Source organism: Emys orbicularis, chromosome 4 (genome assembly GCF_028017835.1).
Source record: "Emys orbicularis isolate rEmyOrb1 chromosome 4, rEmyOrb1.hap1, whole genome shotgun sequence".
Classification (NCBI taxonomy): Eukaryota; Metazoa; Chordata; order Testudines; family Emydidae; genus Emys; species Emys orbicularis.
In genome coordinates, this window is record NC_088686.1 from 141,398,929 (window position 1) to 141,541,388 (window position 142,460).

Consider the following 142,460-nt stretch of genomic DNA (forward strand, 5'->3'; position numbering starts at 1 on the left):
GTTAGGTTCACTCCCTCTGTGGCACCTGGCATTGGTCACTGTCGGTATCAGGATACTGGGCTGGATGGACCTTTGGTCTGACCCAGTATGGCCATTCTTATGTTATGTTCTTATGTTGGGTGCCTGGCTTCAAGCAGTCAAGTAAACATGGTGGCCAATTCTATTTTGGAAGAGAGAAAATGAGTCCCCCACCGTCTCGTGGGCGCCACTGCCCAGCCACGGGCCTGTTCTTGAATGGAGCACAGGAGACTTAAGATGAGCCTTAAAGGGTCAGCAAAGGGGTTGGGTTTCTTTAATTGACTCTGTATTTATTTTCCCACAGGCTGCCTTGGACGCAGCCCTGATGAGCAGGGATTTTCCCAAACCCAGCTGTTTCCCTCCCCTCCCCCAGGTTAAAGGGAACTGCGGGGCTGGCACACAGGTCAGACTACGTAAGAGCTCTGGCTGTGTGTGGCAATCCAGTAAATAACGCAGGGTGGGAAGCGCTGGTTCAAATGAAGGGTTGTGGCTTTGGTGCGATTCCTGCCAAGCCCAGGGAATCAGGCTGAAACCCTGGTCTCCCAATGTGCAGCAGAGCACTCCCTTTAGCTACCAGGCAAGGCATCAAAGCAAGGCATCCTTTCAAATGATCAAAATCTGGGACCGCGCTGAAAGCAGTGCTCACTGTCACATGCTAGCCGACACGTGGACCCGATTCTCCGCCGCCTTGTCCATTGTGGAGTCATTTACCCCTGTGCACAGCTGCTCCCAGAACAGAACACTTTGCCCAGGGGAAATCAAAAGATGGGGGGAAAAAACAAAAAAAACAAAAAACAGTGGAGACCTGGGAGCAGCTGGTGCAAATCGGCATAGCTCCATGGCTTCATGTATGCCGGCTGAGGGTCTGGGCCTCACAGCTCGATCCATCATCACTGTCATTTGCACCAATGCCAAGTTAATGCCATCAAATCAGAATGGTTGTGTTACGTCCCCACTTTGCACTGGTGTAAATGATCGGGTGAGGTTCAAGGATGAATTGAGCTCTCCATGGTCTTGGGAAAAGGGCGGCGGGGGGGGGGGGTTAACCTATCCAATATTAACAAAGCCCAGACCTGCTTCTTTTTAAAGTTACATCTAGGAGACAGTTGCATGCAACCAGCTAACAGGGTCACCAGATAGCAAGTGTGAAAAATCAGGACTTTTTTTTTTCGGGTGTGAGGGGATATAGTTGCATATATAAGACAAAGCCCCTAATATTGAGACGACTGATCACCCTACCAGCAAAACTCACAGGTCGCGTTTTAAAATGAATAACTCTATCTATAACTCATAACGCAAGCTACGCCAGGTGGAATCTGTTTGGGCATTACTAGAATTCTTTGCAGAAGGCACAGTGCTGGTCAGCTCGTTTAAACTGGCATAAATGGAGCTAGGCTGACTTATTCTCATGGTGCTGATTTATTCTCATTTTCCCCATTGTGTGCAGAAAACTCACAGTCACAGACATCAGCAAACGAGCTAATGGTCCAATGCACACTGGAGTCAGTAGGAGTCTTTGCATTGACTTCAATAGGCCCTGGATCAGGCTCAGGGACCTCAGTGGGAAATTACTCGGAAGGCAATAAAAATGTTCTCTCAAGGAGCCCGGTTACATAACAGCCCATGCCATGAAATAACTAGCTAAACAAACAAACTGATGCATTCATAGTTCAAACAGCACGTTGGTTTGGAATGCAGCTGTTGCACTCTGCCAGCAGCGCCCGGGGAAGGGAAAGACTTGAAGAATGGCTGAGAAGAGGACTCCAGATCCCCCATCCACCCTTAACACTGGAGACCATGCTTAGTGGTGTGAGACATCTCTGGGACAGGGTCCAAACTTCCTATCTCCGTAACAGGCTGATTCAAACTCCCAGAGGAAAACTCGCCAAACGTCAGGGTTTGTAATCTGGATCCAAAAATCAAATTCGTCCAAATAGCGGGATTCGAAACCTGGATCCAGATCCACCCCCCTCCCACCAAGGCATTCAGATCCAACCAGTTAACAGAGACAAGGGGAAGCTGTGAACACAGATCCGGGGCCTAGAGCCAGGAGTTTGGTTCAGGCTAAGCATAGAGCAGAGATGATATGCTGGGCCCTATGTTAGCTGCAGAAACAAATACTGAAAAGAGCAGGTGGAGCAGATTCTGTGCCTGGCTCCTGCCCCTATACGCCACCATTAATGCAAATTCCCCTAGGGTACCAGCACAGCATAGGCTCTCTGTGAGCAGCCCTCTTCTGCCTGCCCCCTCACCAGCCACAGTGCAGGGGTTTGTGCTGGGGTGAGACATACAGGGTGGGACTACAGGGGTCCCGGGCACTATTGGGATGCGTTGCTGTAAGTTAGAGCAGCTTGGGTCTGCTCGGGCTGCAGCCCAGAATCTGGCAGATAGACAACTGGTGTACAGTCCACTCAGCCTCAGGTCTGTGCCTCCGGCCCTCAAGCCCACAGTCAGAGCCAGCGTGTTTAGATGCTCCCTGGATGCAGTTTATTCTGACTTGGCAGCTTGTTTCTGGTCCCACAGCTTTGCCCAGCCAAATCCCTGCCCAGTGAAACTGGCCCCAGGGGACTTTCCCTTGTAGTGCTGGTTCCGCTCCATGTCCCCGCATGCTCAGGGAAGGCAACTGTTCATTCTCATCTTTGTGCCTTTGCTTTGCAGGGCCCAGCGGGGTCATGGCTAAGCTACCTCAGTCCCATGAGCCCGTCCTGCCTGTCGTCATTTCCCATAGAGGGACTCGGAGACTCCGTCCCTCTGGGGCCAGGGGCTCCGGGATGCGTCACACCAGGGAACCTGGTGCCCTCTGAGCTGGCTGCCCAGAGGAAAGGGTCACAAACCACCAGCCCCCTGCTTGCGTTTCTGAGCTGTGTACGGGGGCAGCAGGAACATGAGAAATAGCTGGGCCAGGAGCCGGCAGATATAAATCCCCTTCTAGGGCATCCCGCGGGCTTTGTTTACATAGCAGAGCTGAGTTTCCTAGAGGAGAGGCCTTTCCTAGAGCAGGGGCTTTCACAACGAAGGGGTCCACTTAAATTGATGGCTCCTGAAAGGGAAGAGGGTCTCATGGTCAGGAAACGAGACTGGGAGCAAGGGGGCTGGGGACGTTTTCCAGCTCTGCTATAGGCCATGAGCAAGTTGGGGGGGGGGCACATTGCCAGGAGCACGCGGCCCCATGTGGGGGCCTGGATCCCATTCTGGATGGGCTTCTGCGGGGCTGAGAGGGAAGCATGTTATGAGGCTGGACTTGTGCCCTAACCTCTGGCCATATCTGGGGGGATTTGGCTCTTCTCATAAAAGCCGCCGGGGTGGGGAGGATTGGGGCCTTTAATCTCCTTCACCCGTCTATACAAGGAGAATAATACTCCCCTTCCCCGGTGTGCAAAGGGGAAGGGACATGGGTCTTAATTCAGTGATGCGTGTGGCCATGTCAACCCTACTGGCGCTACAGCAGCAGCAGCATCATGGCACTGTAGCTGTAATGCCATAGTGTAGACGCAGACTCCAGCCCCGGAAGTGGTTTCCCCATCCCTGTAGGAACACCCCCTCCCCGAGCAAGAGTCACTAGGTCAACAGAAGGAGAGGTTACTCACCCTGCGCAGGAGCTGTAGTTCTTGGAGCTGCGTGGCGCACCCATAGGGGCTCTTCTGGACGCATTCTTCTGCAGACCTACCCGGCACAGCGCTTGCGGGTGTGGTTTTCACACCCCGGCACCGGAGCTACGTTGTGTCTAAGTGTCAAGCGTAGACCAGGCCTCGGAATCCATGCGAGAGGCTCAGCTGGGAACTGCTGCCGAACTGCAGAGTATATCATAGCTGGAAGAAGAGCAACCATACTCCACATCTGGATGGTGGGAATAGCCCTTTGCCTCTCTACGGCACCCTGCATCTGAGTAACTCACCACTAGGAATGAATTAAGCTTCATCCTGCAAGGGAGGTGAGCACTGTGATCGCCTTTTACAGATGGGGAAACTAAGGCAGAGAGCAAGGCAGTGACTTGCCCAGAGTCACACACAGCAAGAATCGAACCCTGGAGTCCTGGCTTCCAATCCCTTGCTGTCACCACTAGACAGCTACCTTCCAGTGGGATCGGGATTGAGTGGCTAAAGAGTACCTGCTAGTGGAGTAAAGCAGCAGGATCAAACAGATCAGCTGATCAGGTGCCCCCAATTGGTAGGACGGTCCCAGAAGCTCTGTGGCCCCCACTCTGCCCTGGATTGCATTTAACTCAGGTGCCCCCTTGGGAAGGCTCCCCCGGCACCTACCTGTCACTCGTGCCAGCAGCGCTCCTCCAAGGCCTGAGTGGCTCCTGGGGCCCTGAGGGTTTTCAAGGACACGAGTCACGTTTCCCCACACCCTGTCCCAGCTGTTCACGAACCTCCCCTGTCCTTTACCTGGTCCAAGGCCAGCTGGGACAGCTGCTCTCACACTCACTACAGCCCCTCAAGGAATTTTTCAATCAGTCTTCCAGTGGCCCAGAGCCTCTCCTGCGAGATTAGCAGCTGGGGCCGGAGGCAGAATTGAAAAGGCCCATCCAGGGCTTTCATTACCCACTCAGGGCCGGCATTGTGTGAGGCTACAGGAACCCAGGAGCCTTGATTAACAAATTAATGAGCATAATGAGCCAGTGGCTGGACTCAGATGAAGGGAGGAGAGAGATAAGCTGGGAGGGCCAGATTCTGGGCTATGTCTCACCAAAGAGGAGCAGGACAGACGTGGTTTTATGCCTCTTGGATTCTGGGCTGCTCTAACTTACAGCAGAGCCCTCCAGTTGCTTGTGGGGAAGGCCAAATCATCTGAGACAGAGCACTCAGGTCATCACCCTTCCAGTCTCAACACAGCCCTGCACTACGTGCTGTGAGGTGGGGTGGCGTAGGGCCACGTGAACCAGCTCTAGGCTGCTCCTGAGCCAGGGGAATTCATCCCGGACCTGCTGTGGCCCGTCTTTGCCACCAGCACAGTGTCAAAGGGCCGGAACCAGCACTGACTCACTGTCCACGTGGTACAGTCCTCAGTGGTGAGTGCTGGAGCTGGAGTCTCCTCTCCTTTACGGAGGTGTCAGTCGAAAGTAACCAGAGGTGTAAATGCAGTGAGTGGGAAGGGAATGGGGCCCGGCAACAGGCCCAGGTGGGGGAGGGCTTCGCCCCTGTCTGGCTGAGCCAGTGACCCAAAGGACAGACTGGGAGTTTGTTCTTTGCGTGTTTCAAATTTAAATGTAGTATGGACCATCTGTAGCTTTCCCGGACCTAAGGGGGGCTCTGCCTTCACGCCCTGAGCTCGGCTGCAGCAGAGGGACACTAGGAGGGTTGCAGCAGGGGAAGCTCAGAGCGGGCTTTCCTTAAAGAGACAGGCTCCTAAAAGCTGCAGCCAGTTCCGAGTTCTAGTGCAGCCCCTCTGTTGGGGGCTCAGCTGCTAGGGAGGAGCCACAAAGCCAGCTGAGTGATTCCCTGGGAATACCCCCAAGCTCAGGGTTGCAGACGCTGCCCCAAAGCAGCCCACAGCAGGCCGGGGGGTGGCTGGGGACACTGTTCCACAGACCTCACCGCTCAGCAGATTTTCCTGATTCTCGGCCAGTTTGCCTTTGCTCAGTATTACTCCTCACTTCTTCCTTGGACCACGATTCTGCTAAAGTCCCTGTGCGATAATTATAACTGCTCAGTGCTGGAGCACACCAAACCCCTAAGGCAGCAGGAGCATGCCAGGTACGTCACAGCTCTGACGGGGCTTTCAGGTGCTAGCCCTGGGGGGTCCCAAGAACCACGCAGACACACGGCTAAGGGAAAGGGCACTTTGCTAGGGCTGGCAGGAGAGGGAAAGGTTGCAGATGCCTTAGGTCCTGTAGCTTAAACAGTTACAGTCCAAAGTGAGTAGGGTGACCAGACAGCAAATGTGAAAAATTGGGACGGGGGTGGGGGGTAATAGGAGTCTATATAAGAAAAAGACCCCAAAATCGGGACTGTCCCTATAAAATCGGGACATCTGGTCACCCTAAAAGTGAGCCATAGTGGTTCCTGTTTGAGTCCCGGGGGCAGGCCAATGGAGTCAAAGCTTCTCAGGGCTAGTGCCTGGGGTGCCCTCTCCAGTCCAGTCTCTATTCAAGCAGGCATCCAGGCCGGGATCACTTAGTGGTGTCTCTCTCATTGGGGCCCCTCTGCACTGGCTCCCTACCAAGTCATCACTGCTCCCCATAAAGTCCCGCACAGACCTTCACCCAGCTGTATCATCTGGTAGCTGCAGCCTGTTCCACATGCGGCTCTGCATAGAGCTCCTGGGGATTCCGCTCTGTGTGCGGCTTCTCTGCACCTCCTGGCTAGCCATGCGGCCACTGCCTCCCAAAAGTGCCTCCTGCCAGAGTCCTTCCTCCGCTGTACAGTGGGGAAGGTTCCAATAGGCGTTGTTGTCTCCTGCTTCGCAGGTTCATCACACATGTATCCACTGTAGGAGTACTCAAGTCTCCCCACCCTGCCCATCTGTTTGCAAAGTACGCTGCACAGCCGTGATGGCTGGAGGATATTTTAGTTGGCTGCGTCTTTGCTCCCTTTGCCCTGGGCATCGCAGCTCTTGCTGATCAACATGCTGCTTTTTATAAAACGCCTAACGAGCTGCTGACAACGCCCTTAGGGGAGAGGATTCGACAACACGCAGAGGAAGAAGATGGAGCTGCCTTTATTAAACAATGTCAGAGAATCACAGGCACCAGCAGAAAAATTCGGCTGAAAAGGGATGACTTTTGAAACAGCCTTTCTCCCTTCTTGTTTCCCAAAAGCTTAGCAAACTGTACAATCAAGTGTCCACCTGGGGACTTATTTACAATGGACCTATCCCTAGAATCCTTACTCAGCATATCCTTAGGCATCATTCAGTGAGTAGAGCCCAAATAAGTAATAAGTAGGGATCAAGTTCAACAATAGGTCTGCAAGAATTGCTGGGACACTGACTAATGCCAAGGGCCACAACACGTTTCATCCAAGAGCGCGTGAGTATTTAAATGCCAAAGGCTTGGTAGCCAGGATGGGCCGGATTTTCAAAAGAACCTGCAGTTCTCAGTGACTTCCACTGATGTTTTGTGTGCTCAGCACCCCTGGAAATCAGAGCCAACATGTGGAAACAACGAAGGGGGAAGAAGAATCTCAATCCTTCATCTCCCTACGCTAGAGGGTCCAGAGACTCTTGACCTGAGAGCTCCCATCCCAGCAAACGTGGAGCCTGCTTCCGCGTTCCTTGTGGACTTCGGTAAGAGTTTTGAGTGCACCTGATCCACGCTTGGCAAATGCACCGTGAGCAGGCTCCATGTGACTATTATTTATGAAGTGCTGACTACGTTCTTTGAGATCCACAGGGCCCAGGTTTGCTGCCAACGACTCACCCAGGGGCACTGCATTACATGAGCAAGTGCTGTGGTTGCTACAGGGACATTATACAACTGCAGCTGGGAGGAGAAGAGGTCCATGAGAGTGGGGGTTCCTTAAAAAGGAGGTGAGTGAGGGGGGCATGGTAAAAGTATATTCAATAATGAATGGCAGGGAGATCGGGAGCTTTGCTCCTTTCTGCTCCATTACACAGGAACAAGGGGCCAGTCAATCAAATTCTAAAGGGATTAAAGGAAACAAACACTTGAACACAACATGCAGTTGGACTCCGGAATTCATTGCCACATGGTGTGGCCAAAAAATGAGCAAGGTTTAAAAAGAATATCCAGAGTTATAATTGAGGCTAACAGTTTTGGAAGGGACATTAAACCTCATGCTTAAGGGCTTAAACCAACCTCCTCTCAACTGTTAGAGACCTACTATGGGGGGCAGATTATTCCACATCAGCCTGTGGCAAGGTTTCTTACACCTTCCTCTGAAGCATCAGAGACAGCGTAGTGAGCTAGATGGACCCTGGTCCGATTCAGTCTGGCAATCCCTGTGTTCCTACGAACAGGGCGGGAAGAGGTCTGCAGAATCGCAAATGGGATGGGACGCAACGAGATCAGGAGGCACTCTCTCTCTCTCTTCTAAGATGTGGGCCACGCAATGGAAAAGTTTGAGACTCCCAGCAGGTGTGGACTGGTTCAGATACAGGGGATGGAGGAGGCTAGTCAACCAGCCAGACACCTGAGTCAAGGGGAGAATAGATGCAAAAGCACGCTGCACATTCAGGGCTGGAAGTGGGCTCCACAATGGAACATTTAAACCAAGTCCCCCTGTGGGCCCTCCTGTTGGCATGTATGGGCCTGGTTCGATTTCACTGTCCAAATGTGAGATCTGGGTGACCCACAGGGGTCCTTCCTCTGTTGAAAACGTCATGCTCAGAACTCTACAGAACTGGCCAGTTTCCTGTGTCGCTGTTTCTCAGAATCAGGCCCTGGGTGAGGAGAGAGAGAAAGAGGCCCTGTGGTCTGAGCAGATCAGACTCTTGGGCAAGGATGTTCCTACACTTGAGCCTTTACAGAAACTACCCATGCAGTACCATCTATACCGATTTCATACGGATTTCAGCCTTGCGGTCACATGTGCCTCTGGGGCCAGCATTTTCAGAAGTGCCCTCTGATTTGCAGATCCTCCATTTTTTAAGTGCCCAAACTCATAAGAACGGCCATACTGGGTCAGACTAATGCTCCATCTAGCCCAGAATCCTGTCTACTGACATTGGCCAATGCCAGGGGCTTCAGAGGGAACAAACAGAACAGGTAATCATCAAGTGATCCATCCCGTCGCCCATTCTGGCTTCTGGCAAACCGAGGCTAGCGACACCTATGACAATTTGGGGCTGGTTTTCGCAGATGCTGCGCACCCCACAAATCAAACTGAAGTCAATGGGAACTGTGAGTGCTTGGCCCCCACTGAAAACCAGGCCTGAGGTATTTCAGATTGACTCCCTCCCCCCAAACAGAAACTCTCCCAATCCCTCTGGAAAGTTGTGGCCGTGCTGCATATCCTCCCACCCCCTCCATCCCACCCCATGCCTTCCTCCTGCACCCTTAGGACAGAAAGCAGAGAATGCTTGAGAATCCATTGTAAAGCTACGTCACTTGCTGCAATTGATTCACCCACCCCCCTCCCCCCACCCTTACCCCCAGCTCCAGCTGCTCCTTGGCTTCACAATATTTTCACCTTGGCTTCCCCGGTGTCTGCTTGCCTCTTGCCGTATCTCAAGCCGAACGAGTTCCAGTTGTAGGCGGAGAGATCCTTCTCCCGCTCCACGAGCAGTGAGCCCTTGGGGACAGAGATGGCTCTGCTCCTGGCTGGATGGATCCCTTGCCCCAGCTGGACCTGGCTGTCCTCCTGCGGCTTGCACAGCAGGGGCGGCGTGGATCTCGGTTCTGCCTTCCCAGGGCTGGGCTTGCTTTCCGAGCAAGGAATGGCTTGATCCCAGTGGGCCGGGCTGGCCAGGTATTTGAAATGGTCACCTACAGAGAAAGGCGCAGAAGGAGTTGAGGAGGGAAAGTGGTCAGTGTCAGACTCACCAGTGGCAAGTGGCAGGCAGTGTCTTTGGGGCAGAGTCTGTCTTTTTGTTCTGTGTTTGCACTGCACCCAGCACATGAGGTCCTGGTGCGTGGCTGAAGCTCCTATGCACCACCGCAATCCAAACAAATAAATAGTAAAGAATTCACAGGCTGCCTGTTATCGTCCAGGGCCTGCCATAATCTTACCCCCACATTTCCCCCAACTCCTTCTCTTTGCCCCCTCTCCATCCTGCTCCCCACATTCACCCGTCAAGCTTTGGAAATTTAGCAATGCACGAGTTAGCGGTGGAGCGCCCAGGGCCCAGAACAGGGAGAGGGTTCACAGAGCCTTCATAAGATGCCCCAAGGGTTTTCAGAAGAGCTCAGCTCCCATTTATTATGACTCAATGGTGTTGATTACAGAAATGCCAAAGGACCAGCCACGATCAGGGCCCCATTGTGCTAGGTGCTGTACAGACCCACAGTCTCTGTCCCCAAGAGCTCACGGGCACTTGAATACGGACCCTGCTCTGAATCCAATGTGCTGAGCGCTTCGGAAAAGTCGGGCCCCGACTGTGGGAGCCCTGAGCATTTGAAAATCTTGCCCTGAGCTCTTCTGAAAATGTAGCCCTTGGGGGGTTGTTTTTCGGGGGGTGCTGAGCACCCGCAGCTCCCCTTGACTTTCACGAGAGTTGTGGGTGCTCAGCACCTCTGAAAATCAGATTCATTTTGACTGAGGGCAGCCTGCGCAGCTACACCCGACCAAATACAAACATTTGTAATTTTTTAAAAGCGTGGAAGCTGTTTGGGGCAGGGACTGTCTCTCTGTTCTGTGTTTGTACAGCGCCTGGCACAAGGGGCTCCTGGCCTCAAGGCATCAGTTAACAACCAGCAGTGCTTAATTTGTAATGAAAGAGGTCCCTGGGCTCAAGCAATATTTTTACTTTCAGAACTGATGCGCCAAGCCTAGAGGTGCCGGGGCTATGCACCAAGCTCACACAACCTCTTTGGGAAACATGACCCTTTCGATTCCAAGCGAGTGGCTTTCAATGCAGGATCTCCACGGGCAATCGCGCTACCTGTGTGTCGAGGGCTCCAGAGGGGGAAAGATCTTTCTGCGGGTTCCCCAAACGGAGCATTGGAGAAGAAGAGAAGCAGGAGCATGGAGCTGAAAGGATTCATCCCGGGCTGGCCCAGACCTGAAATATCAGACAACGGGGGAGAGAACACAGAGGAAGGAAGAAGAAAGTAACAACAATCGGTCAGATGGTTTCCAGTCTCCAGGAATGTTCTGCTCTTTAAAGGGAGAGTCTCTGGGATATCGCCTGCTCTCGGTGACACAGATACAAACCCAGGGTGGCTCTATGCTCTGCAGTGGAGTCACTGCATATTGACTCTGCTGGAAGTAGCAAGCTCAGCTGACTACAATTTAAAATGGCTCCCTCACCCCTTTTGCAGGGAATTGTGGGTAGACTATAGAGTTCAGACACCCGTCATTCCCCCCATCTGTCTCCCACCAAAATTAATGGGGCTGCTCACCGGCACAAAGTGAAGCACACGATGCACGGGACCTGCGCGCGGGATCGGTCCTTACAGAGGGGTTTTAATGGGATACAAAGCAAAACAGGGACGAAGGTGGCAGGACAGCCAGCCCCCTCCCTTTCATCCACCTGCCAGCAGCTACAGGAGTGGAGATAGAGGCTACAGGGGGTGGCTAACAGCGCACGGAGCCTTTGAGCAAGGGGATCAATATGGGCAGATGAAAGCGGAGCTCAGCAAGCAGGCCCAGCCAAAGACACATCAAAAACCACCCCTGTCCCTGCAGGTGGGGTCAGTATTGCAGCAGATTAATGCCAAGGGCAGCTACAAAAGGCTCCCTGCTGAAACGAGAGGTGGTGAGGAGAGAGGAGGAAAAGGAGATGGGGAAGTCTCAGGCCCATTTTTAGAAGTCCCTTGGGACATACCAGACCCGCTGACTTTCACTGAGTCAGGCCTAGGCTCATGGGGGGCCGAAGCTGCTTTTGGAAATGGGACTGACACGCTTTTGAGAACTTTACCCAGGACGCCTTTCACGTCTAGGTCATGAATTCGAATCCTGCCTGTGTCTCTTGAGCTGAGGTACTTGTCTGGCCCCCATAATGGTAGGATCTGAACGCCTCGCAGCCTTGATGTAATTAACCTCACAACGCCCCTGTGAGGTAGGGCAGTGCTGTTATTTCCATGTTACTGAGGGAGAACTGAGGCACAGAGAGACCAAGGGCGCCCAGGGAGTGGCAGAGCTGGGAAGCGGCGCCTGCTGCTCAGAATTGAGGCTCGTTCCTGGGGAGCGGGGGAAGCTTGCGTTCCTGTGCCTGTTTTGTAGCTGACGAACTTCTGGGCCTGACCCTCAGAAGCCCTGAGCACCCAGAGCCCTACGTGAAGCCAGCGGGAGCTGTTGGTGAATTGGCGCCTCTGAAAAATCAGGCCCATTCTGTCGGTTTCTTATGCTCCCCTATCTGTCTGTCTCCAACTGTCATCTCATCTTAGATTGTGAGCTCCCTGGAGCAGGGACTATCTTTTTGTTCTGTGTTTATCCACCACCTTACACAATTGGTCCAGGGCCAGGATGGGGGTTTCTAGGCGCTACTGCAACACAAATCATAAATAAAGAGAATCATCTCCAGGGCTGCCAATCCCGCACTCTTTGTTGGCAATAAGGACCCTTAACTAAACTGCACAAAGAATTCTCGTCTGTCCTTGGACCCTTCACTGTGCTCTGTTAATGGAGTTAATGTGCTCATCTTAAGGAGTCCCCAGGTTAACTGCAGCAGGCTAACACTGCAATTTCTCCTGGCAGATTGGGACACTTTGGTCTGTCACCTGCTATGGGTCACAGCAACCGGCTGATATTTTATATCCGTATCTCTCTAAACAGAACATCTGGAACGAACAGGGCTGTTCACCCTTTTCATTTGTTCCCTTGCATCTTACAAGACGACAAACCGGCTTTTAATCAATTCCAGGAAACCGTCCCTATCTTCTAAAGAAAAAGGATGCTGCATTAGCTCAAAGTGCACACGTAGGGCAGATCCGAACACGGCCATTTATTACTAAAAAATAAAAGCCTTGAAACACAGGGTAATTAGGACAGTTTCTTCCTATGCAGGGACATTCTAAAATTAAATTAAATTGAATGATTTTATTCCTTTCCAGGTCTTTGGAGTTCTTGAGAAAACATAAGAAACACAGGCGTATATGATCATTTTTCCACTCAGCAACACACTCTCTCTCTCTCTCTCTCTCTCTCTCTCTCTAAATGTGGAGAACATTTGTTGGACTGACAGTCCCTGCAAAATTCCTTTTCTAGCTACTTTAAATAGTTGATGAGTAAGAGTAAGTGGTCATGCAGATAAGGGAGACATTAAAGGGTGAAATCTTGGCCTCACGGAAGTCAATGGGAGTTTTGCCATTGACTTTGATGGAGCCAGGATTTCACACACACTGTGTAGTTTTAGACCCAAATTGCTCCGCATGGCATGGTCAAAAAGCCATTTCATGATTATGGGGCAAAACATTCTCTTGTGACAAACCAGCGCAGCACAAGGCTGGGAGCCAGGAGCCCAAAATTCCGCCCCCAGCTCATTTTAGCCTGGTCTATATTAGGGACATTTTGAACAAAAAATCCCATTTTTTGCTAACACCAATTCATATCCATTAGTGGTAGCAACATAGGGAGCCCTACTGGAGATGTGCCCCCTGCTGCTGCCAGTGTTTTAAGTTCCATTTTGACTAGCCCTATTTTGAACCGGGTTAGAACACGCGGTGTTTAAAATGCTGGCGGGAGCCTGGGCTATGTACATGCTCAGTGTTGCTTCCACCGGTGCAACAGAACTGGTGTTAGCAGCAGTCTTGGGTGATCTTGAGGAGAGTTGCTTCCCTTCTCTGTGCCTCAGTTTCCCCATCTGTAAAATGGTGCGGAAAACCATTTCGCTGCCTGGGAAAACCCTAGTGATCAAACAGTGTCTAACTCCTCGAGAGCTTGGGGTCCTTTTACTACCAAAGCACAAAGCATGATCATATTCTATTTGATGATGATGATGATTAGTTTGACCATTTAAAATCTGTCTCTTTCCTTGACCAAAATTAAACATACCCCTCCCCGCAAAACAGGACATTTGGGTTTCAATTTAAAAAGTTTCCATGAAAAGCGAACCCACGTTTTCAGCAGGGGAGAAATGAAAAACGAACCACAGCTTAGATCTTACGTGATCTTGTCCTCCACTTACCTCTGCTGCTCGTGGGCCTTCGTGTGCAGAGTGAGGGAGGCAACTGATGAGACCCTTCTCCCCACTCCGGTCCCTTACAAATAGGTGAGCAGCTGCCCTGGCTGGCTGGATCTCTCTCATCTTCAGTATAAACCTCTTCCCCTTATTATAGGAGCTGGTTGTGATGTCAGCAAGGCTTGGACCCACCTCTACTTTCCCCCGCCCCCCAGCCATTTCACTTCAGAAAATTGCCACTTATCCTTTTCTCTTGATTGCTTGTTGCTGTGACGTGCAACTTTACTATACACCACTTTAAACAAAAGAATGCAACTTGCCCCTCTCTGGGCAGGATCATCAGCTGGTATAAATTGGCCTAATTCTATTGACTTCAACAAGGCTACACTGATTTATACCAGCTGGGAACTGCCCCCCTCCCCTTCTTAAACTCTTTTCCTTTTCACTGAGGGTACATCTATACTACAGAGGCTATACCAATGTAGCTATGCTGGCATCAGGGCTGGCTCCAGGCACCAGCCTGGCAAGCAGGTGCTTGGGGCGGCCACTCCGGAGAGGGGCGGCACGTCCAGCTATTCGGCAGCAATTCGGCGGACGGTGCCTCACTCCTGCTCGGAGCGAAGGACCTTCTGCCAAATTGCCGCCGCAGATCGCGATCGCGGCTTTTTTTTTTTTTTTTGGCTGCTTGGGGTGGCCAAAACCCTGGAGCCGGCCCTGGCTGGCATAACGTCCTGGTTTGTAGAATGTCACAACGGGCTGTTCCAGCAATTTCAAAACCTTCTTCCCCAAACATGTGTCAAGTCGGAAGAGGCGCCGACACTCACTCACCCTGCTTTGCAAAGTTTCTGCGTTCTGCAGCGAAACCACGGCTGGGTGGAAAACACCCCAACAGCTTCACTCCCCATGTTATTCTCAGAGCTGGACAGCCCCTGGGAGCCAGAGAGCGCGGCTACAGCCAGCAGTGGCAGGAGCTAAAGGCTTCAAACTAAAGCTTGTTATTTAAAGAAACCTACGGGATAAAGAGACATGGGCTAAAAAATTCACCAGTTCAGAGAGCTGGCACAGCGCTTGGGCATCACTTTAATCCTCAAAATAGGGCGGAAGTGGCCTTAGCACTAACGAGGCCACAAGAAGCAAAGCAAAGAACCTCCAGTGACCTCCGAGTAAGGAGGCAGAAGCACCATTGTGGACGGCCTTGCTATTAAACGATATGCTCCCACAAACCAATACCATTCGCCATGGCCTGCCGACCCCCAGGACAGTCTCCAGAGGGCCTGCATCACAATGAGTTGAGTCAGTCCAGGTCCCTCATCCATGTTCTTCTTTCTCAAGGAGATGCACTTAATGAATACGAGTCTTTTAACAGGGCACTCGGGGGAAGAGCAAGCTCTAGTGAGAGGCTCCCTAGGAAACCAGCTGAGCTGCCCATAACCGGACGCTCCCACCACACCATGCCCAAGGCTTCCCCAGGAATGGCCCTGGAGGAATTCAGCAGCTAACTAGCTACATAGAGATATTGCACAGCTGTAGAACCACAGAGGTGTGCTGCTCCATTAGCCACTGGGCGGGGGACAAGTCTAGTAGCCCATACACAGGGCTTACTGGGGCAAGTCCCGGGAGTTGACCCTGGATGTGAAGCTGCTGTCAGTGCTGCAGGGGGATTCAGGAGGGACCCACCGCACAGAGGCGATGCCAAGTGGACCCGTTTTGGCTCTGGCCAGGGAGTGAGAGTTGCCCACCTCTATGTGCCCTGCTCTTGCCAATCACAGGACAAGTTGATGTGACTGTCACCTGCAGGAAGGGGGTCAGCAGGACTGGCTTGGTGGCCTCCTTAGAGCTAGGGTAGGTAAGAATGCGCCCTCCAGAGCAAGAGATGGGAGAGCGCCTGCTCCTTCGGTCCTCCATGGCACCTTGCCAAAAGAGGGCTGTTAAGTCCCCCTGTTCGCTTCAATATTCAGCTGCCTCTTTGCTGAGAGAGCCCTAGGGTTGCTATTTTTTGTGATGGAGATGCCCGCCCAGCGGGAACTGGGCTGAGACCCAACACACTCATTCCGCACAGGGGCCACCAAACAGTGGTCTGACATGTAGCTGCTTTCTGTCCCTATGCAACCAGGCTGGGCTTGACCTGGGGGTGCTGGAAGCAAACAGCTTCCTAGCTCATGACCATCCACTTTGTACCCTGCTGGCCCCCACCACAGTGCCTCGTGCAATTCCCCCCCCCCGCCCCCACGCTGGTGCAACACAAGGCTTGTGCAGCCCTTTGCATAAGAACAGGATGGGAGGGGGAATGACCAGAGTGCTCAGTGCTCCAGCTTTTCGGGCTGCAGAACAGCCAACAGGAAGCCAGGCCAGGGCTTTAGGAAAGACAAGGCTGAGCCCAAAGCCAGCGGTCAGAACATTCAGCCAAGGAAGTGATCTTGTGATCATAGGTGTGTTATAATGCAAGGTAACAGGGCCAGATTCTCAGCTGTTGTATGTCGGCATCGCTCCATTGACTTCCAACGGATCCGTGCAGAATTACACCAGCTGTGGATATGGCCTTGTTCTGGCAGCAGCTTAGCGCTCTGCCTGTCCTTTTCCCCATGCAGCATTGTTGCATCACTGTCTGCGGAACCTGCCTCATACAAGACAGGATGGGTTCACTCCTCCTGCTTCCCCGAGTGTCCTCAGTCAGATCCGTGGCCTCCAGCTTCGATGAGGGCTCCGGAGAGGCCCCATTGTTTCTGAAGTCCTTTAGTGCTTAATCATAGCAAAGGCAGCTCACGCTCCTGCAGCCAGCGGTAGACTGAAAAGAACATGCCCTACTTCTCAATAGATCAGCCATGAGCTATCTGCTTGGCATCTGGGCTTCCAATACAGTACATTCCTCCTCGCTCAATTTTCTCCTGTTTGGCAGCAGAATGGTCTTTAAAAAACGAGAGATAATTATCGGAAGTAATCATCGGTCTATTGCTGTGCTCTCCTCCGCAACCACCTGCTTACCCCTCTGCAATTAATGGCCCCAAATATCATTTGGTTTCTCATGGCCATTGCACACGAAAAGGGTAATTTACTCTCCCTGGATCAGGTCATGAAATGTTAATGGGGCTTAACAGGAATTTTCATAACCTCCCCTGCCCTCTCTCAGAGCGGCGGCATTCTAAGGGGCAGATTCCGGGCCATGCCTCTTGGGAAGAGCAGTCCAGGCAGGGGGAGCAGCAGGGGAGCTTTATAACCTCTTTGTACCTCCCAGATCCTAGGCTGCTCCAGAGGCGCACATGACCTCTGCAATAAGTTAGAGCAGCCCTCAGCCTTTAAGGCCTCCTTGCATGGCTGCCTGTTGGCGGTTCTGCAGCCCAGAAGAGACGGAGCACAGAGCACTCTGGTCATTCCCCCTTTCGCCGCGCCCCTAAGCTATGTCGCTCCTGCACTGGGAGAATTCCCCAACGTGCTGCAGTGGGGTGCAGAATCCAGCCTCAAGGGGCTGGCGCCATCAGTGGGTTGGCCCAGGGAATGGGACTTCGCCTTATTTCGTACTGAATGCTGCAACGCCCTTTCAGGGCCTGATCCTGCAGTTTAATGTGATGAGGGACTTTTGCCGCGGACTTGGATGGGAGCAAACTCCAGTTCAGAAAGGCACCTTGAGCTTGTACAAAAGGCACAACACAAACAATTGGATTGCTCGGCCAGAGTACGCAGCTCACTGTTTCACGGCTAAGACGCAGAGACCGGAGAGGAACATTAGTGAAGTCACTGCAGTTTTAGCACCTGCTGCTTAGTGATTTTTAAAATATTACAAAACCAGGATTAAAAGGAATCAGACAGGTCTGAGATGCTCATTGGCCTTGTAGGACTCCATGCTCCCTAGACACTCTGCGTCGCTTCCCATCTCACCATGGAGGCATCAGACACGACTTTGTTTTTAGCTTTGTGCTAAACACCCATTGAAATCTGGCAGCTTCTTTCCAAGTTCCCTGATTCATTTTTGTTTCTGTCAGAGCCCTTCAAGGGGAAAGCCTGTTTCCTAGCTCTTCCCGACCCTCTCCAGGAAAAAAACAAACAACCCCCCCCTTTAAAAAGGACAAGAGCAGCTTGTAATAAGGTATTTTGTCCAGAATGATTCCTGAGAGCTACTCATACAAGGTATGTCTACACTGTGATCGGGAGGTATGACTGCAGCATGTGTAGACATACTTGAACTAGTTTTGATCTAGCTAACTTGAGCTAAAGGAATAACTCCTCTCCCTCCTAGCTGTAGCAGGCTCCTATCCTGTATGGAGCAGCCATCAGAATGGGGACGTACCACACGCTCTGAACAATGTGTCAACAGCAGCATGTCCCTCTAATGCAGTGGTTCACGAAATGTTACAGGGGGTTCTCGGGAAAAAATTCCCTAATGGCGGACAGAGTTGTCCCTAGGAACCCTGGGCAGCACAGGGCCAGCAGCCCGGAGCCCCTGGACTTCCAAGAACTAAGCAGATCAAAGCAAGCAGATCTATCACACTGAGAAGAGTTAAACTTTAAGACTCCTTATACGAAATGGAAAGGGAGGTGGATATTTTTTGCTGTTTTTAAAATTAAATAGGCAGCTAGTATTGTTTTTAAAATTATTATGAAGAGCAAGTTTAAGCTTTGTTGTAACGTGCGTTGTTTGCCTGGACTGCTCAAGACCTGAATGCTTGTGTAGGAAGAACTCTTTGAGTTGGCTTCTTAAATACCTTCATGCTTTCACATCTGATACTCCTTGATGAAACATAGGAGCCTTGTCTTATAACAGGCTTATTCAAAGTGATACAAGCTACGAAAGTGAGATCTTGGAAGAGTGTTGCTGTTTTCATAATGTAATAAAAATACTATAATGATAAAGAATAATTAATAATAAATAATGCGTAATAAGCATGTCATAAAAACAAATTTGATATTTCTAAGATCACTGCTTTTATAATTTATACTCAGGTAAAGGAGAAAATCCCTGGAAATATTCATTTTTAGGAGGGGGTTTGTGAGACTTGACATTTTAGTGAAAAGGGTTCACAGGTTGTTAAAGTTTGGGAACCACTGCTCTAATGGGACTGGGATGCAATATTATCTCAGACATGCTTTTTAATCCACATACAATTTCACTCTCATGAGGACATGACAAAAGAGTAAATCAACAACTTGCACAACCATCTGGCTTGGGAAACTCATTCATTCCAGTGTAGCTCATGGGAAGGTGAGAATCTCAGCCAGATCTATCCGATTGGGAGCAATCCGATAGCAAGGCTTGGATTTTTGGGTTAATTGGTAGCAGGATCTGTGGGCTCCAAGCGGCTTCCTTCACACAATAAAAGAGCATGTCCAGTCCAGGTGGCTCTTGGCTTGGAGAGACCGCAGATTAGTGTCTGTGCAATGAGAGCCGGCTGCCCACGGATCCGGGTGTCTAAAGCAGGTGACGTTATCTCCACTAGCTGTTGGAAACTCTTCCAGGTCATACCAAGGAGCTGGTGTCTCCTAGTTTCTGGAATAGCTGCAACAATGACAATTCATTAGCAGTGGTAGTAAACTCCAGCTGAACATAATGGTGACACTTGCTGTTCAGCACAACTGCGCCTGTATTTCCCTTAGAGGTTCAGCAAGGGCACCCACGGGCAGGCTTCTAGCTTCCCAGCTTGTTGCCTTTCTTGGGTGGAGCCCCACATTTCTCTCCCTTCTGACTGAGGTATTCCCAGGCTGAACAGTTCCCTGCCTTCACTGTGCTATTCCCAGCAAAGGACAGACTGCTTAAGCAGACCTCCTTGCTTCCTCTTCAGACATTAGAACAGTGTATCTGCCCACAGGTAAGCTACCACACAGCTCTTGTGATGCAAGTGGATTTATCCTTAAGATGAAACCATTACAGAGAAAATGTATTAAAAACAATAAAGGAACCTACATACATACTAAAAAGCTTCCCAGCGATCACCCCAACTCCGCCATGGGCTGTGATAGCTAATTTGTCCTTCAAAACCCCATAAAAGGTCACCTCTATGGTCCTTCAAAAACCCTCTATGGTCACAAGTACGTAACAGCCTCAGCTCAGAACTAGCCCATTCAGGTAAAGTTTAGTCCATCTGTTATACAGTTCAAGGGTCTTTGATCTGGAGTTTCCAGGAGCAAGTAACCAGTAGACAGGGGGTCTCGCTCCCCAGGGCATAGCTTCAAAAGGCTGGTTTCACAGCGGAGAATTTGCATTTCCCTCCTCCCAAGTACTTTCCAGGATAGTCACATCACAGAGATTGTCCCCAAAGCCCTTTGAAGTTCCTAATACTTTCAGAGATTTAATTGGTCAGGTTTCTAGAGAAGTTACGTACAATCCCACAATAATCCAGACACAACTGCATTTTGAATAAATGGACCACAAAGGTTTTAAACTTAATTCAATAATGTTTGTCCAGGATAGTGTCAGTCTCTCCCAGACTTGCCCCAGGACAGTGGTTGGCATTGTAACAAGGGATGACCAGTTGAAGTCCTGATGCTATTTGCTATTGAGTACAATCCGTCTCCTCAGCAACTCTGTATTCACAGCTTAAGACTTTTTTCTATACAGAAGATACAGTCCAGACCTCTAGTGAACAGATACACATTGCTGCCTATGAATTAGTGCTGATCAAAACTGTTCACACTGGTGAAATTTCAACAAAAATTGTGCCAATATTTTTCACAATTTTTTGACCAATTCTAATATCAGTGAGAGTCTAGCGTTGAATGTGGACAAGACAAAAACTATGGTGGTATGCAAGGATCCTGGGAAAACACACAAGATTCCAGCGAGTGACACAGCTGTACAACATGTGAGAAATCACGGCTACACCTCTACCCCAATATAACATGACCCGATATAACACAAATTCGGATATAACGCAGTAAAGCAGCGCTCCGGGGGGGCAGGGCTGCGCGCTCCGGCGGATCAAAGCAAGTTCGACATAACGCGGTTTCACCTATAACGCGGTAAGATTTTTTGGCTCCCAAGGACAACGTTATATCGGGGTAGAGGTGTACTTAGGAAGCATCATTACAGAAGACGGAAGATCAGCTAACAGCAGAAGAGCAGGAGCAAAATGACGTTCTGGAAGAATTAACATTGGATGAGAAGGAACATCAAATCTGAAGACTTTTTTAAATCCCAACTCTTAAAAACTTGCACTTGGTCAGGTCTGTGTTAAATTATGGCTGTGAGACACAGACATTCAAACAATTCAAGCGTAACCGAGGGCAGAAATTTAACTGCCTCTTTCGACCAGATTTTCCTCTCCCTTTCACCTGTGTAAATCGGGAGTGACTCATTTGAAATCAATTAAGTTACGTGAGATGTGAAGCCAGTGTGAGAGGAGAATGGGCCAAATTCTCAGCGGGTGTAAATCTGTGAAGCTTTGGAAATGTCAATAAAGATCTGTCAATTTACACCAGCTCAGAATTTGGTCCAGTATCCTTACTGGGATCTTCCGCCAGTACCTTGCAAAACCAAAGCCCCCTGAATCTGCATGAAATCCAACCCCAAAGCCTTGCTTACCTTGCTCAGCAGTGGAATATTTCCCAAAGCTCCCAGAAATCCAAAGACTACTGGGAAAAAATTCCTGGAGCAAAACAAAGATCATTGTTAATCAATGAGTGGAAGCTGGGGAAGGGAGTGGGCTGATTTAGGGTCAAGGAAGGACTTTCCCTAGGATCTATAACTGGGTAAAATAAACCCAGGTCTAAAAAGTTCCTGTGAGCTTTCACTAGCTGGGAAATATTGTCCATCCAGCTGATTGCCAGATTGTTGCCAGCACACAAACGGCCATGTGGATTTGGTACGGATTTGGGGCCTGGCAGGATCTCTTCTGGCTCATAGTGTTTGAAATCAATGCCTTGCAAACGACAGGGGAGTTGATCCTGTGACTTTTGTGTGGCTTTCTGGGGAGCTTTGGATGCTTGCTAAGGAATTCCTTAGGGGAATGAGAATGGGGTTTCCTAGATAGCCTCTTGTACCCACAATGCTCTACACCTATGGAGTTTTGCCAGTTACCCTAGCAAAGCTATCGGCAAAGGCCAAAACTAAAGGCATGTAGCGAACAAGTCACCTGAAGAGGGTGATGAAGCCATAGGTCTCCAGCAACATGCCCAGAAGAGGCTGTCTCAGGAGCACAATGAGAATGCCTCCCAGGAAGAAGCTGGTGCCCTTTAGCTTTTCCTTCTGGAAGAAGAAGTTGAAAGTCCTTCTCAGTCCGATGATAATGGCCAAGCCAGAAAGGAACAGGAGCTAAGCGGAGGAAATGGAGTCGCACAGGACTTGTTAGAGGAGAGAAGGTCTACACATTCCCTTCATTCATTCCCGATCGGGCGCCAACTCTAGCTCCTCTTTCCCGTGTGATCAAAGAGAACCCTCATCTATCCCATCTGCTGACACGGGCATCCCCCTCTCCCCTCACCTGGGCACCCTCCATCACGCTAACGCAGCATCCTACTTGCCTGCTTTTGCAATCCATGTAACCGTTATAAAGGACAATGCATATAAGCCACTGTAATAATGCAGTAAGGAAACAGGCTTGCATTTCTTGCCTAATCCCAGGCAACAGAAATGCAGTAGATAAGAGAATGAAGGGCTAAATTCTGCTCTCAGTTATAACAATACCTAGGTTTTACACAGCACTTCTCATTAGTAGATATCAAAGGAGGTCAGTATCATTATCCCCACTGTAGTTGTTACAGTTTCACTAGTAGAACCCCACTAGGATTGCACTGACTGTGGTAGAATTCCGATGCTAGCTGATTCCCTCGGTGTTAGAAGGAAACATCTCTGATATTTCATGAGAATGAAAACGTGTTCATGTTACAGGGCTCGTCTATATGGAGAGTTATTCCAGAATAGCTATTCCGGATTAACTCTTCCTAATTAACGCCATGCGCGGATGCTCTTATCCCGGAGTAAGAGTGCCTTATTCTGAATCCACTCTGGAAATGGATTAAACTACTTTGGAATAAAAGCATCCACCCCTGGAGTTAATCAGGAATAGATGATCCACTTTAAATTTACACCCTACCTGAATCTGAATGAACTTCCATGTGTAGACAAGCCCTTTGTTCTTTTTATTTGTAAATTCAAGACAACTTTTAGAAGGACTTTAGTGCCTGGGAGGAAAGGTGCTGGGCTGACTTCCCTGGAGACTGAAATGCTCTATTTACCCCACACAAGTATGGGCTGCACCATACAAGGGTCCCCCACACCATGTGTCTCAACACTGATTGGGAAGGACCATCCCCAGTAGGGGAGATAGTAGTTTAGTCTCCATGTGATTTGATTCTTGGCTTCTCTTTCGAGGTTGCCTACAAGGGGATCAGTTAGCACCAGTTGTGGTGAGATTAAGGAGGGGACACCATCACAGCTGGACTGAAATGCAGAAAATTTATTTCACACCAACCCGAGCAGGATTTGAACAGAGACTAGCCCCGTTTCTCTCATAATAGGAACCTGTACAGGGCCAAAGGGCTGGCACGTTCCACCATGGGAGCTGTGACTGGTTGCAGCGGGGTTGTCGTGTCTGGGCCCCTGTCCCAGTGCTATATTTTGCCCTCAGGAGGGGCAAGGAAGAGGGCCAAGGTTTTGAGGTACTCACGTTTCCAAAGGCCAGCAGCACTGAGTCAAAGTACAAGAGCACCCCAAAAAAGATGAAAAATAGGCCAAAGCCCACAAGACCGACACCGATCTCTGCAACAGATGGAGGGTCAGCGATTAGGAGCACAGCAGCCAGAGGACAACGTATTGCTACCAAGGAAGTGTTGGATAGTGCCAGCTTCTGTCACCAAATCCACTCCGTGGTTCCTCGTTGCATCGCCACCTCAGCAAGGAAGGTTAATTTGTGGGTTGCGTCAAATATTTAGAAACCCGTCAAGACAATTTCTATCTAAGGTAGGTTTTTGAGAGCTCACCCATCACCCTGGCCTCAGAGCGCCTCTCTCCCTATATGTATCTAGGGAGAAAGAGACAGTCTGATGTTAAGCCAGCTGGAAAACAGGAAAACGATTTCCTGAAAACCTGTGAAGTGGTTTCCATGTGGCAGAGGTCACCTCCTAATCTCCTCCCTCTTCAAAATGGAGCTGAGCCAAAGCTCTGGACTCACTAAGAGTCTTCCCATTGCCTTGAATGGGCTTTGGGTCAGGCCCAGGGCTCTCCAACTTATCTCAGCCAAACAGCAGACAAGGATGGGATGTCGTAGGGGTTTAGAGCAATGAGAAACTGGTCTGAAAACCCAGGACACATCTGCAAACCTTGTGTGTGTGTCAGGGCATGAGTTACTCACTTCATTTTCCTCTTCAGGGAGATTTGGCGCTCACTAACAGTGCTGAGAGAAGGGAAGGCAAGTGCTCAGCAAACCTCCCACACACCCAGCTCTGCCAATGGCCCTCACCCCCCTCTGCTATTCCAGTCCCGAGCTCCCCACACACCCCACAGCTGTGCCAATGCCCCATAGTCTTGACCCACAGCCCCCTCCCCCCCACTATTCCAGTCCTGAGCTCCCCACCGCCAGCTCTGCCAGTGGCTCTCCATCCTGACCCACAGCCCACTGCTATGCCAGTCCTGGGCTCCCCCACTCCAACCTCAAGAACTGCCAGCTCACCCTTGATCTACTTCCTCCTGCCTTGGCATTGTAGACCCAGACCTCATCTGAGCAGACGCTGCCAGTTGTGGTGAGTTATGAGTTCTGCAGAGCTGTGAAATGCATGTTTCCCTCTTCTGTGGAATGGTGTTTCTGTGGTGTTGACAAACACCCATCAGGGTTTGCAGGGACAGTACCAGACTCAGGGCCCTTGGGGCAGGGGCAGGGGCAGGACAGTAGTTCACTCTGCCTCACTCCCTGATCTGCTGTGACTGGTGCCACAGAGCAACCTCCAGCTCCAGCCCAGACTTGGCTCTGAGCTCCAGCAGTCACAGCATCGCACACCGGACGGAGCAGATAAGCCCCAGCCTCTGAGACAGGCTGTTCCCCGGGTTCACGGAGTATCACTGACGAGTTAACAACCAACCCCCCTGAGGCTGCGTCCCTTACTCACTCTGAAACTCCGTGAGAGACACCATCTTCCCTGGCATAAGCCTGGCGTGAAACAAGGTGTGTGTGGAGCGGGGTGTGGTGGGGGGTGGACCCACAGCTTCCACGAGCTCCCAACCAGTGACCCTTGGAAAGGTCTTTAATCCCTACCTCGTCATCCCGCAAATCATTAACTCCACAGCAGCGGCAATAACCTTAAAAGGCCCAGCTGCTAATGTGGCGCTCATCACCGCTAGGTTCCCTCTCTGAAACCAGCACAGGCCTGTAGTCCCTTACCCGGAGCTTCTTCTGCATAAAGTACCCCCGGGGATTCTGCCACCGCTGTTACCTGGGAGAGCGGAGTTCTGTATTGCCCCTCTCTGTTGTTCCTACTGCCCAGAGATCTCTATGAATGGCCCATTCCTGCCTATCAAGGGCCTGATTCAAATCTGACCTACACCATTGTAAATGAGGATGAAAGAAGAGAATTCACAAGGCCTGAGTCTCCCTTGCTTTGTATTGTTATTAGCACCTAGGAGCCCCAGTCATGGAGTAGGACCCCACTATGCTAGGCGCTGTACAAACAGAACAAAAAGACAGTCCCTGCCCCAGAGAGCTGACACTCACCTGTCCCGCCCTGGCTCGATGAAAGCTTGCAACATGCTTTGATCACCCGAAGTGCCGAGCAGTGCCACCCAGCCTGGTCTTTGTTTCTTAATAGTTGCTGGTCCGTGAACGTTTAGAAATAGTGTCCAATGGGGCTTCTCCGGGACCGTGCTTGGGCTTCTGAGCCACATAAGCTTTGCTGCCTCTAATTCTCCCGCTCAGTCGTGCGGCTAATTTCTTCCCCACCGGAAAACTACCCCATGGCCACGCCCTGATCTGCTACCTATCCAAGGAGCAGCAATGTCTACCTCATGCACACATCCCGCTGGGTTAAACCTTCCCCCTTGACTCAGCCGTGGCAGGATTCTCTGTTCTACTGCACAGCCTTGCTCCAGAACAGAGCGCGCTCATTCCACAGGCAACCCCCGTTTGAATGGCAAGTGGAGAATCTTTATTGTGCAAGGCTAAGTACACAGCCCGGCACATCCGTTGCATCTGTCTGATACAGGGAGCGTGCTCCTACGAGCATTACACCTGATTCACCAGACATGGGCTCCAGCCATCACATGCAGGAGGGATAGTTTGTGAGAAATTAATTATTCATCAGCAATTGGTCTCTTTTCCTGTCTGCGAAACATTCGCAAGGAGGTTGGGAAATGCTCAGATGCATTCGCTGTTCACAATTGTCCCTCCATAGGACTATTTCTGCGCCACGTCCTCACATTGAGCAGTCCCGTCCCACCCCACTGCTTTCTGGAGTTGGGTTGTACCCTCAGAGCATCCCAATGAGCATGGATTTGCTCCCCACTGAGCCTATAGTTAGCACTTACCCTTCAAGAATCCCCATTAAGCCATGGATTGCATACTCACTTTTTCATTACCAAGCCTCTCGTGGGCTGCAGAGTTGGAAGTCCCCTGCTTGAGTTTCCCTCTTTGGAAATGATGCTGGAGCCAAGGGACTTGTGGGAGTCACTCTGGAGTTTCCACAGAGGATGGTGGGAGTTTGGCCTCTCCTCCCACAGTTCCCTCGGGTGGCCATCTGGATTCCCACAAGGTCCTTCAAAATCACTCAGAAGGCATTGCTACTGAGCTGTGTACATGGAACTCTAGGATTGCTATCCCAGAGGGCAGTGCAGCTGAGCGGGTGTAGAACACTGTGATACAGGCCTCAATTACATGGTCACATACTATTTTTTCCATAGGGCCCCTCTTTGGAGATTTTGTAAAATTTAAGCTGCCAAACTCCAACATAACTCTATCTCCACTGAGCACGTGTGAACTGAGATTTTCAGAGGCTCATAACCTGGCCAAATTTGGGTGAATTTTTACATGGATGGTAAAAGACGCATCCCCTGCTCCAGAGCGACCCGCACCCCAAATTTCAACTCCTTCATTGAAAGTATGGTAGTACTAGAGCTACTCAATGAAAGCAGGTACGAATTTTTTTTTTAAAACATTGGCAAAGCAATGTATTCCCCCCTAGCCTCATTCCTTGAAATGGCCAAACTATTTAAGCTGAAACTTTAAAAAAAAAAAATCAGCTTGGGGTAGACAGTCATCATGAAAAATTTCAGCCTGAATGGTTAGATCGGCAAAGCTATAAGCAACTCAAACAAGGTCTTACAACAGAAATTATGATCCGTTCCAACGATAATAAAGGACCCACAACTCAAGTTAACATCAACGGAAGCTGCAGCATCTCTGAAAATTGGTCCCCTAAATATGTCCAAGCATGTCCGTCCCCTAGCTATAGTTGCAAGAAGGACAAGCTCAACAAATGATCTATTTACAAACCAGCAATTTTTATTTTATACAAACTTGCAAGGTACAAATGCATTTTTTCCCTTGTGTGAGATTGGATCTTTTAAGTAGCTACATCTAAAACAAATGCTGTTGGGAAAAATACAAAGCAAACTACCACTGATTTAATTACTGGGAAGATTGGGGTGAAGAATTCAAGCTGCTGAAACGCGACAGCCATTTGACCATGGTCTCTTCGATCTAATGTTATAGTAGTTGTCATCTAAGGTCACTTTTATACAGAAAGAAAGACAGCAACATCACATTGTTTCTTGGATAATTTTATTTGTCTAACACTAGCAAAAATCTAATTTTTGCTACTCCTCCCACCCCCCCCAAAAATAATGTGCATAAATAGATCTTTTTTTTTTTATGCAAAGTTTTTTTTTTTTTTTTACAAGAGTCGCTGGTATATGAAGGTGTTATGAAAAATAACCAAAATAAAATTAAAATAATTAAAAACCACAGTTCCACAATACTGCAATATTGTGATCCTCAGCCACGCCACTGAGAGCTCACAGCTTGTAACTTTGGAAACTCTTAAAGTGACAGTAGCAGGGATTGGTCACAGACACTACGTTGTTATTCGCATAGTGGGGAGGTTTCCTCGCTGTCCCCTCTACATCTACTAGGTCGTGCCTTAATGCCAGGAAGGTTCTTTTTAGGAGCTCCCTGTGTCCTTCGTGGGAATCCCTAGGCCTTTCAAGGGTGCTTACCAGTGGGGTTGCCTTGCTCCCCCACCCCTTCCCTTAAATGTACCCTCCCCTAGGAACCGTGTTGTCGGAGCTGAGATGCAGGAGAGCCCTCTTCATGATGGGAGACTGGACTGACTGGAGAGTCAAGGGGGAGCCCGTTGGGGGGCTGACACTCTGGTGGGAACTCCAAGTTGTCTCTTGGTTCCATCCATGATGCAAAGGCCACTAATGTCAGTGGGTGTCTTTCCATTGATGTTGGTGGGTTTTCAATTGGGCCGCTAGAAACAATCCTCCTGACCATCCAACCTCTCTCCTGCCTCTGCTCAGCTCCTGCACCCCAGTTTGGTCCTGGGGGTTCTCCTAGCTTGGCTGCATTTTTCTCAGTTCAGCCACCCCCTTTTACATCTGGGGGCACATTCACAGCAAAGAAAGGCACATCCACCATGCAGAGACCATCCTCCCTGGGGCTTATGCCCTGGCGTATACACTTCGGGTGTGTTGGTGAGGTTAGCAGCTGCGCTACTGATAGGCAGCCCTCTGCACTAGTCACACCATCACAGAGAAACCATTCACAAAAACAAAAGGGAGGTAAAAATGTAACATTGAAACTCAAGATTAAAAATCCCACATACAGTCACAAGGATCCATGACTGACAGCTGCGTACCAGCAAGACATCCTCTGCAATCCCCAATATGGTACAGTCCTATATGTCTTCATATACTGTGCCTAGACGACCAGCTTTTCAGCATATGCAAATCAGCCTCGCTCTAATGACTTCAGAATGATCCCAATTTACACCAGCTGAGGACCTGGCCGTATACAGAGTGCTACCTAGTCAGTAACAGGGAAATAAATGCATCATTTCTCAAAACTTACAGTTTTTATATTTTATTTTAAATAAATTTGCTTTTAATAAAAGCAGAAAATATATATATGTATATTTAAATAGGTCTTTTTTTTTCTTTTCTTTCTGATGAACTGGCAAAGAATCTCCTTTTATAACTCTCTGGCGGGGCTGATGCCAAGAGCCCAGCAGAAAGAGAAAGAGAGAGAGAGAAAGTTAGCACAAAACAGTACCACCCGGAAAAGGAGAGAAAAACAAATATATATATATTATATAAATGTATAATTTCCATAAAACATATATTAAGGCATGTATAGCAAAATAAAGGGCCAGCTTCATGAGCGAACAGGGGCTGTTTGGGATTCCATTATGGGAGCAGGACTATTTTATCCCCCAGGGATGTTATATGTATTGCTAAAAGAAAGGAAGAAAGATTGATTCATAGATCTGATTCTGGGGAAAGTTCTGTCTCCTGGGATGTTTTGTGTATTGCCAAAATTAAAAGTAGACAGATAATCTAGGGAGATGCTAGATAGATCCATTGGGCAGAGAGGTTCTGTTTCCTTGGATTTTATGTGTATTGCCAAACTAGAAAGAAAAATTGATTCACAGGCTACAGCAGGCAGGCAGCCAGCCAGCTAGCTCCCATTTCACTCAACTGGTGGCATGGCTGGGAAGAAGTAGAAATCTTGTTAGGTGCTGAGCATTTGCACCTTCTCTATATTTCAGCTGGAGATGTGAGTTCTCAGATGCAATCAGGATCAGGCCAATGGAGAAAGAAAGCTAAGAAATAGATTGAGCTTGATTGCGCATCTCCATTGCGTTGCCTTTTTCAGAACTATCATCTGGAGTTTCAAGTGCTGGGACAAAACAGTTCTTCCTCCATGTAGTGAATTGACAGAGCCCCAGTCTCTAGTATAAGGTACAGAGCTTGATTGTCCACTCCTACACTCTGCTCTGAATTTATTTTGTCTTCATTTGAGTTAATCCTGATTTGCACCAGTGTAGGTAAGAGCAGTGTAGTAAAAGGTGCAGAAGTCCAATACTGTCTGATGTTAGAACAGGGCATCTAACTGTACTGGAAAGTCCATAGGAAGAGGGATTCTTGACAGAGGAGCTCAGATAATATTCACAGCAACACTGGGAAAGCTCGACACTTGAGGCTTTCCTATTTCAGGTCAGTTTCGTTACACCAGATCATTTTGCATGCAGCCAGCAACATTTCACAGCTTTGCACTTGAAAAAGTAGATTTTGGAATGAAAAAGCAAGCCCATATTCAACCCAGATTGGTCTTAATTTTGAGCGTAGGCTTCAATTTCAGATTTGGGAATTTTAAAATTCCATTCTAGCAAAAAAATTAAATAGATTTTCAGGTTTCAATACAAAACCTGTCAATTTCACTGAGAATTCAAGGAAAATAATATTGCTGGGATTTCCCCCCCCCCCCCAAAAGGGGGTCTGGAATGAAATTGCAAGTATTTTTTGTGAAACACAGGGTCCAATTTTCAAAAGAATTCATCTCCCACTTAGGCACCAAAATAAGTGGCCAGATTTTCAGTGCTGTTTTGAAAATCTGCCCATCAATATCACAGCGGGAGCTGCTGGGTGTGGGCACTTTTAAAAATCTTGCCCATGTTTAAGTACCTAAATGGGAGCTGAGCACTTGCAAATCCACTGCGTGGTGGAAAATACATCTGCATTTGCATGCAGCCCTAATTTTGAGAAGGGACAAGGAAACCAACTTGGACAGATAGAAGAAACCTCCATCCTCCAAACCATTGCTTGAACTGAGCTGAGGTCTAGATGGACCTTCTCACTTATGAGTTTCCGTTGGGAAGCAGCAGTGCTGAAATAACGCTAGATTCTGCAGACCCCGATGGTTCAGGTAGTTCTGACAAGCTTCAGAAGAGCAGCCAACCTCTTGGATGCTTCTCTGAACTAGATCTCTTCCATCACCCCTGATACGTCCCCCCGAGATGATGATTCTCTCAATGTATTGGGGGGGAAACAATGAAGACACATCTGGAAGAGCAGGCTCATCTCATAAGGTACTGCAGGAACGGAGACGGTGTAGCAGTGACTCAGCACCATGCACACCTGATCTTAGTTATTCCAAAACGGCAGAGGAACTAGTCTAGCTCTCTGTCCTTCAGGAGAAAAGAATTTCCAGGGTATGCGTGTCTCAGTGCAGTGAGTTACGAGTGTCAGTTGCCTGCGTGCCGTTCCACAGGCAAACATAGCAGGGAACCATAGAAGTTAGAGATGGGTATCTAGTCCCTTTCCCAAAGGCCAGCACAGGATTGTTCTCTATGCAGGGATTGCCAGACCAGGAGGCCATCCAGTGCAGTAGCCCATGTCTCCAGGAGCAGCTGCTCAGAGGAAGGCGCAAGAACCCTGCAGCGGGCAATTATGGAATCACCTGTCCGTGGGTAAGCTTCTCCCTTGTCCCATCCATAAGAAGTTGGCTTCTAGCCTGAAAGCAGAAGGGATTAGATCCCCTCCCAGCTATGCTCCTATTCCCTTGGGCCTCACAGCTCTGTGTCCCCTCCATTTTGGGGGCAAGGCAGTGCTTTCCAGATGGAGGCAAGAGACAGTGACAGCAGCAACATAGTACCTGCCAAGACACTGCAGGAAATGCCCCTCTAGGTCCACTCAAGGCCATTCAGGACTAGATATCAAGAGTTAGATGGGGCACTCAGATCCAAGGTGATAAGATGCCCAAGAAATGCCACGGACAGCGAGAGACTGCTGTTCCCTCAGCCACTTCTCCAGCGTTTTGCTCAATCTAGTATTAAGTATCTGGGCAGCAGCCCCCGATTGGAGAGCGAGAGAGAGCGCGTGTGTGTGTGTGTGTGTGTGTGTGTGTACGTACGTGTACACACACACTGGTACCAGTTCCTCTCTTTCACCCCACTTCCATCCCCATAAAAATGCAAGAAATGAGCATTGCGCTGGGTAAAACAAAACTCTGAGGAAGGGCACCTGTTGCTACCATCCAGAACCTGCTCTGGTCCAAGAGAAAAAAATATCCCGAAGCCTGTCTCCCTTTCTTCTTGTCGTCTCTATGTGCAAACGGATCCCTCCTGTCCCCAGAAAGCATCCAGGCTTCGCCTGGTCACCTACACCAGCCACTTGGGCTCTCCTAACCCCGTCCCCCTGTATCTTTCAGCTAATTCCCTTACTACATGTCCACATACATTGCACAGACCTGCTGTTCCACACCACCCTTTGCCCTGGGAGGTGAAACACTAGTATTTCACAGATACAGCCACGTCCTCTTAATTTTGCAGATCCCATAACCTCTCCCATTTTCTGCCCAGGAGCCTTTTCCCTCCTTGGCTCCTGTTTCCATCTGTCCATCCCAGATGCCCGCTCCTTCCTTCCCGTGGATGCGCATGAGCGTGAGTGGAGAAACGTGGCTGGGCCAGGTTTCACGGGTGGCTAGCTCCAGAGATGAAAGCTGCTAGTAGCCGATCCAGGCCAAGGCCTGGGGAGGTGGAAGGGGTGTGGAGAATGGAGAGGGGGTGCTCACGTCAGTGGAGGGCAAGAGCAAGCTCCAACTGCAGCGACGGCTCGGTCCCCGTGCAAAAGCCCCTTCGGGACACGAGCTTTGGGAGACAAATATTTCAGTGCGGGAAGCAAAGGGAAACGCCCCAGCCTCCAGTGAGACACCATCCCCTCGATGAGATATTCCGGCCATGGAACAGCCTGGTGGGTAGCTGCCAGATCCCCTGCCCTGAAGTTCACGCCGGCTGTGGAGTGGGCCCATCTCCCAGACTGCAACAGATCTCACGCAAAACGTCCATCATTGTAGTAGCAGTGATTTACCAGCGCCTCTCTGCCGCTCTGTGCTCCAGCAGGCAGCCCACCCACGGCACTTCCTCCTGGGATGGTACACGGCCAGTTGGGGGGACCGGTGCAGAGATAAGGCTCCCATGTTCTCCTTGGCGACAGATGCCGACGCACAGCATCTTCGTCCTGGACGATCTCACCATTGGTTAGTGGCAGGGGTTCGGGGAGAACCGAAAGCGATGAGCGAGGAAAGGTTTGGTTGTCTACTCGGGACGCGCATGTTTGTGTGTTAAAACGTGGCTCCGTGGAACTTCACAGCGTTCACAGCAGCCAGGGCTTGTGCTGGAGGGAGGAGAGGAGAGGAGAGGAGGAGTGAGAAAGCCGAGCCCTCCACCCGCCGGGAAGCGTGGCAGAGCTGCGCCTGCATCACGCCCCAGGGCAGGAACGCTCAGGAGCAAATGGGATTTTTGTCCACTCTTGAAAAAAATAAAATGACCCTTTTTAGGCCTGGTCTGTACTGAGGATTCGACCCAGACACAGTCACCTCAACTGCTGCACAAATGCAAAGCCGGGGTAAGCAGAGAGACGCCACAATCTCCACCTGTGCAAAGCAGGGGTTTCTGCACCCCTGCAAACCACACTGCGCTGGGGTATCTATGCCAGGGGTGTGCAGTGCTGCTGCTCCACCTATGGCTAAAATCCCAGGGCAGAAAAGGCTGTTTGGTAACTGGCCACTTTCACCAAAAAGAATTAGGGACGTTTTGGAGGTAATCTAGTACTGGCGACAGGAGCTGGGCCAACAGCCATGGAAAATAGGCTCCACTATTCATCCGCAGAGCAGGTCCAGCACAAGCAGCCTTTCTGCCCGCGCTGCCCTGCTAATGGGCCTCAGCCCAGCCCCGGAGGGCTGTCCCCTAGGGATGGGAGGAGAATTCAGTCTCCATGGCCATTTAGTCCCCAACATCTCTGCTGAGACTGCTGACAAGTCAGTGCCAGCTCAGTGCTGTGTGTCCACTAGCACCTGCACTGAGAACCCACCAATCTCATCTCACACAGGCCAACACAGCCACCAGATCGTACCAGCTTCCAGTGACTCGCTACTGACGTGGCCTGGATTTGAACCTGTTACCTAGAGGCAAAGGGTTTCTGGAGCTCATGCTCATCCTGTCTCCTTGGTTTTTGGCCATCATTCCCAATGTCTGTTATTTACATGGCTTTGTCTATACAGTGAAAGGAACCAGTCTCTCTCAGTGCAGGATGTGTCATTTTTCTTGCCTGTTTTCTCCTCTAATTTGCACCCTTGGCTTTCCGCTGGGGTCACTTCTAATTTACAAGTATCAAAGGGGTAGCCATGTTAGTCTGGATCTGTAAAAGCAGCAAACAGTCCTGTGGCACCTTATAGACTAACAGACGTATAGGAGCATGAGCTTTCGTGGGTGACATCCGAAGCTTTCACATGCATCCGAAGAAGTGGGTATTCACCCACGAAAGCTCATGCTCCTATACGTCTGTTAGTCTATAAGGTGCCACAGGACTCTTTGCTGCTTCTAATTTACAGTGGATCTAAGCGAGGCGAGAATTTGGCCCACAACATCCATTCAATGCATGGCAAAAGTAGGCTTTGGCGTAGCCAGGACCCACTTAGTCCTGGAATGGGCAGAAACCACCTGCTCCCATCCAGCTGGGCTGCATTCTACCAAGTAACCGAGTCCTTAGTACAACTTAGCTACACCATTAGCTTTTCCTTTGTGCTCAGAAGGAAATCCTGGAGAAAACTCTTGATCCCGAAGAGGGATGGGGCCAGCCCTCCACTGGTGGAAAGCAGTGTAGCAGGGTGGATAAAAATCAATGATTTTAAAAATGGACTTTTTAAAAATTTAAATCAATTTTTTAAAAATGTAAATTCAATACATTGTTCTTTTAAAAAATAAATGTATTTAAAATTAAAAGTGAAATTATGACAACCTACGTTCAGGCCTAAACTTACTATAGAGGATTCAAATAATTTAATTTAAATAAAAAATATAATATTCAAGCAGTGCAAGTTTGCTGCCGAAGTTCTTAGAGAAAGTCAAAGCACTGAACTGGTTGAAGTCACTGGCTAAGCAGCTGGAACCTGAAGTGCAAAACTAGCTTTTGACAGCAGTAGTCTCTTCTGCAGGTGCAGAGATATTATTTTCTTCACTTCAGTTTATTCAGTTAGTTCAGTTCAATGACTAATGCATTCAAAGCTGAGAAACCAATTAGAAATTGAAACAACATGCAACTTTGCTCTCCTCTTCCAGCTATGTCTAAAAACAAGGAGTAAGAGGATCAGATCTACTAGTTCTAAAATCATGATGGACAGTGTGACCAGAAGCAATCAGGGCTATTCACTAACTACAGTTGATGCTTCCTTTGTTTATCAAAACATGTTTTGCATTTAAAACTGATTTATTAAACTTTTTTTCTTACGTATTCGGCACATTCAAGGTACTCTTATTTAACTAATAAAAACATTTTAAAATGTTCTTCTTGTGGCTTTTAAATTGAATTCTAATTTTCCTCCAATTAGCTTGGCACAAATCATGAGTAAAAATGAATCATCATCTAGTACATAAGAAATGCTTCATTCCCCATTTCCTAACATCATAAAAAACTACAATTCTGAATAAACGTATGGTAAGCAATATAACTGCTCAAATAAATGTGTATGGATATAGTGTAACATCCTGGTTAGCAAAAAGAAGTACCAAATTATACCAACCAATGAGAATCAACTTTATAATAAGTAAATAACTGAAAGGTATAAATGCAAATCAAAAATTAAAATTGGTTACTTAAATCAGGGTTTGTTGATTTAAAATCACTGATTTAAAATCACTGTGATTTAAATCAATCCACCCTGCAGGACAGTTCCATTGACTTTAGTGGAGCTATGCCAGTTTATCCTAGTGGAGGATCTGACCCAGGGACTCAAAACAAGGTCCTGGACCCTCAGTGTTTCAAGTTCTAAGCCCCTTGTGCTTGTTCCTTGGGAGTAGACTGGGCTAACGTGGCAGAGGAGAGTGTTAGCTCGGTGAGAAGCAACGTATGAATGGATGGGAAGAGGAGACTCTTGAGTGAGGTTCTCCCCGTCACCCCTGGAGGCTGAGATGTACAGAGGATGAGATGAAGTACAATAGAAAAGGTGCTTACTTCATGGTTCAGACACGCATAAAATGGCTGCTGTCGGCGACCCGGGATGACTCAGACGAGAGGGGATTTGTCGGTGGAGTCGGGGAGGCTGGGGAAGAGGGAGGACTCGGGGTGGCACATTGAGCTGGAAACAAGAAATGGAAAAGGACGTGAAGAACACAGCGCTGCAGCTGGCAAGGGGAGAAAGGACAAAGCAGGGAGCAAATTCCAGAGGAAGGCAGAGAGGTTAGAGACGACAGGGGAATATAAAAAAGGAAGGAAGCATGGTCAGAAACAACAGATACACACAAATGGTTCCCCCACAGCATGCACACGTGAGCTCCACACTGGGATCCTCATGGACTTAGGCAAAGATGGGAGGCAGCGCCTATTTGCAGGGAGATGGGCATGGGCCACAGCACCCCATTGCCAGTACAGCCCCCCACAACGCACTGCACGCACCAGGGCTCAGGCGTTTCCTAGTCTGCTCTAGAGCTGGGGCGAGACAGTGCAAAGCTTTTTGACCAGAAAAGGATGGATTACGTTTGTGACAAGTTTTGCAAAAAATGTAGTTTTGAAATTTTTTGACAGAGAAAAAGGGTTAATTTTTTTTATAAGATTTTCCCCCAAACACATCCCTTTCTTCAGCTGGTTCTACTCAAGGCCCCTGCAGAATGCCACTGTTCCATTGAAGATCCTGGGAAACAGGCCCTTCCAGAGAGATGCCCAACCCAACCCCCTCCATCCAACATACACCATATTCTAGTCTGGTCTAGCTACATACACAGTTCCCTTTGCCGTATTATCTGAGCGCCTCACAATATCCCCACAACATTCCTGTCAGGAAGGGCGGCCCTACTCTCACCACTGGGCCATCCTCCCTCTCTTCATGCACAATCCCTTCCATCCAACATCGCTCATCATCTCCACATGCGTTGGAGGCTGCCCCATCTTCCCATCTAGTTTTTGCCGCGTGAGTAATGCTTTGTAGTCACCAGCTGGCTAGCCCAGAAGCAGGGATCTCCAGGCACAGATGTGCTTCAGCAGCAAGAGCTGAGGGTTTGCCGCTTTCAAAAGCTTCACGGTTGAATAGTGTCAATGCAAAAATAAGATGCGTCAGCCCAGGGAGGACAGGTGCAGACCACCAAGCATTGAGAGTATAAATCTGGTGCGACTCCACTGACATCAATGGGCCAGATCCTCCGCTGGTGTATACTAGTGTAGCTTCACTGACGTCAGTGATTTACACCAGCGGAGGATCTGGCCCACTAGAGTTTCACTGCTGTAAGTGAAAGGAGAACAAGACCCTCTACTGCAGGGATTCTCAGACTGGGGGTTGGGACCCCTCAGGGGGTCACGAGGTTATTACATGGGGGGGGGGGGGGGGTTGCGAGCTGTCAACCTCCATCCCAAACCCCGCTTTGCCTCCAGCATTTATAATGGTGTTAAATATATAAAAAAGTGTTTTTAATTTATAAGGGGGGGTCGCATTGAGAGGCTTGCTATGTGAAAGGGGTCACCAGTACAAAAGTTTGAGAGCCACTGCTCTACTGTCTATTCTCTGCCCTTGTCTGTTCATGGATGACGCCCGTTGAAGTTCACAGAAGTACTATGCATGACCAAGGACAGCATTGAGAGTCAGAGTTCAACCTATTTACCACAGCTGCGGATCTAGCCCATTACATATGTGCATATGGTATGAATACAGGGGCCCCGATTCTGCTCCTACATGCGTGTCATTTCACTGACTTCAGTGGCATTATTCCTGATTTACACAGGGGGGAGAGGAAAGTCACACCCGTTGTTATTACTGGAATTGCCGGGGGAAGTCGACAGGATTGATCTACCATGGCGCTACTTCAGTTTTACACTGGTGTAACTCCACTGATTTCAGTACAGGAAAATGGAATAGCCCAGTGGTGGATCTGCCTCTGTGGGCCAGATTCTTAGCTGGTGCAAATGGGCATAGCTCTACCAAAATGATGGGAGTTACCCCAATTTACACCAGCTGAGGATCTTGGCCTATGTACCTATCAATCTTATTTCTAAAGGCCCTTTCACTATATCTCGCCTTTTGCCTACACCGCACTCCTGCCAGGTGCCTTGCCTGGTCATCCCTAACACTCATTTTACCCTGAGTTCAGTCTTCTGCCCTTAATGCAGGTAAATCCATGATCATTAGGAATTGTCCATGTCATTAGTACCCCCCTGGCTTTGGTCTGCCCCTTCTTGACTTAGGCATCTCCTGTGCCTCATTTTTTTACCATGAAACTGCAGTTCTTTGCCTCCTGAGTGCCTTACCGGAGAGCATGCGGCCCAGCCTGGAGGCTTCTGTAGCCAAGGTGCAGGATATCTCTATCCTCTTCTCCTGCTCCTGGAGCTGGGTTTCTGCATCCTGGGGCACGTCCACCTCTCCCTCGCTTAGAGGGATCACATTCTGCAAGCTGCAGCAGAGAGAGTTCGGTGTTACCGCCCCCTTGCCCCCAGAGCGATGGCCCGGCCCGAAATACAGGGTGTGCTCACAAGGATGCAGGATGTGACTGGGCAGAACGACAGGGTGAGCAGGTAGAAGAATAGGTGGACGAGATGAATGGGTGGAGGGGAGGGGGAGTGGATGCATGAGTGGAATGGCAGATAGATGGATGGCTGGATGGCCAAGGAATTTAATGAGTTAGTGGGCAAATGAATAGATGAATCAGGTGGCTCCGTGAACGGATAGCTGAGTGAATGGATTTGCAGGTGCACGGAGGGAGGGCGGACAGACAAACAGCGGCTGTAGTGGATGGGTGGAAGGTCAGACACGTGCATGAGAGAGAAGGTACGATGGAGGAGGCGGTGGTGTGGCACAGCCGGTGCTGAAATGGGCACAGAACAGCACCATCACCTGGATTTGGCAATGAGCGTCTTTATCCTTTCCACTTTCTTCTGCTTCTCCTTCATCTCTTCAGGACTTAGTGGGGTGTCCGGTTCCAGCTCAATGTACCGCTCTGGAATGAGGACCTTGTCTGGGGTAGAGAGCTAGAAGGAGGCAAAAGCAGGTTTTAAGTCCAGGGGTCTGAAGGCAACATGGGCATTCTGTAACTGCACGCATAGAGGAGCGCACAGCAGCCAGCATCAGTCCCTTCTCCAGCCCCCAGTCCCTCCTTCAGGGCTCACCCAGCCTGTGTTAGGACACCCATATATCACCAGTTCCTGCTCCAACAACTCTGTAATCCAGAACCAGCACAACACCCATCCCTGGCCAAGAACGCACATGACACCCACCCTACACTGCATTCTTCTCTGCGCAGTGCCCAGCCCTGGTGTCTGCTCCAGCCCCCAGTCCCAGGCTATAGGACATAAGAGCCCGGGCAAGACAAATGCCTAGAGGGACCTGTCCCTTCAGCCCAGGCACCATTTTCTCCTGCCTGTCCTGGGCCCATGTCATCTCAGAGGTGCTGTCCCCCCCCACCATGTACACGGTCTCCATAGCAACCTGCCCCCATTGCCATCCCTAAGGTGTGTTGCTCCAGTGGGGCCAGGCCTCACCTCCTTACTGATGTCGACATCATAGTGCTGTGGCTCCAGCTCCATCTTGCGTAGCCGGGCAATCTCCTCCCTCGGTGTCTCGTAGACTTTGCCAGAGTCCTCGGTGCGCAGTGCTGCCTCCAGGTCGGAGATGTCCACTTCATGGATGCTGCGGTGTCGGCGCACCTGGAACGGGCCACAGAGCTGCCACTTCAGAGCCAGGATGGTCCACCAGCAGGGTCACGCCCCTGCTGGCTCACAGAGAGGGTGCGCAGGGCTCACAAATGCAAGACGTGGCTCAGTCTCGCTGGCCTCTGCCCCCCCTTCCTCACCCACTCCTCTAGAAACCCCAGGGTTCGTTCTGTTCGTCCATCCGAGCCCATCACCATAGCCTCAGAGTGACTCCCACACCTGCCTTCCCCTGGCAAGCACTTCCCTATATCCCCATCTCTCACCTCCTTCAAGCACCCCACAATGGGCTTTCCTCACGCCCCACCGGTTTTGCCCTTCATGCCCCCAAACATCTGACTATTGACTCATCACAGGCCCCAGCCTTAGTAATAACTACACCATCTGGTTCTTCTGCAGCACTTTCCATCAGTACATCTCAAAGCGCTTTTCAGAGGAAGACAGTATCATTAGCCCCAATTTACAGATGGGGAAACTGAGGCACGGGGAGGGGAAGTGACTCGCCCACGGTCACTCAGTGGACCAGTAGCAAAGCTCGGAAGAGAACCAGGTCTCTCAAGTCCCAGTCCAGCGCTCTAGACATTAGACCAGACTGCCTCCAGGCAAATCCAAACAGGGCCTTTTGATCAGGGGAGGACTTGCAATCCTGGATCTGAAAACCATCTTCCTGGGAGAGGGCAGGGACTAATCCACGCCAAGGGAGTTGGCCCAGAAACCCCAGAGGAGCCCGGGGACTGGACAAGCTCAGAGATGTTGTTCTGAGGCAGGCCTGTGGGATAAATGCAAATGCCACCCCCAAACCTGACGACTGCCATGGGAAGACCTTACCACTTTGTATGACGCGGGTGCCTTCGTGCTGGGAGCGTCTGGCTGCTGATTGGCTGGGAGCTGCAAACTCCGCCTTTTTTCCTTCATGGATCCACTTTGGTGGCGTTTCATCCGGTCGATCTGCTCCTCCACGCTCATTTTTGCCTTCATCTCATTGGAGAACACGGCGCTTTTTGGCCTCTCCTGGGGAGAATCCAAAAAGCCCCATGGTTACAGAAGGGCCGCAGCGTGGGTTAGGACCCTAGTGTCCCCCAGTAGTGGGTTCAGCCGTGGCATAGGACATCAATGCCATGAGGCTGCTGCTCTCCGCTTGCTGTCTAGGGGAAAGGTTTCTACGCGAGACAATTAGTGTCTCAGCAGCTGTTCCTGGGAAGCCCAGGATGGGAAGAGCACGGGGGCTGGACTGAAGAGCATCAGCAGAGCTGTGGTGGAGGGGAGTGCAGGGCTGGGCTAGCAGGGGGCCGTGGGTTGGGATTGAAGGGCACTGGCAGAGCGGTGTGTGTTGGTGGGGATGGGAGGGCTGGTCAGGAGAGAAGCACTGTCGGTGGGACACAGTGGGACGGAGAAGCCCCGGCTCGGCTGTGGGGCAGCCAGGGAGGCGCAGACAGACACTGAACTGGAGCTCGGACATTCAGACCAAGTTCAATATCCGGGGGAAGGATTCCCAGGCCTTGCTGGGACAGGCAGTCGCCAGGGCCGGCTCCACGCACCAGCCCACCAAGCATGTGCTTGGGGCGGCGCCTGGAGGGGGGCGGCGCGGCGGGGCGCTCCGGCCCGAAAGCGGGGCCGCGACCGGGCTCGCCGCCCTCCCCCGGGCGCTCCGGCCGGTCGGGGAGAGCGGGGCCCCGGCCGGGCTCTCCGCCCAGCCCCGGGCGCTCCGGCCGGTCGGGGAGAGCGAGCCGGTCGGGGAGAGCGGGGCCCCGGCCGGGCTCTCCGCCCTCCCCTGGGCGCTCCGGCCGGTCGGGGAGAGCGGGACCCCGGCCGGGCTCGCCGCCCTTCTCCGGGCGCTCCGGCCGGTCGGGGAGAGCGGGGCCCCGGCCGGGCTCGCCGCCCTTCCCCGGGCGCTCCGGCCGGTCGGGGAGAGCGGGGCCCCGGCCGGGCTCGCTGCCCTCCTCCCGGCGCTCTGGCCGCCGGGGAGAGCGGAGAGCCCCCGGCCGGGCTCGCCGCCCTCCCCCCGACGCTCTGGCCGCCGGGGAGAGCGGAGAGCCCCGGTCGGGCTCGCCGCCCTCCCCCCGACGCTCTGGCCACCCTCCTCCCGACGCTCTGGCCGCCGGGGGCTCGCCACCCTCCCCCCGGCGCTCCGGCCGCCGGGGGCTCGCCGCCCTCCCCCCGGCGCTCCGGCCGCCGGGGGCTTGCCGCCCTCCCCCCGGCGCTCCGGCCGCCGGGGGCTCGCCGCCCTCCCCCCGGCGCTCCGGCCGGTCAGGGATTGCGGGCCCGCGGCCGGGCTCGGCGCCCTCCCCTGCCGCGCTGGCGGGGGGGCGGGGGGGGGGGGGCGGCGTGTGGCTTTTTTGCCTAGGGCGGCAAAAAAGCCAGAGCCGGCCCTGGCAGACGCTAATCCGGTTATGGAAGCCGGGGGTTCTGCACAGGTGGCATTTCCTGCAAAGGGCTTCAAACACCACCTCCTTGGGTCAACACAGCTCAGACAAACTCCTGTGCCTCTCACAGTCCCTCTCCTGAATGCTCCAGGGAAGCTGGCAAATGGGCTGTGAGCCAGACACCTCCTATGGGCTTCCTTTATTTTATCCCAGTCTCTTCCACCTCTGCACCCGTCCCACCTCCCAGGAGCCCATTCCAGCACCCTGTACAATCTCCCATCTCCTACCCCAGCCCCGATCCACATCCCTGCATCCCCTCTACTTCCCCCCTGGGCCCTGCCCCCCATCCCAGGATCCCCAGTGACATGCAAAGCAGAGAGCCGCAGCCTACCCGGGAGCTCAGTCCGTTGGACATGTTGCTGGTGCTCCTCCTGATCACTCCCGAAGTGGGTGCTGAGTCCTCATCGGTGGGAGACTTGGTCCTCGGGGGAACGATGCCAACTGGGGAGAAGCAGAAGAGAAGGTAAATGCTTGAACCCAAATCAGTTGGCTACCCATGGGCCCCATGCTGGTTTGGGACCTGGCAAGAGTTTCCCTGAGCTGAAGGTTGCCTGGGTGGTTCACTGCTCCTTGCCCTCTCTCTTCACTGCTCATCTTTGCTGGGTGCAGAGGATGTGCTCAGACCGCCGCTGGTGGGGGGTGGCTGCGTACTCACTGTGTACTCCAGGGGAGTGCTGCCGGGCCACTCGGCACTGGGAATGCGCAAGGAAGGACACATGGCCCTTCCCTCACACCTTTCCCCTGAGCGTCTCACAGCCCCAGCACCCCAAGAGATTATTATTATACCCATTTTACAGGGGAGAAACTGAGGCATGGAGCAGGAATGTGACCTCACCCCAAAGTAACACAGTCAGTCAGTGGCAGAGCCAGAAATAGAACCCAGGAGTCCTAGCTTCCAACTGCCTGCTGGGATTACTAGCTCAATGCAATCGTACTGTGTGCTTCAGGGGAGCATGCAGGGGAAGGGCTGGGGAGCTGATCTGTTAATGCAGCAAAGAGCCCCCATGGAGGCGCAGAGCCTGAAGGAGTGTCCTCAGACATGGAGGGACCTCGGCATCCCGGGGGCCTGGTGACAGGACCCTGACTCTCCCAGGTGCTGCAGGGTGGAATAGCCTCTATCCAGAGGGGCAGGAGGAAATACTAGGGTAATAGTCTCCTCCCAACTCCCTCACTGCTTTTTGGTAGCATGCTCCACTGGGTGCAAGCAGATGGCCCCAGTGAGCTCTGAACCCAGCTTACTGCATCCTCTTAAACTGTGCCCTGCACTGATAAGGTACCATGGATTTTGATAGGGAGATCCCCAGACTCAAAATCCAAGTGGTGAAGCCTCCCTCAGGGGCCATCCAGAGCTTCTGCCGGCCACTGCCTCCAGCCCTGATCTCCCCTGCCTGGACTTTATTTATGGTGACAGAGGAGCTGCCGCCCGCACTGAGATGGCGAGGCCATGGGAGGTACCTTTGTTGAGAGCCGCTTGCTTCTCAGCATCCAGCTCTTGCCTCGTCTGCATGAGCCCAGCCTCTGTGGGTGGGATGGGGGCGGAGCTCCGATGAACCTCTTTCTTATTCTGCTCGAAGCTGGACTTGGACTGCGGAAAGAGAGCGGATTTGCTGGTGAGCAGCTGACCCGTTCAGGAGGAGCTGTTGGCAGGGCAGCTGGGGAGACACCCTGCCTTCGGACCTCTGCCACTCATTAGCCAGGGGGACAGCAGACACAGAGGACACACAGAAAAGACCGAAACACACACACACGAACGAAATAGCAATCGGGAGAGGCACCTAGGCAGGTTTTCATTTTGATCAACACCCTCCCCCCCAGTCCAGACACACTCAAAGCACAAGATGCAGTCGTCTGGACAGAGAGAAAGACAAAATCCAGGCTGGGCTTGGAGCTGCAGAGCCATAACCAGGCATGGTCTGGGACACCCATTTGCACCAAAGCGTTGAAGGCTGGGGCTACGGTGGGTCGGGGTCAGCTGTCCTGGCCTTGCCCCATCTCTCAGCAGGATCGTGACTGAACTAGTTTGTGCAGGATATTTTGCTCACCTTGTGAAATATGAGACACGTTTGCCCCATGGTCAGACCCTTTGCTATTTTTCTTTGGGGTTTGGGAATGTGGACGTAGTCTCCTGGGATCTGACCCAAAGCCCTCTGAAGTCAATGGAAAGATTCCCACTGATTTCCACGGGCCGTGCATCAGCCCAAGGTTGCTGACTGAAAGCCTGAACTAAAGCTCATTAAAGTCTGTGGAAAGGCTCCCATTAACTCCAGCGGGATTTGGGTTGGGCTGCTGCGCTCCAGACCCCACACTTTAACCACAGGGATGGTTAACCAAAGCTTATGTATGTGGTGATCCATGAACTAGAGGTGGGAGACGCTCAAGTGATTTGGGCTCCTCAGGCTGGATGAGCCAGTAACTCTGGATCCTGCTCCCCAATCTGGGAAGTTCATGAGTCTGCAAAGCAGGGACAGGAGGCTGCATGGATGAGCCACATAGCTTTAGAAAAATAAGGTTCTGACCACCACACCCTGAAGAGCAGCAGGGGCCCAGAGTAGGTCTATTCCTCTACCCGTCTTCCCACAATGTCTGCAATGAACCTGCTCAAGTTCATCTTCCTCCTGCTTCCATTTCAGCTCAGACAACATTCCCCGTGGACAAGATCTGCTGCAGTGTGTCAATGAATACAGCAGGAATGGGGGAGTGGGCAAGGTAGGCCATGGGTGTAGATGACATGGGATGGGTTGGAAGAACGAGCCGGCAGGGGTTGCAACCATTACATCAGCCACTTGCACCAAATCCCCTCCCACCCTCAGCCCCAGCTCAGCACCTCCTTGAAACCTTGTAGGGTGACCAGATGTCCTGATATTTTAGGGACAGTCCTGATTTTTGGGTCTTTTTCTTATATAGGCTCCTATTACCTCCCACCCCTGTCCCGATTTTTCACACTTGCTGTCTGGTCACCCTAAAACCTTGTCTCCTTTCCAAGGGCCTCAGTCAGCTTCATGAGGGTTAGTTAAGCCTCAGAGCGGCCAGCATTCATAATGAGCGCATCTCGAAATATTGTCATCCAAAACCTCCCCAAATGAAAAAGTCTTCTTGAACGAAACCACCCTTTTATCAGAACATTTTCATTTTGGTCAAATCTTTTCCTCTCTCAACAAAACATTTCGACCAAAAAGAAAAACAATTTCAAGGACAAAATTCCAAGTGAAAATTTCAAAAAAATTTATTTCATTTTGCTGGGAATTTCCCCCCCCCCCCACTTCTCCTTTTTTCTACTGGAGGGTAACAAAAAAGTTTAAAAATAGGTTTTTCCTTCATTTCTCTCTTTCTTTAAAACCAAACCAAACCAAACCAAACCCACCTCCTCCTTTATTTCAGTGGGGGGGGGGAGGGGGAGGGAGAAAGTTTAAAAAGTGGGATTTCCCCCCCCAACTAAACAAAACACAATTTTTCATTTAAAAAAAAAAACAACAGAAAATTTAAGGAAAATTTTTGAATGAAATGGAAACATTGTTTCCTTGCAAATATTTGTACAAAATATTTGTATCTTTCCCAGCCAGCTCTATTAACAACCCTGTTAGACACTTGCCAAGCACAGAGAGGGGACACGACTGGCCCCAACATACCCAGCGAGCCAATGACAGAGCTGGGGACAGAACCCAAGAGTCCGGGATCCCCCACAGTCCACTCTGGTTCTTATTTAAGAATCCCCTTTCATGACATAAAATGCTGAGGCCACAGGGAAGATTAAATATTGCAAAGAGATCCTGTGATAAACTTAAATAGGCCACATTCATCCCCTGGCTTCAACGGGTTCACACCAGTAAAGACTGTGGGCCCAATAGTTCCATCACAAGGCAAATTCTCAAATAACTTTGCCTTGAGTAAACTGCACTCTTCCCAAAAAAGGGATTGCACATGCAACCAGGGAACTGTTTGCACGTTTTAGACAGCTGACTGCAAGCTCAGATAGCTGTTTGCACGCATAGCCGCCTATTTTATATGTGCAGCTACCCAGTTGCATGCGCAAAAAGTCGTCTCCCTGCCCGTTTGCATTTATACGTGCAATCTTTGTATGCACATGCACTTATCTGCACTCACAATGAACTAGCTGGTTCATGCTGTTACTGGATGGTGCACGGGCATTGTTTTGCATGCCCAAGTATCCATCCGCACACACTAGCATGCCTTTCGCGCGTGTGAGATCACTTGGCTACATGCATGCTTGTGCTTTTTTTGTGTGAGTGAGTAGTTCGAATTTTACATGTGGGTGTAAATCAGGAGTAACGCACCCGACGTCAGTGCAGCTATGCTGGCATGAGATCAGAATCAGGCCCTGTACCATTTCTTTGTTCCAGCCTAGTGCTTGTTTGCAGCTAACAACAGGAAGTGCAATTATCCAGGCTGGAGTAAAGAAAGCCAGCAGGAGAATGGAAGAGAAAAGCAAACAGGAACCAGGTTGCTCAGCATGTGACGCTGCACATTTGAGTCTCCTCTCCTGCTGGTGTCAGTCAGAAATAAATTGGCTACTCACATCAATGGTGTTACATTGATCCAAGCAAGAATCACAGTGAGGCCAGCAACAGGCCCTGGACTTCTCCCTCTATCCCCCTGTGTGGTGGGCTCATAATGGTTGCATCCCTGCACCCTGGCTTTCACAGCATCCCAGTGGCCGGCACAGTATCCCCTTCTCCACACTGAGACGAGACTGGCTTTAAGGGGGTTTCAGAGTATTTGTCTTTGAGCATCAGTCACCCCAGTTCAAATGGATCCATCAGCAGTTTAGCCTAACGGCCTTACCAGAAACGGGCTTGAGTGCACTCTCTGGGCAATGTTTTATGGACCATTGATTTCCACGGACAATGAGAATACTCTGCTCTTGCATGGTGAGTGGCACTATACACTGATCTCAAAGGAGGGCATCATTACCCCCCATTGGACTGATGGGGAAACTGAGGCACGGAGTGAGGCAGTGACTTGCCCATGTTCAGTGGCACAGCTGGGAACAGAACCTGGGTCCAGGCCAGTGCCCTATTCATGAAACAATGCTGCCAGCCAATAAGCCGTTAAGGGGGCAGAGCTCACTAAGTTCCCCAAAGGGGGAGGGATTCGAGTTACAGTACCCACCTTAAAATGCCTGCATGAATCTAGAGTATTTCCCGTTTGACAGGGCCTGGCTGCAGAAAGGGCTCAAGCACTGAAAGCCCCTGCCTGTGCTGGGGGTCTGGATGCCCAGGGTATGCCATGCTTCTCCAGCTTGGCTGAGGGCCGTCACGGAGCTAAGCCCCTCCCTGTCTGTTCCCTGGGGGCAGCTTGCTCCCTATACCTCCCCAGCGTTTGCAGGTGTAGGGAGAGGGTCAGCTCTGCTTTGCCCCCTCCCAGCTATCCCCGTGGCTCTCCCGCTAGCTGGCTCCGGTTCCCAGTGGGGGATGGGGATACTGCGTGCCGCTGGATGCCGAGGTCGGCTCTGGAGGCACTTGGATACCTGTCCCTTCTTCGCCTCGCCGCTTTGCTGCCAGGAAGGGGAGTTAGAGTATGGCCAGAAGCGGCTCTCGCTAGGGAACGGAGGAACAGTCGGAGGAGACTCCAGAGGGACATACGATTTGGGCAGGGGAGGTCGAGGCGGGCCTGGTTCCTGGGGCAGAGAGGAAGCCAGAGTGTTAGGCGCAACAGCAGAGAAACTGAGAGAACAGGAAGGAAAAGACAGTTAGCAAGAGACAGACAAACAGAGGCACTGAGCCCAGGGTGAGGGCAGCTGGAGCCCAGAGAGTACCGCTGGTCCCACCCCTCCAGGCTGAGCACTCGCTCTGGGACCCAGCAATTCCGACTCGCCCCAACAGCCTAGGGCCCAGACCCACCCATCCAGCAGCCCCTGCTATGTCACAGCTCTCAACAGAGGGACCACTTACCTGGACGTCATGTGTTTACACCAATGGGAGCCAGGCAGTGTAACCCCACCTGCTGCTGTGAATGAGCCCCCCAGAGAAAGGACACAGCGGGTCCACTCTCCCAGCCCTGGCCATTCTTCCCGTTTTCTGAGGCTGGGCGCTTGCCCTTTGGTTCTGCATCACAGTGAATCTTTGGAACCAGCTGGGCAGACAGCAGCGAATGAGAAGCCCCACAAAACTAGCTGAACCACAGAGAGAAGTATAACTCTCTGGCTTCGGTCTGAGTTCCTCCCTCTCTACCTAGGGAATGTTCAACGTGCCCAACACTGTGGTATCTAGCCACTGTCGTGGCTTTGTCTGATGGGCTCTGACGAAAGCCAGACTCAAGCCCAAACTAGGAGAGCAGAGAACAATGGGAATGTCTGGGAAAACCCAAGTAAGGGAAACGGATGAGTTTTATGCAGCTCTAGGGTTCACTAGAGCTGGGCCCGAGCCCAGTCCCCAGGTCTAGGCATCCGTCCCCTTTGCTGTTGGTTCAAAGCGGGAACCCAGGTCCCAGTCCAAAGTTTGCAAATGGCCCCAGTTTTACAATGGGCTGAACTAAAACCCTGGTTCTCCATGCCCCAGGACTTCAGGGCATCTGGACCCAAGTCTGCACCCAAAATCTGCACGTCCCACCTTCCCCCAGTCTTCACAATGGGCCAAACCAAAGCCCCAGGTCCAAATCCACCTCCACTTTGGCCCTGACTTGTGCAGCCTGATCCCAGCTCTAGTTAGAACCCACGGTTCACGTCGTTCTCCCGTGCCATCGGATGAGAAAGCCGGGAGTGCCACCTGCTGGTGCAAAGAGAATCTCAAGAGGAGAAAAGCCACAGACACTTCCTGCCCAGGGCTACATATTCTAGCCCCATGCAACAGCGGCTCCACTCACCTCGCTTGTCCCTTGCTTGGTGGGCGACCCCTGTGAGCCCGACACCAGGGAGAAAGGGCTCAGTGGGCTGGTGAGGCTGGCTGAGCTCAAGGGGCTAGCAGGGCTGTTGGAGCTGTACGTTCCAGAGGGGCCAGCGGCCACTGCGGAGAAACAAGAGAGGAGAGAGTGGAAGTGAGTCACTCTCACTCTCAAGGGGGGCTGGCACAGCAGGGAAGGGGCCAATGAACCAGGGCCTGGGGCTTCAGAGCTGCATTCGATGCCAGGCCAGAGGCCAATGTGCCCAGGATGGTCATTGCTGGTGCAGGTATCTATACAGGGTCTCCTCTCTCTCCTGGACTTATCCAGAGCAAGCCGGAGCCAGGCAGCGGCACACGCAGCAGACACCTTCAGGCAGAAGCAGCAGAGGGACGTCCAGAGAACCAGCAGGGATGTTTAGAGAGGCCAGGTGTGTGTGAAGTACAGAAACTAGAGGTACCTGCCATGGGGACCCTGCCAGATACCATGGCCGCCAATGGGTCTGCATTTAATGCGGCACTGGGGCTGCAACCCACATCCTTTTGCTCCAAAAAAAAAAAAAAAAAAAAAAAAAATCACAGACCCCTTGCTATGTGAGATTCTCCATTAGCCAGGCTCGCCTTAGGACTCCTGCCCTCTGCGGGCTGCAGCCACAGGAGAGCGACATAGTGGCAGGGCCGGGAGCAGGCTTGGAATGCCGCCGAGCGCCAGGTGCACGTGACGTTCTGAGCCAATACGAAGCAGAGTGACTGTGTCAGCGGGGAGGACGACAGGTGCATTGAGACACCCGGGCAGCCAGCGGCCTCTAGCTCCGAGGCCAGGAAGAGGGAGGGAGTGGCAGACCCACGCTGGGTAGGGAGGAGTCAGCGCTCACCTCTGTGTTTGGCAGTGTCCGTGCCCCGGGAGGGGTTGTTCTTCCTCAGCCCCTCCATCACGTCCTGGATGCGCCAGATCTCCCTCTGGATTTGCCGATTGAGCATTTCGTTCTGGAAGGGCCAAGGTGCGGAGAGTCAGAGCCGCTGGCAGGCGCCGCACTTGGCGGCCAGCCACCCCGAGCCACAGAGGTATGGCACGGCCCAGCCAACCTGCCCTCTGCGGCGAGGTCTATGTGACAGCCGCAAGAGCGGCCTGGCTACGGTGCTGCAGCTGTGCCGCCGGAGCGTGGGGGCTTGCGACAGCGATGGAAGAGGTTTTCCTGTCGCCGTAGTTAATCTACCCCTCTGAGAAGCGGTCGCAGGGAGAATTTGTCCGCCCACCTAGAGGTGTCTACACCGGGGCTTAGGTCGGCTTGACGACCTCTTTCAGGGGTGTGAATTTTTTACACCCCCGAGCAAAGTAGCTAGGCGATTTAAGTGTTGGATGGAGGCCAGGCCTGACTGACCCTGTGTCCCTGACCTCATCGCTCTACAGTAAAAATACCCAGCGCCTCCTCCTGCCCACTAATACCGTAGCGCCAAACCGTGGGGCCTTCACTCTGGGGTCACTCAGAGGGAGCTCCCAGTGCCGTCACTGAGGGGGGTGTCGGAGCAAGGAACGGGACCCGCAGGGATGTGGCCCCAGAAGTCACTGAAAGGTGGCATGAGCAAGGACTGAATAATGAAGGGCTTTGCAGGGGAAGCTGGCCCCAGCATGGCTGGAGTATGCAATAGGCTTGTTCACCAGGGCACTGGCAAGGCAGGCCAGGACTACCGGCCTCTCCCTCCCCGCGTCTGGTGTCACAGACATAGGGGGCCTGAACTAGAACCCTGCATCAGAATCAGTCACCTGCTCGGAAAATGAACAGCTAGGGTGGGATCCACAAAGGTATTTAGGCACCTAACTCCCATTGAAATCAATGGGGGCTAGGCACCTCAATCCCCACCAGAGTCCACCTCAATGTTTATCTTGCAAAGATTCCTTCATGCTGCTGCCAGGGCATTTCTATAGCAGCAGGTGACAATTATCCTGTGAATTCATCCCCTCGTGGTAACCCTGGGCCTTTCCCGCTTCGTTACAGAACAGCAGACGGTAAGTGCCACCTAGTGGTGAGTGTCCTGGGGCACTCAGAACTCCTGTGCTCTAATCCCAGCTCTGCCACTGACTGGCTCAGCGGTCTTAAGCAAGTCCCGTTTTCGCTGTGCCTTGCCTTCCCCCTCGGCCACCGGGGATAACACTGCTTTCCCGCCGGGGCAGCTGCGAAGACAGACTGGGTAATATTTGTATGGCGCTCTGTTTAAGTGTTATTGCACAGCCACTTCTACCTTATAGTGAGGGAGGCTGATGCCCAGTTTACCTTGGCTCCATCTCTGAAGCAGACAGACCCCCAGTAAATACATTATTGGAACGGAAGAGTGAGTAATTACCCAAAGAGGCAGAGCTTGCTTAATACAGAGGCAAAGGCCAAGCTTGAAGAAGCTGACCTAGGGTTATATACCAATTAGTTTTTAAAGGAGCAGGGTTCAGTCTAGGATGACTGACATGGTTCGAGCAGAAGGAAGGAAGGTTACTGGGCTGGCTTTAGAAAGATAGTTTTGGATGGGGTGTACTTTGACCCTGCTGAATATCTATCCCCAGGTCATTAGTCAATCCCAAGTCATTTTAAGACCTAGGGGTCAAATTCTGCTCAATGTTACATAGCGTAAATATGGAGTAATGAGTATCGAATTCAGTGGAATTACTCTGGATTTACACCCTTGGTTACTGAGAATTTGACTCTGTATTTTCAGAACCACGTGTGCAAATGACTGTGCATAAACTCCACGTGCATTTGCGTTCCTAATTTGCACAGGCAGTTACTGAGCTTGTACGTGTAATCCCAGTAATTGCACCACCAGTTGTGCACCTAACTGGCCATTTTCTGCACAATTCGTGTGGCTGCCTGCATAGGCATGATAATTGTGCCCACAAATTAGATGCACAAAAAAAACACGCGCTTGTTTTTGCACATGAAGGTTTCTGAAAAGCAGGTCCTGAAGTTGTGACTTAAACCCACAGAAACCAAAAAACTCCAAGTGATGGGCTCTTAGGGCTAGAATTTACTCTTATTTACACCAATTTTACAGAGGAGAACTCTACTGTCATCAATGGAGTTACTCCTGATTTACCCCAGAGCAGAATCAGGCCCTGGTGAACTGGTCTAGCTGCCGAGAATGGCTGAGATCTCCATTTCCATGCGCCCCGCCTGATCCCAGGCTGCTTGGATTCACTAGCACTGGTCTGAAAGGACACAGTCCCATTCTCTCACCTGGATGTCCAAGTTCAGCTGTTCCCACAGGTCATCGTGCAGGGCTGACACCTCGCCCTCCAAGTTCTCATACTCTATGGTGCTGTTGGCCAAGGCCTGTAGGGATTTGCAAACATTTCCATCAGGAAATCAACTTGTCTGTCTGTGTCCATGGGGGGCACAGGGAATACTCAGCCTGATGCCAGCACACAGCCCTCACCAGCCTGCCAGAGCCAGGATGGGCTGCTAAGAGGGGGATCCCCACCTTGGAGAAAGAGGAGCTTGGGCAGCGGGTGGGCCCTGGCATGTGTGTCATAGCACGGGACTGAGTATGGAGCTAGGATACGGCCGGCAAGGCCATAGCCCATACCCTCTCCTAGTGGATGCTCAACTCAATCCACCTAGGGAAAGGCATCCCTTGTCTTTGCTGCCTGTTGGAAATACCAGGCCTGGCTGTGAATGGCATGTGAGCCAGGGGGCATATCAGGGGAAGGCAACAGAAAATGGTAGGGGGGCTTTGTTCACAGGGAACAGCAGACAATGGGGGAGGGGATTGGTGGAGAGATGGTGGCAATAGTGGATTAGGCAGGATGTAGTGACAGGTGTCGTCTGTGCTGAATGAGCCCCTGGGTAGCCAGGGAATTGTGGCCATCCCTAATCCGGAGTTCCTTTGGAGCTGGCAGGGCCTGTGCTGGAAGCAAAGAGAAGCTGGTGATGACTGTATTGCACCATTAGGGATCAGGGGTTGGAAGGCAAACCAGGAGTGCAGAAAAGCAAGGAATGCAAACTGCAAGTGGGAACCCAAAATATTGCTCCCTGGCACGCACCCCAGCTCGGCGCTGCAGGGGTTAATATTTTTTGTCCCTGTACAAGATGTCTCAGTTGACAATGGGATTTGCCCCCCCTCCTCTTTTTTTTAAATGAAAGAAAAAGAGAAGGGGGCAATGCACAGACAAAGGAGAGGAAAGAGGAGAAGAGATTTATCTCCACCCGGCTGAGGTGGCAGAGACATTCCCCCCTCCAGTGCCAGGTCTCCCAGGCACTCACAGCCCCAGCCTCGTGGAAAGCAATAGCCAGGCTGCCCAGGCAGTTCCTTTGGAGAACCAGGCTCCATCCACTCAGCTCATGCTGCTGCTGAGCAAGGTCCCTGCCACACGGGCAGCATGCAGACGCCAGGATCTATGCCGGGCAGCTGCTCCCCTCAGAAGCAGCATAGTGGGGGTGCATGGCACTTTGCAGCCCAGGACACATGGGCCTCTTCCTGCGTCCCATCCTCCCCACAATGAAGAAGTGCCCAGGCGTGTGGCGCCCCATCCAACCCACCGGTATAGTGCAAGGCCTCTCTAGTGACTTGAGGGCCATTGGCCATTACCATGTCATTGGTTCACTTGCAGGCAGGGCACAGGGGAAATTGAAGCACTGGGCCAGTCTGGGTCCCCATGACACCCCCAGGAGGAGGAGGGGTCCCCAGCAGTCTCATGGACCGACGGCTAGAGGAGCGTCTGTTACCGTGCTGGCCTGGGACAGCTCCACCCGGATGTTGATCAGCTGGTTCTGGAGGGATTCCTTCTTGTGCAGCAGCTTCTCAGGGTAGGCTGGCTGGCTCCCGAACATCTCCAGCTCCTGGTGGGTCCCCATCAGGGCACTCTCAAGACTCTCCTAATGGTAGGGATAAGATGGTTGTTAAACCCTCATCGCCTCCCTCCCCTCGTACGCACAAAGCGCTCAGCCTTGGCAAGCCCAGAGGTTGGCATCTGAAAGGGCCGTTTTTGCAGCAGAATGGTCTGTGGGTAACCATGCTCCCATCCTGGTGAACGCCAGCGGGTAAGCGGATCTGGCTGACCTGGGGATGGGGCTGCAGGCAGCCAGAAATGCCCAGCCCTGCAAGCAGGGAGGTTGGTCATCGCAGGGTTAAGGCACTGGCCTGGGACTCAGGAGATCTGGGTTCATTTCCCAGCCCTGCCACAGTCTTCCTGTGACCTCAGGCAAGTCACTTGGCCTCACTGCGCATCCGTTCCCTATCTGCAACGTGGGCAGAACACTTGCCCTCTTGCCAGGTAGTATCAGGAGGGGACCATAATTACCATATGAGGGACTCTACCGTGATGGGGGCCAGGTAAGAATTGAAAGCCGCTAGCGCTGTGTAACCGCCCGGGCAAAAATACCCACCCTGGCGGGAGGTCTGAGTGCTTCATTCACCCACCATGGGGGATGGCGTAGGGATCCCAGGTAACGGCTACAACCCTGCTACTGGTGAAGTGCAATGCTCACCAACAGAAGGCACGGCTAGCCCCAGCACCCGAGTGCCCCCAGGGTGGTAGGAACCAGCCTGCTCCGTTCCCCTCCCTCAGCCACTCACCTTCTCTGCTCGGAGCTGCTGCACCAGCCTGTCCTGCTCCCTCACCACCTTGTTTTGCTCACACAGTTTTCCCAGCAGCTTCTGTCCTCGGGCAAGGAAAGAAAAGGGGAGGGGGGAGAACATGAAGAGCAAGGGGCACAGGGGTCCAAGGTGTAAAGGGACATCAGATCAGGTACAAAGCTGTCCTGGCCAGTAACAACCACTTCCAGGCTCTGGGCTGCAATACTGCCTGGTGCGTGCTAAGCTTCCCCATTCCTGTCTTGAGATCACTAAAGCCTTTGGGCAAACAACGGAGAGGGCTGGGTATTTTAATGGCATTTGATCAGCTGGAAACTAAGGCTGTTCAGGGCAGGCTGGAAGGCTGGGGCTCCCCCACACCACACATTTCCTCATGCCCCAAGGTGCTGTATGATCTCTGCACATCTGATTATTGATTGGCCAATGTACCCCCCGTCGTAGTTTTGGCAGAAGTCCCTCTGCAGCCCGACTGCGGGGAGTCCACCACGACGGGGGTGCTGAGCCGCACAGGGATGGGGATTGCACCTCTTCCCAGCCCCATTCCCCTGGAGCCCTTCAGTGTGGAAGCCCTTCCTTGGCTTTGACCACAGACCTCAGAGCCCTGGTGCTAAGCCAGCTGTGGATAATTGACAGGAGAGGGGAGATGGGGTCTGTTCTGCCATCACGCCATGGTGCACAGTTAAGGATGGAGAAGGCTCATTATGGTAGATCAGCGAGTCTGTATCTTCACCAAGGCAGGGCACAGATGCAAACCCTGATCCCAGTCAGGTCAGTGGCTCCCAATGATTTAATTGGGACGAGGATTTGGCCCCCCAGTCCTCCTGACAGCAGTTTAGCACCAGATACATCTTCTGTGACGCTAGCTTATAGCCTAGAGACCCTACAGTATCTCATTTCTAGCCTCCATTCAGTGAGCCCCTTCCCCTTTTCCCCAGCTCAGAAGCAGATGGGTCAGTCACACTTGGCAGCACAGAAAATGAAAAGTCAGTAGGATCCATTGGGCTTCCTAGGAACTGAGTTTCGTTTCCAGGGTCACTCATCAGGCCACAGATATGGGGCAAAGCCCCTCTAGCAACTGGAGGGGCCACTGTCTATTTACCACATCATTGTGTCACAGGTGGGCAGGGTACAGGGGAAATCCCTTTGGGATCTGCACAGTGGGGACCTGCAGCAAGCTGCAATCTTCCAGGGGACATTTACTACGCAAATACCCACACAGGTAACACACAAGCCGAGCAGACAGGATGCACACACAATTACACGCACAGCAGCAGGGAGGGATGCAGTGGAAAGGAAGCCGAGAACTAGAGAGGACGAGCGAGCCACATGAGTGAGCGACAGCGAACGATACTGATGGTGCCTGCGTCCTTCTAGCTCTGCTATGAGAGAGGATGTTCGTCCAATGATAAATAACATCGCAGAAAGGGGCAGGAGAAGGCATAGCTGCTGAGGGGCGGAGGATGGGTGGATGACAGCAGAGGGGCAGGGCGGACAAGCAAGCAGAGAGTGTGGCTCTTACATCAGTGTCTTGCTCGCTTATCTTGTAGGCGTGCAGAGTCTCTCTGTAGGCCTCTGGGAAGGGAGACACCTGCAATAACAGGAACCAGTCACTGCTGCTCCCTCCTGCCGGGAGCACATCACGACAAGCCTCTTGGGAGAGCCAAGGTGGCTGCTGGAGCCCTTGCTGAGAAAGGTTTCCAGCCCAACCATCCCCCATTCCCTACCAACCTAGTCCTCTTTCCCCACAACACTTGGGGGGTAATAATGAGAGGTGAAGGGTGTGCACATGCAGAGCATTGGCCATCAGTGATTAGAAGGATCACCCAATTCCTCAGAGTCAGCCCAGTCCAGCTGGGCTCTGATGGTGGCTTAGAAATGCCTGCTGAGTGTCCAGTTAGTCCCGGAGAAGCCAAGAAAGCACCGCACCTCCATATACAAACCAAGAGAACTGCCAAGCAAACGCTCCTTTCCTAGCCCCTTCAGCAAAGGCTTTCCATGATTTAACCACATCTGGGGCCTGGATTTGTAAACAGCTTAGATGCGGCCTTGTGAACAACAGTAATTAGCCACCTGCCCGTGCAGTTACCCCGTTTCCATTCACAGCCAGAGGAGCTGGGTGTGCAAATCGGTGTGGTGCCTTTGTGGGGGCCGTCGTGCACGAAGCTGCTGTCACAATGTGCCTCAGTTTCTCAGAACGAAGCTGTTCTAGATGAGGGGGGGCTCCTCAAGGCTGGGCCTTGTCTGCCCTTGTAACGTAGGAAGGTGCTGGGGTGAGTGTGTGCTTAAAAGGAGATGAAGACTCAGCATGTAGCTTACAAGAGGGATGGGGAAGAAGAAATTGCTGAATAAGGTCTCGGAGTGCCCCTTTCATGGGAGGCTGAGACAAGCTGATCGTCACCGGAGTGATGGGCTAAGGGGTAGCAGCCAACAGCAGACCAAAAGAAACAGCTGGTGCAGTCACTGGGGGACACTGCACTGACACTGCCCACTGAGGGCTAACTTTCAGTGAGCTGCTGGTGTTAGGCTCTTTATTTGGGGTGCTTCTATTTTAGCTCCCCAACTGTTTACTACAACCATTTTACAGATGGGAAAGCTAAGGCAGAGAGATCAAGGCACAACATTTTCAAAAACAGCCACTCGTTTTGGGTGCCTCACGTTTTGGGTGGCCAACTTGAGACGTTATGGGCCTGATTGGCACAGGGTGCTGAGCACCCACCATTCCCACTGCCCAGCACCTCTGAAAAGCCGGCCTAAGGTGTCTCACATGGGGCCCCAAAGTCAGTGGGCACTTCTGAAAACGTTTACTCTAAAAAACTTTTCCTTCCCTTGGAAAACTAGAGTAATGGTGATTCCCCAGGGCGGCACACGGGATGCGAGGAGACTTCAATTCATTGTCTAAGAGATCCACAGCTGCAAATAGGTCCTGATCCTGCGAGATCAGGATTTGGCCCAAGGGAGCCTGCTGTCTCAGAGCAGGACAGGAGAGCCAGTGGGACTTCCTCTGAGTCCCAGGCTTGTACTCAATCCTCCATGACTGCACCCTCCTTCCCAGCTGGGGGCACGTTCCATTTACACATTGGGTACAAACTTCTTCACTTTTCCATCCAACGCTATCCCTTCCTCAGTGTGATGCAGCACAAAATGCCCAACAGCCCACCTAGCGAGACAACCAGGAGGTTCCGCTGAACAGAACAGCCTTGGGGTCCAGTGCAGCGCTAGCGCTACATACATTGACCAATGCCCTGCCTAAGGTCCTGCCTGACCACTGCTATGTCCATCAACAGCCCACTGTGTTCTGTACAAACGTCTGGAAAATATACATCGGAAGCATTCAGCAAAAGTGAGTTCGGTTAACAAGATGGCAGATCTATGAATGAGGCTTTGAAAACATGAATGGGTGATGCTAAGCTTTCCTTGATGTGACTTTTATGAATGGGTCCTGGTTGGCGTGCGTTTGCGGTTTGGAATTACAGGAGGAAACAATAATAATACTTAGTTCTTATATGCACTTTCTGTATACAAAGCACTGTGCAGAAGTAACATGCTTGCTGGGTGTGTCACATCCCCCCTCTGGTGGCTCAGAAAGGATAAAAGCCGATTTCTGCTCCCAGCTAATGGGGTTGCTCCTCCAGCTCAAAGGACAGAGGACTGTGCTTTGGAGATGAAGACCCTGGGTTATTATTATTTGTATTATTGTTGTGCACCGGAGCCCCAGTCACAGCCCAGGACCCCACTGTGCTAGGCGCTGTACAAAGAGAACAAAAAGACAGTGCCTGCCCCTAAGTCTAAACCTGATATCCAGCAGTGGTGGGGTCTTTAACTAATTAATCCTCATAGACATGTAAAGTATTTATCATCTTCATTTTACAGATGGGAGCTGCAAGGCAGAGAGAGGGTAAGTGTCTTTCCCAAGGCTGCCCAGGGAGTTGATGGGAGAGGGAGATTAGAACTCAGGACTTCCTATGTCCCTTCAGACAGTAGGCTTTGGAATGGCTTATGGATGTCCCAGCGAAGCTTGTGATGGAGCTATCACAGGCGGGTGAGGCATTGCAATGAGCGGAGATGTGGGGTGGCGCGTTCCCGAATGAACTGCGTGCGTGGGAGGGAGGAGGCTGGACTATGGGTCTGCCATGCAAAAGCAGCTGGAATGGGACTGTCGATGGCAGAGCTGCTGTGGTTTCTTACTTGCATGTACAGCTGGGCCCTAGGGGAGGAGTTCTCCACCATTCTGTTCACCATACTGATCAAAGTTTCGCTCTCACTCATCTGCGACAGACAAGGAAGGAAATTTCAGACGTCAGCAGAGACACGGATTCTCCCTCGGTTCCAGCATGAACGTTCATGACATCGTACGGGGTGATCTTCGGCATCAGTTAGGGAGGCTTTGGACAGGGCTCTTCAGGCCTCGTGCAAGGTGCTGAGCGCCACCAATTCTGCTGGCAGCTGACGGGCGCCAGGAGCAAACGGGACCTCACAGGAGGTGCTCAGCCCCTTGCAGGGTTGGCGCACCTGGGACATCGCTGCCCAGTTTCTATGCAGTCAGCTCTGCTCCCCGCCTGGCCACTAGCCAAAGCTCTGGAGAGACGGAGGGAAACCTTCACCGGTCAGAAGTGAGCTGGTCTAGAAGGCCACCCTACTGTCCACAGAGAGGCAAGCCTGGCACCAAGGTGCATTGCACAGCCACCGTCCTGGGGGATAGACCAAAGGGCACGTGTCCTACAGGGTCACTAAAATTCCCCTGCCTCCCGGAGCTACTCTACAAAGACAGGAGGCTGCAGGCGTACTTCCTTCCCCATGCTGTTAGCCTAGACACAAGACTTCATGGTCTGCAGCTATTCCTCGCACCGTGAGAAGACAGACTCCCCAAGGTCCTCAACAGAGATGGAGCCCAGGGACTTTCTCTCCAAGAGCCTTGAGCTAAGGATGGAGCCAGAGTTCTCTCTTCACTGCTGAGCTGAATGCACCCAGAGAACAGTTACATCGGGACTCGGGAGCAGGGTCTGACCTCACATCAGCCGATGGCTCTAGTTCCAAAGGTCAGGATCGGCCGCTTTGTTTCCATTAACATCTACACTACTGCGAGGGTATTATTGCAGTGCTGGAGAGGCTGCACAGGGTTATAACGCCCATGAACGACGGGGAATCTTTCAGGGTCTCTTGGTAAGGAAAGCCTGTATTGTACCACACCTATGTCACTAACTTCCCCCACCCCATCGCTCACTGTGCATGGTCTGCCTGGGGGCAAGATGGCACGTTGCTGGCGCTGCAGAAGGAAGCGCCCTGCCCTCAGAGCTGGAGTCTGCTCTATATTGCAGTGTTTGCTATACCCCACAGGCCTTGAATGAATGGAGAGTTGAGATGTGCGAGGCAGAAACGAGCCTTTCCACCCTGCTACATGGAAACCAACTCAGTCACTGACACACGTTGACTGAATCCAAGAGCGTCAGATCCCAACGCTGGAACTATTTAGAAGTAGCTGAAAGGAATTTTAGGCCTAAAATTCAGCCTGTGGAGCTTTAAGAGTGTTATTATCTGGGGAGCAAGAGTCACAGGATTCTACATATTCCTTTAAAAAAATTAAAAATCACCAGTCTTAATTGTGAAATAAAAAGATAAACAAAGACACCATTTATGTCAGACCTACATATTAAAAAATGGGTTCTAATGTGCCCTCTGCTGGTCTGAGCATATTAATAAATAAATACTACCCCCAGAATTATGCTGCTAACACCTAGATAGGGGATATCTTGATAGTCCCACTGAATAGAATAAAAGGAAGCAAAAGTACATGCACCAGATTCTTTAAGATGACATTCTTACAGTTGTTCATAACAACCGCTTGGAAATTTAAAACTGAAATCTCTTATCTTGCTGGGTTTCCCCCCTCTCCCTAGGGCGAGGATAACTTGGTTCATTATTGCAGGGCTGCACAAACGGGAAGCTTGGCAGACTCCAGTTTGCAAGTGTAGTGTTTCACCCACCAGTTTGTGACTGTAGGGTTACCCACCGCGTATTGTGGGAAGATTGCACAAGCTAGCTTATTATTGTAGGGATGGTCATTAGAACTTGGCTACTGGGACTTATTTTCTTTTCAAAATTATAAATAGCACTAATGTTTTTGTTTGTTTTGGTGGAGTGGTATCCCCATGTAAACAGCATTTAAAGGGACTTGCAAACAACCAGACAAACACCACAATTAGGAGATCTAATTCTGCACCATAAAATCTTGCCATTGTCCCTTTCCTTTCACGCTCCCCCAGTACCCACAAGGGTAGGGGTCAGTTTAGCACACAAAGGGCCAGATCTTCAACTGATGTCACTGGGCGTAGCTGTACAGAAGCCAATGGCGCTGCGTCAGCATACACTAGCTGAGGATCATGTCTAAGATGTTCCGTTCCAGCTTCCCAGACAAACAGGGAATGAGAAAATAAAGAAGCAAACAGTGCTTTAAAGGGACACTTGATTAGTCTCTCCAAAGGTCAGTCGGGAAGGAGGAGGAGACAGTAAGCCTTTGAGGGAGCATTTTCAAAGAACTCACGAGAGGAAACCCTGCTGCTGATGGCTGTGAAATAATCTGGAGAGCGTTTTATTTTACTGCCTTCTCCTCGCTCATGTCTGGCTCCGCTCCAAGCCAGACACACCTCGGGGAGTACTCTACCGATGGGCATATATGACTCTGGCTCTGGAGCAGCTTCCCTATTGAAATACAGACTTCTGCAGGCAAACATCAGGCTGCAGCACTTGCCTGGGGAATTTCTTTTTCTTTCCCTTTTTAATCTCACGCCTCATCTGTAATTTTCATCTCGACGCTCCTGCAGATGTTCCCCAAAAGACTTTCCCCTCCCTATTCTTATGATGATGTGGAGTTTACAACCTGCCTCAAACACACCCTCCCGTGCAGTGGAGGTTTGGCTCAGGTCAAGGATTGGGGGATTTTCGTCCGGGCTGGTTCTTGTATCAGAACCGGATGATGCTTCCCCAAGACCTGCATCAAAGCTTTCACCTCTGAGAGGGAACTAGTTTTTATGCTCCTGAATTTCTTAACAATTATCTCCAATTTCTGCCCCTCTTCAACAACACACAAACAAGAGCCTGCACACACACACACACACACACACACACACACACACACACACACACACACACACACACACACACAATAATACCACATACTTGCACCCAGCCGTATGGCAATGCTCTTCGGGTCTTTGTAAATGTTTAGTGGTCCACTCCTAGCCTGGACGTAACAGGAGCCCCATGTTCATCCCACAATCTCTAGCTGTTTGTACTAAGAACTCCAAGCACCGTCTCCCCTGGCTCCTTCCCCCTCAGAGCAGGTGTCTCAGCTCTGAGGTCGAGGATGGGCTAAGCCACTTCCCCCCCCCAGAAGGCTGACCCGCTAGATCAAAGGTCTGTTGGCAGGGACAGCACACGCCTTATTGCTGGCCAAACCGTCCCTGTGCTGTGGGCAGGGCGGGCTCATTCTCCCGGGTTGTCAGTCCAGAACTCTTCATGAGCACCCAAATCAAGCAGTGCTCTTCCTACACTGGATGGGACACAGGGCCTGGCTGTCCCCTCCTGAAGGTATCGCATCCAAAAACAGTCTGCTGCCCCATCCCAGAAAACTACCTGCCTCCCACCCACAGCACTCCACGATCTGCCACCTCCGTACACTCAATCAGACCCAGCGTAAGCAGATGCACGGCTCCCGGAGAATTCACTGAACCACATTCAGGGGTGACCCAGAGCAGGTGGAGACACTGAGGGCCAGTTTCTGCTCCCCTTCCTTCCAGTGAGTCGTGCCATACCCATGGACTGGTTCCCAGAAGAGTAAGGCACTAGGATGAGTGAGGTGGGATGGAATCTGGTCCCACATTAGCATAATCTGTGCCGGCTTGCTGCCAGCTTCTGCTCTCACTTACGCTGGTGCAAATCAGGAGTGAGCCCACTGGAATCAGTGCAGTTATACTAGTGACACATGGGTGTGTGAGGAGAATCCAGGCCCCAGACTGGTGAAATTTACATTTACATACACACCCATTTTCTGATCCAATCACATCTGGACAGGTCACGTTCTCCTCCCACTCGCCCCAGTCAATCTCCAGTGACCCAACTCAAGTTACTCCTGATTCGCACCGGCGTGTGGGGCATTCAATATACACACATTCATTGCACCGCTGACTCTGGTGTGGTACCTCGCAGTCATTTGACGCACAGAAGGCATTTGTCCAGTCAAGTGATGGGCGACCCTGTAGAAGGGAAGAATGGAGGAAGCAAACCAAAGATGGCTTATGCTGCCGCGATGCCAAGAAAGGCTGCAGAATGGATGTTCAGGGAAGGGGCAGGGAATGACATTGTACTGAAGGCAGAGGGGAGATGGCGCAGTGACAGAGGCAGGAGGGGACATGAGCAGCGTGACGTTCGCGGCTAGCTCTGCCTACCTGCTGGTCCAAATATTCTAGGTTTCTTTGCAACTGAAGGTCTAAAAGTTCATCCTACCAGGAGCCAACAGACATGCGGCAAAAACGGAAACACAAACAAACACACAAAGAAGAAGCAAAGCGGTTAGGTGAAGGCTGCAGAAAGGCAAAGAGCTCTCGGGCTGGGAGGCCAAGTACTGCCTCCTGTGGCTAAGCCGCTCCGAAAGCAGGACTGGCGGTGAGTGCTTAGCACGAGCAGCCTTTTCAAGAGATCTTTCTGTGCTCCTGACAGGGGCTCCTGCTGGGAGCTCCCTCACAGCCAGTGCTCCTGCCCCATTCCCTATAGCGCCTCCCGCTGGGTGGGGCTGGGACTGCAGTGAATGAGAGTTCCCCTCCAGGCAATGCTCCTTCCCCATTCCCAGATCACCTCCTGCAGGGAGAAGCTGGGTTCAAAGTAGCTAGGAACTCCCCCACAGCCAGCATTGCATCGCCTTCCGCTAGGGTCTGCAGTAGCTGGGAGCTTCCACGCAGCTAGGGTTCCTGCATTATTGCCGTTGGTGACTCTTGCTCCAAGTGACGGGAGCTGACACAGCTAGCAGCTCCTCTAAGTAGCTGCCACACCCCACTGCTCGATGCTTTCACTGCCCCTTTGCCCCACAGCACTGGAAGCTGGGAATGGGGCTTTTTTACATGGTTCCTGGATCAGCTCAATGGCGCCGGGATTCCATCCACACGCTTCCAGCTCAGCCACATGCATTTACCGATCAAAATGAAATCCGGTGTGAATAGCTAGGCCACAAGACAGGAGCAGTGAGGGGGAGAAGCTGCGTGCAGCAGGGGTGCGGCTCAAGTCCATTCCGTGAGGCATCTAAGTCCAGTCTGGGGTCTACCCACTGCTCTCCCGGGTGAAAGATCAAGGCCCTGGCACAGAGCGGTTAAGTCCCAGACTGGAGGTTCCAGCCCAGTCAAGTGGATTCTGGCTGCTGCCCCCGACCTATTAAAATACCCAACTCAAAAAGAAAAGCTCAGGCTGGATGGGCAAAGCAAAGCAGCTATTGCAACCAAAACCTGGGAACGGAAGAGAAAGAGGAAAAGGAGGGTTCGATCCATCCTTCGCATCCACACCCCCCTTCCCCACTCCCCCAGCTGAAAACCAGACAGCAAGGTGATAGGATACGTCCGGAGCTGGGATTTCCAAGCAGTTGTGCACCTTCGTTACTCCTTGAGGGGCTTCATAGTGATGAGTCCCTGGACTAGGGTAGGCACGTACCCCCAAGGTAACACACGCCCACCTTCCAACACCCTCCGCTCCAGTGGGTACACCACTCTGCAGTGGGAACGGTGATTCGCTGGGGAAAGTTGGGAGCGGATTTCCATGTGGGGTTCACTAGACCCAGCCCCAAACGGCACCCCCGATGCCAGATCGTGCATCCCCTTCAGTTCTTTGCAAAGGACTCAGAGCAGATCGGTTTCCTCCTCAGTCTTCCAAGAATAGATGCACCCCACTCCCCAGCCTCCCTGCTCCCGCCCCACGGATGAGAAGTCAGTCTAGTCTGAGTCCCAGCTATGCTCCTTGCACATCCAGGGCAGCAGGACTCACAGCGCGTCCGGTGCAATGAATAGAGAGGAAAGGGAAATACACCCCAGCTGTCACACATGCCCCTTAGCTGGACACACACTGGTAATCTCAGAAAGCTCTAAACTTCCAGCCCCACGCCAGCAAAGCAGGCATCTCAGTATCACTTCCTTTATCCCCGACTCCAGCAGTTCCCACCAGCTCGGGAGAGACACGGTCAGCAATGGAACGCCCGGACACCGACAGCACATACCATTTTGTCGTGGACTGTAGGGGACGCCGGGTAGTTGTAGGGATACATTCCTGCAGGGACGGGCCTCCTGTCACCCAGATAATCATACTGAGAAGAGAAGAGACACCCCCGCCCCCCCGCCGAGACATGTGAGATGTTTATACCACTCCATAAACTGACTGCGGTCGCTCACACTGCGCAGTTGGATCTCAGCTCACTCAGTTTAAATTATGCCCATTTTAGGGATGGGGAAGCTGAGGCAGTGAGCTTGCATGCCCAAGGTCACAGAGTGAGCCAGTAGCGGAGCTGGGAGCAGAACCCAACTCATTTGGTCCCAGTTGTTTGCCTTATGGACAGTCCCACCATGCCACTTCTTAGGAGGAGATTTTCTAGTGGGGAAGGTGGCAGGAAAGGAAAAGGGGATATGGCTAAAAGTCTGAGTTCAGGCACAGATCCCAGTTCTACAGTTCAGGGGTGTTTGGATCCAGGTTTTGGGTCGGGCTCATCTCTCGCTCTGACTGTACAACAGCTCAGCCAGGTTCCCGTGCACTGTCTCATCCGGAGACTCTTGCGCTTACTGTCAGGGAAACCCAGAAAAGGCTCCTCAAGCCTCTAATGGCTCAGATAACCGAATTACCCTGTGCCCCTGAGAGCATTACCATCTCTCCCCCCGTGTTTCCCCTGCCCTGGCGCTCTGAGACAGGCTTGCCCTCTTTGCTCATCTTATGAGGAGAAGCAGGAAGGAAACAAACACAAATAACCTGGCAGGGTATCTTCACAGGGAGGCAGAGGAGGTGGGCCGGGAGGAAGCTCTGAAGGCCAGCGCCCTGGTCCAAGGACATTTGGCACAAGCAGAGCAGTCATGAAGGAGTTAAACGAACCCCCGCACCCTGAGCCAGGCACAGTGCAAGCGGGGGTGCAAGTTGAGCTTGCAATCTTGACCTGCAGACTGTTGTTATTCCAGTCCTGGGCTCCCCCCATCCAGCTCTGCCAGTGCCCCTCGATCCTGACCTGCAGCCCCCTTTGCTGTTCCTCTAAAGGGCAGGCATTTACCTTTGGGGAACTGACCGATCGCCTCATCATGTAGGCTGCAGGGTCAGCATAGATCTCCTCGCTCCTGGATGGCATCCTCTCAAAGCGGGTGCTGGGCGACCTGACCGGGGAGTACATCCTCGCCCTGTTGTAGGTGCCCTGGCTGGGCGAACGGGGCACGGACCTGGAGCGGGGCTGGAGGGACATCCTCCGCAGGGAGTCCGAGGCAGCATCCACCTCGTCGTAATACACAGGCTGCCGGCCGGGGCCGGGGATCCAGACGGGGACGTCCTGCCTGCCGTAACCCGGGTGCTCCTTCCACTCACGCAGCTGGTAGGGGCCTCCATTGCGGAAGGAGTGGCGCTTGTCCTCCGCAGCCCACTGTGGGCTCACCCGCTCATAGGCGGGCATGGAGCAGATGCTGTCAGGGCGCACGCCGGGTGGGTAGTACTGGTAATCCTCAGGGTACTGGGGCGAGTAAGGGGCGTAGTAGTCGGGGACCCTTCGAGACATCGGGAAAAACCTGGTGGGGCTACAATCCCCCCAAGGAAGGAAGAGAGAGAATCGTAAAACCTGGATCCAGCGCTTCAGCTCCATCGGGATTTCCATGGGAAAGCCACAGCCTAGGCCTGCGCCGATGGGCCGGTGTCCGCCCACCACCTGCTGGCAGGGCAGATCCTGCGAGGGAAGCCCAAGGTGCCGAGCAGTGCGGCATCCCCTGCCGGCGATGGGACAGACCCCTGGACCCCATCCAGAGGGCAATCTCCTAGAACTCGGAGACTGGGCTGCTCCCCACTGCACCAGCCTTCAGATCTCAGAGCAGGGGCCCACACAGCCGCCTTAGGAAGCTAACTGGAGTCAGTGTCGGTGCTGGGAGACCCTAGGCCATGACTTTCCCCTCTGCCCAGCCACCTCCCCGGGGCATGGCTGGCACACAGCTGCTCCCCTACGCCACTTGGCAGGCTGCAGCAGTGAGCTAGGCTTCGTGATCGCATCTCCGCCTGGCTCCCTTTGCTTATGCTGCTGCTCCCCACGCTCCAAACTCACTGCCCCCTAGTCCCGGTCCTGGGGGGCAGGCCTATTGGTTTGCATGGCCCAGCAGCACGTGGTTTGGTGGAGGTTTCCTGGCCCTCCCCCCGTCCCTGTGGATGGAGAACAGGAGGGGGAACGCTCCCCCCCATCAGCTGGGAAGGATGGGAATGCTGTTCTGCCAGGGAGAGGAGGAGATCTGCTGCCCTTTCCCTTATGTTAACCCCAGCACGGCACACCATGCAGCCCTCTCACCTCCTCAGCTCCTCCGGCGGGGCAGCCCCCCGGCGCAGGTTCACCCACTGCTGCAGCTGCGTCATGGAGCTCTTCCTCTGGGCGATCTTCTCCGGGTTGGTGCGTGGCACAAAGCCCGGACGGTGCACCACGCTCTCCCCATCCTGCGGCGGGTAGGCGGTGCTGCCAGGGCGGCTGGGGGAAGAGTACTGCCAGCCGTTGGGCTGCGTGGATCTCTCCACCCCAGCTGAAAACCGTGGGGCTTCAGGGTAAGGGCTGCCGGGCTCAGATGGCATCTCCTGGCCCACAATGCCGTTGGCTTTCACCAGGGGTTCCTTCTTGCTGTCGATCCTCTCCGACTTCCTCTCGATCCTCTCTGAACCCCGCCCATCACCCTCCCCTCTGGTCTTGGCTTCCAGGTCTGCTTTGGGGTGCTCCCTGTGAGCAGTGGTCCGGTGGTGGTGGTGCTTGCTGGGGGGGATGTTCTCAGAGTCCGTCTTCTCCCGCCTGCCAGGCACAGAAACACAGAGCGTCACCTCCCACTGGACAGCAACCCTGGGCCCAAATCATCCCAGGACAGTGGGGCCGATCCAGTCCCTGGACCCCCTAGTGGATGGTTACTGACCCTCTCCGCTCTGACGCGTCCCCCAAATTGCTGTACACCCTACATGCGCCAAAGGACTTCAGTTTTCCAGCCACTGCCCCTCTAAGTGCTGAAAGGACCCCATGGTTAATGGCCACTTCCCCTCATCTCCAAAGGGACCCCAAGTTAATAGCCACTGTATCCTCCAATGTGCCCCCAACTTGAGGCAGGACCCCCTCCCCCCAATTCTCCCAAGAGACCCTGAGTCTCTGGCAACTGCTGCACAGCATAAGGTGCCTGTCGTGCTGACCTCTGGGGGGGTGGGATCTGCACCCGGGCAGCCTCGCCCATGGCTTGGATCCAGGACTCCTGCTCTTCGGTGTTCTCGGCGCTGAAGAAGTAGGTCCGGATGCCGGCGTGCTCGGCCTGGGAAGAGAGGGACTGCGTGTGACGCCCCAGGGCCTCCTCCACCCAGCACACAGTCACCTGCAGGGAGGGAGAGAAGTGCATACACAGAGAGAGAAGAGAGAAGTCAGTCGTCCACTTGAGGGCGCCTGGAATTGTAGGTGAAGCCGTGCCAGCTCTCCCCCAGCGCCAGCTCTACCCCCCACCCCCACCCCCCGCCACAGGGTCAGAGAGATGGAGAAATACCCATCAAATCGTCAGGTCTGTCCCCAGGCCAGTCGGGTGAAAATGACCCAATGCTGTGGGACATCGGGAGAGGTCAGATTTGGGTTACATGCCATCACCAGGGGTCTCCCGACAGCCCATTCGAGCAAGGCACACAAAGCAAATGCAAGGCTCTTTCCCTTGGATTCACTGACTCAGGGAGACCCATATCTAGTCTAGATGGGCGGGATCTAGAAAGGTTCAGATGAGCGCCATCTTATCATAAGCTCTCCCCATACCTTGAGATATGGGAAACCGCAGCAGAATGGGCCCCCTCTGGGAATTCCTGGCATGTAACCCTTATTAAACATAAAACACGACAGCACTCTGCAGTACTGATCCCAAGCAGGACAGCTTGCACCAGGGACGCTGCAGGGCTTGGGGCAGTCACCACACAATACCGGAGCACTGATTTAACAAGCGTTCACAATTCTGACCCTGACCAGGAACAGTGAGAAGAGCATTTTTAGGACTTCTGGTTTCAGGGGCAGAAGTGGGCAGAGAAACCCACCTCGAAATGCTCCTGATCCCTTCCGAAGGGTGGAGTCCAGCTCTGCAGACCACTACTACCGCTTCCTAGTCTTGTTACTACCCCCCTCTGTACCAGAGCAGGATCTGCTAGTTATCACAGCATACAAATATAGGCTCTACCCTGGGGCAGGAACAGGTAAACCCTGAACTGGAGGAAGATGTTCCACCAGGAATGGATTTATCCAGGCTCATCCGGCTCACAACTTCAACTATAGACGGGCCTGAATCAAAACCTCCCCGATCCGAACAGCTGATCATCAAGGGAGTTCAGATCCAGGAAGCGGCAGGATGCTACCCTGAGCCAAACCCCAGATGCAAATGCTCTTTGCAAATCTGGATGCAAATCTTGCAGGTTGGCCGCGAATGTCAGTGCATGTCCCCTTCGCGGATGTTCAGAGCTTATAAAGGAGCCAGCTGGCAATGGTAAGGTAAGAACAGAGCTGGTCAAAACATTCTTACTGGTACATGGTTTTGATGAAAAATGGCTTTTCGAATAAAACCAATTTTACGGGGAAATGTTCATTTGGGTCAAAATCTTCTGGGTTTTTTTTGACAAAAAAGTACAAAATCCCAAAGATTATTTTGGTTCTCTGGGTTTCCCCTTCCCTCCCCCTTCTTTCCCTCCCCACCAACCCCAAAGACTGAAAAACAAATTTTTGACATTTGTTTTGCCAAAAAACCCCAAATTTTTCAACAAAATGGAAAATTCTTCCTTGTGTTCTAATCGATCCCCCCTGGGGGAATATGTAACATTTTTTGACCAGCTGCTGTTACTAGTCAAGGGTTCCCAGCCCCAGAGGAATCTTTCCTGCCAGGCTCATACAAACCTCGGTCTTTCCACCAAGTTCCCAACTAGGGAACACCAGGAAGGTCTAAGCATGCGATCCGCAAGAGAGAGACATAAACCCCAATGTTTCGGCCCCCTTCGTCGGGTGGAGGTGAATAAAGCATGCTGGGCAATCTGCGACCGGCCGCATCCCTTCTCTTTCCAGCATGCATTTGGAAATGGAAGGAGCATACTACCTATTTGGTGGCTGTGTGCTGGCATTGCAGACTGGCACTTGGAAGAAACCTCCTCTCCAGGGGGGAGATCCTCACGCGGAAGAAAGGAGGAAACACAGAGAACAGGTCAAACCACCCAGCAGAGAATTCAACAGGGAGATGCATCAGGCAGGCAGAGCGTGGCAGGAGCAGCAGTGTCACCAAAGAGGGGCAGATGGAGGGTAGCTGAGAACACGCTCAGTGCTGGGTTAGCCCAGAACCAGAGGATGGAATCCTACCCATTTAACAGCGTCTCATCGGGCCTGATCCGGCCTTCTGGGCGTGCGAAGAAGGCTGGATCAGACCCGCCGGGAGTCAAATTGTGCCATCAGAGACTGACCCCGTGTGGATCAAGGATACAGCAGTACTTTGCACAGTAATCAATTAAGCCTCACACAGCCCCCTTGTGAGGATAGGTTAATATCATCTCCATTTTTCAAACAGGACACAGTGGATCCAATGACAACTGCTCCCCCTTCCGGCCCGGTGCAGTCATGTACAGTGTCCCAGCAAGTGCAAAGTAGGTGTGAAACGTGACTACCAGGAATCTCCTCTCACTCAGGAGGTAGGGGTTTATGGCCACTCTGCACAGGGTACACGTTACCCCTCCACTGCCCTGCCAACGTGACCCAGCCCTGACTCGAAGAGATCAGAGGGTGGGGTCCAGGGGGCTCCGTCTCTGTGGCTTGTTCCTTCCTTGGCCTCTCTGATGAGACCACCACCAAGAGTGTCAACTGAGTCATGCAGATACTTGTCCACCAAGTCCGGGACTGGGACCTACCAAATCTCTCCCCATAGGGAAAGACAGAACAGCCATCAGATGGCAACTCTAGAGATGGAAAAGACCTATTTCCCAGGCTTTCTAGCCTGCACGTGAGCACTGACTTTGATGGGATTCAAACCAGCAACCTCCAAGTGAAAGGCTCAGTAAGCCACTTCTAAACTCCTGAGCCTGCCGGTGCCTCATTTATGGCTTTTTCAACTCTCTTTTTCCCATTATGGCTAATCAGGATGAATCTCTGGGTAGTAGACATGGGCTAGAACCACAATGTAGGATCCAAAATTCAGGGGAATTTTGGGAAAATTTAGATCCAGATTCAAATTCCATGGTTCATAGTCATCGGTAGAAGCTAGCATTACAGAGATGCTTTCTCCTTTATTGCCCCCAGGAAGGGCTGGCTGTCTGTTTAGCTGCCCAGTTTAGTTCTAAGGCACCTGTCAGCAGAGTACCTAAGCCCTGTACAGAATTAAGAAATATTGGAGTCCGTAAGAAAAATCGTTCTCTGTGCAACGCTGTTTGGAAAATGTCAATTTACTCCAATGGAAATTTTGAAACATTTTCATTTTTATCCAAATTTCCCAGGAAAATGTCCAGTTTTTTAAGTGAAAAACAAAATAAAAAAAGCTTTTCAGGCTTTTTTGGGAGGGAGAAAAAAATGGTTTGCAGTAAAAAAATTTCAAAAATCACCCAAAAACATGTGGGTCAAAATTTTTCTTTCGCAACGCAAAATGGCTTTTTTGGGTCAGAGCATTGTATTTCGATGGGAACCTGGAACCCAGCTCCAGTTCTGTCTCTCCAGTCCCCAGTGGAAAGGGGGACGTGAACGTAAGCACTCTCCATGAGTGGCATTCACTCCTGCACCAAGGATCAGCACAGTCCCTAGGAACCAGCCAAGCTCTAGAGAGCAGCTCCAGTGATGCGCCGAGGTAAATTTTGCTCTCAGTGCTGGCATCTGCCAGGCCCAAATCCTGCCCCGCTCCCCTAGAGACTTTGTTGAATCATGATCTATGCCAGGGATCGGCAACCTTTGGCACGAGGCCCGTCAGGGTAAGCCCCCTGGCAGGCCGGGCCGGTTTGTTTACCTGCCGCGTCTGCAGGTTTGGCCGATCGCGGCTCCCACTGGCCGCGGTTCGCCGCTCCAGGCCAATGGGGGCTGCGGGAAGTGGCGTGGGCTGAGAGATGTGCTGGCCAAGGCTTCCCGCAGCCCCCATTGGCCTGGAGCGGCGAACCGCGGCCAGTGGGAGCTGCGATCGGCCGAAACTGCAGATGCGCAGGGCCGCCCAGAGGATTCAGGGGGCCTGGGGTCTTCGGCGGCGGGTCCTGGAGCGAGTGAAGGACCCGCCGCCAAATTGCTGCCGAAAAATCTCGTGGGGGGCCCTGAAAACTCTCGTGGGGCCCCCTGCGGGATCTGGGGCAAATTGCCCCACTTGCCCCCCCTCTGGGCGGCCCCGCGGATGCGGCAAGTAAACAAACCGGCCCGGCCTGCCAGGGGGCTTACCCTGACGGGCCGCGTGCCAAAGGTTGCCAATCCCTGATCTATGCACATGCTTGAGTCCTATTGGAGTCAATGGGATTTAGCATGTGCTTCGCCCAAGTGGCACCTTCCAGCCATTGCAGCGCCACAGAAGCCGAAGGGACTGCACAGAGTAAGTGAGAGCACAAACCAGCTGCTAAGTGCTTCTCTGACCTCCCCCAAACCCTGGCCTGGGTCAGGACGGAGGCGGCTGAGGAGAGTAATAAAACACGATAAAGCCTTAAATCTCTCATTCTCCCTTTGGCTGACATTGGGTCAGAGCCACATTTTCTCTAACCCGGGCTCCCTCTGTTCCCCATACGGGCCTGAAGGGGTTAACCCGACTGGCAGTGAGTTCAGGAGGCCGGATCCATGCTTTATTAATGACCCAAATGTTCCCAGGACTTGCCAGTTCTTGAAGGTTCTTTCCCTTGCTCTCTTGTTTTATTGCCATTAATAGGACAGGGAGCCTCTGGAGGGCGGAGCAGACCTTTCGCCCTCTGCTGAATGTTGCAATATAAGGTTTGGAGCAGGAATGAATGTGCAAATAATATTCCAGTGACCAGCACCCAAAAATGCCTCAGAATAAAAACAAAATAGAGCGGTGGGTGTAGCACGGCCCCAGGCTGGAGAGAATCAAGGTTGCGTGTGTAACGCTGCCCCCAGCTGCAGAGAATCCAGGCTCTGTGTGCGTCTCTGCAGCTCTGTCCCCAGCTGGAGAGAATCAAGGCAGTGTGTGTGCAAGCATTCGGCATAGGAGTGTGTTTTTGTGACTTGTGGATTTTTGTTTCTGTGTGTACACATCTGTGTGCATCAGTGGGCGAGCTGGGTTTTCTTTGAGCGAGAATTGAGCATAAACGGGTGCAAGTGAGTAGGTGTTTGTATGTGGGAGTATTTTTGTGTGTGTGTTCATGTGCACCTGTGTGATTGCACGCAAGGTGTGTTCGGCCTGTGTGCTAGTGCAAGTGGGAATATGCATATGTACAAGTGTGAAAAAAAATTAAGTCTTTGAGTGTGTGTTTGGCCCATGGGTTGGATGCACATTTCAATTTGCATACGTGAATGGACAGATTATTAAGTCTAGGTGAGTTGTGAGCATGGGCTACCGTGTGTACAACGGTGCTTGTGCGTGTATGAGTGTGCATGCATGTGTAACACTAACTGCTCTTGGGAGGATAAAACCAAGCGGCTCCTTTTGCCCACAGCTCAGCAGGAGTTTCACAGCTTCAGTCGCTGCTCCATTGCAGCCGCTCCCCTCAGCGCAGAAGTTTGACAAGTAGAAACTAATTACGTGCTAAACAATTACAATATATTGCCTGTGTGTGTATGTGTGAGAGTGAGTGTGTGTGTGTGTGTGTGAACACTAGTCTAAACTAGTTTAATAGAGAGATGGGGGAAGCCCTCCTGCACATCTGGGCTTGAACGCAGCCTAATTCTAGCACTGCCGGGGGTGCGATTCTATAGCAACGCTGGCTTATGTACGTTTGTTGTTTTTATTAACAGGGGAGAGTAACTCAAAACGGGGGAAATGGCTGAGTAGACGGCTTGCGAAAACCCTCACACAGCTGTCAGCTGAGAAGGAGAAGCCCCTCCTTGGCATTGGGTTACTAGCATGCTTTGATCACCGCTGGCTAGGAGCAATTCACGCTTGTGCAGCAGGCTAACACACTTAAACCTATGGGGTTGACAAGGCCCACGCACAGCTTCCAGTTAGAGGCAGCGTGGCCTAGTGACTAGAGCACTGGACTGGGCATCAGGAGACCTGGGTTCTATTCTTGGCTCTGCCACTGGCCTGCTGGATGACCTTGGGCAAGTCACTTGCCTTATGTGTACCTCAGTTTCCCCATATGTACAACAGCAGTAACGATCCTGACCTCCTTCAAAAAGTACTTTGAGAGTTATGGGTGTAAAGCACTTGGTGGTGGTATTATTGTGCTTGCTCTCTGCACAGGGGTCAATTTCACCCCGTATTAGCAGCAAGACTGCTAAGCACCCTCAACTCCCGCTGAAGTCAATAGGAGCTGAAGACACTCGCCATCACACAGGCTCTAACCCAGTCTGGATCTGCACGCCAGCTCCTCCACCCATCTTTCTTACGGACAAAGGGACATCTTCAGAGAGGGAACAAGCAGCAGGATTCCTCCTACAATCTGAGCTCCCTCCCCAAGTCACGGGGCGCTTTGGTCTGGGTCTGGTCTTTGCGTTCTGGCTAAACGTTATTGGACAGGAAACCCAGAGACCCGATTCCCCTCTGTTTTACCTCTCATGTGGTCCTCTTCACATCTGAGCAAAGCAGGCTGCTCAGAGTGGGGGTGCCATATGCCCCCCTGCTTGGCGCAGGTGTGGCCAGTGACAAAAGGGGCAGGGCTGGGTCACACCCTGGAAGGCTAAAAGACCTGGACTCGTTAATCCTGTTCTGAGCACGGTGAGAGGACACAGCGGCAGTTCTCTCTCTACCCCTAGTGGTGTGTCAACGACCCCAGTTTGTAGCAGGCAACCAGGTCACTAATGCCCGTTCTTCCCCTTCAGGTACGTGCCTGTCTTTAGCGACCGTCCACAGCAGCTCACACCTCCCCCAAGCGCCGGTCACCACAGGAAGCGGAGAGCACAAGCCAAGAGACCTCTGAGCGCTGCTGTTACCCAACAGCCTACGTCAGGCCCTACCAGGCAGCGAGATTCTCGGAAGGGAGGGTCGCACGACAAACCGCGGCTCCATTCGTGGCCTCCGGGAACCGGGCCAACGGCTGGGAGCGCGACGCTGCCCCCGAGATGCCGTCACGGCCACACACTGACCTTAAAGGTGTGTTTCCTGCTGATGTTGTCCGACGGCTGGATGGCTGCCACCCGGAAGCTGAGGAGCGGGATGCTGCCCAAGATGCTGTCCTCCTTCTCATCTGCATTGACCCAGGGGGAAGAAATGGGCGTTAGATAAGGAGGGGGGAGTTCCCCTCCTTAGGCCGGTTTGGAGATGCCAGGTGGTTGGCAAGACCCGTCTCCCCTTTAAAGCAGCAGTGCTAGGAGAGGGGGAAGTGGACAAGGCTCCTCTGGCTAGGAACGCATCCCTCCTTTCTCCTGCTGAAATGGGAGCTGGGCTCCTAAGAGCGACCACAGCCCAGGGACCGGAGCCGGCCTACCTGTGGAAGCCGGCTCCCTCCCTGTCGCATCTGCCCATCTGTTGTTCTCTTCTCCCGCTCCCCCCGCCCCCGCAAAAACCTATCACTCACAGCTCACAATACAGGCTGGTTAATTATTCATGCCCGCCCTCCAGACCTGCTGCCAGGGATTAGGCCGAGCCAGCGGCCTGCTGGAAAGCGGAGGTTGCAAAAGGTGTGGGGTGTGTGAAGGGGTGAATCTCCATACCGAGGAGTGCTCCAGCCCGGATGAGGCCAGGGGGTGGGTGGGGAGAAGGTTGGGGACTGATTTGGCATCTGAATTCAGGACTGGCTTCCGTCACTCCTTTATGGCATGGGGCAGCTGTTTCCCACGGACCTCGAGCAGCTGTATGGTGCCAGTGCCCCCCTCATGCCCTCTGTTTCTTGGCACCATTGATAACAGCTGCTCGAAAAGCCAACTTGGCCCTAGGAGGTCCAGGCAAAAGGGTGACAGGTTTGTTTGCTGATGTTAATCATTTACACAGGGATGCTGGAGTTGGAGCATTCAGATCCGGGGCATGCCAAGAGCAGCGCCTCTGGTATACAGACCCACAGCTCCCCACGGAGAGAGGCAGGGCTAGCTTCTGGTCTCATCTGGGCCAGGTGAGTAAGGGAACGGCTGAGCCAGCAGGGAGCTGCTGAATTTGTACCAAGCACGATCCCTTTCACAGTGTTTAACCAGAGGGCCGTGCAACCGTCCCCCCACCTTGGCTACTGTAAGAGAAGAGGCTACAGAAAAACCGAAGGATGCATTGATGGAGCTACCTTCCACAGCATTCCCCCCTGGGAGCACCTTGTACAATCTCTCTCGGAGCCCTGTCCTGCAAGGTGCTGAGCGTACGTGGCTCCCATTGAGGGGGAAGGTGCTCGGCACCTCACAGGGATCCCTCAGCAACTCGTAACAGCAAACCCTTCCCTTCGAAGAGGAGGGTTTTAACTCCTCCTCTGACTGGCCGCACCCATCTCCCTGCAGCCACCTGCTGGGCGGGATTCGCTCTGCCTCAAACAACAAACTGGGTTTCTTCACCGGCGCTGGACTCTGAGATCCGACCCCAGCTGCCCAGATTGACCCCTGGTCATCTGGCTTTGGGGCTGTAAGTGCACCAAGAGCTGCCGGATTCCTGCCCCATCAGGACTGGGCCCATGGGACGGCTCTTTAGTCCTCGGCCCCACCACCTACCTTTGTAATAGAAGAGGCAGCGATCCACCAGCACGAACCAGCGCTTATTCCACTGCTTCACGCCAGAGCTGGCCTGCAAGAGAGGCATGAGTGAGAGGGCGCCCCAGACCCGTCGCTGCTTGTAAAGCAGAGAGGGGGAAAAGTGGGGGAAAGCGAGTGGGCTCCATTGAGGAGAGGGCACAGGGTGGCACTGAGCCATGCTGGCTTGCAGGAGCCATCGTGGGAGGGAGTGACTGGGGAGAGGTGCAGGCCAGACGGGGCAGGCACCCAGCAGCAGCGCTCCCTGCTGTCACAGCCAGATGCACTGGAGCTAGGTTGGGACAGATAGAGGGTGGGGCGGGGGAAGTCTGGCAGGTACGTGGAATGGGCACCCAAGAGCCATGCCCCATGCAGTCCCACACCAGTCCTAGTGCGGCATGGGGCACCACATCGTCCCTCGGTCCCTGCTGATGCCCAGGTGTTGGCTGACAGAGGGAGGTGGCGCTGCAAGATGCATGGCTCAGCCAGGGGAATGCTCCCTGCCGCAGCACAAGGGGGACGTTACCTGCTTGAAGAGCCAGCCGCTTTTGGTCACCGCGGCGTTGGGATTCCGCTTCATGGAGTTGGAACGCTTCCCGAAGGCGATCCCCTTCCGGGAAGGGCGTGAGGCCTTTGGAGAAGGAGAGAGGAGGCTCTCAGAACGCTCCGGCTTTAGAACAGCCTCTCCCAGGGGTGGCGGCAGCAGCTGTTGGGGGCGTTTGCTTTCCCGGCAAACCCACGGGGAATAGTCAGACCCAACCATGCAGCTCACGGAGCATGCGGCTGAGGGATGCTTTGCAATGCTGCCATCTGGCGGGCGAGGGAGAGCTGCATCTTACCGCCAGCACTCCTATCACATCACCCTTGGGAAATCTCAGCCATTTAGCTACTTGTCCAAGGCTCGCCATTGCTTCCTCCTTGCAACCAGCTTGGCCTATCTTTTCCCTACCGCAAAACAGGGGTGGATCCTAATCGCTGCCTTCGCTTTGCTGATGCTCTGATCCCAGCCAACTACTTCCCCTTAGTGTGGAAGGGGCGTGATAATCGCCTTGCTGCTATGCCGGATTTTTCATTCCCACATCTCAAAGAACCTCACAAAGATGGGTCAGTATCATTGGCCCCATTTTACAGAGGGGGAAACTGAGGCACAGAGCGGGGAAGCCACTTGGCTGAGAGCAGGGGGTCTGTGGCAGAGCTGAGAAATGAACCTAGATCTCCTGAGTGCCAGTCCAGTGCCTAAACACCCATCTCCGTCCCTGAATGCCTTTGTGCCCACAGCAACTCCAACAGGCCAAATACATCTGCTTACCAGCAGGCATCCGCCAGGGCAGGTGTGCTTGGCTACCCCCAGCCCATTCAACAAGAAGAAGGGCCCTTTCAGATGTCCAGAGGCAATGAGAACATTAGGTATAAGGGGCAGCTTAGATCCAGCTGGCTAGTGGCACGGTTGGGAATAGATTCCAGGTCTCCTAGGGTCCCAGGCCAGTGTCCAGTGCTCCATGAACATACCCTGCCATTTGGTCGCTCCTGAGGCATCTCTGACACCATGGTGTGGTTGGATGATTCGCTGCTGATGGTCGCCGGTCGCTTCCCACCTGCTTTGCTGGACATGTCCACTGTAGAGCTGCCATCGAGAGAGAGAGGGAAAGGAGAGAAAAAAGTTTATTGCAGATCTCTGCAAGGACAGCTGAGGAATAACGGCCCATACGTATGACACACTGATACATTTGTGGTGCTCACCCCTATGCACAGGGCTGGAGCCAAAGCTAATTACAACCAGCAGAGGGTCCTTCCACTGACTTCCACGGATGAGGCCCACACTGTGCAAACACACAGACGTGTCATACATACATAGCAAAGCAAGGCTGCCCCTCGTCTCACAGCAAAGCCACACTGTTCCCTGGCCTGTAGATCCCCTGCCATGGTCTTTGCTCTCAATATTTCCTTGGTATTATTAGTTCTTTTCCCCTCTGGTTCCTGCACTTCAATCATTATGTATGTGTACACACACACACACACGCGCGCGCACACACACACACACGCATTCTAAAGCAAACCTACTTCTGTAAATGTAAGTCAAATCTTGCGTTTTCTTCTGGGATGTGTCCAGTCACAGGGTGCAGAAACGTGTTCCGTCTTTCATTGTGGCTGGAAAACACAGAGGAGAGTTTGGCGGAATTAAGCGGCTTTGGAGTGAACAGAGCGACGTGCTCCATCACGGCTCTTCTTTTGCTTTGTGTACCAGTTCAAAGTGCTGAAAGTTGCTGCTGCAGGATATTACGGAGGCAAATAACTGAAGGCTTGACTGTGCCCAGCCTTCGGCTTCTTTCTGACATAGCTCATGAATGAATTTCAACTCACTAAGGGTGGAAACAACGTTTGCAGTGACTCTACATTAGTAAAAATGATCAGGGTTTATCAAGCCACATGCTTCAGGGCATATATTTATCACCAGATGGGGTCAGGAAGGATTCCCCTCCTCTACCATAGAGTATGGTTTAGCATTGTGCCAATAGGTACATTTTGAGGGGGTGACCTTGTATACATACCCCTGAAACTTCCTGCACTGCCCACTGCTGGAGATGGGATGCCAGCCTAGGTAAGCAACTGGTCTCTTCTTGTCCAGCTGTTCTCATGACTAAGAATGAGTGAACCTTGGGTAGTTTGAGGTGGCGAGAACCTCAGTATGTTTTAGGGATTTGTAAAATTAATTCATGTATAGGAGATGCAGGAACTTGAAACACTGGTGGGTTGAGTGTGTGTGGGAAGCAGGAGGGTTATGTGATTCAGTTATAACTGCCCCCTCCCACCTTTCTGGGTAAAGACCGGCCCAGCTATGTATTGGGGACAGAATAATTAATAATAATTAATGGAGATATCCCATCTCCTAGAACTGGAAGGGACCTTGAAAGGTCATTGAGTCCAGCCCTCTGTCTTCACTAGCAGGACCAAGTACTGATTTTGCCCCAGATCCCCAAGTGGCCCCCTCAAGGATTGAACTCACAACCCTGGGTTTAGCAGGCCAATGCTCAAACCACTGAGCTATCCCTCCCCCACTGTCTGCCCCACAAGCTGGACAGAACACAAGCCGTGGTGGTCCCAATCACGCTCCCATTTCAGCCCTAAATTCTTGGGCTTTGTGCTTGTAATTTCAACTCCGCCCTAGGTGTATGCCAATAAGAGGTGACTACTACTTTAAGACCTGGTGGGATTGTACGCAGGAGGCTTGGCAAACCAGCTGGAGCATCTCCGGGGCTGACGAGAGACAAGGTCAGAGCAGAGTGTGAAGATGAACACACACGGCAGAGCCCACCTAGCAGCTGCCATTAAGCCTGGCCGACATATGGTGCCGGGAGACGGAGTTCATCCATGCACAATGCTCTCCGTCTCCTCTTGCCACTGAGCAATGATGCCACAAAGGCAGATCCTCCTCAGGCCAGTATTCACAGCACTTCCACTTCCCCAGATACACGTCCAGATGGATGGAAGCATTTATGCCACATTTGCACAGACCTGGCACACAAAACCAGACTAGCATTAGCCCCTTCACTACCACCTAGTACATGCTTGAATTCCACAGGCCGTTTCCTGTGGAGCATCCATTTGGATGAGCGGCATGTATTGGAAGAGAAGCTTTCACAGGTGTCAATAGACCGGGCTAATGAATAGCCCCCTAATGGCATTCACCTGTCATAACAGCCTATTAAATCTCAGTCTTCAGGGGCTTTCCTCCCTATTAATTTTGCTGTGTGACGCAGCCACATGTTCTAACAGCCAAAGAAACAGCAAGCCCATTGGTGTACATTATTACAAAGCACCGACGTACATAATGCAGCACGGACGGGGTTACGCAGGCGCTAGTAAATAAAGTATGAGCGACACGCCCAAAGCCACACTGATATGGATTTCATATCGCCAGTCAGCCCCTGGAAAGACCTGGCTTTACCGTGGTCCTTTACCGGCTCCAGATCCTCATTATCGGAGTGGCAGTCAGTACCCATAGCAATCACCCTACACTGTTATCACACAGCACTTTTCAGACCTGGATCTCAAAGCCCCTTACAGAGATGGGTTGGTATTAGTTGTCCTGTTTTACGATCAAGAAATGGAGGCACAGAGAGGTTAAAGGGATTGATTTTCAGAGGGACTGAGCTGCTGCAGCTCCTACCACTGGATTCATTTGCACTCAGGCTGCAAGGGTCAGATCCAGACACCCTCACACAGAACAGGACTTTCCTCCTTGAGCGCTTCCATTGGAACGACTCAGACCACATGTGGAGTACGGCGTTACTGAAGGTGAGCGAGGGTATCAGCATCTGCACTAAATCCACAGTCAGTCCGCAGCAACTGGGAATAAAATCCAGGAGTCAGCTTCTTGTCCTCTGCTCTAACCACTAGACTACACCAGCTCTCAATTAATTGTTGTCAAACCCAGCCCATGGGACCACTGGCTACTGGATGCACAGACCCATATCTTGCTCCCAACCCCTCTGATTTCCACAGGGTCACCTGGGTGCAGCAGAGCAGAACTGGGCCCATTGTCTCTAGCTCAGAGCCCTGAGCATAGGGCTTCACTACAGAGACAAGGCTCTCTGCCTCACATTTTGTCTGAGACTGACCAGGAGAGAACATTCTCTGCCAGTGATTGGCACTCACACTTGCGGGAACAAATTGAATTTCCCCATCCCAGACAATAGCCACAATCTTCCCAGGTATGGCAGCATTCCGAATCCCATGAGGGGTCTCTGCAAGTGGGATTTAAAGGAGCAGGCTGTGGCTACTGGCTTTGGCTTGGAGGAAGCAGATGAGATGCCAGCTTGCAACTAGGGCAGAAAACGGACACAATAAAACCAGAGCAAACATCTGTTCACCTTTGTCCCCCTTCTATGCGCTGCTCACAGACGTTAAGAACAGAGCTGCTCTTTTATGAAGGATCTGAGTGGAGGTAGAACCCCAGATCATGTGCAAATGCCGGCAGAGGGCTCCAAAGAAGCAGAAGCCACAGGACTTCATCCAACAGCCTGGTAGCCACAACAGGGCATGAAGAGCCCCTTTCGAAAGCTGATGGATTTGCAACACTTAATGAACGGCAAATTGCAGCAGAATCTCCCTTCGCTAATCCACACGCTGCATAATCTGCGCAACAAATTTCATCTGCACTTCCCAGCAAAGCTTGCGGAACAGAGAGCCAAGGTGAGGTCTCTGATTACTGAGACCTCATTAGCTTTCCAGGACATATCACAGAACATCGACTGTGACATGATGAGATATTAACATAAAATGAAATTACTGCTGTCCAACTAAATTAGCGTGGTCATGTTCTCCGACACGCTGTTTTTAAGTGGGGAAAACTCAACGCTGGTGTAACTCCACTGGGCCTGCTGTTTTTTCACTTACCCCTTTGTTCGGAAAAAGAGTCATTCACAATAGTAATGGCCCTGCAGCCCTACTAAATGCAAATGAGTGAGATTAGACTGCACGTGGGAAGACTGTTTATAATAAGAGATGGAATTGCGTCACTGAGAGCTCGATTCTGCCATGCATGGGAGTAGAACCTTGTGCCTTAAGCAGCCCCAAGGAAACCAATGGCCTGATCTGTTGAGATGAGTTCCTGTCTGCATCCTGTAAAACTTGCCCATACCGGTATTGCCCTGGCCTCTGCTTTTGTCATTCAGTGTTGCACGCATTCTAAAGCAATATGCATTTCCTCACCTTTTGGGGGCGAAGCCAGACTTTGAGGCACCTGCTCCCCTACTTGGTGTAAACTTTGCTTGTGCCAATCAGAAACGAACACAAACAGGTTTTGGGCCCCGTCCCCTATGACACTTCTATGATGTCATAGTTGGTACTTTATGGGCTGCCTGCCATGTGCAGGCAGGGAGAGGAGAAAGAAAAACGAATCCTGTGTATCCTGTGTACACCCGTAACCGAGCCTGATCACCTCGAAGCCTCTCTCTCAGCTCACGTGTTTCAAACCGAGTTTCTACGTTTGCCGGTCGTTATGCGTTGGTTTGTATTTGTAAGTATCAGTTATTACTAATTGCTGCATCTTTGTTTATAAATATTGTTAGTAGATATTTTAGTCATTGTGTGTTTCAAGTTTCATTAACTCTATTAGCTAATCAAACGCTGCTCCCTTACCCCTTGTAATTATCCCCAATAAAACTTTAAATTGATTAATTTTAGTTGTGTGTGTGTGTGTCTGCAGTTTGCATCGTGACCCATACTCTCCTTGCATCCCTTACCAATATAGTCTATTGCCACGTGCAGCCTGGTAAATAACAGGCCTGCATTTTCTTTCGCCCCTGCGTGCCCGTGGCAATCCTCATGGCGTCACGAACAGGATGCAAGGGAGTTGGGCCATGCCCGTGGCACGCTGCAGACCGCGCAGATGATGAAACTGAACAGTTCCAACATTTGCAGTTTCACCTTTTTACTAGCCAAAATTCGACGGATCCAAAAATAGAATGGATCTGTTCCCTTGGCTCGGGTAAAACTCTAAAAGGCTATACTGTACCATTAACCCTGGCAGATATGGGATGCCTCCTTCGGTGCCACCCGAGCTTTAGGTGTCAGCCAGCCGATTGTTCCCTACAGCCTCAGTGCACGGAGACTGTGGAGAACCTCGGTGCTGCAGATCCCTCTCAGCTTTGGAGAGAGTGTAGCCGCATTGTTAGAAAATCCGGAGGTACCGTTTCCAAATTGATTCCCCCACCTCGGGTAATACCTGCTGATCCAGCACACAAATTATTATGCCAGATGATAAAAGAATTAAATTTAATTAAGAAAACCAAAAAATTGCGACCCGATGAATATAATAAATCTGAGGATGTTTCCACCGTCCTGTTTAGCATGATATGTAAGGCCCTCGATCTGTGCTCTGTCCTCCACGGGGGCACAATGTTTGCAGCTAAACAGGCAGCCCCAGGCTCTCCTAAAGATGATAATGAGGAGAAGACAGAAAAGGTAGAGCCCATCACTACCTCCCCCTCCCCAAGTCCCTCTCAGAAAATTTTGCCACCCCCATATGAAGCTCCTAAAACTCCTCTGTGTCCAGCTCTGCCAACAGCCCCAGAATTTACTGAATCTGAAACTGTAGCAGAAGCTTTGCCTATTGCGATAACTAAAACTAAAACAGATGCACAAACAGGCAACACCACGCAGGTTACTGAACTGCGAACACGTACTAAGGCCGAACTTAAAGAGTTTTTAAAGGAAACGCAACGAAAAGCCGATGAGGCACCAATGGTTTGGGTCGGGCGGCTAGCCTTAGAACACGGAGCAGAATGGGTGGACCGTGAGGAGGCTGGCATCTTAGCCAAAACGGCCAATTGGGCACGAGGCTTCCCGGGTCATGCTTTATTAAATAATCGCATTTGGCCACTTACCACCCCGGCAGCGGCCATTTTAGCAATGCAAGGCAGTTTTAAAGGATTGTATATCCCCCCGGGAGCCTTAGTTACTCCACACGATTTAATATGGGCAATCGCAGGAGCTTCCAGAGCCCTGTGGGATCCACTACAAAACCCACTTAATTTAACTGTTCAACAGCAATTGGTGGCCACACCCTTTATACATGTTACTGATCCCACCCAAATTCCTGTCTCAGCAGAGGCAGTTGATTTAGCATTAGAAGCTGCCCCTGGAGCTGACACCGGTGCCATGCTGCACTTGCATGCGGCTGTTCGCAGATCCATCTTAACATTATTTGAAGTAGTTAGTAAAATTAAGTTGTCACTGCCGCCCCCGCCTGTTGTCCTCCCAGTTGATTCGCCACCAAAAGACCCTCCAAAGAGTCAGTTTAATCCCCAAAAATATCCTGAGCGAACTAAAGCTGAACGGGCACGATTTGGCTTCCTTCTTAACAAAGGAATCCCCAAAGAAGCCCTGCGTAAAATGTCAGACCAAGAGCAGCAAAATATAGCTGAACAGCTAGGCTGGAAAAATTGGGAGGACTATGTTAGGTCAAAAAACGAATAGGGGCCGGATGCTGCCCGGCCCAAATTAAAGATCCCACCGATGAACGCCCATACGCCACCCTGTTAGTTAACGGTGACACCCCCACCTCCTTTTTATTAGACACTGGAGCTCAAGTTAGCATTATTGAGCCCAACGTTCCCCACTGTCCTACTGGCTCCTTTACGTTTGTTCAAGGCCTCAATGCAGTACAAGAAAAACCCGTGGTTTGGGTTAAAATTGCCCACGAAAAATACGTAAGAAAAATAAAAGCCTTGTTAGGATCAAAAAATCTGCTAGGTGTCTCAGATATTAAAAAATTTAAACTGCATAATCAAATTCTGCAAGCCCTCCCTATAACCGTAGGCGATCATTCCCCCTATACCCCCGAAGTAGTTAATTCCCAGCCATGGAAATTTTCCCCTATCCCCACAAAATCCGAAGGGCTTCCCCTTATTGAAGCTTTGCTCACTCAGCTTCTAGAAGAGAAAAAGATAGAAAGGGTTACTGCATCCACCTTTCTGTCCGCGGGTTGGGGTATTCCCAAGCCCGGCGATCCCTCTAAATATCGCCTTGTCATTGATTATAGACAAGCTAACAGCCGTGTAAAGCCTATCGCATTTTCCAGCTCTGTCACCATTCCAGAAATACAGCGGCAACTAAGCGATGCAAGTAATCAGTGGGCATGTACTCTTGATTTAAAAGATATGTTTTACCAAATCCCACTCCACGACACACAAGGAATCTTAAATTTTGCTTTTAAGGGCGTCCAGTATAAATGGAAAGTCTGCCCACAGGGGTTCTGTAATTCACCTGCACTTGCATCGTCCCATCTCAATATCACATTACAAAAGGTAAAATCCCTACAGGATGTGTCCGTGTTAGCCTATGTAGATGATATTGTCATTTGTGGGCCCAATCCACAAGCAGTTCAAAGTACCACCCAAATGATAATAGATGCATTAGAAGCAGATGGGTGGCAAATTAACAAAACAAAGAGCCACCTGCAGGCCAGCCAGCAATTCTCATTCTTGGGACTCCATTTCACTCCCACCACTCACACACACGCCCCAGCCAGCGTATTAGACCCTTGGACAGAAGCCCCTCCAAAAAATAAACGAGAGCTTCAGCAGCTACTAGGTCTCCTTAATTATCACCGCCAATATATTCCGGCGCAATTAATTTCTAACCTAGAAATCCTACAAAGCTCTCTCTTCTAAACGCTCCCGAGAAGTGTGGAATGCATCAGCACAAAAAAGCTTAGAGAAGCTAGCTGGCTGGTTCGCCTCTAACCCCCCCCCTCGCCCGTTTTAATTCCCAAGAACCCCTCAACATTAATTTGTTTATCACAAAACACCATGTAGGGTTCACTGTATTGCAACATGGTAATGCCATTTACAATTGGGCCCATCGCCTGTCTGGACCCCAGTATAACTATGGTCTGGTGGGAAAAATGCTACTGGCTGCGTCCAGTGCTCGTCACTGGTCCCAAGTCCCTATCCCAGGTACCTTGTCTGGACCACGTGTTCATTTAATCCCGTGGCTTACAAGTACCCCTCCACCCGAGTTTCATGGCACTACTCGCACCTGGCAGCTTCTATGTTTCCAGGCTGAGGTAGCTTGGCAGGCATGGACCCTAACTCCCAGCGATAACATCTTAGCCCCCCCCCTCACCAACCGTTATGCATTGAAACAAAATATGATCCCTGGGTTGTGTCTGACGGGGGCACCTCACCATCCCCCAGGGCAGGAGTTCTTTGTTCCACATGTAATTACTTTAATGTGCAGTTACTGCCCCCCTCCTGCTCCGCACAAGAATGCGAAGTGCAGGGCGTTCTTTTAGCTGCCCAGCATGTTGCTAATGCCCACTCTGCCAACAAGCAAGTTGTTTTAGGTATCGATTCTCAATTTTGTTTAGATATTTTAATTGAGCAAGCCTCTCCCTCAGCTTTTGTTAAAATGTGGGACCAAATTTTTACCCTAATTCGTAAATTCTCTCACCCTTGGTTCGTTACGCACTGTCCCTCTCATCGACCAGACTCTAACCCCCTGCATTCCAGTCTTGATCAAAGAATGAGAGAGGTCTCCCAAGTTCATATGGCAAATCCCGCCCCACAGGCCGACCCGCTGTTGCGCTGGCTCCACGAAGAATGGGGACACTTACCACCCACAAAATTGTACGGCCTGTTATCTGGCTTTTCTAACCAAAAGCCTGACGTTAGCCACAGTCAGTGCGAGCTCATTGTTCAGTCCTGCTTGCAGTGTGTGCAGGTAAAAACTATGAATCGTCCCCGATATGAGCGCTCTGCATACGCTGCAGAACGCTTTGCCCCAGGTAGTACGTGGCAAATTGACTTAATAGGACCCCTGCCAGGTGCTCGTCGTTTTCCAAAAGCCTTAGTTACTGTCGATCTGGGGTCTCGGCAAACTTTTTGTGTCCCTCTTACTAAAACCAATGCTGCTTCTGTCGCTGTGGCTCTTAAGCAAACAGCAGCTGCCTGGGGCACTCCCACTGAAGTCCAAGCAGATGGTGGGCCACCCTTTACCAGCAAAAGCATTGAACAGCTCATTTTTGGATGGGGGGCTTCCCTTCACATCCATACTAAATATCATCCTCAAAGCAATGGTGTGGTGGAGCGAAAAATCGCAGTCCTTAAGACTATGCTGCGAACAGCAAACCCCAACCCTGATTTTAAAAACTGGAGCTCATTTTTACCCCAGGTACTTATCGCACTCAACAAAAGTTACTCTCGCTGGCCTCACATTTCACCTACACCTAAACCGCCTTGGTCCCCCGTGTTTAACACCGGCCAACTGGTTTGGCTTACAGAACCCCAAGCCTCTGGCCATCGAGAACCTATAAAAGCCACCATTCTCCGGGCCGGCAAGTACCCTAACACCTACTTAGTGGCTACAAGTACCCCCGGTGACAAGCTAGTTCATCATAACTGGCTCAGCAAATGTAGTTCTTAATAACAAACTAATGCCCCTGAGCAGGGCTTGTATTATTCTGTTTTACAGGTTATGCTGCTCTCCCTCACAACATCTTTGCCCACGGAGCCCTTAGGAGAAGGTGGACTACAAACCTGGTTCGCCGCCTACTGGGTGCAGGAGGTCAGCGGAAACCAGTCCCTGTCAGCGCTGAGTCCAGAAGATTGTCTTGTTTGCTCCACTCAGTTCTCACCTAAATATCCATTACCCTTTCAATTTGTACCAATAGTTTATAATTTTTCTTCATTTAATATTTCTAGTGTGAATTGTTCTTCCCCCTATGTGCAGTGGGCTGCTTCTAGTGTTTGGAATAATTGTTCTTCACAATTTAATTCTTATGTGTTTCCAGTTCTTAATGCTTCAGGTCGAAGTGATCATAGCTTTCCTTTAATTGAGAGTATTAGAGTTCCAGCATCTCATTGTTGGGTTTTTGTTGGTAACAGTTTAACCCCAGCCCCTACTTGGTTTGGTACTTATTCTAATTGTTCTATGTGGAGTTTCTCTTATGCTAATACCTCCCTAACTAAACCCACTCTTAATTTTACCTATCCCCCTCCCATTAATTGTTCTTATCGTCTTAATTATAATATTTTTTTTTGGAACCTTCTATACCTCCATAACACATACGTATCTGTTTCATGCCCAGCATATGCATCATGCTGAGGCTGCATGTATCAATCGTGCATCCAGCTTTTATTCTGTAACCAATAATGGGTGGAGCCATACCACAGTTTCTTCCTTAAGACCCGGTCATTTTTGGATTTGTGGTAATGTTGCATTTGCTGTGCTTCCTCCCAATCCCCGGGGTATATGCACCATTGGCACCCTGTATCTACAGGGCGGAGGTATTTATACCTTGCCATCTAGCCACCGACACCATCGTAGTACCCACTCTTTTTGGACTCGTTTGCAAACAGCAGCTTCCTCCCTCGCTTCCTCTATTGTTAGTTTTAACCCTGTTGGTTATATGATGTTACGTGATCAAGTGCTGTTTCAATCCCTTGCTATTGAAATGCTTGCTAATACTACGGGCAAGGGCCTCTCCTTAATTAATCAGCAGTTAAATTCCCTTGTTCAGTATAGTATTCAAAATAGATTAATGATTCAATATTTGTTACAATCTTCCTCATTTTGTACTAAATTTGCTGAAGTATATCCCGACTTTGCTGATAAATGCTGCGTTTCTTTGCCTTCTATTTCTCCTAATTTGTCCTCAATTGTTAAAGACCTGCAAACGTTGAGCTCTACTGTCCGAGAGTCACGAGAGTCCTTCCAGTTTTGGTCATGGCTCGATTGGCTTGGCCTTGCGCCCTACAAATCCTATTTCCAATCCCTGTTTGTGTCCCTTCTAGTTGGGCTCGCTCTTCTCTGTCTCGGATGTGCCTTCATTAAAGCCTGCATTCGCAAGTTTGTTGCCTCGGCCTACATCGCTTCCACCCCCGAAGCGCATCCCCTCGTAGGTGGGGATGAGGAGTCGGACTCGGAAGTTTAGGTTTTCGGCCTAACTATTTCGGCCAGGGCACGGGGGCATGTTGAGATGAGTTCCTGTCTGCATCCTGTAAAACTTGCCCATACCGGTATTGCCCTGGCCTCTGCTTTTGTCATTCAGTGTTGCACGCATTCTAAAGCAATATGCATTTCCTCACCTTTTGGGGGCGAAGCCAGACTTTGAGGCACCTGCTCCCCTACTTGGTGTAAACTTTGCTTGTGCCAATCAGAAACGAACACAAACAGGTTTTGGGCCCCGTCCCCTATGACACTTCTATGATGTCATAGTTGGTACTTTATGGGCTGCCTGCCATGTGCAGGCAGGGAGAGGAGAAAGAAAAACGAATCCTGTGTATCCTGTGTACACCCGTAACCGAGCCTGATCACCTCGAAGCCTCTCTCTCAGCTCACGTGTTTCAAACCGAGTTTCTACGTTTGCCGGTCGTTATGCGTTGGTTTGTATTTGTAAGTATCAGTTATTACTAATTGCTGCATCTTTGTTTATAAATATTGTTAGTAGATATTTTAGTCATTGTGTGTTTCAAGTTTCATTAACTCTATTAGCTAATCAAACGCTGCTCCCTTACCCCTTGTAATTATCCCCAATAAAACTTTAAATTGATTAATTTTAGTTGTGTGTGTGTGTGTCTGCAGTTTGCATCGTGACCCATACTCTCCTTGCATCCCTTACCAATATAGTCTATTGCCACGTGCAGCCTGGTAAATAACAGGCCTGCATTTTCTTTCGCCCCTGCGTGCCCGTGGCAATCCTCAGCAAATGAGTGAGATTAGACTGCACGTGGGAAGACTGTTTATAATAAGAGATGGAATTGCGTCACTGAGAGCTCGATTCTGCCATGCATGGGAGTAGAACCTTGTGCCTTAAGCAGCCCCAAGGAAACCAATGGCCTGATCCAACTCTCAGAGTCATTGGAAGTCTTTCACAGACTTTAATGGTGGTTGGATTGAGCCCTGAATTAAACCACAAAAAATGTACCAGATTAACTATACCGGTGTCGTTAAAACAATCTAACCTCCCTAGTACAATCAGTTACACTGCTATAAAAGCTTAGAGCTTATTCCTGTACAGGAAGGGGAATAAATTATACTGATATAAGGAACCTTTTTACTGGTATAACTGTGTCCACATTACGGGTTGAACTGGTACAGCTATTTCAGTAAACAGTATTCAGTTCCGAACACCCCTAAAACGTCGCAACATTCAAGATCAGCGGTTCTGGGTGGGGCTGGCTTGCCCAGCAGCCCCAGCATTCCGGCGCGGCCCCAGCTCTGCTCCTCGGTTCCTGCAGGCTAGAGGACTGATTTGATTGTGGGCCTGTTCAGAAATTGCTTTCAGTGGGTAAGAAAATCCAGCCTTTAATTTAAATTAAAGCGTTTGCAAAGTGAAAACGCGACCACTGCCAACTGCGGTTATGTGAGCAAAACCCAAAGTCAACAAATTAAGGAGCAGAAAACCCGGCGGTTTCTGGGGATTTCGGCAAAGCCCCCAAACCACTAGTACACTGCTGAAAACGCTTTACACTGGCTAATTGCCCTGTTACATTATCAAAATGCAGACAGCAGTAGTGCCAGGGGCCTTGGCTTTGCGAGGAAAACCAGCCACCAGTGGTGCAGCTCCAAGGGTGGTAGTAATCTATCTAGCTAAGGTATTTAGACTGTATGCTCTTTGGGGCAGAGATGTCTCTTTGTTCTGTGTTTGTACAGCGCCCAGCACAATGGGGGCCTGCGCCATGACCAGGGACCCTACCTCTCCTGTAGGACACAAATAATTGTATCCCCCCTCCCCATTACAGTACTATCTGCGCACCTCACAATCTTTAATGTATGCATCTTCACTTCACCCCTGGGAGGTCGGGCAGGGCTATCATCCCCATTGTACAGATGGGAAACTGAGGCACAGAGTGAGACTAAGTGACTTGTCCAAGGTCACTCACGGATTCTGTGGCAGAGCAGTGGCTAAATCCTAGGCTAGTGCCCTAACCGTTGGACCATAATGTAGACAGAACTCAGGCGCTTTTACCACTTGCTGTCTAACCCTAAATGCCCAGTACAGTTGCCACTGGTCAAGAGTTATAGGTCCCTAATTTCCTAGTATGGATGGAGCCAACCAGGGTCTGAGTCCTCGCTGCCTCATACCTTTGTAGCCATTTGCACCTGTGTACAGTGAATACAAAGCCTGGCCTATACAAAGCTGTACCCATTTAACTAAATCTGTTTAGATATATCAGGGCAACTTTGCGTATGGACGCTCAAGTTGGTTTAAACCTGGTTTATAGTGATTTAGCTTGTACTTTATATCAGCTAAACCAACATAAGCCAGATTTAAACCAATATGAGTAATATTCACAGATAAAATTGCACCAGTTTAACATCACACTTTCATTTACTCCAGTGCAACTCCCACGTGCGGACAAACTCCAAGTTGCTACTGATTGAGAACAGCAGCATTTTATACTGCACCCAGGTGTGGATGGCTGCAGGAGGTCCAAAGCAGCGGAGGATGACTCAGCCCACAAGCTCCTCCTCATTCCAGTAGAGACAGGATGAAAAACCACCTTCAACACATTCAGTTAGTGGGCCTGATTCACCGCTCACTAAAGTCGAGGGGAGTTTCCCCAAGGACTTCGCTGGCTTTTGAGTCGGGCCCTTGACTGCCAGGTTGGAGAACCCCAGGGATCAGCAGGTTTCAGGTGCAGTCCGTGTTATAACCCTGGATCTCTCCTCACTTTGGTGAGTTAGAAATCAAGGTTAAGGCACAAATACAAGTTCACTACCAGCTTTGCTTGATCCTGTTCAAGGGCGGTTTGCAATGTTCTTCAAGGGAACAGAGAATGGCTGCAATATAAATTACGCCCCCTCCAGCCCCCATCCTCCTAGCAAGACACCGGCTACCTGCACACAACTATCTGCATATAACGTGCCCCCCCCCCCCCATCACTGCATCTAAGCACTGACATGCAGCACCGCCAGGCACCAGACCACTGTGCACTGAATGCCCACCGATGACATCACCATGCAAACAGCCAGACTCTGCGTAGAGTCAGCAGAATGGTGAAAGTTGGAGCAAGAAAAATAGCTATCGCGGCCGCTCGTCCCTCCACCCAGCCACTTGCAAGTTTCACCTGAAGGTCTGGGATAAGATAAGGCCAGGGTTAGAGGATATTAAATGTTTGCTGGCAGGAATCCTGCTAAAAGGAGCGCTTCCTGCATAGCACCATTACTGCCCAAACCCCAGTACCCTTGGCCAATACTATTTCTCTTTCAGTTGCTTTCTTCCCTCCTCGGTTAGCTTAAAGGGCTTTCGTTAGCATGTGCCCCGGATGAAAGAGGGGGGGAAAATCTCATTCTCCAAACTGGACCAGCTGTATTATTATTTTTATAAATAAGGAAGCTGACTTTAACAAAGAAATTGACACCATTAAATAACCCCACTTCCCTACTGCTACTTTTCTAACTGGAAATGATGGGCGGGAGAAGGTTTGGTTGATCTGGGTTGCACCTGGTTTTAAAAATAATCACGTAAACGCCAGTGACTTTACAAGGATCACAATGGCATTACACAGGCAGGTGATAACCTCCCCTCTGCCCCACGCCAGCTTACAGGGAATGTCGTTTCAAAGGGAAGCACCTTCTGCTAGAGCAAGCGTTTCTGCGCCCAGGAACTGGGCTACTGGAGGGACCCCTTCGCAAAGCTGACGTTCACAGTGCTGCCGGAATTAGCGTCCGTGGACGGGTCTCACCCATACGGTTCTTAGCCTGCCTGCAGCTTTTGGTCAGAGGTTCATTCATTCTGCCAGCCAGCAGCAGGTTTCTCTTTATCCTCTCAGGCACAGGTCCCCCCAACCACCACCCCAGCTTCCATCCTTAGTAGCTCTGTGCAGCTTCTGCAGCTCCTCCCGGCACTCATTCAATTGCCTCTTCCATCCCAGCCACCACCCACTCCTCCAGCTTCCCAGGGCCCTTCCAGAGCAAAGTTACTTCCTCGGAACCTCCTTAAATAATTCCTCTCCTGGCAGCTGCCTTGCCTGACCCGGCTCTATAAACTCCTGAGTTAAGCATCTCCTCCCGAAGCACTGCAATGCAGCAGTCACTGACCAAGCTGAAGTTCCCTCATCCACTTCATGACACACAGACACACACACAAAGCCCCCCATAGGCAACGAACTGGGCCTGCCTTCCTGGCCTGCTTCCTCTCCCCCCGCCAGCCCTGCTGTTATCACCAGGTGAGCCCTACCTGACCCGACGGTCTGCCCGGAACTTTAGCATTGTGACAGGTCCCCTTCCCGAGCTCAGCAGGGATCCCTGGCTACAACCATCCCGTGGGAGAGAGGTAAGTCTTCCTGCCACTCCAGTGGCTCTTCTATTGCACTACGCAATGTACCGTGGGGGATGATCCTGCACTGGCAGGGAGACGGAGTGGGTGATCTAATGAGCTTTCCATCCTTATCTTCAACTTGTCTGATTCCCTTGAGTTCAGTGCTGGTCGCATTTGCTTCCCGCTCCTTCTCTCTCTCCCCTTTCTTCCTGGGCACACGCAGGGGGGAGGGAGGCATTCGTTCTCTCTAGGCAGCGGGGTCTATTCTAGCCCAGTCCCGGCTCATCATTCAAAGCGAACGATGCTCGCAGCCTCGCGTGCAGGAGCAGCCAGCAGGCACGCCGAGCATGGAGTGAAAAAATAAAAAGATCCCCAGCACAGTTCCCCAAGGAGAGGAAGGTGAAGGGCAGAGACACTGCCACACACACACACACACACACACACACACACACACTCATGCGTCAGGTGCAGACAGAAGAGGATTTATGCTGCAGCCTGACCCTACCCACTTGGGCACAAGGAAGCAGCTCTTTGCCAGGCTGAAGGCGAAAAGCGGAGGGCACTGGGTTTTCTTGAGGGAGAGACACTCGGCTACCCTGACCCCTCCTGGGGAATCATTCTTATCCCACGCTGGAGAAATCTGCAGCTCAGCGAGGGAAGGAGCATGCTACGGGGATGGGAGCGATTAGACAGACAGACAGACCGACCGACCCACCGACCTCTGTCAACAGAGTAAATTGCAGACACACTGAGCAGATGTTTACTGCTAACCTTGGTCATGGCACAGGATTTATTAAACTGGGCCCACCCCCTGCTGCTCTTTTTTTTTTTAAGTCGCTCATCTTCAGACAGTTCTAATGTGGCCTTATAGTCCTCCCCGCACTTAGTCACTATTGTTTCTTCATAGGCGAAGGCCCAGCGGTATCATTTTAGGAAGGGAGCGTGCCCGGAGAGTCAGGACTCCTGGATTCCATTCCTGACCAGACTGCCCTCTAGAGTAAGATCTAGCACAGGGGGCTGGGAGGCAGAAGAACTGGGTTCTCCTGACGGTGGGACCGATAGCAAGAATGCTTCCCTTGCTCACAGAGGGGGATTGTTAGGGTTCATAAAGCCCTTTGCAACCCCAGATTTAAAGGGGAAAGCACTGGTGGCCGGGTGCGCAGTCACTGACACAGCCACTCACTCTCCCCCTTGGGCCAGCACTTTAAAAAACACATTTCAGTCCATCTCGATTGTTAGTATTAGAAGCCGGGGTGGGGAGGGAGGGAGGGGGGAATGAAGCAGTGACATTTAAAAGAAACCTCCAAACAAGGAAGTAGAGCTTGGGATACCAGCTGGCTTATATCACACAGTATTCACTCCCCCTTGCCAGCATCACAGCAGTACAGCCAGCCCGGGGCTGTGAGCACCTGGGCACGCTACTGCCGCAGAGCTCTGGGGAGGCGCTACTTATCCAAAGGGTGTCACGAGTAGCCGATGAATCGGCACTTCTGCTGCCATCACATCATTCCGCTGGGTAATTCCGAAAGGCATCGCTTCCTGGAAGCCCTTAAAACCAAGCCAGCATCCCGAGGGGACAGGCGACAGCCCATGCGGCAATGCTGAGCTTCCTGCTCTACCGCTTGGGCAGGGAGACAAAGACTCTCAGGCCAGAAGGGACCATTATGATCATCCAGTCAGGCCTGCTGCATGACCCAGGCCAATGGGAGGGCAGGCAGGCCTGGAGGATGGATGCTCATCCCTCTTGTTGCTCTCTATAATATGTGGCATCTGTGCAGACAGTTGATAGAAAGACCACCACCTACGGACATATGTGGATGTGTAGCATTGTATGTGAACCAGTTAATTCACTGCCACTGGTTGCTGGTGTGCAGCTCCTGACACTTCCAAGCTGGAGGGAGCAACATCTGTTGCTTCCAAGGAACCGCCTCTGGACAACACAGGTGTCCTGCCCTCCTTGGCTGCAGCGAGAGTGGCAGCCCAAGGGGGAACCTTTAAGATGGGGGGAGTGGATGTGGAGTGATCTGACTGGACTCCTCACCACCACACACGTCTGTGTGCTTGGATGTGACTCCAGGTTACCGGGGTTCCCTGAACTTTAGCTGGAGACAGCTCATTCTGGGCCTGGGGCCCTCACCTGGAGGAGTTAATCCTAAACAAATGTGCTGGGCTATAAACACACAGCAGTTTCCTCATCCATCCCTGGTATGAATCAGGTGTAACCTCATGGAAGTCCGTGGAGAGAAGAGTCAGGCCCAGCAACATTCACACGTTAGCCCCAGCCCCATTTGACACAGAGTTTTTAATTCCTGGCGTATGCTTCTAGCCACTGATCATCAGACTGATGTCTAGATTCCGTTCGTCCCGACAACGGCCAGTTTAGTTAATTCTGTGGGGATTCAGCCCCACTCTCGGCTGGATGCATAACACAGAAACCCCACACAGGCTCCTCTAAGCCCTGAATGTGTCTGCACTTCGATGGCCCAGCTGTGCTCATGGAAGGCGCTTTCCCCTCTCCTCCCAGCAGTTACCAGACAAGTTGGACTCCTCCCCTGGGCCCCGCCGAGAGCAGTCCCAGCAGAGCCAGTCAGGGGAAATGCTGCCTAGTACTTAGAGCAGGGCTGTGTTGTTAGCCGTAGGGAAGGAGACAATGGATGATTTGCCCAAGGCCACTCACTGAGTCGGGGCAGAGCCAGCATTAAAATTCGGGAACACCTGGCTCCTCTGCCTGTGCTCAGGCCGCTAGGCCTCATCCTCTCCAGCGCATCCCTCTGGCTAATGGCAGCAGTGGGAGACGTTTGGATGTTCAAGGCACGTACCGATTAAGTTACTCATCTCAGTGAGGTGGGAAGGGAATTTGAGAGGGTGGGGGATAGAAAGTGGGGAGTAACGACTCCCTGGTGGAGGAAACTCTGGGTGAGATCAGTGGGCTGCACTGTTTGCCCTAATGCTGGGGCATAATACAGGCTGCCAGTTAAGAAGGGTTTCTGGGGTACAGCAACGGGTACAGAGAGAGCCTCTCGCCTCAACCGCAGCAGGGACCCAAGTGTCAGGTTAACCACCAGTGCTTGGCAGCTGGGCCAGCAATGGAGGAAATGCCACAGAGGTCACCTCTGCATTCTCCTTGGGTTTATGCCGGGCTTTAGGAGGAGCGGAGCAGCCTGTCCTTAGTTCCTCATTCATCTCCCCTTCTCTAAATCACACGCACCTGCCATTTCATGCTCCAGCACCATCAATCCAAGCCAATAAGGGACAGAGCTGAGTACCTATAAAACTCCCCAGACACGTGATACCCATCCTCTTTGCGACCTGGGACAAGGGGAGGTGTCCCCCATAAAGCAGTTGTCTGTTTCCTAATCAAGGCGGCTTGCCTCTGGAACGTCCTGATAACTAGCCAGTTTCACAGGCCCGTAAATGTCTCGCATTTTCTCCAGTTATAAATTTTTGTATTACAGGAGCACCAAGACCCCCCAAAGACGATTGAGGCCCCATTGTGCTAGGTGGTATATATACATATACAGCACAGGGCCGGCTCCAGCTTTTTTGCCACCCCAAGCGGCGAAGGGGAAAAAAAACAAAAACAAAACCGATTGAGCTGCCGCGGAAGTGCCACCGAAGAGGAAGAGACGGAGTGAAGGACCTGCCGCCGAGGACTAAAGCGGAGCACTTGAGCTACCTACCATCGAAGTGCCGCCGAAGACCCGGACGTGCCGCCCCAATAACGGACGGACTGCCGCCCCTTTCTATTGGCCGCCCCAGGCACCTGCTTCCTTCACTGGTGCCTGGAGCCGGCCCTGATACAGCAGAACCTCAGAGTTATGACCACCAGAGTTACAAACTGACTGGTCAACCACACACCTCATTTGGAACCGGAAGGACGCAATCAGGCAGCAGCAGAGACCAAAAACAGCATATACAGTACAGTACAGTACTGGGTTAAATAGAAGCTACTAAAAATAAAGGGAAAGTTAAAAAAAAAAGATTTGACAAGGTAAGGAAACGGTTTCTGTACTTGTTTCAATTAAATTAAGATGGTTAAAAGCAGCATTTTTCTTCTGCATAGTAAAGTTCCAAAGCTGTATTAAGTCAATGTTCAGTTGTAAACTTTGAAAAAACAACCAGAACGTTTTGTTCAGAGTTACGAACAACCTCCATTCCTGAGGTGTTCGTAACTCTGAAGTTCTACTGTAGTGAGAGCCTCCGCCCCAAATAGCTTAGCGTCGAAATAGACAAGACAAAGGATGGGAGAAAGGAAATATTATTACCTTAATTTTACAGAAGGGGGAGGGGGAAGTGAGGCACAGAGAAATTAAATGACTTGCTCAAGGTCACACAGATTGGACCCAGCTCTCCTGAGTCCCAGCCCACAAGACCATCCTGTTCTGAATAGACTAGAACCATCTTACACGTATGGTACACAGTGCCTTTCACCCGAGATGCATTCTCTGCTCTGAAAAGTGTATCAGCACCTCTGAAATGCAGCCACCTCTGGGGGGCGTGAGAGCGAGAAACCAACCAGGGGAAACATGGACCCAGGGCAGCAGGACAAACTCCCTGTCATCATCACTAAAACAGCTCTGCTTAGGCAGAGGAGCTAATGCGGCTTTGGTTTTAAGGGTCTTATTTTTAAGACTGAGCTTGACAGCAAAGCACTGCGGAATCTATACTAGGCCAGGGTGAAGCATGCCCCACTGCTCAGTCACTGATGCCATCTCCCTCAAAGTCCCCCATCTACCTAGTGACCTGGGCCCATCCTCTTTAGATTGTGAAATCTACCAGGGTCTCACCAAACTGCACCCTTGGCACCTGTTGATCTCCTATGCGTCACCCAGCCTGGGCAGTAAAACCAGAACGGTCACTTTCCTAGTCAGTTTCAGTGGGCAGCAGCATTGTGTATTTAATGATCATTTGACAGAGCTGAGTACACAGTGGGTCGCCGGAAGCTCATGCTCCTCGGAGCACCAACCGTTTTCGTTATGAACCATAACAGCCTTATCACGATCCCGCCCACAGCTGGGAATGCGCAAGCCACAGTCCTTTCAAAACACGCTGCCCCGGCACTCAGGAACACCGCCTACAGATAATGCGGTGCACTGCTCGGCTCTGCCCAGGGAGACGCTCTACTCCCTCTCTAGTGCGTTTACACAACCGCCCAGTGAGAGGCGGGGAGGTATATATTAGGTCTCAGCTTTCCCCATTTCTTTTCAACTCAGCTCTGTCTCTGGTGAGTTGACCTATGGCGACTTCCCAGCGACATCATCTCCTTAGCTGCAAATCAATGACAACCCTTCAGTGGTGTATTACCCCCTACATAAGTATCTCTTCTATGCACCACACAGGCCTTCATAAAAATCCCCTCTGTGCACAACTGTTCAGAAACATCCCCCCTCTGTGCAGGGTAACCTCCATAAACAGAGTCAGCCTAAGGCCCTGGCTGCTCTACGGCTGGAGCTGTGTCAGCAGCAGTGGAGAAGGGCTTAACCCGAAGCACAAAGCACCTCAGCACAAGATAAAAGCAACAGTTTCTGCAGTGGAGCTGGAATTTAGGAACAAACATCCATGCACGTACTTGTACCCCAAGTCGGTGCTAACACATTGGCAATGGTGTGCCCAACAGGAATCCCCCTTCAGTGCCCAGTCTGCCCCCTCCATCTCCGGTTTGGGAAGGACCGAACAGCAGCTTCGTGGAAATATGTGGTGGGTCTCTAGAAACGGGTCAGAACCAGCAGCCTGGATTCAAGCCCTCCCAAACCTTGGGAAATTTCAGATCTAGATCCAAGCCTGAATTTCTCGGCGACGCGTGGGTCTAGCGCCATTTCAGGGTCATTAAAACCAACACAGGGGGCACCTACGCGCACAGGTACACGGAGTCCTGCACACAAGATCAGCTCAGTGCAGTTCCATACGTCAGAGCCTCTAATGTTAGTGTACAAATGCCCTAAAAAGGCAGTTCAGCAGTAAAGGGTGGCCCTACCCAGCTTCCTACTACAGCTGCCAGAAAAGTGCCAATTATTTTTCCATGGGGAATTTTGAACATTTTTCATTTTTATTCAAATTTCCCGTGGTTTTTTCCTCTCCAGTTTTTGAAAACTGACTATTTTTAACTGAATATTCAAATTTGTTTTTCCTCAAAAAAACCAAATATCTAACTGAAAATGAAAAAAATGTTTTCTACCCAACCATTTTCCACAGAAATTATGTTTCAACAGATAAATTTTGACCAGCTCTACCATCACACTCATTCTCCACCTGTATCTTCATGAGATGGCATTAACATAAGAACATAAGAACGGCCGTACTGGGTCAGACCAAAGGTCCATCTAGCCCAGCATCCCATCTTCCGACAGTGGCCAGTGCCAGGTGCCCCAGAGGGAATGAACAGAACAGGGAATCATCAAGTGATCCACCCCCTGTCGCCCTGTCTGGCAAACAGAGGCTGGGGACACCATCCTGCTCATGCTGGTTAATAGCATTTGATGGATCGTCCTATCCACCATGAACTTATCTAGTTCTTTTTTGAACCCTGTTATAGTCTTGGCCATCACAACATCCCCTGGCAAAGAGTTCCACAGACTGACTATGCGTTGTGTGAAGAAATACTTCCTTTTGTTTGTTTTAAACCTGCTGCCTATTAATTTCATTTGGCGGCCCCTAGTTCTTTGTGTTATGAGAAGGAGTCAATAACACTTCCTTATTTACTTTCTCCACACCAGTCATGATTTTATAGACCTCAATCATATCCCCCCTTAGTCGTCTCTTTTCCAAGCTGAAAAGTCCCAGTCTTATTAATCTCTCCTCATACGGAAGCCGTTCCATACCCCTAATCATTTTTGTTGCCCTTTTCTGAACCTTTTCCAATTCCGATATATCTTTTTTGAGATGGGGTGACCACATCTGCACACAGTATTCAAGATGCAGGCATACCATGGATTTATATAGAGGCAACATGATATTTTCTGTCTTATTATCTATCCCTTTCTTAATGATTCCCGACATTCTGTTCGCTTTTTTGCCTGCTGCTGCACACTGGACAGTCTCACGATACGTGGAAGAGCCCTAGGGCGACTACAGGGTCCTTTATCAATCAATGGAGGCCACTGATGGATTTAAAGTACCTGTGAGCTAAGCCCTGGGTCAGACCCGGAGTTAAACAGAGCAAAGGGTTACCTGGGAGTCTCCATTCAAGTATTCCCCAGCTGTGTCTAATCTGACTGGCTTGTGTTGTGTTCGGGTGGCATTGTTCCTAACGCAGATACTGTGCCTTATGCTCCTTATCAGCATTAATAAAGGTGTCAGTCACAGTGTTAGTCAGCCACCTAGTCAAGATCTGCTTGGCAGTATTAGTTACCAGCCCCACCGGTGACCAAGGAACAGGCAGGGGGTGGCCTGATTTACCCGCCCCCAACCTCCACCTTCCTGCCCTTGTGGCAAGCAGGCACCATGTTTAGTCTCACCCCAGGGAAAAAGTTAATCTGCCAAAGGCTGGGTATATTTGAATAAAGGCAGGCGGAACAGACAGTTTCCGAGCAATGGCTGAGAGTCATACTGCATGCAAGTCAGAGCCAGCAGGCATCAGTGGATGAGGACTGTACTGCACCCTGGTCATGGGGAGAGTAGCACACACAGTGAGCGTCAGTCGGAATCAGCGTCCAGGTTGTGGGCAAGGGCTGCACTGCACACGAGTCAGCTCCAGGGTAGCAGATGCAACCACCTCGGCTGCATCCTTCCACGGATCCCTAGAGACGCAGCAGCATACCCGCTGGCAGTCTCATCTTCCCTCCATGGAATATTCATGGGCTCAGTTGACGATGCATCAACATGACACGCATCCCACCGGCCAGCTCTCCACCCGCCATCTGGGGCGTGGTTTGATTTCTTTGGCACGAGGCCTCGCCCGAGTTCCTGCAAACTTTTGTTTTCCTTGATTTTATTTTTTTTGATTCTTCCCTCCCCCCTCCACGTGCACCACAAGCAAGGCCTAAGGGCAGGGCGATTTGTGAGCAGGCCGTTCTTGGCAGGAGCTCTGCTGGGTCCCTCTCACCTCCACGCGGCCATGTTGAGAAGCCTCCTGAACAAAGCTATGGCCCAGCGCCAGCCAACGCAATACCCCCGGGCTCAGCAAGCAGCTGGACGGGCTTCCAGCGAGGCCTGGGTGCAGTCACCTGTGCCCGTGCCTTCCTCTCTGAATCACAGCGCCCCCCCTCCCCCCGCCTCACCTGCCTCGGGCTAATTGGCAGCTGCTGCTGGCAGTTTACAAAGTGACTCAGGCTCCTCTTTAATTACACTGGACGCATGGGAAGCGGGGAACCAGCCACATGGCTCACTTCTGTGCTTCTCTTCCCTTCTCTGCAACGGTCAGATCTCTGTAAACCTAATGGGCAGGACACATACCGCCCAGCAGTGACCTGGGGGACACCTGCATCCCAGGACATGGTGGGGTGCACACCAAGCCACTGCCAATGGCCTCAGTGTGGGCCCTGCTGGAAACGTAACCCTTCGGGGTCACCCCTAATGCTCTCGTTTTGGACAGGTTACAGTAAATCACAAGACTGGAACCTACCTGTGGATATACAGGCAACCAACACAAAAATCAGGGACAGAGATCGCTGGGTAAAGCTAGCTCTACTGATTTTCCAGTGACTACGCTGATGATGACCTTACAACACCTTTCACCTGAAGGATCCTAACCCTGATGCCCATGTCAAACTCTCTGAAGCCACAGGGGCTCTGCATGCAAAGCCATTGCAGGATCTGGTTTTTAAGTGGGTCTCTTCATAGGGGCCAACATGTTCAACAATGGCCACCGATTCTGCCTCCTTTGGGCACTCGGCACCCCTGAAAATCAGGCCAAGGCTTCTCAAGGTGCACACAAACAAACTGAAAAATCAGTGGCCATTTTGCAAAGTTTGGCTGAGGGTTCGCTTCCCCACCACTGAGATGCAGCCACCTCTGGGTTGAGACAGGACAGCTGTTTACCTGTCTCCCAGGGATACTGTCTGGGATTAGCCAGTTAACCAAACTCTACACCCAGCAACCAGCTTGGGACAGGAAATGAAGAGAAACCCCTTGGCCTATCCTAACCTCGATGGGGAATTCAGGTACAGAATTCAACTCTGCCTACTTTACACATGAACCTCAGTGTGACTAAGGCAGCGTCCGAGCCCCATGTACAAGACATGCAATTGCAATGACAGGGTGTCATTACAAAGGAGGCAGAGCTGGCCTGGAAGAGGAGGTGCTCGCAGCTAATGGTGGGATGGAATGACCCTCTCCCCCAGCCCTGTGAAACCCCAATCAGACACTTGCTCCCCACCCCTTGCTTGGGATAGTTTCCATTTCTCCCTGCAAAGGGGTTGGCAGGAGAGAGGGCCACTCGTGTGAGAAGCTGATACCGCCACTAAAAATACACAGTGATTCAGGACCAACAGGCCCATGCCCGCAGGGCTGCAGCTGGTGGTTTCCCCTTCGTTACATAATCGGTTCCTTGAATTTGGCTGGTTACATTCACAGAGCGGGCACCAGCCGTGTTGCCATCCACGGGGATGCAGTGCCTTCGATAAGCAGGCACCGGCCCAGGGCAAGACTCACCCAAGCTGTTCTGAGCCACAGCAAACCAGCCTGTGGCATTGGCGCTGCCTCCACTGTTTGCTTGCCAGCCTTTGGGTGGAAACTGGGAGTCTGTGGATGGCCCTGGGGCAGGCAGGGAGTGCTGAGTGTGCGAGGTGGGGTGGGGGGGCACTGGACATCCCAGACACTGGCACTAGCATTGGAGGGTATATGTTTAGTACACACCTTTGGATCAAAGCAAGGGGATGCTTCCTCATGGCATTTGCCTTCAGCCCTGGAGCTGGCTAGACCCCATCCTAAGGTACGGTCTCTCTGGGGCTTATGCACCATGAGAGAACGCGCCAGTGTTTGCACCGAGAGCGAACTGCAGCCACCACACCCCTCACCGCTGGCCAGGATTGAGGTGGTTAACGGCCCCAATTGACACCTCCCCCCCCCCCCCCCGGGTGTGGGATACACAGGCTAATGGAAACCATCTCTCCGAGCCCCCGCCCTCGCTGGAGCGTCTGGGATTCCTGCAGGCCTGAGGTAATGGTCAGACTGGTGGGGCCTTCATGAAAGGGGAGGGGGGGAAAAAAACTCCAGCCCAGCCTGGGCCTCCCTTCTGCACTAAGCCGTTTGTGTGCTGAGCTCTCAACCCAGGCCAGACTGGAAAGGGAGGTGGGAACTGGGATGTGGGGGAGGGACACATCCTCCCCTTCCCAGTTGTCTCACCTGTCAGAGCCCATAGTCCAGATCTTGTTTCCTCCTCTGAGCCTGCTTCCATTTTCGCTGGAGAGGAGCCTGGCGCTCCAATGAAATCCTACCAGCATCTGCACTAGGTTTATATGAAAGCACAACCCTGGCTGCTTCAACACCCCAACCAAATCTAAACTCAGACGCTTCCATTCTGCCCCCCACCTCAGCTGTCCCCTTGCTGTTTCAGATGGAAGCTACTCCTCCCCTCTCCAAAGCCCTGTTGCTCATGCAGAACAGGCTACCTCGCCCCCACCCCAGAGGCAGCTGCATTTCAGCAGCAGGCACAGCGACTGGTACGAGCACTTTGAGGCAGCAGGGACCACGCAGGTCAGCAGGGGCTGAGGATTATCCTGGTTGTCGTTGGAAGAAAGTTAACGTTTGGCCAACAATTTGCCGTAACCTTTTCAAAAGCGAAAAATAAAACGATTTGTCTAGAGATTTTGCATATGTTCTTAGACACGGCCCTGGGGCAAGGAGCCAGGCTGCTCTAAACCTAGGGGGGTGGCGTGGCTGCAGTCCAAACCAGTCTTTGGCTTCCTCCTTTGTTTTCCTATCCCTTCCTTCACCTCTTCCCCTCCCCCAAATCCATATCACTCTCCTCCGATTAAGGCATTGCTGGAGCGTTTGGAAGCACTTTTTGCTGAGGAAGCAATTTACTGCAATGCATTTGGGACCAGAGGGGAGGGCAGCAATTGAACTAAGTAGCCTGGGGACTAACTTGCGGTCCGTTCTCAGCACCTGGCCTTCACCTAGTGAATACGTGGGCACCTGCTACCCAACGTCGCTCAGGCTGCAGCAGACACTTGGATGTCCTTGGTTTTGTTCAAAAACAAACCAACCAATCTCACCAAGACTTGGGCGCATCAGGCTGAATTCTGAACACGTTTGCCAAGTCCTGACTGAAAAGCCTCTCCACAATGGTACGGCTTAGCACGGACGTGACACTAGGCATCCACTTGTCGTTTGTACAGCGCCTAGCACCGCGGGCCTTGTCTCTAGGACTGGGTCCCCGGGGCACTGCCGCCATACAAATAATAATCAGCCACACATATCAAAATGCTTTACCCAGGGAGATAAGTATTGTTACCTCCCCATTGTGGAACCTGAGTAAGGACACCTGGGCTCTAAATCCAGTGTAGCCATAGCTCACGTTTGCTGATGTATCTCCTAGCTGCCCTGAACAGCTGCTAATTCCTTGCATGCTTTGGCACCACGGCACCGTAGGCTAGTGCTGTCAGATTGCCCCAGCTAATTCACGTAGGTCAGGTTGGTTCAGTCTGTGGATAGGAGACTTGCAAGGAGAGCCACTGCAGAATGCTAGGTGAGTTCTCCACTGCAGGTACAGCAAATGAAAACCCAAAAGCTGCCGCCCACTTGTGGCCGGTGAAGATCTGGAACTTGCTGCAACTGTGGATTCCTGCAAGGCAGGAAGTTAGGTCAGAGTCTCTCCCTGTATTTTACAGATGGAGAAAACGAGGCAGAGAGCAGGGATGTGCCTTGCCCAAGGCCACCCAGCGAGTGAGTGGCAGAGGCAGGTCTGCCGAGTCCCGATCCTGAGCTCTAACTACTACACCCTCTTGCCTTGTGAAACTCTCCATCCCTGGGAACAGCAGCCCCATGGAAAGCACTGCCTAGAACAGGAAGATTTTAAGGGCCTGACTTTCAGAGGAGCTGAGCGCCCAAAGCTCCCATTCGCTTCAATGAGAGCTGCAGGCCCTCAGCCCCTCTGAGAATCCAGCCCCTAAACACCCATCTACGTTCCAAACTGCCATTGTTTTAAACTCCCACTTCCGCTGAAGCCCAGACCCAGCAGCCTCCCTCTGCCGGCTACCAATCCAGAAAGCATCTATCTGCACGGCAGCTGCCTCCAGCCCGTCAGACAAAAGGACACAGCGGGTCGAAGGCAGATAGAGAGGGGGGAAAAAAGAAAGGAAACATTCTCTCCTCCACGGCGCGTCTGTGCCCAGATAAACCAGGCAAGAGCACAAAGGGGAGGCTTTGTCTGGGGCCGAGGAGCCGGAGGAATCAATCAGCGCACAGCAAGGAGGGAGAAGGCGAGTAGCGGAGCTTTGGAAGGATTTATTATTTTTCCCAAATAATAATAAACTGGCTGCTGATTCTCCCCCCTCCCCCCCCGGCTGTTGAGTTTCTTCCCTGACGGGCATTTTACCCCCTGCCTGGCTTGCTCCTTACCAGCCAGTCTTGCCAAGTGACAGCAGCTTATCGGAGGGCTGTGGCTTGGAGAAAACACATAGCTGCTCGACTTGCCTTTCCCCATCTGTGGACTGCGACCTCCCGGGGTGGTGGGCAGAGGTGGTGGCAGAGGGGTGTTGTGGTCCCGCAGCCCAGCCTTCTGCTGGGTCAGTCACGTCAGATTGGATTCTGTTCTCAAAGGCCAAAAAAATCTATGGGCCAGCTGCCCAGCTGGTATTGCCGTCAGGGGCGCGGCACTGATTTATACCTGCTGGGGATCTGGCCTTAGCTCACGTCCGGGTTTTCCTATGCCACCTACCCCCATACTGTCTCAGGGCTTCAAAGTTACCCATAAGCACGTCTGACTCGGGGCCTTAGAGGAGGGAATGAAAAAAAGAAAAGGAAGTGGGACTGGGAGCAAAGGGGCTGCAGAAGGCCAAGGAGTGAGGAAATGGAGGAAAGTCCCACAGCTCAGCCAGCCAGCTGGTCAATCCTCTATCCCCTCCCACCCCGCCGCTTGCCTTCCCACCAATACAGCTCAAGTTCAAAGCCTGAGCTGCCAACATTTTAGACGGGGACTCGGGGAGCTCTTCGGGGCAGGGCCTGTCATTTCCTCTGCCTACGCAGTGCCCAACACAACAGGGCCTGGACCTGAGTGGCCTCCAGGCACTGGCCCAATATCAATGTTATACAATACCAATGAGGACCTACAGGTCTCGAAATGCCAGCCCTGAGCCGATTCCCAGGCTAGGAGGTGCTGAGCTCTTTTCAAAACGTTCTCTGGATGGAGGGTGCTGAGGGCTTGAAAACTGAGTCCCAGGTGTGGAGTTGCACCCAGGGGTTTCTCACAACCATATAAAGTTGGTCAGCGACTGACTTCCCACCCCTGGGTGTGGATCAGTCTCTAATCTCATTAGGGAACGGGTGACTTTTCCTGCCTCAGGCAGTGGTTTCTCCTCTTTCCCCTGCCACTCAGCTGAGCAGCATTTTCCTCTCTGCACTCAATTAGCCAAGGTGGGAACTAAGAGCTTGCTGTGTTGCATGTTCACCACCACCTTATCAGTAGATCTCAAAGCACTTTACAAAGAAGGTCAGTATCATGATCCCCATTTTACAGATGGGGAAACTGAGGCACGGGATGCGACTTGCCCAAGGTCACCTAACAGCTCAGCAGCAGAGCTGGGACTAGAATCCACAGCCCGTGTCCCAGTCCGTTGCCCTGTCCACTAGGCTCACAGAGCAGACAGCCTGCAGAGCACAGCCCCCAGCCGGAGCTGGGTCTGCTCACACAGGACTGCATATTCTCACGCGGTGTAGGGCTCAAATGAAAGCAAGCCCATGAACTTGCAGGCTCCTTGGGAATCTCGCCACCTGCTCTGGACCTAGCATGGTCATTAAACAGTGTAGAGGCTAGGGCTCCTTCCCTTGAGAATCCAATAGCACCTGACTTTCATCAGAAATCTGTAGCCCTGGTGGGAATGACAGGACTGTGGCATCGTGCGGCACCAGCCAACCTGAGCAGTTTACTATAGATATAGGAATGACTGCGCTGGCTACTGAAAGGCAGCCACCTCTGGGGTGGAGTGCAGGAGTAATGCTACGTAACAGTTTAGGGCAGGAAGAGAAGGATACCGTGTCCAAATGAAACTGCAGGGGGAATCAGGGAGGTAGAAGGTAATGACCTAAACTGGGATTTGGCCAGGGCACTGCCTATACCCGTGAATGAGGCCAGGGGCAATTTAATGCCCAGGCAAGTCAGGATCATGGATCAGAACGATGCCTCAAATATCACAGCCCCTGACCACTAAGCTGGGGCACTGGTTTGTTTCTGAAGAGAGCCCCATCACACCCACACCACTTCCGGCAGCACCTGGGTGCTATAGTCTAGGGGGTACGAGGGAACCCCAGCCAGAGGGGGCCGGATTGTGAATCGCCAGCATGCACAGATAACGCCGAGCCTTCGGTGGCTTTGTGAGAGCCCCTTGTGGAACAGGGAAGAGAAAATCAAGCCAAGTGGGAGCTGCCGCTCCTGCTGCTGTTCTGGCTCAGCGAAGGGCCCATGTGGCTCGCAGACTGGAGCTCGTGGCCCTGAGGAAGGGAGCCTGGCCCAGGTGTTGACAGATTGGAGGGGAATTTTAAACATCTCCATCCGCCAGGATTAAACAGTGGAAGGTAAAGGGGAAAAGAGACACACACATTGCTATGCTTGCTGATAGCCAGGGGACTGGCAGACACCCTAGCGAGGGCCCTGAGCTAGAGGAGGAAACGGCCCCAGGATGACCATTGTGTGCAGGAGAGGGAGAGCTGGACCGGCAGCCTGAGAGTCCAGGGCAATGACTGCGCATGATCATGGCATGATCTCATCAGGGAGGGGAGGCCCCAGGTTAATAATTCACCGCTGCTTATTACTCACATCTACTGATGAGCAAAGCTTCCCCCTCCCCAATGCATAATGATGTTCACTTGCCTGTGATCAAGCTCATGGGCAACTGTCTGGAGAGAGACACCAAGCAGTTTCCTACGGGGATAAAGGCTTTAACCTAGCTTGGTGCTGTGACCAACTGGCCCCCTTCCCCAGAGGGAACCTTCCGCCTAGGACAGTCCGATGGAGCCAGACCGAGGGGGCTCCATGTGGATAGAGGCATCCCAGCTAGGATTTCCCCCGGCTCTTGGGAATGAAAGGAGTTAGATCACAAAGCCTGCCCACAAGGGCACCACCCTGAGAAGAGAGAAATGGAGGAATCCGGAGTTGGATTTGACCTCCCTGGACTTTAGTTCCAGGTCTCCTCCCCCGGGCTCTGCTTGGATTCTTGTGCCTACCTAGAATGGACACATTGGGCATAATCCTCAGGAGAAGACCTGGAACTTGGGTACCACGCCCACCTGGAATGGACTCTTTTGTTCTCTGAACTCCTACCCCACATGGGGTATAACAGTCTTTTCCCCATCCCACCCAGCGGCGTCACAAAGGCTGGCCGTTCTGGGGACAGGGCGCTGCACCTGCGGGAGACGCAACTGGCTGGGGTTGTGGGATCTGCTCCAGAACAGGTTTTCCCAGAGTCAAGCAGGGTGGGGGAGGGAGCTGGTTACAGACAGGTCCAGAGAACTGACAGACCTGCTCGAAATTCCTGCCCCTCCTTCCCCCCCCCGCTATCTCTCCGACTTGGCCAGGCCCTGGTACGTATTTTTCTATAGTCTGCTCTCCTCACTCAGACCTGCTGGCCTGGCAGAAGGCAGATGGTGACAGGCTGAGTGCTGCATGGGGAGAGACCCCTTTGCTTTGCAAGGGGCTCCAGATGCTGGGGGCGGGGGAGCCCCAAGGCGTGCATGCTTGGGGAAATCGCTCCCGAGGTGTCAGGCTGCCTCTGCATTAGTTTGGGAGCGTGGGGACTTTCCAGAGAACACCGCGTTCCTGGCAAACAAACAGCACGTGACTGCGTGAAGAACCGGCCCTTCACCGCTTCCCAGCTCTGAAACAGACAGCAAGGAGGTTGCACTGGGTGCTTCTATTTTTATCTCCCTGGCAGTCCCAGCTTCACCACAGCCTGGAGATCCTTTGGCGGCTTGAGAAGCAAGACGAGGGAAGGAATCAGAATCAGATCAGCACCCAGGCTGGCTCAGGAGAAAGGCTCCGCCGCGGGGCACTGTCTGAAGCCTAGAGGAGGAGGTGGCCAGAGTTGCATAGGCGGGTGCAGCAGGGGAAAGACCAGAGTGGCTCTGGGCAGAGCCCTGCATCCCAACCCAAACCCGATAGGATCAGACTGCAAGTGCCGGGTTTGGGTCGCAAAACAACCTGACTCTCTCGGGGTTAACTCGGGTCACCGCTGATGGCCTTCTCCTGCCAGTGCTTTCGGCGTGGTGGTGGCTGCGTGGCCTGCTCCTGCCAGCCGCTGCCACCGTTCTGTGCTATGCATGCCACCGAGCGAGCATGGCAAGGCACTGCACACAGTGCAGCTGGGGGCGGCAGCCAGCAGGAGTGGGGCAACGCAGCTGCCATCGTGCCCACCCCACAGACAAGAGATGGGATCAAGTCAGAAAATGATGCGACCCTCTCTGGCACAGGTCGGGTCAGGTGTGCGCTCGGGCTTGGGTCAAGCACCGTGGCATGACACGGCGTCCCCTCTGCATCCAGTCAGCCACGGGGGATGCTCGGAGCTGAGGGCGCTGGCCACGCACCACCGCCCCCACCACCGCAATCTCAAGGGCCTGACCGGATTTTGGGAACTCATCATTGTGGGATGGATCTGCCGAAGCTGGGGCTGCCCTGGGCATTCCAGGATGCTTGGCTCCCTTCCAAGCCCCAGCCTCCAGCCTCCTAGGTGGTCTGCTCGGCTCCATGGTTAACCAGGTTGTTTTTCTTTTCACGGGTAGAACAGAAACTGCTTAAGTGCAAAAAATTCCCCTCTCTGTTTTCAATTGTCCAATGCAAACAACTGCCAGCTGCCAACCCTGGGGTCACAAAGGGAACTCCAGGAGAGCAGCCTGGAGTCACACAGCTTCCCAAACCCTTTGTCCTCCCCCTCACTAGGGACAGGGACCTTCGCAGATTCCACCATGTGCATTTCAGCTAAGCAGCTGGGACCTCCCGGATTTCAGCCACAGCAAGGAGAGGCCACGCTGGATGGATGGACAGACTGCTGGATCCCTGCTTTGGGGATGGCTCACTGAGGGTCTAGGGAAGGCAGGTACAACCCCAGAGCTTGTGTTGCTGGCAGCCAGACACTGCACTCAGGCGGTCTCTGGGCTTGCTCCGTGTCTGTGAGGGGAGACCCTCGTGTTCCTGGCTGCTAGGCTCCTCCCCCCCGTCAGCGCCTTCCACTGCACAGAAAAGCCTGAATGAAGTGCTCACCCAAGGGGCCAGCGAAAAATCACTTGCGGAGCAAAGGTCGCTCTTTAAGCACTGGTTGAAAGAAATTGCGCTGGGAGACTTGGGGATGCTTTAAAGTGGTTGCTCCCAGACCCTAAGCTGCCTGTCAGAGGTGAGACCTCTGTGCGTGCTTAATGGGACCCCACGTGCGCAGAGTAAACACTAGAGTCTGCAGGGAAGGATGCTATAGCTTAGGCCAGTCAGTTTAGACAGACTCCAGCAGCACTTTGCTACCATCCCTCTCCCGCTCTAGATTTACAGCTCAGGGTATTACCCCTCTGCCCTGCCTGGCTGTTTTTACAGCATCGTCTCTCAAATCAACCAGGTGGAGAACAAGGAGCTGCACCCCCCACCCCGTGTGCTCCGGGCGCTGTTCCCCGCACAGAGCAGTTCCTGCAGAATCTGTGGCAGGGACATACCTCCCTGAGCAGTGATCCCTTCCCCACCCCCTCTGCAGACAAGGGGTTGGAAGGGGAAGGAGGGTGCTGGGGGCAGCAGGGGGCAGATGCTGCTGAGGTTTGCACCTGTGTGGCCCACACTATCAAGCCGTGCACTGACTCCCTTGCACACCCACCTCCCTGCCCCACCCCCTCAGTGCCACCACATCCCCTCTCTGGATTCCCAGCCCCAAACATTGGTGGTTTTCATGCTGCCAGAAAATGTTTTCCTTAAAACCCACAAGCCAGTCATTATTATCAATCATTAACAGCCACCTACGCTGCCAGAGGTCCTTAACTCCTTCGCTGCCGGATGCCAGCAGGGCTGCCCAAGGCTCCCACACAGCTTGCCATGTTCCATCTCTCTCTAAAGGCCAGGCAAGCCTTGCATTTGCTACAGTGGGCCTGCGCTGCTGGTGCTGTCCCGACCCAACCGTAACACGGCGCTTATTGGAAGCCCTCATGCTTACCTGAGGAGTGCCCCCACCTTCCACGGGGCCAAGCTCATCTCCAGCTCCTCCCCACCCGGGGCCTCCTCCTGGCATTGGGGCAGCCGTGAAAGCCAGGGCAGTCGTGCACCAGCGTTTCGGCCCATCCGGTGAGCTTATGCTCGCTGGGCCAGCTGGGAGAGACCTAGGCAACGTGGGGACTGGCTGAAGTAATGGACAGGCACAAGAGCAGACATGGTCATGCCCAGGTTCCCGGGAGGAGATGGAGGGTGTCAAGCTGGTCTCTGCTAGCTGAGGCTTTTGCTTGCCAGCTTCCACTGGTGTATGCCCTCTTTTGTCCAGAGGGCTAAGCTCCAGCCTTCCTGCTCCATGGAGTATTCATATAGGACCCCCCAGGGCCAGATTTCCAAGGGCACAGCACCCAGATTTCCCAAAGAGCTCAGCACCCAACATGCACCCAGTGGGGCTCTCAGCAGCTCCTTCCCCCCTTTCTTCTGCTTCAGAGATCCTGCCAGTCCAGCAGCCTGAGCCCCCAACCTGCCCTGCTTTCAACCCCTTCCTCCGACCCCAGGCAGCCACGCCCTCCACTTCCTGCTCACCTAGCAGCCAGAACAAAGGAGCACCAGAGGCTGAGCCCAGATCCGCCTTATCCTCTAGCAAGTCAACATCTCCCGGCTGGGCTGTGTGCACTGAACGGAGCAGCACCTGCTATGCCTCAGCTACCTTTAGGAACCACCTGCGAGGCCCGGAGTGGAGCTAGCGCTCAGCTGGATGCTGGACCAGCCCTTCCCCACAGTGACCCTGCTGGCCTCTACAGAATTTAAAGCTTTCATTTCAAAGTTAAATCATGTTTCTGGCCATCGGGTCGTGGAGAAAACCTCCCAGATGTGCTGTGCCCCCGCCTCCAAGAATGCCTGCCTGAAGTGTGAAATAATAACTCTGAGCTGCCCACATTCGTTTCAAGGAGGTGTTGACTCTGAAACCTAATGATGACAGTTAAACACATTGACTGTGTCACTGCTGATCATTTTACCCAACTGCTCTGTTGCTCTGGGTGGCTCTTGAGCTCCCCACTTCCCTCCTCCCCTCAGTCTGACCCCTGCCACCCAGACCCCCAACACCATCACCTCAGGCAGAGCAAATTGACACTCTCCTAAGTCCGCTGTTAGGAGGTATATATGTAAGGGCATCCTGATGGCATTCCTGGGCATGAGCAATGCTTATGCCCAGGCCATAGGGCCACACAGCAACTCCATTATTTCATACTGTCTATGGGCCTGTTCCCATAATGACTGCTAAGCACCTGCCCCAGGAACCCCACTGGGCTTTCCCTCGAAAGGAGGTGAAGGGAGGAGAGCGCCAAGTCCAAGCCATGAAGACAAACTGACCGACCTTCAGGGTCATGAGATATGGAACCACTTGCCTCACGGTAGCAGGTTCAAAACCAACCGCTGCATGAAGGCTGCTTGGTGGCTCAATGTGAGATGAGCTTGGTGGGTCTCAGCCCAGCTTCTAGCAGACAGGCACCCCGATCACACCTGGCTCCCATCAGCCCCGTCATAGGCACTGTCAGCAGAGAGGCCCAGAGCTGAACCGGCCATGAAGACTGAGTGACACTCTCCACCCCAGAGCTGGTCTCATGTTGGATCTGCACATAGCTGGGAGCCGCTGCGCCAGCCTCCAGACCCGTCAAGCCGGATTCTTTCGTGCCAGAAGCTAGGTGGCTCGGTAGCAATTTCCCAGTCCTACATGGTGATGTTGAGGGTGTGGAAGGGAGGGGGAGGAAACCTTGCACAGAAAAGATGACTGAATTGCCCCTTGGGGCATGGTGCCATGAGCCAGGGAAGCCCAAGGGTCCGCTTGGGGAAAGCTCCTCGCCCCGGCCTGGGTTACTGAGCAGGTGCTAGCAACATCGGCTCCTCCTCAAAGAGAAGGCAAACACGGGTGGCCCTTTGAAGCACATGGTCCCCTGGTGCTTGGCTGGCAGCCTTATAGCTCTGGCAGCAGCGCGAGCCCTCGGAGGACAGTACACACCTCCGCGCTTTGCCGCTCTGCTCCCCCATCAGACGTGCCGACCTGCACGCCGCAATACCTCTCCCCCAGCAAGGCCTCAGCCACCCCCCTTGGCCTGGCCGGGGCAGAGTGGCAGCTGCAGTGGCGCCCCTACGATGGCTGCCCTCAGCCCAGCAGCTCCTCCCCACGCCTGGGCTCACTGCCTCGTCCTTCTCTCTGCTGGGCACAGCCACCAGTGCTGCTTTCCACCACAGGCAACCTTTTCCGCCCAGGGCTCAGGAAAGGCTCAGGGCTGGAACGGCAGTGGGGCTGGGACTGAGGGGCGCTGGCGGATCTGCGGGGGGTGAGGGGAGACTCAGGGCTGGAACGGCAGTGGGGCTGGGACTGAGGGGCGCTGGCAGAGCTGCGGGGGGTGAGGGGAGACCCAGGGCTGGAACGGCAGTGGGGCTGGGACTGAGGGGCGCTGGCGGATCTGCGGGGGGTGAGGGGAGACTCAGGGCTGGAACGGCAGTGGGGCTGGGACTGAGGGGCACTGGCAGAGCTGCGGGGGGTGAGGGGAGACCCAGGGCTGGAACAGCAGTGGGACTGGGACTGAGGGGCACTGGCAGAGCTGCGGAGGGTGAGGGGAGACTCAGGGCTGGAACGGCAGTGGGACTGGGACTGAGGGGCACTGGCAGAGCTGCGGAGGGTGAGGGGAGACTCAGGGCTGGAACGGCAGTGGGGCTGGGAGTGAGGGGCGCTGGCAGAGCTGCGGGGGGTGAGGGGAGACCCAGGGCTGGAACGGCAGTGGGACTGGGACTGAGGGGCGCTGGCAGAGCTGCGGGGGGTGAGGGGAGACTCAGGGCTGGAACGGCAGTGGGACTGGGACTGAGGGGCACTGGCAGAGCTGCGGGGGGTGAGGGGAGACCCAGGGCGGGAACGGCAGTGGGACTGGGACTGAGGGGCGCTGGCAGAGCTGCGGGGGGTGAGGGGAGACCCAGGGCTGGAACGGCAGTGGGGCTGGGACTGAGGGGCGCTGGCAGAGCTGCGGGGGGTGAGGGGAGACTCAGGGCTGGAACGGCAGTGGGGCTGGGACTGAGGGGCGCTGGCAGAGCTGCGGGGGGTGAGGGGAGACTCAGGGCTGGAACGGCAGTGGGGCTGGGACTGAGGGGCACTGGCAGAGCTGCGGGGGGTGAGGGGAGACTCAGGGCTGGAACGGCAGTGGGGCTGGGACTGAGGGGCGCTGGCAGAGCTGCGGGGGGTGAGGGGAGACTCAGGGCTGGAACGGCAGTGGGGCTGGGACTGAGGGGCGCTGGCAGAGCTGCGGGGGGTGAGGGGAGACTCAGGGCTGGAACGGCAGTGGGGCTGGGACTGAGGGGCGCTGGCAGAGCTGCGGGGGGTGAGGGGAGACTCAGGGCTGGAACGGCAGTGGGGCTGGGACTGAGGGGCACTGGCAGAGCTGCGGTGGGGAGGGAGGGGGATGTAGGAATAGCAGGGGGTGGCAGGTCAGGAATGGGATGCATTTGGCAGCACTACATGTGATGTGAGGACCCAGGACTGGAACTGCAGGGAGGCGGGAGGTGCTCTGGCCGGTCGGGGGAGGAGCCCTGGGCTGGAATACCATGGCATGCTGCCCGTCAGGAGGAGGTGCAGTCAATGGCAGATCGGCGTGGGTGAATCTTGCATGCACTCGGCCTAACTCGAGCCAGGGCTCTCCATCCCCCATTTGGACCAGCACAGAAATGTAAACGCAGTCGAAGGCTAGTCTGGCAGGCAAAGCTGCAGTTGGATGCTGTTACCCCGCTCCCTGCTCTGGACACTGCTCCTCTCATCCCCAGCCCCACACGCTCCTCCGGCTGGAAACAAAACAGCAGCCCGCAAATCCCACTTGCATGTGTCCGATCAGCTCCTGGCCAGGAGCCCGGCCGCAAACCCCACACCGGAGAGGCAAAAGGACAAAGAACGCCTGACTGTAAACAGGGCCGGAAGGGCGGGGAGAGTTACCCGCGGTCTCTGGACAGAGCAGGCCTGCAGCAAGAAAAGAGACTCTCCTCCAGAAAGGAACGGCCCCCTCCAATGCAATGACAGAAGACGAGGGGCTTCTCTGGCCAGACACAGATTCTGGGGTTGAGGACACCTGGGAAGATTTAGGTGCTGACTCTCCTCTTGTCAATCAGAAGCAACTCCTGTGTGTGGGGTCAATCCGGCCTTTCACTGGCAAGGAGCAATGCCATGCTGCTTATTCTAGCATCCGCTGAGCTGAGGGCACCATTGCACACAGTAAGAGCGTCTCTGCCTCAACCAGCTTACAATAGACTACACAGACAAAGGGTGTTACAGATGCCGAGAGACTAAGTGACTTGCCCAAGGTCCCACAAGGAGTCTGTGGCAGAGCCAGGAATTGAACCCAGCTCTCCCGAGGCCCAGGACAATGCCCTGCCCACAAGTCCGCCCTCCCTTTCTTACTCTTGGGGCATTTTCTAGGACTAAGATTTGCCATCTCATATTGTGCCCATCATTCTCACCCACTTCCCTGCCTCCCCCTGGGCAGTAGCCAACAGCCGCCGCGCCCGAGGAAGGCAGAAACTCTTCCAGAATACACTTGAGCCAATTGAGCAATGCAATGTAGGGGGTAGGGGGAAAATTCCTTCCACACTCACCCCCTGCAAACTGTCAGCTTAGCCTTGAAGTGGGAGATTTCATTACCAGGAGCCTGTAATGGCAGGAGCAGTCAGAGAAGGAAGAGACCGATTAGCTCATTGGCTCCCTTCAGCTCTTAGCCTGTGCTATCTACAAAGGTGATTAATGGCTGTAACATTAGCCAACCATGTTTAAAATCCAGCCGCAGGATTTGGCTCCCTCTCCCCCAGGGCCGAACGACAGAGTGAAACGCAGGGCCAATTCCCACCGGTCCTGCTCGGTTCTCACTTGGGGCACATGCAAGCAGAACTCCCAGCTATCTGCCTTAGATATTTACCTGCCCCCTCATTACTGTCGTGTCTGAGCAGCTCACGCCCATGAATGTATCTAGCCTCACAGAACCCTGTATTATCTCCATTGCATAACCACAGAGAGGTTAAGTGACTTGCCCATGGTCACACATTATACCACTGAGACATTGGTGCTTTAAGCGGCTAGAGGTTTATTATCATAGTATGAAGGGGTTAGTTAATCCCCCAGGAATATCAGGGTGGTGGTTATGCTCCCTGCCCCCCCTTGTCAGGAGCCTTGGCCAGGCTTGGGAAGATGTTGAATTATTAACCTCAAAACTATGCAGTTGTTCCCTGTAACCTAGGAAGCCTCTGCAAATGGAGATTAAACCCCCCTGGTGTTAGCATGGCTGCATGTGTTTGCACGTATGTGCGAGGGATTAGGAGCACGAGTGTGCATGCATGTTGTGTGCAACTGTGTGTGAGAGAGACAGCCTCTGTAGGGAAAGGTGAACGAGGTGGACTGGCATCCCTGAAATCAGTCCTTTCACTAGTGCAGCTTGTGCCAGGCCGGAGCAGCAGGTGATGGCCTGGGGGTACATTATCAGGTGGGTCCCGAGAGTGGTAGGATCCCAGCCCCTGTGACTCACGAGATGCAGCGAGGGTTGCCAATTTTGGCTGGAAGGTTTTGTCACATGACGTAATCTTTAATTCAAGATTAATCTTTAAATTCCTGGAGACTGCAGGACAATCCTGGAGGGTTGGCAACTCAGGATGCAGCAGGCAACTAGCTTGACAGCTCTGGGCCAGGGAGCGCCTTCCCACAGAGAGGGAGGCACCTGGGGCTCCGTCTGGTCTCCTCCTCACGGCTCCAGCACTCCACTTTTTAACCGAGGTGGAATCAAAAATCAAAGCTCCCCAGCTCCCTGCTGCTTGGAAAGCCCAGCCCCTCGCATTCCATCTCCAGCCATGATCACAGTGGCCAGGCTTTGACCTTCGCAGCGCGGCTGATGTGTGCATTACTGAAATATCCTGGCTTCGACTTCTCCCCCAGCCCGCCCCTTTCCTGTTCGGCGGCCCCTTCGCCGAGGCGAACACCCTGAGCACATCTGGCTCGGTCGGATCAGAGGCAGCTAACGAGTCCCACTGCAACTGGAATCGCAGCCTGTGATTGCACAAAACAACAAGCCCGGCTGGCTCCCAAATGAGCGCCAGGCTCTCTCTCCCCTTCGCCTCCAAGATCTGGAGCATTCTCCAGGCCTGCTGGCTGCTGCTCCCCGGGGAGAGGCAGGGACCAGCAGGGCAGGAACAAAAGACATTAAAACACAAACAAAACAAAAAAAGCAACACCAGTTCCAGTGTGGCTCTGGACTCCAACCCTGTCCATTTGCTGTGCTTGGGGTTACTTTAATAATAGTACTTGATCTCTTTTCACTAGGTCTAGGTCTAGGTCCGGCACCGGGCGGGCTGGCAAGGGGGCTGCTCCCCCAGGAGGGAGACGGGGGGGCTCAGCTCTGAGCCCCCCGCGCCAGAGGGCTCCTGCCCGGGCCGCTGCACACGGAGGGGCGTCTCCGAGCCGGGCCTGGGGAGGAGACGCCCCTCCGGGTGCAGCAGCCTGGGCAGCCCTTGGGGTTTGCACAGGGGCCGGGGCTGGGAGTGCGGGGCGGAGGCTACTCCAGCCCTGCAGGCGCGGGGCAGCGCGGTGGGTCTGGGGGCAGCGCAGAGCGGGCAGGGCCCGGGTGGGCGGCGGAGACACGTGTGGGGTGGACATGCTCCTGCCGGGCCGGGACGGGCCCGGCTGCCTGGTTCGCCCCCTGCCCGGGTCCCTGAGCTCCCCGCGGCTCGGCACTCCGGCGGCATTTTTTTTTCTCCACCCCTCCCCCGTCCCGATATTTAATCTTTGTCATCTGGTCACCCTATCATCCCTGGATCTCAGAGCGCTTTACAAAGGCGGGAAAGGGTCATTATCCCCATTTTATAGACTGGGGAAACCGAGGCACAGACAGGTGACGTGACATGCTCCAAGTCAGACAGGAAGGCAGTGGCAGAGTTGGAAACGAAACCCAGATCTCTGGACTCCCCATCTTGTGCTCTATCCACTGCACCACGGTGCAGCCAGGGCTTTGAGATACACTGCAGAGACTGGCTCATCCCTGGTCGCTGCATTCCACATAGTTTAGGGCTAAACTAAGTGGATCTTTTCAAGGACTAGATATAACAGCCGCCAGGGCCCAGGATGTACGTTTGGGTTGATCTATGGCTTGCTAGAGACAGCAGACACAATACCTGCCTCTGGATCTGAACGGCCCCCGCGTGGGAGACTGTTTGAGTATTTCTGACCCCTCCCCTCCACTATTCCTGACATTCATCCTCTGGGTCTGGCCTCTCAGTGGATGTGGCTGTGGCTGTGTTCAACACCTTCCATACCCGGAAAACAAAACTACAGTCGTGTTGGCGGGAAGAGGGGAAAGAGATGGGAGACTGGCCCATCAGTTCCAAACCAAGCATTTCAAGACTTCTGTTGGCTTTGAAATTATTCTTCCCATTGTATGGATGGGGAAAATGGAGCTAAAGAGAAGGTTTAGAGAACCCAGGAGTCCTTGCTCTAAGCACTAGGCTACAATGCCGCTCAGAATGGCCTAAATTCCTGAGTGGCTCTCTAAGAGACAGAGCAAGAGCTCTCCCGAAATATTTATACTCAAACTAGGATGTCACCAGAGGGTGACTAGCTCATGGCTTTGACATCACAGCTGCAACATTTTACTTCCTGCAATCATAAGAAATGCCTGAGACAACTTTTTACAGCAGCATTTCAACAACCAATAGGGTAGCAACATGGAAATGAACTTCACCTCCGCCTGACAATCATTGGTTGAATGGCCCAACAACCCCAGCATCCCAGCCGTCAAACTATCTTGAACAAACATCTGAGAGGTTTATCCCACCCTCCAGCCTGTATTTCAGCCAACATAAACTGGGTGAAGGGCAGAGGGCTGTTTGTGGATAGTTTGAATACAGCTATGTTTTCCCTTGATAAAAATATTGAGACCCAGTAAATATCTAAACACACAACATGAACAAACTGTAAATAAACATACACATGGGTTAATAAAAATCTCAGACCGCGGCAGCTCTGCTGTTATTGTTACTCTAATATCATCTAGGTAGCCTTCTAATTCACACCTATCTAGGTAGCATCTCACGCAGTATAAGGCTGTTTCACATGTTTAGAATGCTTCGTGAACCATCGCCACTGAAATGCAGCTACCTCTGGGGTGGAAGGTGGCAGCCAGCTAGCATGCAGCAGAACAGTACATGTAAAAGGAAACATCTTGGCCAAGGCCATCTGAACAAAACCCCTGCTCATCTATCAAGTGCCCTGGGATCTTTGAGGTCTGGGTAGAGCAAACAGGAGTTCAGGTTCTTGCTGGGAAAAACCCTTCCATGCCGCATTGGACTGATGCTTTGGTTGAGGTGCTCACTCAAACCTGCAGGGATCTGAACCTGTGGCTATAAGGAGGGTTTCCCTTTAGGGGGCAGGGGACATTCAGGGCTCAGCACAGCATTTTAAAATGACCAGGCACATTATAGAGCCATAACCAGGGCCCCAGTGACCAAAGATCACCTGAGGTCTGTTCTCAGGCCCTAGGGGCTCCCCACAATGGAACCACAGCCCCAGTGAGGTACCTTTATTTATTGCTGATGTAAGAGCCTCTTTGGTGACAAGAAGCCTCCTGGAAGCTCCTAGAGGGGAAGTGAATTACCCAGTGCCTGGCTGACAAGAACAGGGCTCGCCTTCCCTCTGCTACCCGCAGCCATCACAGCAGGCCTCTTAGTAACTCAATTACATGCCCCTGCTCCTGCTAATTGAACAGCAAATCCGAATGATGGCACCATCACTTGAAATTTCAGCCCTGTCTCCACGTGCTAGACAGCTTCATCATCCCCCGTCCCCCCAAGGCCTGTGCCTTTAAGATACTGGAGCTGGGCTAGCTTCACCCCACCTGCTATCTATCCTTGGCTCTAACCAGGTGCTTCTTGTTCCTAAGGCAACAGACCCTCAGCCCAGTTAGCAACCTGGAACATTTCTTGTTAATTTCATCACATGCAGTATATGCCCTGGCTGAAAGGCAGCATTTGCCCACTGCTCCCTAGAGGCTGCAACCCCCCGAGACACTTGTTTACTATAAGGGCTAGTCTACACTGGCAGCGCTTTAACGTGGCTTGTGTGGTTGCGGCAGAGTGCTGGGAGAGAGCTCTCCCAGCGCTCTAAAAAACCCACCTCCATGAGAGGCGTAGCTCCCAGCGCTGGTGCACTGTCTACACTGGCGCTTTACAGCGCTGAAACTTGCTGCGCTCCAGGGGGTGTTTTTTCAAACCCCGAACGAGAAAGTTGCAGCGCTGTAAATTGCCAGTGTAGACAAGCCCTTAGATCTTACATAAGAACAGCCATACTGGGTCAGCCCAGTACTGTATCCCGTCTTCTGACAGTGGCTGGTGCCAGGTGCTTCACAGGGAATGAACAGAACAGGGCAATTATCGAGTGATCCACCCCCTGTCATCCAGGCCCAGCTTCTGGCAGTCGGAGGTTTAGGGACACCTGGAGCATGGGGTTGTATCCCTGACCATCTTGGCTAACAGCCACTGATGGACCTATCCTCCATGAACTTCTCTAATTCTTTTTTTTAATCCAGTTATACTTTTGGCCTTCACAACATCCCAAGGCAATGAGTTCCACAGGTTGACCATGCACTGTGTGAAGTACTTTCTTTTGTTTCAAACACGCCGCCTATTAATTTTACCGAGTGACCCTTACTGTGTTATATGAAGTGGTAGATGTCACCTCTCTAGTCATTTTCTCCATTCACTATTTTATAGACTTCTATCAAATTCCCCCCTCCCCCTTAGTCATCTCTTTTCTAAGCTGAACAGTCACAGCATGGACTGTTTTTAATCTCTCCTTGTATGGAAGTTGTTCCATCCCCTCAATTTTGTTGCCCTTCTTTGTACCTTTTCCATTTCTAATATATCGCTTTTGAGATGGGGCAGCCAGACCTGCATGCAGCATTCGGGGTGTGGGCGCACCATGGATTTACATACTGGCAGTGTGATATTTTCTGTTTTATTAACTATCCCTTTCCTAATGGATCCTACCATTCTGTTACGACAAACCATTTTGCAATTTGGTCCCATCCTTCACCATCTTGGGTGGGCTCATGGCCCCCCAGCTACACAAAGGGCTCAACGCTACACAAAGCGCCACTATCCTCTGTCCTACCACTCACTAGAAGGGAACAAGAAAGAACCAAAGTAAAGTCTCCTCTGCCAGCATCTGCACTGAACTGGACACAACAGCCATCTCTTCTTTACAGGCAAGCAGAATCCTTCCAAGATTTAAAAGGTGCAGTACAGCGAACACAAAGGGATAACAATTGTGTGGCTAAAACACTACACTTTGTGTCAGGGACTCTACAGAACAATACTGAAAGCTGTATTGTAGCACTTTAATTGAAGGGTTCAAGCACAAGGTGAAGGACATTAAAAGAATTAATAATAATTACCCACCTCGCTTTTCATCTGTAGATCTCAAAGCGCTTTACAAAGCAGGTCAGTACCATGATCCCTATTTTACAGATGGGGAAACTGAGGCACAGGGCAAGGAAATGACTTGCCCGAGGTCGCCCAGCAGGCTAATAGCAAAGCCAGGAATTGAACCCAACCCTCCAAACTCCCAGTCCAGTGCCCTGTCCCCTAGGCCTGCCTCTCCCAACTGCAACAATAACTGTAGCTAGACAAAGGGCCATATTGTGTTCTGACCTGTCCCCACACTGAGTTAAGTGAACACCAGTGGGTTTTTGTGGAGTAGCACCAGGGGTAAGGCTGGGCATTAGTTGCCTAAAAAGGCTGGGTGTGGGAGAGGTGATTAGCACTCCAGCTGCTCGTCGGGTATTTATATCATTGGATTCCCATACACACATTAGCTCATGTTAAGTACTACAGGAATCGTCCCAGACTCATAGTGCGCTGATTGCAAACTGCAGCGCCTGGGATCATTACAGCCAGAACAGGGGAGTCAAACTGCCACACCAAAGAGCCATCTACTCTGTGCACTGTACACTGTCCATCCTGTGTCTGACAGTGGCTGATACCAGCTGCTTTGGAGGATGCTGCAAGCATAGGGAGGGCAGGGCCAACGATGTCTGTCTGTTTTCCCCTGTCCTGGGCAAACAAAGAGATGTCAGCCCTGGGGGTTCAGGCAGAGACAATCCAGCAGATTGGATTGTACAATTTCCTAGGAGAGACATTCCTCATGGCAGCTGGCAGGTTTTCACTACCCTTTGTCATATCTTTTATTAGCACCCTGTTAGGTCTCTGGATCAAAATGCCCCTGCCTCTATTAGTGATCTGTGTGCGTGCATGTATATACATACATGCTCTATAAAAATAATCCATTGCTAATACAGATAGAAATCGATGGAGGAAAGGAGGGGCAGTAGACTTCCGGTTGCTCTCGGTGCCCTCTGACACCATCACTCAGCTGCTGGGCATTCCACTGTCCTGATCTCCTGCCTGTTTTGTCCTTCTTGGCAGAGCTGGGCCCCGTACTCAGTCCAAGAGCAGGAAGCGCCGCTCTGTGAAAAGCGGTCCCAGAACTATGCCATCGTTTGTTCGTGTGCAGCTGGAACCGTTGTGAGTCTCGCAATCGTTTCCTCACTGGACGCTGAATCCTTCTCTCTGTCCCCCCATGGCTCACTGCGCTGCACGGGAGCAGGGACAGGTCAGGATCTGGCCAGAGGACCAGGGGGGAGAAACCCCACTCTTCTTGGAGCACGTCATCGATCCATGGGAAATGCAGAGGCTGTTGCAGCCTTGCTTGGCTTCTTCTCCGGTCTGCGGCCTGGCTGGGTCTCAGATTGTTTTTGCCTGCGGCCCGGGTGATTTCTCAGCTGTTGTGGCTGCTCTGTGAAGCATCCTCGCAGAGTCAGGTAACAACAGGCTCTGCAGATTCCACGCATACCTGACCTGTCCATCCTGCTGTTGCACTGATCTCATTACCCGTCAGCGCTGCAGCAACACAGGTAGCGATAAGGCAAACTAAAGGCATTTAAATATAACTGACAAGAGCGTGTGTGGCTGTGTGCACACGCACCATGGCAATCTGCTGGACAGAATCATAATAGTTTAGCTGTGAGTCATAAACCCTACATTGCTAATGGAGATTATCCTGCAGCTCAGGAAGCGCGGAATTCAAGTTCTATCCCTGCTGTCACTATGAAATTGTGCGTGGCAAGAATTTGCTGCAGCGCAGTGAGGTGCCTAGATTGGCGATTGAATTCTCCCCACAAACAGGTTCCATTGGTAACACAATGGTTTCCTGTATATGGCTGTCACACACACACACACACACACACACTTGTGGGGAGGTTCTCACAGTTTTGACTCTGGTCATCTGGTTTCGTGGACACTGAACAACTTGCAATGGATTCTGTAACACAGCCACACACACACACACACACACACACACACACGGTGTGCAAGTCCAACATGTGCGTGCAACTCCCACTGACTGCAATGGGAGTGGTGAGCACGTATTTGAGGGCAGAAGTGGGCCCGTATTTCAAGTAGCAATTTTAATTATGAGACTTAGTGCAAGAAGGGGCTGGTGGACTCTGAAACCCAGAATTCGTAGCAGCACGCTGGATGTGTCTGTGTTTTGAGTGAAAGAATAATAAAGCCTGGTGGATTATTACCAGCATACTCTACTCCAGTGCATTTAACATGCTGTATAGCGATAGAACATGCCGTATAACAATAGATCGCGCTCCCTGAACCTATTCACCTTAATAAAAAGAAGGCTGAGGAGTGACTTGATCACAGTCTGTACGTACTTTCATAGGGAACAAATATTTGATAATGGGCTCATCAATATAGCAGACAAAAAGAGCCAACAGCTGGAAGTCGAAGCTAGACAAATTCAGACTGGACATAAGGTATACGTTTTTAACAGTGAGGGTAATTAACCATTGGAACAGCTTACTAAGGGTTGTGTTGGATGCGCCATCATTGGCAGTTCTTAAATTAAGATGGGATGTTTTTCTAAAAGAACTGCTCTAATTCAATCAGGAATTATTTCAGTGACGTTCTCTGGCCTGTGGTGTACAGGAGGTCAGACTACATGGTCCCTTCTGGCCTTAGAATCTATGAACTATGTAACTGTGAGATGTAGTGCCAGGACGTACAGAAAGCAGCCATGTTTGTTCCCAGAGCTGTTGCAGCTTATTATAAAGGAAATGCAACACATGGTGCACTCTCTCTCTCTCAGGGAGACATTACTTTTGTTTTTCCTTGCAGCCACTTTCTATAATCCAAGGTAGAAGCCAAATTCAGTCGGAGTGCAAAAAATTGCTCCCTGGATATTAAGAAAAATATAGCTGAACCCAAGAGTTCAAAAATCAGGAGTCTAGCCCCACCAAAAGTCAGAAGATTTGCTCAAAAATCAAAAGATTGAAAAAAAAAAATGTGTTTTGGGTTCCTTTATTGGCCTTTTAGTGTTGGAGCATTTTGGGGTCACATTTTTAAAGATTTTCTCTGCAACTACAAGAGCTAAAGAACATAATTTAAATGAAAGCTGAGCTCCTGAGCTAATAACCTGATTCCAACAGCTGGGGATTTAAGAAAAATACCAAATATCGTGATACTCATAATAAAATCATGAGAGTTGCTAATACGGTGAGAAGCATAACATTCAAAGACTACAATTTCCATACATAAAAAAGAAATAAGCATACCACGAGCCTTCAATAAACCAGATGCACTGTACACAACAACCAAACAAACCCCCAGCATTGCTTTACCCCAAAGTTCAAGGATACAGCATTTAAAACGAGAGAGGCATCATTAAACACATCTTCCGAATGCTGGGATCTGATTGGCTAAACACTATTAATCACATGACCTTGGAATTTCATAGCATTCCATCAATATTTACTGCGAGTGGACTAGTTTTGTGAATGAAAACAACGCATTCCTTTCCTCAGCATTTTGGCCCATCCCCAGCACTGGGTGCCTCATGCTCATATAAATAGCTTGGCCCATTTTTGCAGAGACTGAGGGGGTGGGATGAGCGCCACTATGACCTCAGCACCTTATTTTTTAAGAAAGAAGAGTCTGAAAAATACTCCCACTGCCTGAGTGTTAAAGGCACCATGCCATGGTCTCGCCCTCACCCTGCAAGTTCTACCCTGCCTGGATCCTTCCTGGGTTTCAGCTCATTTCCTCCTACATACCATCCAATCATCTCTGCTGGGTGTTTCCTTAGCATGGCTTCATGTGTCCTTCCACACAGCTCATCTCTCCACCCTCACACCTGCTCAGCCTTCCAGAGTCAACCTGTGCTCCGACGCTGCCTGCTCCAAATGCTTGCAACTGATCTCTTCTTTTTGTATGGCGTTGTAACAAATCTGAGACTACTAGGCATGTTGGCTGGTAGGCTATGCCCCGGGGCAGTTGGAACTTCACGGCAGCAGCAGGCATAATCATTCAGCCTCGCCTGCTCCAAAAGCACAAAACTTCACTGCTTGAACTGAAGGAGACTCTGTCTGGCTGTATAGGGGATATGACACACAGTTGAGCAGTTCCAGTCCCATCCCCTAGAGGGCTATGTTGCACACACAGGTCAGTTATGGTATTCCTCTTGGGGACAGATAACTGATACCTTCCCTTCCTCTGTGTTTGTAAGATACTCTTTGCCCCTATAGCCATCGGTCCCAAAGTTTGAACTCCAGGGAATGGACAGCAAAGTGTCCCTAGAAGAGAGCTCTGGAATTTACTCCCTCTTCTGGTCCAGACTCAGAGCATTGCTTCGTCTACACTGGAGTATTTAGCCACCAGTGTAAACCTCTAGTGTAGACATACCGCACCAATGTGGTTTGCAGTCATGGTAAGTTGCACCACTGCAAGTCATATCTTACACCAGTGCAGTGTCTACAGTAGAGGTTTCCATTGATGTAGCTACAAGAGTAACTAAAAGCACCCAGTGTAGACAAGACCTATAGCCAGAGTGTATTTATCCTGGTAGATGTTGGATAATAATAATAGTACAGAGGAAGGACTGTCTAGCTTCAGACTTGGTAAGAACCGGGGCTCCCACAATTCCCTGCTCTGCCACAGACTTCCTGTGTGATGTTGGGCAAGTCACTTTGCCTCTCTGTGCCTCAGTTCCCCATCAGTAATGCAGGGATAACAGCTCTGCCCTACATCAGAAGGGTGTTAAAGACTGTGAGGCACTTAGGTACTACGGTGATGAGAACCATATAAGGACCTTGGATAAATAGGATGGTTTTGATTTGGGCCACTTCACTTCAATTTCTGCAAGGAGCACAGATACCCCACCAATGGGAGCAGGATAAATAAGCAGCCTGGGATAATTATGCTGAGCCAGCAGCTCTCCTAGCTGGTCATTAAACACTCTCAGCGCCCAAGGTTCGGAGCACTGGGGCTCAAACCGGTCATTAAAAGAAGCATCAGGCCAGATCAGCAATTTACTCACAGAGAAATTGCACCAATATTGGATGGACAGTTCGTGGGCCTGACTTTATAGCTGTCACCGGCCTGCCACGCCCTTCGATTGCGGGAGCTGTGACTGTACAGGGTTTAACACCAAGCAGCAGCATGACAGCATTGAGTGGGTGCAAAGGGGACAGGGTGTAGCTGGGACTGAGACATAGGCTGCCCTGTGAATCATGGGCATCTTCCCAACACCCAATCAGACTCGAATTAGTTCCTAGAACCTACCACCACCAAACAAGCAAGTAAGTGCTGGATCACCAGCAGAGATTCTACAGCAGCTTAAAAGGACCCACGCTTGAGGGGTCCTGAGAAATGGAGGCTGCAGGCGCTCAGCACCTCTCAGGACTGGGCCCTTATGGTTTGCCAGGCCCATGCAAAATCATGGAGGTTTTCAAAGGGAGATTCCCAATTCACAATCACGCTTGCCACTTTTCCGACTCATCACTCCCCTGCGAGATGAGTCAGGATCGTTATCCCCATTTTACAGCTGGGGAAACTGAGGCACAGAGCAGGGGAGTAACTTGCTGTTGGGTCACACAGTGGAAGTGCTGGAAATGAAAGCGGGATATTCACGTACAAAGGCAGGGGGCACAGGTCCGGGCACAGCACCGGGCGCCGCGGAGGGAGTTGGGAAGTCACTTCCCCTCAGTGTGCTTCCGTAGATCGGGGACAAGGGTACGGCCCTAATTCATGGACGCGTGGGAGGTTGGGAGGACTGAGTGTATGTGCATGCAGGGGTCTCCTTTAGCACAAGTGCCGCAGCTCTGAAGATCCTGCATTGACACCCTGCTTACCTCCCATGCACGGGATGGGGGACACCATGTGCTCATCTTACTCAAGATCACCTGTGCCATTCTAACAGCGGGGATGTAGCTCAGTGGTGAGATGCCTGCTTGTGTCCAAACCAAAGCAGCATCCACAGACTTGTATGGCTGCGATTATAAGTTTGAAGATCTAACTCCCTGTGCATGCCTAATGATAGCGGTTATGGGCAGCTTTAATTAGTAGGCCTTCTAACAGCCTTGGGGCCGAGCAGCCCTTTAAATGAGTGGAAGTACTGCAAGAAAAACACCACCTAGCTGGGAACGGGAGCTGCCTTCCAGAGCTGGGGCGGGAGGAGGTACTACCTGCTGCCAGAAATAGACAAGGGCCCTGCAAACCCACCTCTGGCAGGGGCGGGAAGCCCACTGTTGGCAAACAAGCACCAGCCCGGAGAGCCAACTGGCTGCAGAGAGGGAGGGAGGACGGAAGGAAGAAAGAAAAGGCAGCAGCCTCTTTCAAAACCCAGGGCCGCCCCTTGTTTTGCTGGAAGTGTTATGATTCAGACAGCACCAGTCACACATCACGGGCTGGGGCTGGCTCACCGAGAGCTGACACAACCGGGCAAGGTAAGTGGCAGTTGCTCTCTTCATTATCTTGATGGCACCTGGAGATAAGAGACGAGATGCTGCCCTGATGGGTTGCTTGCCTCGGGGCACAGTGGCCACTGTCTCCCTAGCCCAGGGGTCGGCAACCTTTCAGAAGCAGGGTGCCGAGTCTTCATCTATTCACTCTGATTTCAGGTTTCGCTTGCCAGTCATACATTTTAACGTTTTTAGAAGGTCTCTTTCTATAAGTCTATAATATATAACTGAACTACTGTTGTATGGAAAGTAAATAAGGTTTTTTAAATGTTTAAGAAGCTTCATTTAAAATTAAATTAAAATGCAGAGCCCCCCGGACCGGTGGGCAGGACCCGGGCAGTGTGAGTGCCACTGAAAATCAGCTTGCGAGCCGCCTTCGGCACCCGTGCCATAGGTTGCCCATCCCTGCCCTAGAGGCAGGTTTCCTGCTCGCCAGTGACCAAAGACGTCTCCTGCACGAAGTTAGGTCTTGCCAAACCCCTAGCATGAACTGCTATAGGCTAGCATTCGCCACACGGCAGCTTTGCCGTGTGCACCAGGCATGTGCACCAGCGTGGCTATGCCAGGGGCTGGAATTGGGGCAAACCTGGCCCTGGCCCTGGCCCTAGCCAGCCCCGAGCTCCCAGGGCATGCTGACAGTGGGAGGAGGCTAGTAAGAAAACAAAGTGGATCGGAGAGTCGGGCCTACACTAGAGCCACGTGAGGCTTCGGCAACAATTCGCCTTGCGGATGGCGCCTGTCTTTGATATGGCTCCAAGAGGCGCGGTGGCTGAGTGGTTAAGGCGCTTGACTGCATTCCTGAAGGTTGTGAGTTTGAGTCTGACTTGATCTCACACTGAAAGGTCACCTCCAGTTCACCTAGCTGCAAAATGGGTAGCTGATCCATCAGGTTAGGCCAGTCAAAAGCGGTTGGATGTGATGCTGGCCACATCACTGCCATGTGCACCATTGGCTATGAAATTGATGTGTCTTAACCTTGTCAGCCCAGTGAGACAGAGTGAAACCAGACTGGGGGAAGGACAAGCAGAGTATGTGGATGGGAATTAAAAACTGGGACGGAGGTTCCCCTCCCTGCACTACTTGACCACTGCCCTTTGAGGTTCTCACAGAGGGGAGGGCAGACTTGTTCTCCCCCCGGCTGAGTCTTCATGGCCAATGTTCCAGGCCATCCTCAAAACTGAAATCAAACCCACCTGCTGCATTGCAATAAATTAAGGATTTTTCCTAATGAAAACACTGATCCCAGCTTAATGCTGGTGACAATATTCCAGCACGGGGGTGGGGAACGTAGCACTGCAGAATCTGCCAGCCAATATCCTGTCTGACTGCAGCCAACACTTGACGCTTCGGAGGGAAGCAAACCCTTCCGCACGGGGCACCTGGCCAACCGTGCCATGCTGGGCCCAGTGGGGTACAATTCCTTCCTGCCCCCTGCAGTGATGGATGGACAGGAGGCTGGATTTGTCCTTCGCTTCCCCAGACAGGAGTGTAAGTAGCGGTCAGGACATTCTCCGGCCCAACGAGGCGAGCATCTCACTCATCTCCATGGCCAGGGAATTAATGTACTTCAGACCTACCCTGCCTAAGCAAGAGGAGAAAGAAGCAGGTACAGGTGGGATTTTTGGAAGCACTTAGCATTGGCCTAGCTCCGCCCCATTGAAGTCAATGGGAGTTTTGCCAATAATGCCAATGGGAGTGGAGCGCTATAGGAGATCCCATGCTCCGCATATACACCCCCAGTCTCTGGGTGGCTAACACAGGCCATCAACCCTCAGCCTCACCCAGCCCCTAGGGAGTCTCCCGTATAAAGAGATACTGCTCACCATGATTTCTTGTCTGAGCAGTGTGGCCTATTGGATGGAGCACTGGACTGGAACTCAGGAGACATATTCCCAACTCTGACCTGCTGGGTGACCTCGGGCATGTCACATCCCTGCTCTGTGCCTCAGTTTCCCCATCTGTGAAACTGGGATAATGATATGGACCTCCTTTGTAAAGTGTTATGAAATCTACTGCTGGAAAGTGCCCTATAAGAGCTAGGTATTAAGGTTCCATTTCTAAGTAGTTATTAAAGGGTTAAATCAATGATCAACAGGGGTTTTCATAAACAGTTAATCAATTGTTAGATGTCAGTATGTTGCCTATAACTGTCTTCTGACGTGCTTATAACCATCTAGCATATACGCTACTAGTGCCTGCAACACGCCTATAGAAGCTGTTCATCATTAATTAACCCTTTATACCAAAGGTTCCATTTCTAAAGGGTTTAGAAAGCAGGACCAACAGAGTGCAGCAATGCCACAGCACACTGCAGTCTCCGCTATAAGCGGTACACACTTGTACAAGAGCTAGTCAGAAATTTTGCCTAAATACTGGGTTCCTTTATTGGCCTTTTAGTGTTGGAGCATTTTGGGGTCACATTTTTAAAGATTTTCTCTGCAACTACAAGAGCTAAAGAACATAATTTAAATGAAAGCTGAGCTCCTGAGCTAATAACCTGATTCCAACAGCTGGGGATTTAAGAAAAATACCAAATATCGTGATACTCATAATAAAATCATGAGAGTTGCTAATACGGTGAGAAGCATAACATTCAAAGACTACAATTTCCATACATAAAAAAGAAATAAGCATACCACGAGCCTTCAATAAACCAGATGCACTGTACACAACAACCAAACAAACCCCCAGCATTGCTTTACCCCAAAGTTCAAGGATACAGCATTTAAAACGAGAGAGGCATCATTAAACACATCTTCCGAATGCTGGGATCTGATTGGCTAAACACTATTAATCACATGACCTTGGAATTTCATAGCATTCCATCAATATTTACTGCGAGTGGACTAGTTTTGTGAATGAAAACAACGCATTCCTTTCCTCAGCATTTTGGCCCATCCCCAGCACTGGGTGCCTCATGCTCATATAAATAGCTTGGCCCATTTTTGCAGAGACTGAGGGGGTGGGATGAGCGCCACTATGACCTCAGCACCTTATTTTTTAAGAAAGAAGAGTCTGAAAAATACTCCCACTGCCTGAGTGTTAAAGGCACCATGCCATGGTCTCGCCCTCACCCTGCAAGTTCTACCCTGCCTGGATCCTTCCTGGGTTTCAGCTCATTTCCTCCTACATACCATCCAATCATCTCTGCTGGGTGTTTCCTTAGCATGGCTTCATGTGTCCTTCCACACAGCTCATCTCTCCACCCTCACACCTGCTCAGCCTTCCAGAGTCAACCTGTGCTCCGACGCTGCCTGCTCCAAATGCTTGCAACTGATCTCTTCTTTTTGTATGGCGTTGTAACAAATCTGAGACTACTAGGCATGTTGGCTGGTAGGCTATGCCCCGGGGCAGTTGGAACTTCACGGCAGCAGCAGGCATAATCATTCAGCCTCGCCTGCTCCAAAAGCACAAAACTTCACTGCTTGAACTGAAGGAGACTCTGTCTGGCTGTATAGGGGATATGACACACAGTTGAGCAGTTCCAGTCCCATCCCCTAGAGGGCTATGTTGCACACACAGGTCAGTTATGGTATTCCTCTTGGGGACAGATAACTGATACCTTCCCTTCCTCTGTGTTTGTAAGATACTCTTTGCCCCTATAGCCATCGGTCCCAAAGTTTGAACTCCAGGGAATGGACAGCAAAGTGTCCCTAGAAGAGAGCTCTGGAATTTACTCCCTCTTCTGGTCCAGACTCAGAGCATTGCTTCGTCTACACTGGAGTATTTAGCCACCAGTGTAAACCTCTAGTGTAGACATACCGCACCAATGTGGTTTGCAGTCATGGTAAGTTGCACCACTGCAAGTCATATCTTACACCAGTGCAGTGTCTACAGTAGAGGTTTCCATTGATGTAGCTACAAGAGTAACTAAAAGCACCCAGTGTAGACAAGACCTATAGCCAGAGTGTATTTATCCTGGTAGATGTTGGATAATAATAATAGTACAGAGGAAGGACTGTCTAGCTTCAGACTTGGTAAGAACCGGGGCTCCCACAATTCCCTGCTCTGCCACAGACTTCCTGTGTGATGTTGGGCAAGTCACTTTGCCTCTCTGTGCCTCAGTTCCCCATCAGTAATGCAGGGATAACAGCTCTGCCCTACATCAGAAGGGTGTTAAAGACTGTGAGGCACTTAGGTACTACGGTGATGAGAACCATATAAGGACCTTGGATAAATAGGATGGTTTTGATTTGGGCCACTTCACTTCAATTTCTGCAAGGAGCACAGATACCCCACCAATGGGAGCAGGATAAATAAGCAGCCTGGGATAATTATGCTGAGCCAGCAGCTCTCCTAGCTGGTCATTAAACACTCTCAGCGCCCAAGGTTCGGAGCACTGGGGCTCAAACCGGTCATTAAAAGAAGCATCAGGCCAGATCAGCAATTTACTCACAGAGAAATTGCACCAATATTGGATGGACAGTTCGTGGGCCTGACTTTATAGCTGTCACCGGCCTGCCACGCCCTTCGATTGCGGGAGCTGTGACTGTACAGGGTTTAACACCAAGCAGCAGCATGACAGCATTGAGTGGGTGCAAAGGGGACAGGGTGTAGCTGGGACTGAGACATAGGCTGCCCTGTGAATCATGGGCATCTTCCCAACACCCAATCAGACTCGAATTAGTTCCTAGAACCTACCACCACCAAACAAGCAAGTAAGTGCTGGATCACCAGCAGAGATTCTACAGCAGCTTAAAAGGACCCACGCTTGAGGGGTCCTGAGAAATGGAGGCTGCAGGCGCTCAGCACCTCTCAGGACTGGGCCCTTATGGTTTGCCAGGCCCATGCAAAATCATGGAGGTTTTCAAAGGGAGATTCCCAATTCACAATCACGCTTGCCACTTTTCCGACTCATCACTCCCCTGCGAGATGAGTCAGGATCGTTATCCCCATTTTACAGCTGGGGAAACTGAGGCACAGAGCAGGGGAGTAACTTGCTGTTGGGTCACACAGTGGAAGTGCTGGAAATGAAAGCGGGATATTCACGTACAAAGGCAGGGGGCACAGGTCCGGGCACAGCACCGGGCGCCGCGGAGGGAGTTGGGAAGTCACTTCCCCTCAGTGTGCTTCCGTAGATCGGGGACAAGGGTACGGCCCTAATTCATGGACGCGTGGGAGGTTGGGAGGACTGAGTGTATGTGCATGCAGGGGTCTCCTTTAGCACAAGTGCCGCAGCTCTGAAGATCCTGCATTGACACCCTGCTTACCTCCCATGCACGGGATGGGGGACACCATGTGCTCATCTTACTCAAGATCACCTGTGCCATTCTAACAGCGGGGATGTAGCTCAGTGGTGAGATGCCTGCTTGTGTCCAAACCAAAGCAGCATCCACAGACTTGTATGGCTGCGATTATAAGTTTGAAGATCTAACTCCCTGTGCATGCCTAATGATAGCGGTTATGGGCAGCTTTAATTAGTAGGCCTTCTAACAGCCTTGGGGCCGAGCAGCCCTTTAAATGAGTGGAAGTACTGCAAGAAAAACACCACCTAGCTGGGAACGGGAGCTGCCTTCCAGAGCTGGGGCGGGAGGAGGTACTACCTGCTGCCAGAAATAGACAAGGGCCCTGCAAACCCACCTCTGGCAGGGGCGGGAAGCCCACTGTTGGCAAACAAGCACCAGCCCGGAGAGCCAACTGGCTGCAGAGAGGGAGGGAGGACGGAAGGAAGAAAGAAAAGGCAGCAGCCTCTTTCAAAACCCAGGGCCGCCCCTTGTTTTGCTGGAAGTGTTATGATTCAGACAGCACCAGTCACACATCACGGGCTGGGGCTGGCTCACCGAGAGCTGACACAACCGGGCAAGGTAAGTGGCAGTTGCTCTCTTCATTATCTTGATGGCACCTGGAGATAAGAGACGAGATGCTGCCCTGATGGGTTGCTTGCCTCGGGGCACAGTGGCCACTGTCTCCCTAGCCCAGGGGTCGGCAACCTTTCAGAAGCAGGGTGCCGAGTCTTCATCTATTCACTCTGATTTCAGGTTTCGCTTGCCAGTCATACATTTTAACGTTTTTAGAAGGTCTCTTTCTATAAGTCTATAATATATAACTGAACTACTGTTGTATGGAAAGTAAATAAGGTTTTTTAAATGTTTAAGAAGCTTCATTTAAAATTAAATTAAAATGCAGAGCCCCCCGGACCGGTGGGCAGGACCCGGGCAGTGTGAGTGCCACTGAAAATCAGCTTGCGAGCCGCCTTCGGCACCCGTGCCATAGGTTGCCCATCCCTGCCCTAGAGGCAGGTTTCCTGCTCGCCAGTGACCAAAGACGTCTCCTGCACGAAGTTAGGTCTTGCCAAACCCCTAGCATGAACTGCTATAGGCTAGCATTCGCCACACGGCAGCTTTGCCGTGTGCACCAGGCATGTGCACCAGCGTGGCTATGCCAGGGGCTGGAATTGGGGCAAACCTGGCCCTGGCCCTGGCCCTAGCCAGCCCCGAGCTCCCAGGGCATGCTGACAGTGGGAGGAGGCTAGTAAGAAAACAAAGTGGATCGGAGAGTCGGGCCTACACTAGAGCCACGTGAGGCTTCGGCAACAATTCGCCTTGCGGATGGCGCCTGTCTTTGATATGGCTCCAAGAGGCGCGGTGGCTGAGTGGTTAAGGCGCTTGACTGCATTCCTGAAGGTTGTGAGTTTGAGTCTGACTTGATCTCACACTGAAAGGTCACCTCCAGTTCACCTAGCTGCAAAATGGGTAGCTGATCCATCAGGTTAGGCCAGTCAAAAGCGGTTGGATGTGATGCTGGCCACATCACTGCCATGTGCACCATTGGCTATGAAATTGATGTGTCTTAACCTTGTCAGCCCAGTGAGACAGAGTGAAACCAGACTGGGGGAAGGACAAGCAGAGTATGTGGATGGGAATTAAAAACTGGGACGGAGGTTCCCCTCCCTGCACTACTTGACCACTGCCCTTTGAGGTTCTCACAGAGGGGAGGGCAGACTTGTTCTCCCCCCGGCTGAGTCTTCATGGCCAATGTTCCAGGCCATCCTCAAAACTGAAATCAAACCCACCTGCTGCATTGCAATAAATTAAGGATTTTTCCTAATGAAAACACTGATCCCAGCTTAATGCTGGTGACAATATTCCAGCACGGGGGTGGGGAACGTAGCACTGCAGAATCTGCCAGCCAATATCCTGTCTGACTGCAGCCAACACTTGACGCTTCGGAGGGAAGCAAACCCTTCCGCACGGGGCACCTGGCCAACCGTGCCATGCTGGGCCCAGTGGGGTACAATTCCTTCCTGCCCCCTGCAGTGATGGATGGACAGGAGGCTGGATTTGTCCTTCGCTTCCCCAGACAGGAGTGTAAGTAGCGGTCAGGACATTCTCCGGCCCAACGAGGCGAGCATCTCACTCATCTCCATGGCCAGGGAATTAATGTACTTCAGACCTACCCTGCCTAAGCAAGAGGAGAAAGAAGCAGGTACAGGTGGGATTTTTGGAAGCACTTAGCATTGGCCTAGCTCCGCCCCATTGAAGTCAATGGGAGTTTTGCCAATAATGCCAATGGGAGTGGAGCGCTATAGGAGATCCCATGCTCCGCATATACACCCCCAGTCTCTGGGTGGCTAACACAGGCCATCAACCCTCAGCCTCACCCAGCCCCTAGGGAGTCTCCCGTATAAAGAGATACTGCTCACCATGATTTCTTGTCTGAGCAGTGTGGCCTATTGGATGGAGCACTGGACTGGAACTCAGGAGACATATTCCCAACTCTGACCTGCTGGGTGACCTCGGGCATGTCACATCCCTGCTCTGTGCCTCAGTTTCCCCATCTGTGAAACTGGGATAATGATATGGACCTCCTTTGTAAAGTGTTATGAAATCTACTGCTGGAAAGTGCCCTATAAGAGCTAGGTATTAAGGTTCCATTTCTAAGTAGTTATTAAAGGGTTAAATCAATGATCAACAGGGGTTTTCATAAACAGTTAATCAATTGTTAGATGTCAGTATGTTGCCTATAACTGTCTTCTGACGTGCTTATAACCATCTAGCATATACGCTACTAGTGCCTGCAACACGCCTATAGAAGCTGTTCATCATTAATTAACCCTTTATACCAAAGGTTCCATTTCTAAAGGGTTTAGAAAGCAGGACCAACAGAGTGCAGCAATGCCACAGCACACTGCAGTCTCCGCTATAAGCGGTACACACTTGTACAAGAGCTAGTCAGAAATTTTGCCTAAATACGTTTTGGTTTTTTTTGCCCCAACATGCCAATTCATCAAAACCAAAACTGTTTGCAAAACCGGGCGTGGTTCAACAAGACACCTGCTTTGAAAAACGTTGGTAAAAAGAGTTTAGAGATTGTCGAAACATCCTGTTTTTAACACTGAACTGGAAAGTTTGGGGAAGGCGGGGGGGTTTGAGTGAAACGACTTTTCATTTAGAAATTTTCATAATTTACACTGAAAGGTTAAAAAAAGGTTGAAACGGAAATGAAATGTCTCACTTGACCTGAACCAAAAACACCGAGGATCTCGGTTTGCAAAAATTGTCAGGATTTTGACTTTCCCTCCTGATTTGGGACAGGAGAGTTTTTTGAAATGTCAAAAATTCTCATGGGACAGGAAAACCATTTCTTGGCCAGCCCTAATTTGGATGGTTACAGAGGAGAACTGCATTACTGGAGTATTTATAAAGTATCATGTAACCGCCCACCTTGTCTGGGTTACAGGAAAATACGAAGGCGACGTTTATTTTGCGGGAGAGAGAGGCAGGTTCTGGGCAATTAAACTTTGATCTTGGGGTTTGTGCCATCACTAGAACCTCAAGGTGGAACAATGATGGAAAACTGTCAGCTCTTTGGGGCAGGGTCGGTCTTTTTGTTCTGTGTTTGTACAGCCCCTAGCACATCAGGATCCTGGCCCATGACTGGAGCTCCTAGGGGCTACCGCAAGACTAATCATATATATTAAAGCGGGCCAACACGAGGGCCTAGGAACAACAGAGTTCTAGTCCAGTTCCAACACAGACTTGGCACAATGCCTTGGGCAAGTCACTTCCCTCCTCTGCACTTCAGTTTTCCTAGCCTGTAAAATGGAGGCGACAGTACTGAACGCCAGCATGGGCTGGGAGTACTGTTTAATGTTTACAAGGTGCAGCCACTAGATTTGCTTGCAAAGCCCAGCATCCTGTTGCTTTATATAAGACCAGCTGGAGAAAAGGAGGAGCTATCAAATGGATTGGGAAGAGCTCCTGGCTGTATGGGGGTAACCATTCTAACCAGATGGTTGGAGGTGACCAGCTAGCCACATGATAAAGTGGGGGCTAGTAGAGGGAACACCAGGCTGCTTCAAGAAGTGAGGCTGGGTACTGTGCCCTGGGGTTGCCCTTCCCGTGGCTGCAGATGCCCAGCCTCCAGAGCCTATCTTGTTTCACAGTGTCAGTTCAAAAGGCAGTCGACTGGACAGTCTGACAGCTCAAAATGGCTTGATAATATGTACATGCGTGTGTCTGTCCTATTATACACCCACTTCCTCCTTTGCGAGGCACTGAAAAGTCTTCACAAAGAATAATAAAAGGATTTCTCTCCTATACCAAAGCCCGACTTGAACAGCTCTTCCAAGAGATCTCAGCCTTTTATCTCTGGATTTATTGACTGACTTTGCTCACCAGGCTAGGACAGTAGAACATCCTTCTCAGAGCAAGCCGACAGCCCTTCACAAACCACAACCTGCCCGCAGCCCCTACAGCACGATTTGCCCACAGCCCAGCCGCCCGCCCCCCCAGCATGGTCAATTACCCTAGAGAAATTGACCCTTCCTGTGCCATAAGCCATTGAAAACACTGGAGCAGAGACAGGAACCAATTTCTGCTCAACACATCTCAGTCAGTCTAAGGTTAATGCTTTATGCATACATATGTTCACCTCCCGCCCTATAGCACATAACTCTACTCATTCTTGCAGAGACGCCAGCCTTAATAGGCGCTACCTACACCTTTCATTTATCTCAGTCCCACTAGGAAGTGGTTTAACCCTTTGGAGACATAGATATAAACTCCACAGCGCACAGACTTTATATGGGTAAAGCCCCATGCACTTCTAACCCCAACGAACAGCAGGGTACGTTGCAAGTCAGGTGTAAGTCCGTCCAAACACCAGGGTAAGTAGTAAAGTCTTGTAGCATTCAGTGTAACTTACACGCTGAGGCAGCAGAAAGGGGGTGTGAGATAAAACAGCTTGTCGCTCCCTCTCCCCACCCCCTCCATTTCTGAACAAAAGTCTGAATTTGGTAAACAGCCTCCAATCTATATCATGGGCCAATCCAAAAATCCCAGGTCCACAAACTTTGGCAGGTTCAAAATCTGGAGGCGACTCTACAGCCTCGGAAAGGCTCTCTCGCAGCCATCTTTCGAGGGGGAATCCCAGACAAGGCACATCCTTTCCGAACCCCAGCTCCGCAGCAGACTGCACTGGAACCATGTAACGGTCTTCACACCACCCTTTGCCATAGCTGCTGGAACTAGGGGGGCTGCCGCACCCCCTGGCTTGAAATGGTTTCCATCATATCCAGGGTTTACAGTTTGGTTCAATGGCTCTCAGCCCCCCGACTATACAAACTGTTCCATAACCGCTGCCCTTTACAAACACCTAGGAAAACATTTCCCCACGCTTCTGTCTGACAGCAGATCCTCTTTGTGCTAGATCGATCCCCAGGACATTCCCTGTCACCCCCGTACCCTGCTGCAAAGTCAGGGCAGCTCTGGGAACCGGACACCCAGATTTACCTCAACTCCAGAGGCTGCCATGTCCGCCGATGCCAAGGAACGAGAGGGCTAAAAATCCAACCTGTGGCTCCAACGTGGAGGGACTGGAGGCAGAGCCGGGAAAGCAAGGGAGGCTCCCGGTAGAAGGGGAAAGGGGGGGAAAGGGAAGGGAAAGAATTGGCAACAGCGTCTCTCCTTGTCCTGGCAGGGCTGTCTGTGAGAAAGGACCGTCCCAATGCTGGAGGGGCTGGAAGGCTGATAAGCGAGGTTTGAAATCTGAAACTGCAGGTTGGCTCAGTCATATATAAACACACACACACACACACACACACCCATTCATTCTGCTCTCACGCCACCCCTGCACGCTTCCTTGGTAACATCAGGCAGCCCTCTAGCTGCACCACTGGAAAATAGGCGCTCAATGAAATTCAAAGGGGGGCGGGGGCAGAGAGAGAGACCTGTCAAAAAAAGCAATCCGCCCCCGTGTCGTCTCAGGATCAGTTCTGGAAGGAAAGAACAAAATCAAAACCCAACATCAGTTTTCTCAACGCTGTTGAGGGAACTGAACTGTTTTTATATCCCCTGGAGGACAGCTCTGATTCCACAGCCTGCCAGGCAGGTGGGCCAGAACCATTTGTACAGTGGGGGTGCTGAGAGCCATTGAACCAAACTGTAAACCCTGCATATGATGGAAACCACTTCAAGCCAGGGGGTGCGGCAGCTGCCGGAATAGAAACATCCTGCTCTTGATTGCAAAGCGGTTTGCAAAGGAGGGCAAGACTCACCACCCCCATTTCACAGACAGGAGAGCCGAGACACAGAAGTGACTCACCCACGGCCACGGTCGCCCTATGGCAGAGCTGCTAACAGAACCCAGGTCTCCGGAGTCCTGTTTTCAGGAACAGCAGCTAGTGCGTTTGCTCCAGCACATTCCTGCACGGCTGTCATGTTTACTAATATCAGCACCACCACCGGGCACTTCCATCACACTAGAGCATTGAAGTCCAGAACAAACATTATCTAACTCACCCATGCAACGCTGCTATGTGATGGCATCGCCACCCCCATTTTCCAGAGGGGGAAACTGAGGCACAGTGAGATTTTTTTTTTTTTAAATGGCCTGCTGCTAAGGGTGAAATCCTGGCCCTATGAAATTGAGCGGAGGATCTGTGTCATTGACCTCCACAGGGCCAGAATTTCACTCTAAGTTCTTCCATACGGCTTTCCATCCAGAGATCCCAAAGCACATTAGAAAGGAAAGTCGGTCTCATCGCTGCCGTTTTACAGGTGAGGAAACTGAGTTGCAAAAAGGGGAAGTGACTTGCCCAAGGTCACCCGAGGTCAGTGGCGGAGCTGGGAATAAAATACAGGTCTTCCGACTCCCAGTCCAGTGCTCTAGCTGCTGGATGGAGCTGCCTCTCTCAGGCAATGCAATAGTATCTAGACTGGATGATACACTGTATGCATTTATATGTACTAATATTACATTACTATGGGCATGTTATCACCATTTCAGAGCCCGACCGGGTGAGCCCACTGCAAGACAGGACTCCAAATGAAGTCACTCACAAAGCGCTTGTGAGCTTGGCCTTCAATCTCAGACTCCAATTAAAGCTCCCGGACAATCTACACACATCGCAGTGCCTCTTTCTAAACCAGGCTCTTCAGTCTGCAAACCACATAGCAGCTGGCCCAGATACACCGCGCAGCGTCAGGTTAAATGGTGTGCCATTCCGAAGCGCCACTGAACTCATCTGACATGGATTTTCAGCCCAACAGCAGATTCATCTTGTTCCCCAGTCTGTGGCCGGTATCAGACGGGGTTTTACAGTAATCCAGCCTTTCCAAAAACAAACATTCACCACGGGCTTCGTTGCTGGAGGGAACTATCCTGTAGTGTCAGAAGAGGAAAAGAACTACTTGACCTACTAGCAGGACTTTTCCAGCTCTGATTTCTACAGCCCAAACCCTGCTGCCATCAAAACCAATGGCCTTGAGGTCAGCGGGATTGGAATTCAGCCCTGTGCTACATTGTTCTTTCTGAGATTATTTCCTGGGTCCAGATGGTGCCGCTGTGATCACTCTCTTAAAAGGAGCTTCCAAGATCCTTTGAGTCTGGAAAGTCCGTGAGCACGTTAAACGCACCAAGCAAATGAAACAGGATTTCAGAGCCAAACCTGCGTCTCCAAGAGGGGCAGGTGGTCAGAGCTTTGGAATGGACGCTGATCCCAACTAGCCAAACTACACCAGACTGGAGACATCACGATAATATTACCTAGCTCTTATGTAGCACTTTTCACCTATAGATCCCAAAGCATTTTACAAAGCTGGTCAGTATCATTATCCCCGTTTTATGCATGGGAAACTCGGGGCACAAGGAGATGAAGTGAATTGCCCAAGGTTACCCAGCAGCAGAGCGAGGATCTGAACCCAGCTCTCTGAGTCCCTTCATCACTTGGCCCTATTGCTCCACTGGCATTAGAGGGGCTCCAGCTGGCCATGATGGAGCTGCAGAGATCAGGAGAGGCAGGATCCACTGCCCATTGCTTTCCAGCACCAACACCACTCACACCCGAGAGCTGGCTTAGTTTTTCCCCCCAGCAGCCTTTTCCTGGTAGCTGTCGCTTTGTTCTATCAACTCATACGCTCTAGCCGTACTGCTGATGTGCCATCATATGACCCAGAGCTGTTCGGTGACCACAGAGAGAACTAAGCAAGATAAACAAAGAAGTAGAGAGTCAGGCTACGGCTTACGCTGTCGACCAAGACACCCTGCCAGATTTCCTCATGCCAATGTTATAACGATCCTCACTCACTTCCGCTAAAAGAAACCAATTGAGCAAAACCAAGACACTCACAAGGGAGGCTCGTTTCATCAGGAGCTTACCCGGCCTGGCCTCTTGGCACAGTTAGGAAACCTGACGACTTTGACGGGCACCTCCCCTGTTTTCAAAATGCTGCACTCACCTCCGCTCCACAGCTGGAACAGCTGCACACCTGGGCTCCTAGGCAGAACAGCGAACACTGGCCTGTGCCTAGTGTATTTCATTTGACAGTTCAAATTAGGGAGCAAGGAAGGATGGGCTTGTGGCTATGGCATTGGACGGAGGATCTAGGTTCATTCTCTCTCCAGACCTCAGGTCCCCATCTCTGAAATGGGGGGTGATTATCCCCCCTTGGTCTCCTTTATTTCAATCAGTCAGCTCTGCAGTGCAGGGACTGTCTCTTGCTAGGTGTCTGTGCACCGTGTAGTGAAGTGAGGTAGGCCTCCCGGGAGCTATTGTGACACACACAATAAACACAACTGCAACATTGCTTATGAGCAACAGAAGCCAATGCTGGGCTGAGAAGAACCCTGTTTGACTGGCCCGAGCTGTCTGGGGAGCAGACACCCATCCGAGACGTTCATAGGACTCCCCCAAGCCACCTGGCTGGTTACTCAGCTCGATGACAGCTAATGTCTCGCAAAGGAAAAAGAGACATGCCGATCCTTAATTAACTGCATCAGCTGGATAAACTCCACCTTGCCACGCCAAAGAGCTTGGCCTACTGCACAGTCTGTCCCCTTCCCAGCCATTCCTTTAAGGGGAGAGGGCGGTAGGGTAGGGAGGGCACTACATCCATATGGACTGATATACATTCATTCTAGAGCTCACCTCCGATCTTGTTGCTTTGAGGGCAGCAGGCAGTCGCTACTGCAGTTGGTTTAG

General features: G+C 51.8%; 3 protein-coding genes across 3 annotated transcripts; all 3 read right to left on the reverse strand.

The window, feature by feature from the left end:
• Window positions 1-9,095: 9,095 nt before the first annotated feature.
• On the reverse strand, window positions 9,096-10,624 carry KISS1 (KiSS-1 metastasis suppressor). Its single transcript, XM_065404543.1, has 2 exons — window positions 10,522-10,624; window positions 9,096-9,406 (listed from the first exon to the last, which is right to left on the reverse strand). The coding sequence occupies exons 1-2, from the start codon at window positions 10,622-10,624 to the stop codon at window positions 9,096-9,098; spliced, it is 414 nt and encodes a 137-aa protein (XP_065260615.1).
• Window positions 10,625-19,150: 8,526 nt separating this feature from the next.
• Window positions 19,151-24,754, reverse strand: GOLT1A (golgi transport 1A). The gene is made up of 5 exons (XM_065404337.1): window positions 24,730-24,754; window positions 23,295-23,386; window positions 21,762-21,940; window positions 21,212-21,275; window positions 19,151-19,189 (listed from the first exon to the last, which is right to left on the reverse strand). Exons 1-5 carry the CDS (start codon window positions 24,752-24,754, stop codon window positions 19,151-19,153), a joined length of 399 nt encoding a protein of 132 aa, XP_065260409.1.
• A 10,874-nt stretch (window positions 24,755-35,628) lies between these two features.
• PLEKHA6 (pleckstrin homology domain containing A6) lies at window positions 35,629-77,733 on the reverse strand. Its single transcript, XM_065404044.1, has 20 exons — window positions 77,632-77,733; window positions 76,649-76,753; window positions 76,105-76,177; window positions 74,566-74,666; window positions 67,512-67,663; window positions 66,676-67,161; window positions 65,413-65,923; window positions 55,651-55,719; window positions 54,114-54,194; window positions 53,264-53,413; window positions 51,776-51,871; window positions 49,427-49,538; window positions 48,538-48,677; window positions 43,174-43,303; window positions 42,050-42,159; window positions 40,124-40,306; window positions 39,128-39,292; window positions 38,484-38,617; window positions 37,901-38,043; window positions 35,629-35,744 (listed from the first exon to the last, which is right to left on the reverse strand). Exons 1-20 carry the CDS (start codon window positions 77,731-77,733, stop codon window positions 35,629-35,631), a joined length of 3,159 nt encoding a protein of 1,052 aa, XP_065260116.1.
• Window positions 77,734-142,460: the final 64,727 nt, after the last annotated feature.

Excerpts from the sequence above, each read along its gene's own strand:
- KISS1 (XM_065404543.1), bottom strand. The coding sequence starts at position 10,624 with ATGAATCCTTTCAGCTCCATGCTCCTGCTTCTCTTCTTCTCCAATGCT. Across the intron at positions 9,407-10,521 it reads CTGGAGCCCTCGACACACAG|GTGACCATTTCAAATACCTG; the intron begins GTAGCGCGATTG and ends CTTTCTCTGTAG.
- GOLT1A (XM_065404337.1), bottom strand. The coding sequence starts at position 24,754 with ATGGTGTCTCTCACGGAGTTTCAGA. Across the intron at positions 21,276-21,761 it reads GGCTTCATCACCCTCTTCAG|GAATTTTTTCCCAGTAGTCT; the intron begins GTGACTTGTTCG and ends GTTTTGCTCCAG. Across the intron at positions 19,190-21,211 it reads ATATTCCACTGCTGAGCAAG|CTATTCCAGAAACTAGGAGA; the intron begins GTAAGCAAGGCT and ends TCATTGTTGCAG.
- PLEKHA6 (XM_065404044.1), bottom strand. The coding sequence starts at position 77,733 with ATGTCCAGCAAAGCAGGTGGGAAGCGACCGGCGACCATCAGCAGCGAA. Across the intron at positions 42,160-43,173 it reads GCAAGCGGCTCTCAACAAAG|TTGGCATCGTTCCCCCGAGG; the intron begins GTACCTCCCATG and ends GCTTCTCCCCAG. Across the intron at positions 40,307-42,049 it reads CCAACGGACTGAGCTCCCGG|GAGAGGCCAAAAAGCGCCGT; the intron begins GTAGGCTGCGGC and ends GATTCTCCCCAG.